The sequence below is a fragment of the Callorhinchus milii genome, unplaced genomic scaffold, assembly GCF_018977255.1.
Source record: "Callorhinchus milii isolate IMCB2004 unplaced genomic scaffold, IMCB_Cmil_1.0 Scaffold26, whole genome shotgun sequence".
Taxonomy (NCBI): Eukaryota; Metazoa; Chordata; class Chondrichthyes; order Chimaeriformes; family Callorhinchidae; genus Callorhinchus; species Callorhinchus milii.
This window is the reverse complement of record NW_024704767.1, coordinates 897,740-1,030,000: the sequence shown is the minus strand read 5'-3', so window position 1 is coordinate 1,030,000 and position 132,261 is coordinate 897,740. Positions and strand designations below refer to the sequence as shown.

The window sequence follows — 132,261 nt, the reverse complement described above, 5'->3', positions numbered from 1 at the left end:
CCGGGGCCAAAGAGAGAGATCGGAAGCGTAGAGCAACACTGGACATGGCAAGAGATGGCGAGGGACCACACGGTGGGAGTTAGATTCGCGGCTGCTGGCGCTCTCATGAATGAACCGGGGCCTTAACGCACACACACACAGACACACACACACACAGACACACCACAGACACACACACACACATACAGACACAGACACACACCACCATCATCCTCATCCACATCCACCACCACCACCACCATCACCCCCCCAAAAAAAACACCACCGCCACCACTCAAACCACACACACACACACACACCTACACACACACACACACTCCCACACACACACTCCCACACATACACACACACACACACACAAAGAAAGGAAGAAAACATCACACAGGGGAGAGAGAGAGAGAGAGAGAGAGAGAGAAATAAGGAGGAGGGAAAAGGGAAGAAAGAAAGAAAGAAATTGGGATCCAATGCCAAACAAAAGCTCAACGTGAAGTTGCACCTCGATGTGCAGCTCTCCCGAGGACCAGGCGAGATAGATGTGGAGTGCCAGGACTTGGGCGCATCATGAACGCTCAGCTGACGATGGAGAACATCGGGAATTTGCATGGAGCGAACCATGATTCACTGGTCCAGTCGGGCGACCTGATGAGCAGCTCTCACAGCCGCATCGCTCACCGCAACCTACCGGCCCACGCTCGCTCCATGGTGTCCAGCATGGCTTCCATCCTCGACAGCCCCGCCAGCGACTACCACCGGCCCCCGGAACACGCACTGGCCGCCCCGCTCCATCCCACCATGACCATGGCTTGCGAGACCCCGCCCGGGATGAGTATGAGCAGCACCTACACCACCCTGACCCCTCTCCAGCCGCTGCCCCCCATCTCCACCGTGTCGGACAAGTTCCCTCACCATCACCACCATCACCACCACCACCATCACCAGAGGCTCCCGGGCAACGTGAGCGGCAGTTTCACCCTCATGAGGGACGACCGGGGTTTGAGCTCCATGAACAATCTCTACAGCCACTACCATCACAAGGAGGTGACCGGCATGGGGCAGGGCTTGTCGCCTCTGTCCGGCTCCTCTCTGGCCAATGGCTTGGGCGCCATCCACACCTCCCAGCAGGGTCTAGCGTCCTATGGTCACCCGGGAGGACCCATGCCCGGCGACAAGATGCTGACCCCCAATGGCTTTGACGGGCACCCGGGGCTCCTCGGCCCCCGGGGGGATCAGCACCTAAGCCGCGGGCTGACCCCTCCGTCGGTAGGCATGGTGCCCATCAACGGGCTCCACCATCACCCTCACGTCCACCCTCACGGCCAGGGTCACGGGCAGGTCCTGGGCTCGATACGGGGGGATCAACAGCCCCCTTCCTCCAACGGCTCCCAGGCCAGCGGGGGCTCGGGGCAGCTGGAGGAGATCAACACCAAAGAAGTTGCTCAGAGGATCACCACGGAGCTCAAGAGGTACAGCATCCCGCAAGCCATTTTCGCCCAGCGGGTGCTGTGCCGCTCGCAGGGCACCCTGTCGGACCTCCTGAGGAACCCCAAACCCTGGAGTAAGCTCAAGTCGGGCCGGGAGACTTTCAGGCGCATGTGGAAATGGCTCCAGGAGCCGGAGTTCCAACGAATGTCGGCCCTGAGGTTGGCAGGTAAGGGCACAGCTCTGCCAATCCCCCCCCCCTCTCTCTCTGTCTCTCTCTCTCTCTCTCTATCTCTATCTATCTCCATATGTGTCATATATAATATATCATAAGGTAACCCAGATCGCAGGGCTGCTCTTGCATTGTCACACAACCAACCGTCTGTGAAGACCAGACTGACTGGGGTGGGGTGGGTTGGGGTGGGTTTGCTGGGTGGTGGTGGTGGTGGTGGGGGGGGGGGGGTGTCGGGGGTGTTGGGGTTTTGGTGGCGGCTGTCATTACAAAAGAACCAGGCGATCGGTCCCTCGCTGTTGCTGTCCTGTCTGGGTGGTCTTGCTATCTGGTGAAGATCGTTGCGACTCCAACCCCATCAACTGACTTACCTACCGACCTGACCCACTTTGGGACGTTAACTCGGGCTCTTAAAGCCGTTAACCGACGCGAGAGAGACAAAGAGGGGGATGGAAATAAATAAGTGTGTGGTGTGAGTGTGTGACTGACTGACTGACTGACTGACTGGGAGAGGGATGGTGTGGCAGTGTTGAAATGGTGAGTGTGACAGTCACATCACACCGGTCGGGTCCAGTCCGGTGTCTCAGTGTGACAGCTGTCTGCATACACCTGTGGCCAGTGGTGAGCAGACAATGCTGGTCTAACGCTGTGTGGGTGTCTGTGTGTCTGTGTGTCTGTCTGTGTGTCTGTGTGTCTGTCTGTGTGTCTGTGTGGGTCTGCATTGTAACCCACAAGCCAAACTCACAAGCTTTTCCTGTCTGTCCCTTCCCTCCTGGACAAAAAGAACTCGCCCCGTGACACTCGGTGGCTTCAGTCTCCAGCAACGCTTTCCTGGACCCCCTTTCCTGTGCTTTTTTTTTAAAGGAAAAAAATGTTTTAGCTCATGGGATTGAATGGTCGGCTAACTCCCCCCCCCCCCACCCCACACACACACACACACCCCACACACACACAGCCACACGGGTATTTATTTGTGGTCGATGCCAACCCCCTTGTTATTTGTGAATGTGTCTGTCTCTGTCTCCCTAAGGGCGATCGGTTGCGCTTTGTGTGTGTGTGTGTGTGTGTGTGTTTTTGGGGGGTGGGGGCAAGGTATGTTGGGCTTTACGTGTGCAACGGTTTACGAAGGCGTTGTGTCAACTTTGGGAAAGGTTTAACGTGTGTGTGTGTGTGTGTGTAGTGGTGGTGGTGGGTGGGGGGATGTAGAGAGAGAGAGAGAGAGAGGAAACCCTGGGCTGCCTCTGTCGGTGTGGCCCTGCGTGAGGTTTTGTTAATTAACTGATAGGTCTCCATTAATTTCTCCCAGGAGGACCAGACACTCAATCTCAGCGCGAGTCAGGAGTAGTGATCCGTTTCACACAGGGGCTCTGGCGCGCCCGGTGTGAGCATTTATAATTCCTGCCCTTAAAAGTGCACAAAGAAAATAGCCTTTTTTTCTTCTCCCCCCTCTCTCACCATAGCTGTGTCGTTTTCAGGAGGTGTATTTTTTTATTTATATATATACACATATATATACACATATATATTATATATATACATTATATATTTTTGGATATATGTATATAATCCCTCCCCCCCAAAAAAAAACATCCTAAAAGATAGATGCACATTGCTTTTTTTATTGGAATCACTTGCAATTGGGTCAACATGTTAGGTTTGCATCGTGTGTGTGTGTGTGTGTCTGTGTGTCTGTGTGTGTGTGTGTCTTGTGTGCGTTTTCTTCGAAAAAGGAATTCGTTTTCATGGCTTGACAAAGTGCAAAGATCTCACGCTTCTTCCAAATCAACAATATAAGCCATGGTCTGTCATAAATGTGACACCGTGCGTGGTTTTTCCCGCACTTAAAACCTACCTTATATAAATCTTGGGGGGTTTTTTTTAAAAAAAGAAAAGGGCCACTGTCTCTGCCAATAATCGCATCCCAATTTGTAGAAAGTTGCCTCTTTTGTGTGTGTGTGTATGTGTGTATATATATATATAGATATGAAAAGTCACCAAAAGCTACTGTTTGAAACGTTGCCCTTTCACATCCACAATGTTGGTATTTATAATGTGATGTGTTTTGAGTATCTCCAGTCAAATGAGTATAATCCCCAAATGCAGTGTCTCTCGCCACGTTGTTGTTGAGTTGAGTAAATATCTCTGGTCCAGAAATCTCCATCGAACGATTGATAACACTCGGATGGTTCGATTTTTTTTTTTTTTTTTTTTTTAGACGCTGCCTTGAGTGTATTTTTACGACAATTTTGTCGACCTCCGTCTACATTTATTTGCATGGATCGATACTGGAAACAACCACTTGAATTAGAATATGTTGTGGAGATGTGTTGGGGCTGTTATCTGAAAGGGAAAACGCTGCCAAAAGCGGGACTTGCCTCGTGGTAATACAGGTCACGTCTACTTTTCAACAGAAAATACCCACACACTGATTTGGATTGCTAATGATCCCTTTAACCACTTGAACCTCTCGGATCCTCTTCAACAGGATTGTCATGTTAGTTCCTGTGTTTGGATCGTTTCAATTCCCAAATCGCACTTACCCCCTTTTTGTTTTGGTGGATACGCTCGAAACTAACCCTATATGTATAACTATATATATATTTATATGTATAGTTATATATATATATATATATATATATATATAAAAAAAACACCCCAGTCCAACTCATTATTTTTAGACAACCGGTGGTTTTATTCGTTTGTTCTTTTTGCATCAAAAGAACACGTCTCTGATTTAAACAAACAAACAAATGAGTTCATTGAACGCTGATCGCATCGTCACTGGGGGTTCAAATGTAAAGACTCGTCTCCTCAACTCAGGCAAATGCAAAGATTGTTATTGTTAATAGCGATAATCCTCGCATTTGATATAGCGCCTCGGAGACGTCTCGAAGCGCTTCACGGGATATTACTGTATGAGGCGGTGGGGTTTTTTTTGGAAAAATAAGTGGAACCCCCCAAAAAACCATCAGTGAACCATTCGTTTGCCCAAGCAAACAAAGCATTTATGATCTTGGTACGTTTATTTATCGGAATTAAACTGAGTCGTTTAAGATTACTGCGTGCAAGTGATTAGACAACAGATGTTTAGCCGGGGACAGTTTTCCTTTTAATTACAGTTTATGTTCTCAGGAGCAGGCGGTTCTATTTGGACCTTATAAGGGAGGGAGGGAGAGAGAGAGAGAGAGAGATGGGGTGGGGTGGGGGGAGGAAGAGCTAAACTGCCTTTTCTGTGAAGACATAAACAATGTTATGAGCTAAGTGAAATGTGTTATTCATACGGATTTCTCCTGGCTTTGTCCAGTCAGGCTCCTGTGTTTGCCCCCCTCTCCTGCAGCTCCCCTGGGGACGCCTCGCACCGAGATTACATTGAACCTCCCGCAAACAGTCGAAAAATTGGTAGTTACATGTAAGGAATATTGAGGTCTTGACACTTTCTGCGCTGTCTGCAAATGTAAGCAGAGGACGCTAATTGCAAGCCTGACCTCTTCCAGTCTCCATTTTGTTCTTCCTTCGTCATCTTTCAAAATTAGATTTATCCCTTTTTTTTTAAGAACACTGGACTTGAAAAAAAATGTCTATTTTTTTACATATATATATATACATACACATATGTGTATGTGTGTGTGCAACACACTCTATGTGATATTGTCGTCAGGAAAGCAATTGCGTCGGTCAGATTTACTAAGACATTGTTTTAAAAAAATTGAGAGATTATATTATTAGGTTTAAGAGCATTAGTTTGAAACAAAAGTAGATCTTTTGTATGTGTGTGTGGGTATATATATATGTGTATAATATATAATATGCAACACACTTTATTTGACGTTGTAGACTGGAAACATTCATCTTTCCGACTTACCAATACAAATACATTGTTCTAAATGGGAGAGATCTATAACATGGGATAAAGAAGGAATGGCAGCGTTAATATTTTTAAATAACAGTGACCGTGAAATATTGCATTCGTCTTATTACGAAAAAAAAACATGAAGCAGACAAGACTTTTGGTGGATCAGTTGTTTCCCCCCCCCCCCCCCCACCTGAAGGTAATTAAAATTATTTACGTTTGCAAAACACTTACATTTCGGGGGAGTGCTTTATTTTATTACCAATTAATTAATCTGTAAGCGCACAGATATAACGTTCAGCAGAGAGTTGCATTATTTGTGTAAGCGCTTGACTAAGAAAAAAATATGTGATGGGTGGGGGGGTGGGGGGGAGTGGGGAGGAAAAAAAAACGCAGCAAATCATCTCTCCCACTGCGCCAAAATGCACACTTTCGCTAAGGTGTGAGAGAAAGAGAGCAACTTTCTTAAATGCAGCTCCAGAGATTGCAATCGTTCAGGTGAAACTTTCGTCGAGAATTTAATTTCTGTTATGTTATTCCTGTTATAGCATTTTTTTTTTTTTTAAATCCTTTGTTGCGCGAATCATCGGGAAAGATAACAGCGGGAATGCCTTCGGTTCCTGGTGACTCGCACACAACGAATCGGTGGTCAACAGTTACCCACCAGGAACGCTCTTCAGTTTCATTTTCGCGCAAAGTGGAGCTGTTAAAAGGAAAGGGGGGACGGGGAGAGGGGGGGGGGATGGTTCAAAGCGTTATTATAATAATGTTAGACATTTATTAGTTATTAGCAATAAGCCGCACTCGTTTTTTTTGTGTGTGCTGTTGCAGCTGATGAATTAATAGGATGTGTTAAGTGTCGCAACGGTGTGCGTTTGAATGGGAAGGGCATGTGCAATCCTGCGCCAAAATTGGTTCTACATAGGCGCACGGTTTATTCTCGCCTCGGTGGGTTAGGGTTGATCAGGGTCTAAAGGGCTTTCAGATTGTAACTCTCTGTATATATATATATATGTAAACATACACAGAAGAGGCTATATTACAGCGCTGTTAGCTCCCTGTGGCTTCACCCCATCACAGGCCTAAATATGCGAATAGTCTCTTCAAACTGTATTTAGCGAATACATTATAACGCGCCTCACATCCTCCACTTTCCACCCATTTAGCAGTGGCCAAGGCGCAATCAAATGTCACAAGGGGGGGGGGGGGTTAAAAAAAAGGATGACATATTCCTTTAGACGGGATGTGTAACTATTTCTACGTGTCTTGCAAAAGAAACAGCCCCTTTTTCAACCTGTAAGTAAGTGATTTACAATTTATTTTTTGGGTTTGTTTCGGTGGAGGGGATAAGTCGCCACTTCCCATTAACGTCCCGAAATCGCAACGATCGGAATGATCAGGAATGATGTTTAGTTGTTATTTTTTTTTCCAAAAAAAAACACACACACACAAGAAATATGGGGAAGGTGTAAAAGCGTGCGTACTGTCGGCGTATTGGTGAGCGTAATTGAGGGTATGGTGTGTGTGTGTGTGTGTGTGGGGGGGGGGTGTTATTTATGGGATGTGCACTCCAGCTTCCGAAACACTCGACCCTTTGCATAACAAGACCAGTAAAGTGCTTCAAGACGGGAAAACAAGGTGAGCTGCTGGAGAGGCTTCAGAGGATTCAACCAACCCCTTGGGTTTTTTTACGCTGCAAACGTGGCAATCCCCGCTGTGGCTGCGCATCGATAGCGGAAAATAAAAAAAAGGCGATGTTTTCCCCACTTTGAAATCCCCTTTGCCATCTGTGTTCCTGGCAGTCGAAAGCAGCAGCTTTTGCTGGAAGGGAAGAGAGAAGAGAGCGTTCGCTGTTGTTGGGGTATATATTTTCGTGTGGTCCAATTTCAGTTGTGACACTGCAGTCCCCAAGTCTTCTTTAATTATTTTTTAGAAAAAAAATTACATTTTCCGCCAATTCCTCCCGTTTTAATTGGGGCCCATTTTGTACCTGATTGGCGGTGCGTATTTGGGGTTTAATTAATTTCTCTTGCGATTAATTAATTTCACTAAACTATTTGACCCAGAAATGTCCTCGTCTTCATCCGGAAGGGAGTTTCCTTCTGTAATCTCACTGCCCACACGAGCAAAACACACGAAAGTCAGGCGCCTTCGACAAGTTTCCAATAATAAATTAATACATCAGCAGCTGATCTTCGAGACGTCTCAGAGCGCTTCACAGAATATACCGTCAAGTGCAAACTGACTGCGTATTTTGTGGGCGAAACTTAGCCGTCGTAAGTTGTAGGTAAACTCTTATTTTTTTGGAACCCCCCCCACCACCCCCACCATTCGCAGTATTTGCAGTATTTGCAACTCGCTGTTGACTTGTTTGCGTTTAAACGATAAGAGCAAAAGCGATAGGAGGTTTCTGGAATATTTTAGGCTCAGAGAGTTTGGGACGATGGGAACGGTGTCCACCTGTGACATTTCCTGATTTGGGATGTCAGTGGCCTTGTAGACCTCATTGATTTATAACCGGCTCATATCCAACCCACGTTTGCTTTCTGTTAATGTTTGCCCAAACCCCGAGCCATTTACAAGCATTTAAACGACGTTACCGGTAGTTAGCAGATCATTCAATACCCCCTCCCCCCCCCCCCCCACCTCTCTCTCTCTCTCTCTCTCTCTCTCTTAAAAACATTTACCAAACCTTAAAAACAGCTAAAACGTCCCGTTCCTAATATTGCCCATGTTTTGAGAGGAAAACGTGGTACATCCTCAACCCAACATCTAACTAACTGTGCTGTGCACTGGAGTTTATAGTTATATGTATGTATATATATATATATATGTGTGTGTGTGTATGTATGTGTGTATATATATGCATGTGTGTGTGTGTGTGGAACAAATGCTTATGCACAAACTCTCTTGCCACTGTTTTGCAATGCCACGATAATGACTTTTTTTACGAGCAAAGTGATAGCTGTCTTTGGGGTTAGAAATCTCTGAGCTGTTGCTTTTACGCGATGGGGTTGGTTTCTTTCCTTCATCCGTTGGCCCCATTTGTGCAACAACGCCCGGCGTTTCGATTAGGTTTCAGTAAATAATTAAAAGGACTATTGATAGCCTTCGTGCACTTTACGAAGATGACTACGATTGTAATTAATAGGTGAATGATGAAGTTTAAACTGTTATCTCCCCCCCACCCCCCACCCCCTGTATCTGATTTGATTGAAGTAATTGATTGAGGTGAGAAATGGCGTGAAGCAATTCGATGGGAAAAGGGGGTGTGTGTGTCTGTGGGGGTGAGGGGAGAGGGGAGAGGGGGGTGGGTGGGGGGGGGGGAGATGAAATGATGTGAAATGATGTGAAATGAGCACACCGTGCATTGCATATTTTTTTTTTGCAGCCAGAACCTCTTTTTTTTCTCTTAATTTGTACGATTATTTTTTCAGACGCGTTCCCACGTCACGTTGATTGTTGTGGTCAGAGATGCTCGGGGGAGATGGCCACAGCAAGTACGTTGATGAACAATTTTTTATTTTTTATTCTAATAATAATAATAATAACCCCAAAAAAAAAACATTTCAACCCCCCCCCTCCCCAAAAAAAAAAACAACCACAACAACTTGTAGTGTTTCGAATGGGACTCACGTGGAGATCGCATCTCTTGGTTTACCGCTCGTCGCTTTCAATGATGTTGTGATTCCGTTCTGTTTGGGGTGTGAGTTTGATGTCTGGACTTGACTCGTGTTTAGGATCCCTCGCGATAAAAGCTTACACTAACCGGTTCCGAAAAAGAAAAAAAAGAAGCAATTACCTAAACGGGTTACGGCCCCAAATAAAAATCGCCGCTCGAATAATCCACTCTCTGTACATATCTATTCATTAAATAGCAGCATACAGAGGGGATACATGGCATCGCACCCTGTCGGATAACAAAACCATGATCCCCCAATAGAGCCAGGTATTAAGAAAGACTGTTTTAAGTTTTCGAAATAAAAAAAAACACTTGTTTTCCAATGTCAAAACGAGGGTTGTTAGCTCGTACCAAATGTGGGCTACAATCATATCACAGTTTCTGTGCTGGCATTATTATCTGTCTCTCTGTCTCTCTCTCTCTCTAACAGTAAGCAGATAGCTGTGAGATAGGCTTAATGTACCTCCTGACATATGTTTTGTCCGTAGCTCAAAATAAATCAAGAAAGTATGAGTGGCAACATGAATTCAGTGTCTTGCAGACACAGTTGAAATGTTCCAACGGACCATTGCTCCACCTGCCGCCTATCATGTGAGTTTCAGTCTATACCTCGTATAAGTTAAATAAATATTTATGGCCCAAGAAACAAAACTGGGGCGTTTACAACATTGGCCAGGGAGGTTAGAACCCGTGTCCCTTAGTAGACCGCCACTAAACACTAGAGGCTGGAAAGAGACCACAACCCCAATAGAATTAGGCCCTCTTGTGTTTTCATGAAGTTATTTTTTTGTTATTTATTTTATATATATATATATATAAGAAATTGTCCTATTGAGTCTCCATTGCCATCTTGTGTGTACAAACAAAAAGGACGTTTCATTTTCAGCCAAACTCCCTCTTTTTGTTTTTTGGGAAAGCGAACGACATTCTGGGATTTAGGGGTTTATTAAAGCCTTGGTGTTTTAATGAGCCGCGACATTAAAGTCTGGTTTTACAATCCAGCATCGATCCGGGGGGGGGGGAGGAGGATGGTATTTATTGTAACTGGAAGTGTGGAGCTGTTGAGTTTAGGGGAGGTTTTAGTCTGGCTGCTTTGTCCCTTTGCTTGACCAATGTTGGTCAGCACCACTGTTGACATTCAGCACCATGGACAGCTCAGCCCTGTTATTTTTCTCTCTCTTTCCCCCCCCCACCCCCACCCAAAAAAAAACTAATTAAAAATACACCCTTTTAAAAACAAGCCAATGTGACCATCTTCAGGTAAATCACCGGATCGATATTTACCCCCCCCCCCCCCCCCCCACCCTCCCACACACCTTTTTTTTTCTCTTCCCTTCTGTTATTTCCAAGATAAATAACGTTTGGCAGGAATTTATCTTGATCTTGGTCCTACAGGTTCAGCTGGAATGAGTCTTGTCACTTCCTGAGCTCCTGAGGCTGGTTGACCTCTGCAAATGCATCTCTTGTTTAACACTCTCTTGGCTGCTGAGGTTATGTTATTTAGCTCAGTTTTAAAGCACAAGCATTAAAAAAAAACACAGGGCAGCATATTTCTCAATTTGGCTGACTGTCTGTGTGTGTGTGTGTGTGTGTGTGTGTGTGTGGGTATGTGTGTGTTCTTGTGTGTGTGTGGGGGGGGGGGGGGGGAGAGGTGTTGTCGCAGTCCTAATGAGATGAATTAATTTCACACTAAAACCTCCTGATGCATTCATGAGAGAATCAGAGCTTTCCGACCTTACAATTATTGGTTTTCTGAGGAGTGTGTATTTTTCTTTTCACAAACTTGGTGTTGCATTTGTCATCCCACGAAGACCGATAATACATTACAATTTTGTGACACTCTTGCATTATCTTATGATCTAAAGAAAAATCCTAGTTAATGCTCAAAAGTTATTCTTTAATATTTAATTGTATTTAATCAAACAGCAGATAGGTTTTATTTGAGGCGATTGGTTCAGTTCACTGCGCCGCCTACTGGATTGCAGCAGTTTGACACTCAGTCAAATGACTGTGGACTCCAGCACAATACAACACCAGTTTATGTGTTATTTTTAGGAATAGGAATAGTCCTATTAACCTATTAGGGTCTACCAATCCAGTTCTTTCCAACGCATTTGTTTCCCTAACTTCATTCGTTTAAACAAAATGCACTGAACAGCAAAACCAGGCAAGAGCGGTTTATATAAAACCTGTTTTTTTTCTAATTTGAATTGCGATCTTATGAGGAAACCAAAAAAAAACACACAAGAAAAGATGAGCTGAACACTACAACTGAATGTAATGGGTCAACAACAACAACTTGCATTTATTTAGCGTCTATCACGTAAGGGTAATGTTCAGAACTTGTAATTGTTGAAATCACGTGAAAGGCGCTATATAAAAACACACAGTCAATTTACATTACAGTGTATTCTGTGACGCAATTTCAGACGTCTCAATGACATGATAAGGCGCTATATCAAATGCAAGGATTATTATTATTAAGAATAATTTAATGTTGTTATTGTTTACCACTGGGCTGGGGCTGATGTTTCGCTTGGGGTCCAAGGCAAGTCGCTAATCGTTGTCTTGCGTGTTTGCGTTGCAGCGTGCAAAAGAAAAGAGCAAGAACACGGGAAAGAGCGGGGAGCAACTCCCAAAAAGCCTAGGCTGGTGTTCACGGATGTGCAGCGCCGGACTCTACACGCAATATTCAAAGAAAACAAGCGTCCGTCCAAAGAATTGCAAATGACCATTTCTCAGCAGTTGGGGTTGGAGCTAAGCACCGTCAGCAATTTCTTTATGAACGCTCGCAGGAGGAGTTTGGATAAATGGCAGGACGACGGCAGCAGCTCCAACTCAGTCAACTCATCTTCCTCATCAAGCACTTGTACCAAAGCATGAAGGAAAAAACAAACAAACAAACAAACCGCGGACTTTAAAAAAAAAACACCTCGGTGGAATAGCTTTAAAAAAATCAATAATAACCAGGACCTCCGGTTAGCAGGTATAATTATTGAACTAAACAGAAAAAAAAGAAAGAAAAGACGATATAATATTTATATGTCCAACGAAACCAAAGACTTTTAATTCACCTGCATTAGGACTTCGTTCTACAACACTTTATTAGGACTTTTTGCAAAAAAAAAAAAAAAATTCCCACTGGTCGTATTTCCTTCATCACTGACCATTGTTTCAAAGTGTGTGGCTGTTAAGTCGTTGGGAAACATAGTCATGTTATTACGTGAGAGAGAAAAGAATATAGACCATTACTTCAAACACGTGGACCCATTTCACTTCTACGGAAATGCCATGAAGGTGTATGTGTGTAGAAGTGCCGTGTACGTACCAGTGGTCACAGACTTTTTTGCCAGGGGCTGGTCTGCAAGGTTGTGCTCAGACACGACCATTGAAAATTGTGGAGTCGTTGGAATGTGATTGGGTTTATCCAGCCTCTCATTGCTTTGAACGTGAATGCTCCTGTTTCGAGCACTGTGTTCAAAGTGTCTTGAGAGCTATTTGTCACCTCGCACTGGTACTTCCTCTTTGTTCCAATAATGCAACAAGTATCTTAAGCTAAATGACCAAATATTATCTTTTTTTAATAATATTTTTTAAACAAACATACAACAGCAAACCCAGAACAGTAGGAGGACACGATTGTGTTTAATAACGATTAAAAAAGCAGGACAAAACAACAGTGAGAATTCGCAAGAAGCACAAATATTATTTTTTATTCAGAATAATGTTCTGCTACAATGGAACCTACCACAAGATTTTGTTTCCGATGTATTTTTGCACACTAAATTAATGATGTTCTATTGAGCAACACTTCCTTTTTATGTAAAATAATTTTTACCACTGAAATTCCACCATTTTAACTTCAATATAATCATTGTTCACTCGATATCCAAAGAGTAGTATAGGCAGATTTAGCAATGGTATGGGTGGTGTTGTCAAAAGTCCCAGCTGAAATGAATAGTAAATTGAATACTGTATATTAGCATCAGAAGCCTCTTAATACAAGGACAACATTTTTTTTAACCTACAACCAACACAAAACAACCCTCTCCTTCCTCCCCCCCACCAAAAAAAAGTCACTAAAAAGCAACATCTTTAATTTCCTCATGCACATTTTGGTGAATCCTCTCCTATTTCGTAACAGAACAAGTCGCAGAGTAGAATTATGACTCTAATCTTATTTTACAGTGTTTGGCTGCAATGCCATTTTATTGGTTTAGTGCTTAATGCAATGGGCGTCCAAACTCCCAAGTAAACCTCTAATGTATCAGGAAAAGGTCAATCATTCACGCGTTCCATATTTTATGTCTGGAAATGATGAATCCGCTATTCTATTAGATCCTGGCTGATCTGTACCTCAACTCCAATTACCAGCCTTTGCCCCATATCCCTTGATACCCTTACCTAACAAAAAAAATCTATCCAACTCAGTCATGAACATTTTTGATGGATCCATACATCCACGGCCTTTTGGGGGAGAGAGTTCCAGATTTCTACTATCCTTTTCTTGAAAAAAAATGTGGTAATCATAACTAACAAGCGCAAATTAAATGTCGATTCTTGCCAGTTGTTGCTCTCCTTCCCCTCCCCCACCCCATCTCCCCTCCCCCTGTGAACACCAACGTCAATCCCCAGCAGTCTGGACTGTTTAGTGTGCATATGTAACTCTGGGAATTCATTCAGGAAATGTTGTTTTTCTAAACTATGTTTTACAAAATGCTGACAGTCAAATTGTCAAACAATTTCGATGCATCAATTAACAGGGAGATACCTTATTAATCAATACAGTACTAGTATTAGGACCTATAAAGTGTCACAATATCTAGTTATATATCTACAGTCAACATTAGAATGAAAATTGTGATATTGGCCAAAGTTTAGTGAAAGTGCTGTTAACCGTGTTGTACAGGTCTTGTGATGTAAGCAACCAATTGAGTTACAGGTTCCTCTCAGTGTTTGAATATACCTTCTGTAGATCATCTGCTAAAAACCAAAGAGAACTATTTGTTCAGGAACATTGCACTTGTGTTAGAATGTAGTAAGCTATAATGCTAGATCAGTCGTTTGTATCTCAGTTGGTCGCTTTACCATTCATTTCCCCTTACAGCATATATTTGTTTGCACACTGATACAGTGGGTAATAGTGTGAGCAAATTACGTGGCATACAAACGTCTTGAGGGACGAGTAGTAAAACATTGAATGTAGCCTGGATGGATTGAATCATGTATTACTATAACTCATAACGGGCTGCCCAGAGCCTATCTCAGGACTGGAAGACCTTATGAGGAGGCCTTGGTTGCTTGAGCAGGTTTGCGATTGTTTCCAAGTCCTATTGGGTGCCTGTTACTAATGTGTCATCCCCCTCCGCCTCCCCAGCAAATGGCACGTTATATTGGCGTAAGCCTTTTACGGAAGATAAATTCACAGTCAGTATTGGTGGTAATCAGTGTCAATACCTTCTATACCTCAGGTCTAAGGTCACACAAACTCAATATGCAAACGAGAACCCTCCCCACTCCCACATACGCCCCCACCCTCCACCCCACGGGATCTGCTTATCTCAAGTTTAGCTGTTTCTTAACATCAGCTGAAGTTAAACACCCACCAGTCATTATACTATATCATATTTAGTAAAGTCCCCGTCATTATATTGGGCCATATAATCTAACAGTATACAATAAAATGGATAGTATGATACAATGGATAATGATAGCCAAGGGAATCAGGAAAGTAGGCTCCCATCTCTTTGGGAAAGAGAGTAATTGATGCATCAGAAACTGTTTAGGGAATCGGTCATCACCATATTTTGCAAAAGCTACAATGACAGGGAAAATAGCAGAATACACTTTCCTTTTGTTTTTTTTTAAACGGTTTGTCTTTAATGGTAGTGGGAAATTGCACCTGTTTAAAGGTGCAAAATAGGAATCTACCCCCCCCCCAAAAAAAAATCTATATATATGTAAGATCGATGTTTGGGGAACGTTTGCCAAACACAAAATCAAACATCCGCAATCAGAAATTGGGAAACAAACATACATTTCTTAACTTGGTTTGAATTTCAAGCCTTTTCTGTGAATAATCAGACTTCCCTCGGGGAATATGAGATGATGGGAGGAATGAATGAATGAAAGTGTGTAGACTGACGAGGTAGATTGTGGTATGAGTGAGATTTTTTTTTCTTTTACTGCTTTAGATTTACTGTTATACCTTTTAGGGATATTTTATAAACCCCTCCCCCCTCCGCCTCACCCCCTTTTCCCTGTCCCGTTCCATGACTATAATTATCAAAGAAAAACATTATGACATTTTAACATCGACCAATCTCTGTGAACAAAGAGAAAGTACTAGTGATTTTGTTTTTTGAAGGGTGGCACTAAGCCAGGTGCGTTCTTAACGCAGGTCCATCCTGATGGATACTAAATCCAGATTTTAACAATATTCTGGCCTTGTGTTTCTTGTGGTGTGGTTAGCTTTACGATACATTTGGTAATCATTTACTAGTATTAAGGCAAAAGAAGCAAAGGTAAAAATAGCTGCTTCCACGTGTAAAAAAAAATGTGTAAAGATCTACTATTTATAGTGTGAACCAAAGACGCTACCTCACTCGATTTCCATTCGTGATTTTAATCACATTGATGATACCAAAGAATACCAAAGATTTTTTGTTGCACGACCTACTTGTGTGGGCTACTTGGCGTTTCCTTCCTTAAACCCTCAACTGTCACTCAGTGTGAAGTTTTCTTCATAAAAGCTATAGGCAAACATGTTGCAAAATTTGTAAAATCACAGGACGAGTGCCTTGCTTGAACCAAAGTGTTAAACCGTTGTTGACCTCTTCTCACCTTACTTCTTGAATACCTCAGCCTCTAGAAAGGCCACTATTTAAAAAAAATGGAATAATTCTTCACCGTGGTGCTTTGCAGTGCAACCATGCAAATGAAACTTTCTTTGATACCAAAGGATATTTTCACTTATTGCTGACAACCAAAGCTCTTTCTTGCGCCCTCGAGTATTCACACAACGCAGGCCGTGCATTCTTTACCAATTTCTCAAAATACCTCATAGTAATAAATCTTTAGGGTTATGTTGTATAGAGAGTCTATGTGATAAGGCAGAACTTAATAGTTTGATAATTGTTAATGTTACTTCAAAGCTTTATAATTATTTATTTTGTAGACTTGGCAGAACTCTGATGCGCTCAAGGAAGAAGTATTTTGAAGATGAAGGGTTTGTGGAGGGTTGGTTGCAATGGTTTGTGTGGGATGAAACCTGACTTTTTTTTTGTCTATTTAAGCTGGGCTTTTTGTGTTATATTAACAGTATGTTCTTCCTTTTTACAGGGTAAGCCATTTTCTGCTATGCTATATGTGTGACTATTTCTTGGAAAAAAAATGTTTGTGAATTTTGATTTATTTGAATCCGTTTTTTTTGTTTTACAAGCTTTTATTTTGATTGTCTGTCGTGTTAAGTTAATGTGCTTGTAGAAGTCTTAAGAGTTGTAATGTATATCTAATATAGTAGGTTTCCAAAGCAGCCGACGCTTTATGATTGCAATCTGCAGGTAAAAAAAAGGGTTCTGTTCTCACGTTCAGGTGAATCTGCTGAAGAGCAATGGTTATGATGTATGACTGCAGGGTTCAACATCTTCAGAGATGTCTTAGCAGACACTTCTGCACGTGTTACAAACACTGCCAGACCCCAAAATGAATCAAAATGCCAAAAAAAAAAAGGTTCAAGATCCCACTTCTTCACTTAATGCTCCTCAAATGTTTAATTTCATTATCGTTTGTGCATTTTTTTTAATATATATATAGGGTCATTTCGTGGGGAAGTCTGGACATCCAAAGAATTTTTACATTTGTTTAATGTTTCTGAAGCATTGACATGTGTAAGCTATAACTGCTGAGTTATCATTTGTCACTCGCACGGGCATAGAAAGTAGAGGGCGTAGAACTTTTTGGGCAAACTAACTTGACATTGGAAATCCAGTTCCTTTCATACTCTGAAGCATAATCGTGTCTCTTTTCCCCACCCCACTTCCCCCCCACACAAACCCCCCCAAAAAATGTATGTGGGACGTGCATTGTTCAAATTCCCATTCACGACAACAAATTTCTAAAGGCGGGATCCGAGTCAACTTTTCGAAACAATACATTTTTTTTGCCATCCTTATTTCTATCCTCAATAAATTTGTCTTGGACGCACTTACCAGCAATTTTAATGCGTATTTGTACAACTTTCTTACCGATTAACGTCTTTTTTCAGCAGCCTCAATGACCGGGGAAGGAGATTTTGTCCCAAGTAGATAGATAGTGATACGAGATGGTAGTGTGAGAGGTCGTTTTTGAGAGGCCCCACAATTTGACCCAGAACATTCCTTGAACGTTTATTTTCTGTAAAGTTCTCGTGACCATACTGGTAACTGAGGTATGTAGGGCTCTTTTATTTATAATCATTTTAACTTAATTTTTAAAAAAAATGGTTTTAGCAACCCAGTTGGTTGGATATTATCCTTTAATTTATGCACTCTTCAGCTGAACTCTCCAAGACATAATCTTACATCAATAATTAACTGGAAAATGTGCTTGGTTGGTGACGATTATAGCCGGCAATCCGACTGTGCAATATACAGCGTAATATTAAACTGCACTAATAAAATAAGCTGAACAATATTGCTAAAGACACTGTTGGAATGAAATGAACTCAAGACCAGTCTCTTATGAAGCATTATGCCAACTCACAGAACTGCAGTTAAAAATTATCCAGTGGTTATTATAATAATAATCCTTGCATTTAATATAGCGCCTTATCTTGTTGTTGAGACGTCTGAAAGCGCTTCACTGAATATACTGTAAAATGGATTGATTGTGTATTTTGTGAGCGAAACTCAGCATTTGCCAACTGTTATAACAACTGTTGAGACGTCTCAATGATGTGATAAGGCACTATATCAAATGCAAGGATAATTACTATTATTATTAATAACATGACCACAAATACAAAGCAACACACATTTTGATGCACTAATGAATTGGATTTAGACATTCTTTTTCCTCACTTGCCCAATGAATTTCTGGTGTGCATTTCTCACCAATGATGCATAACTCCGCTTTTCTTATTGCTTTAGTCCAAGAAAGGTAAGCTGCACAGCATTTTTGCACTTCCACTTTCAAGTTAGATTGCCTTGAGAGTTATCGGTACCGAAAAAGAGAGCGCCTAGGACAATCAACAGGTGAAGGGGGGCATAGATAATAAATAGTATCTCTTCCAAGAGCCAGAGGGAGTTCTTCCATAGCAATGAAAACAGAAAGGCTTTAAAAAGGTTTTGATAAAAAGACAAGTTGCTGACATTTTGCAAATTAGAAGGCAGTAGTAGTTTATGCGTTTGCATCTGCATTTCCAAATAGTGATTATTGTATATGATTACGGTTTATTGCTGATATTTTGTCAAACTTTCCCCTTAGTCGAGCGCTTCTGTATTTTCGTGCGTAGTTGCGAGTGTAATGCAATAGGCATTACTCTGGTTTGTTTCTAGCTATCCTTCCTGTACTGCGTTAAGGTTTTTTTATTTTTAGTTTTGAAGCTTTGCTAATGTCCTCACTATACGCCGTGCAATATCATCTGCTGTGTTTGCGAAGCAAAAAAAGCAAGTGATGATGTCATCATGCTTTTTCAGTGTTAAAATGTTTCAGCGTTTATGTAGTCACAAAATGTAGTAAATAAAATGTTGGGTTTTCCAGCACTTTAAATGTAGACTGTCTGTTGTCTTTTTCTGTCTCTTCACAGGAACACATAATAATAATTATTATTATAATAATAATATACAATAATAATAGTAATAAACCTTGCATTTGATAAAGTGCCTTATCACATCTTTGAAACACATCAAAGCGCTTCACAGAATATAATGTAAAGTGAAATGATTGTATATTTTGTGGGCGGAGGTCGATTGCACTCAGCAATGTCCCATAAACAGTTGCGGATTGAGTGACAAAATTATTAAGTTTTTTTTTGAAGGGATTATTTCTCTGGGAAAAGTGATCCGCCAATTGATTAACAACCAGGTCCCTGCTTACTGCTAGGCAAACAGAGGCGTGTGGAGTAAGGAAAATTGCCTATCGTTTCTCGAGAAATAGCGTGAACTTTTCACTGGGTGTTTTGTTTTAGTTTTCACCTCGTGAACACGTTCCTGTGTTCAGGTTAACTTGCACTTTTCTCTCTTGCGATCTTGGGTTTATAAGTAATTTTGCCTCCTCTTGTATTTCTGGATCAACGCACCTCTTACACTCAGAGAGAGGGTGGTTGAGTGATCTGCCTGAACCGCTCTTAAAGCAACCGCGAGGAGGTGCAGGTTGTCTCGGAACACTTTCCAGAGATTAAACTTCTTTAAAAGGCACTTTATAAGTCTCGGAGTTGGACAAGAGTGTGCGATGGCTCCTGGTGATTCTTGCTCCTGATTTGTGCGTGTAGTGAAAATGTCACTTCCAATTAGCTCTCTCCCCTGTGAGGAAGCACCTGGTCTCCATTCCACACCTCCACTGGGAACTTAGTGGGTAGTAAAGTGGTGGGGGGTGGGATATGATTTACTTGATTAACTCAATCACACTGTGGTTCCGTTTAAAAAAATATTTCCAGTACAGATTAGAGTTTCAACTGCCTACTGATGCAGTTTTATCCCAGCGCCACGCAGTGCTGCTAAATATATTTTACTATACGATTGGGTTACATTTTTGTCGCAAGTTAAGATTCGGCTGGAGGAACGCTGCATTGCCAGCCAGAGGTGCCGTCCTTTGGATGAGACGTAAAAACCGAGGACCCATCTGTCTGTTCAGGTGGACATTAAAGATTCCATCGCACTATTTAAAAAGAGAGAGAAAGGGAGTTTATTATGGTCAACAATTCTTCAGATAAAATTAGCCATTCAATCAGCAATGTTTGGGACATTGCTGTGCACAAATTAGCTGCCGTGGCTGCTTACATATATAAGGTTAGCGTACTTTACAGTAAATCCAGTGAAGAACTTTGAGATGTTTTGACAAATATATCAAATGCAAGAATTATCATGATCATGGAGGAAATGGCGTTGCAAGGCAAACAGGATGTATTGTGAAATTATGTGAGATCAGTCATTTGTCAAATAGAGCATTTTCAAGTTAAATATAGTTCTGTAAACATAATAAATACCTGAGCGTGAAACCTTTTTTTTTTCATGCGAAATGCATAACACATCAGAATCCTTTCGGTTTCAGATTGAAGACCATTGTCTTCAAAAATGGCAAAATTCAGAACAATTTTAGAGAAGTCTTTTTCTGTTCTTTTAAAGATTTTCGAGGATTGTTTGCAATCCTATCTGTAGGCACAAGGTGGCAGGCATCGCTTGCAAAACTAACTTCTCCTGCAGAGAAACAAAATTGATCTATTGTTTATTACCTAGTAAATGTCATCCTAACCATTAAATGTCATCACGTTAGAAAACACTTCAGAAGACACTAACCAGTGCGTTACTATTAAGTACAGCGGCTTGTTATATTGGCAAACGTGACAGCTATTCTGCATGAATCTCAAACAGCGATAATCTGTGTTTAGGGTGAAATAGTATAAGGCAAGGATATGAGAAATACCTCTTCTGTGAAAAAGCACCCTGGGATCTTTGACATCAATCAACCGGAACAGGCAGGTGCTCAATACTGTCTTATGCGGAGGATGGCATCTCCGACAACCAGCTGGGTAAGCAGGATGCGTCGCTTGGGGGAGAGTGTGAATTCCGTTCCAAACCCAGGAATTTGCATGTGTGAAATAATAATAATAATAGTTCCTCGCATTTGATATAGTGCCTTATCGCGTCTTCGAGGCGTCTCAATATACAATATACAATATACGGAATATACTGTAAAGTGAATTGACTGTACGTTTTGTGGGCGAAACGCGGCAATCAATTGCGTGCCGGGAACTCTTAGCCTGATTTGGATACCTTCAAGCATGGCTCTGGGTTCCCACACGTGTCAGACACCCACAGGAATCAAAAAACACCTCCTAGAGTAATACAAATGTAGCATTTGAAGAGTTTTGCTTGCAGTTTAACGCGGCAAACCGAGTTCGGCATTTTAAAAATGATGTTCACTAAAAACAGATTATCACAGATATGTTTTATTCATGGCCATAAACGGCTTTTTATTGCTTTTTTCTTTTGACCTTAATCATTTTTTTAAAAAAATGGTTTTAGTATATTACAACATAGATCATTTCTAACAGAACATTTGGTAAATAATGACTTGCTCTTTTTGGCTCAAAGGGAGACACCATTAGTTATATATATTGCATGTATTTGCTATACACAGGAAGAGACGAGAGTTTTAAGATGTGCGACAGCAAAGCCACCATCCTTCAGGGCATGTTGTATCTCTTTTAATCTCTGCTTATTTGTATGTGTGAATAATGTGTGCGTGCCTCTCTGATAAACTCTTGCAAAAGTCTGATCGCTTTAAAATCGCGAAATGTATGCAGTCTGAGTTTAATCTACTTAGGGTTTAACGAGTGTAGGCTGTTTGTGTACTTTATTTTCTCTTGTGTACTGAAGCACATGTGAAATTAAGGAGATTAGCGTTGTTAAAGGTCATCAAGGAGGAGTTTGTGCAGATGTCCGCAGCTGATCAAATTCAACAAGTATTTCACCCCAGGTCAGTGTGTGACGAGAATGGTGATCAATGTGAACAGGATGCAGGATGCTAATTATGTCCTCTGTGCCTATTGGCCCCAGATGTGGGCACCATGTGGTTTTGGCCTGGTGTTGAATTGCTTTGAGACGTCTCAAAGACATGATAAGGCGCTATATCAAATGCGAGGATCATTATTATTATGTCCTGGAAGCCAGCCAATCCACACTGGAATCCAGAAGAGCACCGCACTTCTGATAACCACAGAACACCCCTGTTATAGGCGAACTGGTGCTCCTGCAATGCGACTTGTAATGTTTGACCTTGTGAATCTGACATTGGAACTGTGAAGCCACAGCTTCAGAGCATAGTCTCTGCCTCATGAGAGAGAGAGAGAGAGAGAGAGAGAGTGAGAAAATGGCCATTTGCTGCACAAGATAGATACAAGGATAGAGATATTCCCTAGGGGAGTTCTTTATCTAACTGCCAGCCTACAGTCACTTTTCCTATCTAAAGTCACGCACTTGGGCCACAGCCTGAAGGATAATAGAAATCCTGGCTGGAACAGGGTAACTGGCAAAACAAGAATGTGTTGGCTTTCTTGGTGTTCGTATATTTTTCTATATTAAATCAGTAGAGACCTGTGCGGTTAAGATATCGTACTCTTCAGGTAATACCACATCCGCATTGGAAACGAGTGGACAAATTGTGATTAGGATCCATTTCAACTCGAGACTTTTCAGACAGCCTCGAAACCGGGGGAACAAAAATAATCAAGATAAATGTGAATTCAACTGTAATCATAGCCTCCTAGACTATGAGTGAAGAGTAAATACGTAGCGATCAAAGATAGGATCCAAACTACCGGTCACTAAATAGAAATGCACTATTGATGAAGGCCATAGATAGCTCTACCTTGAGTGGAATGTTGTGGAGATCAAAACAAATAAAAAGTGAAATAACTAGTCTGTTAATGGAACTGGATGGGACTGGTTAACTTGCTTGTATGATCAGGCTTTGGAGATTGACTAACCACAAACAAATGTAAAAGATAGTGAGCAAATGTAAAAGATATTGAAGCATCTTAAAGTTGTAGAGCCCAGAACTATTATCTGAAAGGTTAGTTTGTTTGTGCAGCGGTACAAATGTCTTTCAAAGTATTTTCGCTTGAATGACCTCTGCTCTTCAACAGAAGTTCCCAACTCTGTTTAGCAGGAACCAGAAGTACAGAGCAGAGGTCAGAGAGGTGTTAATAAATAAACCACGTAGATTCAATTCAAATGGAGAACCATATGGTTTGTTTAACCAATGTCACTGACCTCTTGTTTATCTCTAATATTTCTGAATTCCCTCCCCCCGTCACTCCTTTCATTAAATTAAATCTTGGCCAAACTCTGCCCCCCACCCACTGGAAATCCATCCTGGATTCCCTTTAACTCGCCCCTTCCCTCAACTCCCTCAAGGTCCACCGCAAGAGACCTTCTTCTTTGACTGTGCTTTTGGCCATCTTTCCCCTACCCTTGGCTCACAGCCTGAGCTCGGGTCCAAACCATAGCCGGTCAAGTACTGTGAAGCTTTTAAGTACTTTGTACTTTCAGCACATTTCAAAGTAACTCATGTGAAGCTCTTTAAGATGCTTCAAAGAGAAAGGCTCTGTATTATATGCAAATACTGTATTAACATTTGGACATTAAAGTTATGATGATATTGCTTCCCACAAGGCTGAGGTTCCAGATTTTCCATTGATCTAAACCTTTGGTTAAAAAGTAATAATAATCCTTACATTTGATATAATAATAATAATAATAATAATAATAATAATAATAATAATAATAATAATCCTTGCATTTTGATATAGCGCTTTTCACGTCGGGAGGACGTCCCAAAGCGCTCCACAGAATATACTGTAAAGTGAATTGACTGTATATTTGTGGGCGAACGCGGCAGCCAATTGCGCACAGCAATGTCCCACAAACAGTCGTAGATTGAAAATGACCAATTTATTATTGTTTTTGTTTTTTTGGAAGGATTATTATTAGGCTCTGTGTGGAGTAAGAAAACTTGCCCAAGGTTTCGCCCTCTGCCTGGAATTGAACTCAGGTCTCTCACTTGCAAAGCGAGTGCTCTAAACACTAAGCTACAGGATATAGCAACTTATCATATCAATTCCAGGCAGAGGGTGAAACCTTGGGCAAGTTTCCTTACTCCACACGCCTAATAATAATCCCTCCAAAACAAAACAATAATAAATTGGTCATTTTCAATCTACGACTGTTTGTGGGACATTGCTGTGCGCAATTGGCTGCCGCGTTCGTCCACAAATATACAGTCAATTCACTTTACAGTATATTTTGTGAAGCGCTTTGAGACGCCTAGAAGACGTGAAAAAGCGCTATATCAAATGCAAGGAGTATTATTATTATTATTATTATGTCGTTGAGGCATCTGAAAGCATTTCACAGGATTGACTGCAAATTGATGTGACTGTCGGCATTTTATGGTTGAACCCGGCTGCCAATTTATGCGCAGCAATGTGCTGCAAATAGTGAGTGACTAGTTTTTCTAGGAGGATTGTTGAAGAATTCTTGGCCAGGTTATTGTTGAGAATGACTGCTGGAGAAAAAGTGGATCATTACATCGAGGCTTCACTATGCAAACTCATTGCTTGTCGGCCTCCCTGACTTCTCCCTCCATAGGCTGTAGATCATCCAGAACACCGCAGCCCGTGTCCTCTCCTGCACCAGGCTCCGTGACCCTATCACCCCGATCCTCGCCCGACTCCACTGGCTTCCCATCACACAGAGGATACAGTTCAAGATCCTGGTCCTCACTTTCAAAGCCCTCCATGGTCTTGCCCCACCCCCCCACTCCACCCGCCTCTGTGACCTAACCCCCTACCATCCTGCCCACTCCCTCCGCTCAGCGGGCTCTGGCCTGCTTCATGTCCCCCGCCTCGCTCACCCCACTATTGGCGGGTGGGCCTTCTGCCACTCTACCCTCACCCTCTGGAACTCATCCTGCAGTCCCTCTGTCTCGCCCCCTCCCTTGCCTCCTTCAAGACCCATCTCAAGAGCTTCCTCTTCAACCGTGCTTCCCCCTCTGCCTTCCACTCTCCCCAATCCCGACTCCCAGCTCAGGTCCAAAACCCTGACTGTCCAGTGCCTTGGGACGTCCTCCCGACATGAAAAGCACTTTACACATGTAATTTTGTTGCTGTAGTCCCTCCTGTAAATCCAGTAGGCTTGACATTCATTTGCAAACATATGTGATGATGCAATTCCAGAAACATTATCTAGCAGCTGAACTATGACAGCTGTTTGTAGTCACCACACCCTCAGCAAAATACACCCATTCCCTCTTTCAAGTTTTTTTTTAAAAAAACACTTCTGTGTTTTTCCTTTTTGAAGTCTGCTTCCCTTGCAATTATTCTCTGCTGCTTTCAACAGATTTTCATTTCAACAATTTTATGAAAACTTTTATTCAAACAATGAGTGCCAATCAAATCATACCAATCATTTCAATGGTATTAAACAAAAACAGAGGTAGCTGGGAACACTCAGCAGGTCAGGCAGCATCTACGGAGAAAAGAACGTGAGTTAATGTTTCAGGTCCATGACTTTTGGTCAGAGTTGGGGGATGTTGGGAGAGAGAAGTTTTAAGGACTAACAGAGAGGGGAGCCAGGGCACGAAATACTTTTTTTTTGAAAATATATATTTATTTATAAATCTATTTAGTACAACAGAAATCCAAAACAAACATATCTTCTGTTCCAATTTTTCCCTTCCTCCCCGATACAAAAAAAATTCCATCGTTTACAGTACTTTCCTTTACCGCACGTAGGTTGTGCACACGTTTTTTTGGGGGACACTCCCTTTAAAACAGTCGGAAGTCGCCTCTCGGTACACCCCATCAGGGCAAGAAAGACAAAGGAGAAGATGGGGTGGAGGACGGGGGATGATGGGTTGAAGAGGCGTTAGTGATGCAATATAAATGAGGGCTAAGAGAGAGAGAAAAGGTGTGACTCGGAACCAGATGATGTGCTAAGGGTGCTAAGAAGAGGGGGAAAGGGAGGGTAAACTGTTATGGGAGATGGGAACTGTTCTTGTGGTCTGAAGTGGTTTCAGATTTCCAACACCTGCAGTATTTTGCATTTTGTTTATACTTCAAAACATTAAAGTACTGTTGTGTGTTTCAGGTTAATACCACGTTTGTTAAATTGGTTCATCCCGCAAAGATTTAACAAATTAGGGATTGGTGTGTGTCTCTGTGTGCGGATGTGTGTAATCCTCTCCAATGACAATATAGTGACCCCACCCAATGATAGTGATCTAGTAATCTCCATCCTGTGAGTGACTGTCATGCAGTCATGGGGATAATAATAATCATAATCCTTGCATTTGATGTAAGGCCTTATCACACCTTTGAGATCACAAAATATATTGTAAAGTGGAGAGTGACTGTGTATTTTATGGGCTATCGGGTGATCACCGCCCCAATCGCAGGAGAACTGTAGCTCATTTTAGAGGACCTGGGTTCAATTCCCAGGCTGGGCCGGGGTGGGGAGAAACGTTGAGCAAGTTTCCTTACCCTACACGCTCGCCTCTATTTACCTAGCAATAAGTAGGAACCCAGGTGTTAGTCGATTGGTTGATTGCTTTTCCGGGGGTAACAATCCCTTCAAAAAAAATTGGGGGTGACTCACTCCACCACTGTGTGTGGGACACTGCTGTACGCAATTGGCTGCCGCGATTCACCCCCAAGATAATAATAACAATCCTTCCATTTGATATAGTGTCTTATCACATCTTCGAGACATCTAAAAAGCTTCACGGGATATACTGTAAAGTGTTTTAAAATTTAAAGTAACTTTACAGTGTATATCCTGTGAAGCGCTTGGAGACGTCTCGAAGACACGATAAGGCGGGATATCAAATGCGAGGATAACAATAATAATTAATTATAATATATATATTTATAAATATATAATATATATAATGTGCATATATATAATTATAATTATAAATACCATAAAAACAAATTCAATTTTTCAAATAGTTATAATTATAACAATATATATATGTATAAGATATAATTATAATATATTATGTGTAAATGTATGATTATAATTATTATAACATATTAGAATATATATTTACAATACAATATATAATTATAATTATTATTATCATTATATTATCATCATTATCCATAACATTATCATCATTATTATCATTATTATCAATATCATTATCATTATTATTATCGTTATTATTATCAATATCGTTATTATTATCATTATTATTATCAATATCATTATTATTATCAATATCATTATTATTATCGTTATTATTATCATTATTATTATCAATATCATTATTATTATCGTTATTATTATCATTATTATCATTATTAGTGACCATCCAACACACACACACACACACACACACAGTGAGGTGGGTGACGTCAGAAGAGGGCACGTGACCACGGCTGACAGGGACACGCCCACCCTTCCCTCCGGCCCCGCCCACACACACACACCCCGCCCCCCCGCCCCGCTTTGCTCTCACTCACCACGTACGTCACTGAGATGTTACCCCGCCCCGCCCGGCCAGGGGGCGCTCTAGGGTCAGCCCCTCACACACACACACACGCACAGCCCCTCTTTACGCTCTCTCTGCCTCTCCCACTGAGGCGACGGCAGACGGAGACTCGGCCGCCACCGTGGAGCAGCGACAACAACAACAACAGTCTGACACCGCCACCACCGCCAACGATGAAGCCCGAGCGAGGTACCCCCGTCGTGAGAGAGAGAGAGAGAGTGTGAGAATTACACAGAGAGAGAGAGAGAGTGTGTGAGAGAAGTTGACAGAGTGTGAGGGAATGAGTGAGTGTGAGAGAGAAAGAGTGTGTGAGAGAGAGTGTGAGAGAGAGTGAGTGTGTGAGAGTGTGTGTGAGAGAGAGAGTGTGAGAGAAGTTGACAGAGTGTGAGGGAATGAGTGAGTGTGAGAGAGAAAGAGTGTGTGAGAGAGAGTGAGTGTGTGAGAGTGTGTGTGAGAGAGAGAGTGTGAGAGAAGTTGACAGAGTGTGAGGGAATCAGTGAGTGTGAGAGAGAGTGAGTGTGTGAGAGAGAGTGTGAGAGAAGTTGACGGAGTGTGAGAGAGAGAGAGTGTGAGAGAGTGAGTGTGTGAGAGTGTGTGTGAGAGAAGTTGACAGAGTGTGAGGGAATGAGTGAGTGTGAGAGAGAAAGAGCGTGTGAGAGAGAGAGAGAGTGTGTGTGAGAGAGAGAGAGAGTGTGTGTGAGAGAGAGTGTGAGAGAGAGTGAGTGTGTGAGTGTGTGTGAGAGAGAGAGTGTGAGAGAAGTTGACGGAGTGTGAGAGAGAGAGAGTGAGTGTGAGAGAGTGAGTGTGTGTGAGAGAGAGAAGTTGACAGAGTGTGAGGGAATGAGTGAGTGTGAGAGAGAGAGTGTGTGTGTGAGAGAGAGAGAGAGAGTGTGTGAGAGTGACAGTGTTGGGGGGGTGAGCGAGAGAGTGAGTGTGAGAGTTTAAGAGAGAAAGAATGAGTGCCGGAGAGTGAGTGATTGTGCGAAAATGAATGAGTGAGTGTGAGAGAGGGGTTCAGAGTGTGAGTGAGTGAGAGAGAGTGAATGAGTGTGAGATTGTGAGTGAGTGAGTGTGAGAGAGAGGTTCAGAGTGTGAGTGAGTGAGAGAGAGTGAATGAGTGTGAGATTGAGAGTGAGTGAGTGTGAGAGAGAGGTTCAGAGTGTGAGTGAGTGAGAGAGAGTGAATGAGTGTGAGATTGAGAGTAAGTGAGTGTGAGAGAGAGGTTCAGAGTGTGAGTGAGAGAGAGTGAATGAGTGTGAGATTGAGAGTAAGTGAGTGTGAGAGAGAGGTTCAGAGTGTGAGTGAGAGAGAGTGAATGAGTGTGAGATTGAGAGTGAGTGAGTGTGAGAGAGAGGTTCAGAGAGTGAGTGAGAGAGTGAATGAGTGTGAGTGAGTGTGAGAGAGAGGTTCAGAGTGTGAGTGAGTGAATGAGTGTGAGATTGTGAGTGAGTGAGTGTGAGAAAGAGAGGTTCAGAGTGTGAGTGAGTGAGTGTGAGAGGTTCAGAGTGTGAGTGAGTGAGTGTGAGAGAGTGGTTCAGATTATGAGTGAGTGAGTGTGAGAGAGAGGTTCAGAGTGTGAGTGAGTGAGTGAGTGTGAGAGTGGCGGGGGAAGAGGGGAAGGGACGAGACATGTTTACTCTGACAGACTTTACTCAGATGCTGCTGGTTTGAGGAGTCAGAGTGGTTGAGGGGGGGGAGGGGGACTGGACAGACTTCCCACGCCGACAGAAATAAACCCTCTCGGGGGACCTTTCGCCTCATGTTAATCGTTGGGCGCAGAGACTGCCCCCTGTGACAGGCCGATTGCCTTTGAGACTTTCAGCTGTGCTGACAGCTGTGATGGATGGCGAGTGAGTGAGTGGAGTGAGTGAGTGGTGTGAGTGAGTGAGTGGTGTATGTGAGTGAGTGGTGTATGTGAGTGAGTGGTGTGAGTGATGTGAGAGTGATGTGAGTGAGTGGTGTGAGTGAGTGAGTGGTGTGAGTGATTGGTGTGAGTGAGTGAGTGGTGTGAGTGATGTGAGAGTGATGTGAGTGAGTGAGTTAGTGATGTGAGTGAGTGAGTGGTGTGAGTGAGTGATGTGAGTGGGTTTGGGTTGATTCTCAGGCGTGTGGTGTGCTGAGTGCCATTCGACTCACCAAACAGCACTTTTCTTTAAAAGAGAGCGACTTCTACGCACTCCCATTTGGTATTTGGGTTGGGGGCTGTGTATTGTCAACACTGTTTTGTTGGCGGTGTGGGGGGGGTAGGGGGGGAGTGGGTTGCACTCAGTGCTGCACTGTAGGAAGTACAGTGGTACTGCATTTTCAGTGTGATGTTTAAATCCCATTTCTGCTCCCACACACAGTTTTCGTTCCGAACAGTGGTTCTTAAAAGTGCAAAACAAGGATGTTGGTGACTCGAAGAGACTCCTTTACTGTCAGGGGCGCCCCTCTGGAGATGTCTGGGGGGGTGGGGGAGTAAAATTTCAATGTGCACACATATGTATGTGTGTGTGTGTATATATATATACACACACACACACATACAGGACTGAGTAAGGTCCTGATTTGTGGAGCCACTCACTTGGCTGACCCACAGCTGACTTCTGTGTATTTTCTTACAGTCAACAATGGGCAAGTTTCCAGCAACTGTAGGCAAGGGGATATAATCCTTTTTGGTATAAGCAAGTATGGAATTATTTAACAATCCTACCTCCCCCGGTCCAACTGGGAGAGGCGGTGCCTCAACACTGAAATTCCATACTCCTCTTTATAGTTTTCGAGTTGGGAGTGGATTGGAAGAAAATGGATTCAGGTCGATGTGTAAATAGGCTGACCAGGGGTGGCTTTTGGACGTGCTCTGAATGGATCCTGATACCATTGTGTCCAAATGAGTTATCTTTTGCCCACAAAATATACAGTCAGTTCACTTTACAGTATATTCTGTGAAGCGCTTTGAGACATCTCAATGATGTGATGAGCTGCTATATCGAATGCCAGGATTATTATTATTATTATCTTGGTGAGCTGTACAGAGAAACCCTTCAAAATGAATAATTAGTGAAAATTAGGAGGAGCATGTTTACTTTTCTTTAAACTTTAAGCATTGATGTATTTAAAGAATAAACTTTTGGGACGAATGAGACAAACCAAGTACTGTACTTCCTTTTATAGCACGCATTTCTCCCCCATACTTATTTCCCGTTTAATGGTTACTTTTTACTACGTAACTGCTGCTTCCCACCCCACACGTAAAACAACTGATGGTTATCTCTGTATCTCTGCACATAAATAGTCTTGTAAAAGGACAGCTGTCAGTCGTTTCAAGTTGTGGTGACTTCCTCTATTCCTGAAGCTTGCCTAAAAAGGAAAATGCAGTTCACTCCTGATAACTCGTCACTCTGAGTGGGGCAGGGCTCACTGACAAGTTTATCAACTCCTGATAACTCGACATTCAAAGGCTGAAGGGCTCAGTGATGAGTTATCAGAAGTGCCAAGTTGGCATATGCATTAATAGATAAATAAATTCATACGGGATATTGACAGCATGACGACTATGTATTAAGTAAGGAGTGACAAGTTAAGCCAGGGTCGAGTCATCAGGAGTTTACTGTAAATCACCTCTTAATAATAAACTAAAACTTGCCTTATATCTACTGCTTTAGGAACTGAATCACATTACCACGCACAAAAATAAAACCTCCCTAGAGCTGGTTTGTAAATACAGTAAAACTCACATAAGTCTGATCTGTATAAATCATATAATCCCATAAGTCGTACATCTGCCCTTGAAGCCCCGTTCAAGAGTTTATATTCTATGTAAGTCTAACTTAACTCATACTTTGCACATTAAATTTATGGTCCCAACTGATACAACTTATGTGAGATTTACTGTATAATTTAACTCGTAAAATGAGAGAATGCAGAGTGGCATGCTTATCCAGATCTCTAAAGTACATCCTCTTCTAGGTCCTTAAGCAGCAGCTGGTTTGTATAATGCAGACTTCAGCAGACTTTTCTATATGAATGTTTACCTCTGCAATACTCTGAAACTTCTCAGCCTTGACTGTATTATAAGAGTACAGTATTTCCAGACTTTCCTAAAGTTGGTTGTTATTGTCTGTTACTCCCTGTCATTTTCATGTAATAAGCTAAAAGTACCACTTGTCCTTACTGGACATAGAAATTCTCTGTAATTGGATCTGAATTATTTCTTGATACAACTTCGGAAATGTATATTATGTGCCAAGGACAGTGCAGACTGGTGGAGACTGGCATTCTTTGCTGACGCAGAAACAAACCACAAAACACAGCAAAACACTCGAAGTCAAAACAGAAAATTACACAGATTTATTATATGAAAAAAAGCTTTCGGAGGAGGTGGAGGAGTGGATTTCGATGTCGGAATCTTAAGTTTCAGAAGCGTTTTGAAAAATGAGGAGGGTGGGGCGCGAGGTGGGAAGATTGTTCCAGACAGTGGCTGAAATGTCAGCCGCCAATGGTGAAACGTGGGTAGTGAGAGATGTGCAGAAGGCCTGAGGTTGTTGAGCTAAGGGAGAGCGGGGAAAAAGGGTGCTGGATAGATTACAATGGTAAGGTGGGACCAGGGCAGAGAGGGAATCGAAGTGAAGACCAGTGTCTTAAAGCTCATCTTTTGAAGGCCGGTGAGCCAGGTGAGGATGGGGTGATGGGCAAACAAGAGCCTAGTGCAGGAGAGATCCGGGCAGCGTTCCTCGCCTGCTTAACATGACAACAGCTCACTTCAACACGGAAATTAACTTAGTCAAAGAGGGACAATTTAAAAGTCAATGAAATGAAACGGTTTTCCCACCCGTTTACGTTCGTATGAGGATAACTGCAGCACTTCAGTCAGCACTGTGAATGGGATTGTAGTCACCACCAGTGCAACTCACTGTTTGTTCTGTTCTTTACGAGTCCTAAAGCCAGAAACGCTGGGCAAAAAATGGTAAACGAGCAAGAATAATATGCTTCTGGTTACCCAAACTCCTCGAGAGGCAATTGGTTCGGATTGTCGTGATCTGGCTGAAGTCAATCCTGTAACCAAAGTTAACTTGTTTGGAACAAAAAGCAGCTTGTAAAATGTTAATCTGGATAACCAGCAGTGATGCACTATATTTTCTTTACGGTGGTTTTTTGGGTGGAGGATTCTTTAAAATGTGCAAAGACTGGCCTGTGGTTGTACAGTTTTCTTGTACGGAACGAAGAGCACAGTAAATGAGTTATTTTAACTTTTTTTTAAAAAACTAGCTGGATGTTTTTAAACCTCGCCCTCATGGAACAATCGCATCTTTTATTGGACCACTTAAGTTGTTTTTTCAGCTGCTCTCCTTAATTCTGTAAATGTTGCTACGTGGAATGTATTTTTTAAAATAAACGCTGTACCCTCAAAGTTCTTCTTGTAGAAGTATAAGTGCTGTTTCTTTATTCATTATTCTGTCTTAAAAGCACTAGAAAAACACCTTTCTTACAGTATGTGTAACTGCGGTTGCAGTTATACTTGCACTTTGAGATGTTCTCCTGAAGTGAAAGGTGCTATACCAAAATTTGAGGATTATCATTAGGGATGATATATATTCTATGTTATTTTGGGATTCTATATATAACAAATGAATAGAATTTGATTCTGTTTCGCAGAATCACCATCTTTCTATTTTGGATAAAGGTATTGGGTGTGTGTGTGTGTAACAGAAAACTTAACAGTGTGTATTTGTGTTATGAGCAGTCGGGTTTAAGGGTGACAATCTGTGCCAGTACCCATATGGAACAGTGATTACTTCGGATTTTAAATATTTAGTTTACTGGTAAATTGTTTTGAGAAAAAAATGATGAAAATCAGGATGTAATTTGGAACAAGGGAGGGTCCGCTGCTTTAAGTTTCTGCTTATTAAAACTTGCTTGAACCTCCCCATGTTGTTAATCAATCCAGCTGACCTAAGACGTGTATTAACCAAATGTAATAGGATATGGCTTTCACCACCTAGCAACAACCTAGTGTATCTGTCTGCCTCCGTGACGTAATTTCCTACTGTTTAGGCAGCTGTGAAGGTCACGATGATAAGTGTGCTTCTCTTTGAGTGGTTTTGTTTACAAGTCTCACAAGTTTGTAAAGGAAAGGGTGGTGCGATTTCAAACCAGAGTCGGGGCTAGAAAATAAGGATCGCAGTAAACGTTCACATCACCAGCCACGTAGATTTCTCATCCCGTCCCGTTTCTCCCACTCCTAATCTGTGATGGAGAGCTCAGAGCAAGGAGGGTAAAAAGGTTCATCTCTAGAAGAAATGCGCGGAGAATTTGTATCGTGGGCATTGTCCCATAAAACACGCAGTCACTCCACTTTACAGTGTATCCTGTGAAGCACTTTGAGATGTCCTCCTGAAGTGAACGATACTATACTAAACATAAGGATTATTATTAGCAATGATATAAAATATATGCTATATTATATTAGTGTATAAAAGAGCTTTGAGACCCTACCCAGCGTAAAGGACGCTATATAAATGCAAGTTGTTGTTACGACTTGCACACCACAATTGGCTGCGAGAACATTTTGTATTGTCCGAAGTATCAAGTGCCTAATTTTGTTGTGGATATTACGGATTAAAAACCTGCTGCATCAACTGGGATACCCTAACGGAACAAAAAATCGGATTACCTTCGCCGGCAGGGGGAGAATCATTACTTCTTAAACTGCACTCAAGGTTCAACAGGTGCTTGAGAGATTATCCATTCTAACTGGATGTCTTGTAATAATCAAGTCCAATCTCATTAATTGTATTAATTTTGAACTGTATTTTTATGTTTCATTTTAGTCCAAACTGGCGAGTAGTTGGTCTCAGGAATTATATCGGCTTGCAAGTTAAGATTTCCTGCTTGTAATCTTAACCATCTGCTTCGCTGCACGTAGAATGAAAACAGACCAACAATCTTTTGTTTACTGTTAATGTGGTTCTCAAGCTGTTTACATGGTGTGGCGTGGATGAAACAATCTGTGTGAAGATTGTATTTTTAAAGATATTTTTCTGGTTTGCAAGGCATTATTGGGAAGATGAAGGCAGAATTGAAGTCTGCAGCTATGTTCACCCCTCCCACACTGGACATGTTGGTACTGATAACAGCCTGAGCCATTGCACTGTTGCCAAAATATCAGGACTGTTCACGCTGACGAGACTTGCAGACGTTTGATATTGATACCGTGTAGAAATGATGTGGTGGCACCAGCAAGGTGCAGAGCTAATAGCAGATGAGTCAAATTAAATAATGCTCGATCATTAACGTGAATAGAATTTGACAAATATAAGTGTTGTTTGCAATAACATGTCACATTAAGATGAAGCCCAACATAAGTTTGAATTGCAGAGTGTGTTTTCGCATCAGACGAGCACACAAACAAATAAAACTTAGGGTAATCTCTGCAAGTCTCGTGTAAGAATGAATATAGAATGTGTTGAAAAGGTTGCAAGCCTGAAGAGACATTTATCATAATGATGGGAATCGTTATGCGGGTTTACGATTCTGTTTCATCAGAGTTAAACACAAATTTATGTCAATGTACTTGAAGGACAGTGCCAAAGTAATAAAAGTTTACATGTATTAGCATTGTACTTTATTTTGTTGGTTTAATTGGACAACGATGAGTCAACGAAAAGGCAAAAACTGACTTAAATAATAAATAATTCCAAGTTTAGTTTGAAGACTTGATAAAACAAAGAACCATGAGATGTGTCAGTCTGTCCCACTTCTTAGCTCAGAAGAGTGTGGAGACTGAAACTCTTCATACTCTTCTTGCATTAGGTGCCTTTCACTTGATGGACCTGAAAATAATCTTGTTCCCCTTCAAATTGTAAAGAAACTACACCTTGTAAGCGCCCTTCAAATCGGAAAGACATCCCAGGGCGTAACTGATTCCAGAAACCTCTGAAACCCTTTCGTAGAATGAATATATCTGGCCAAACCCTATCATTTTACATTCGCCTTGTCTGACTTTTTTAACGACAACAAAATTACATTTGTAAAGTGCCTTTCCCTTTGGAGAGGCAGAATTACAGACCCGAGCTGGGGGTCGGGGTCGGGAGGGGGAGGGGGGGGGGGGGAAGCAGAGAGATCGAAAGCACGATTGAAGAGGAGGGTCTTGAGATGGACCTTGAAGGTGGCAAGGGAGGGGGCTAAAAATAAATGTTTTTAAAATACTATTAGGCCCTATAAATACTATGTACGGACGGTTACGAGAACTGGGAAAATCGAGTCTTATGTAAGCATTCAAGTATGAAAGAGCCCTATTCTGCACCATTTCATCCCGGGATATTAACAGTAAAAATATTTGTACTCGGCTAATGCTGGTAGTTTCGAAGTCGATTTTTTTTTTTGGGGTCGTGTATGAAGTTTTTTTAAATATAAATAAAACCTAGGCGTGGTTGCATCAGAGATCCCTGTTAAAGGGAAATGATGCAGTTCGACTTCTGAGAATCTGTCAACTTAGTTGAGAACATTCAGGGGAAGTATGTTGCCATCGTAAAGGCTCGGAAACGATGGTGTAAAAATGTAAAATGTGTTGATATACCTTGTCTAAAATGTAGGTAATAAAGGTATGTAAAATGTCACATCCAATTAATAATAAACTTTATATTTGACATAGCCCCTTATTGCATCGTCGAGACGTCTCAAGGCGCTTCACCGAATATACTGTAAAGTAAATTGACTGGGTTTTGTGGGCGAAACAATTTCATGTTTTTAAAACGTTGGATAGGAAACACAGGTTTCACCTTATTCGGAAATATTTAGAATGTTTCGTCATTAGGAGGGAAGCAACAGTTTGGTGGTGCAGTACAGTGTTTTGTGTATTTCATTATTCGATTGGATTTGCCGTCAGCTCCGAGGCTGATGGCGAAAGTACATCTGATGAATTGGTGCTTCAGTGGCTTTGCCAGAACTGGGGACTGCAGCATCCTTGATCTGAAAATTAAATGGCTGATTAAATTAAACTGGATTCATCCAGTTGTATGTCACTACCGTGATTATGCTGTCTTCCCCTGTGATCTCAGAAGACTGTATTAGCGCAGTGATTGTTTTGTTAGCTTCAAAGACAGAAAAGAGATCTTGTCTCTTGCTTCAGTGTTCTCTTTTTTAAATTTTTTTATTGGGAACCTTTGTTATAATCATCTGCCTTGATAAGTTTTTCCATCTGTGATCTTTAGATTTATTTTGGTGGGAGTAATGCACTTCTAAATGTAGACTCTTCCGTCTGGATCAGTGGAGAAAAATATTTAACTCCCATTAAGCATTTTCATGTGCTTTTATCTCTTCGTGATTTTACTGACCTGTTCATTTGCATTCCTTTTCCCCCTGTTATCCAAACATTTACTTGCAGTGACACCACAGTGGGTTTCTTTCATTGTAAACAAAATAATGGATACCCTGGAGGGATTACGAGGCAGTAATCTCATCAAGGGGCTTCAGACGACATCATAAAAATTTAACTGGATTATTTGCTTTTGTTGTGTTTTCGTGGTGAGCGAAAAGGCATTTGGCTGCCCAGTGTCTATCATTTGTATATCAGATACAGGAACAACGACAGCTTGCATTTATATAGCGCCCCTCCAGTAGGGTAGGGTCTCAGACCACTGCAAATGCAAGGATGACTATTATCATTACTATTTTAGTCAACCCAAAATATGCTTTTCTTCACCTTTCAGAGTAATAATGCAGTTCATCGTCCGTTCTTCGTTTGAAACCCTTTCACTCTCAAATCTTCTTCAGCTTGGAAGGTGACGTAGTGTAGTACAGTACTTCCCATTCGAACAGGTAATACAGGAGGTGGGAAGGAGGCAGAGGAACGAGAATCAATGACTTTGTTTTCGTACTTTATTCCGCCCCGCTCCCCCCCCCCCCCCCCCCACAAAAAAAAACTCAATGCCTGATAAAATCTTGGGAAATGGATCACATTTTTACCGAATAACTGCGTCAATGCACACCTTCGGTCGCATAGAAATAACAACAATTCGGGTCACTCAATCCACGGCTGCTTGTGGGCCGTTGCCGTCCGCACTCGGCTGCCGCCCTTCGCGGGCGGATCTACACAAGTCGGAATTGGCCGCAGAGCCCAAAACGTTCCGTGAAGCGCCCTTCCGGAAGCCCTGACGCTTACGGGGTTGTCTGTTAAGTTATTATTAAGAGTTGAAGGAAGGCGATTAATATCATCGACGAAGATGATGGGAGGTTTTATGTCGGGGAGGGGTGTCAAGTGGACTGCGCTGTGCCGCAAACGCCTTAGTGGGAGGTGGGTGGATGGGGTGGGGGGGGTCACTGTGATAAGCTTGGTGAACTATTACACACACACACACACACATATATATATATATATCATATATATATATATATATCATATATATATATATAATCAATTTGCTTTTGAGAATCACAGAGCAGAGAACCTCACAGACCCGGAAACACAGTTGCAGTTTGACAAGACTTGTATCTTTTTTTTCTCTCTCTCTTTCTCTCTCTCTCTTCTCTCTCTCTCTTTCCTTTTTTTTTTGGCCACTCCTCCCCAACCAATCTACTTCCAGGACTGTTGCTATGCTTTGCTTCGAGTCTGCCTCATTGTAAAAGCAGTGGCTGGCAGAGCGATAGGCTGGAGCTAATGTGCACCACAGCAGAACATGTTGTTTTGACCATTGCAGACATCTGCTGCTCTCAGATACTGACAGTCAAGCTCAGCTTTAGCTGGAGGACAACTTCCTCCTCCTCCTCCTCTCTCTCTCTCTCTCTCTCCTCTTTCTCTCTCTCTCTCTCTCTCTCTCCCCTTTCCCCCCTCTCTCCCTCCTCTTCCTCTCTTTCTCTCTTTTTTTTTGTTTCGACTTTCCAAAAACATTCTTTGTTCACACACACACACACACACACAGCAGCAGCAGCAGCACCAACAGCATCAACACCACCACCACCATCACCACCACCCAAAAAAAAATTTAACACACAAACCAGGAAGGTAATGGCAACAGCATCAGAGAAGGTGTGTAGTTGCTGAGTGTGTGTGTGTGTGTGTGAGTGAGTGAGTGAATGAGTGAGTGTGTATCAAAGTGAGTGTGTATTAGAGTGAGTGTGTTTCACTATGGGATTGTTTCCCCTACATTTGTTACCTACCCCCCACCCCTACCCTACCCTACCCCCTAACCCTAACCCTCTCTTAGCTGTTGCCCTGTAACGAGAGAGCTTTAAACCAGGGAGAAAAAGGTGGGTTGGTGGGGTGGGGGGGGGGGGGGGGTGTTGGGAAGTTTCTTCCCATAACTTTTCCTTCTCTTGTAACTTTGTGGTTTCATTCAGTCGACTGGGGAGGTGACCAGAGATTTACTACCTAATCACATTGTGATTAGTTGCACAAGAGATGATGGAGGAGGAGGAGGAGGGAGAGGGAGGAGGAGGAGAAAGGGAGGGGAGTGAGGGAGAGAGAGGGTTCAATCAACTTTGTTTTTTTCATTTTGAGTTTGATTTGCGTGTTACTCACTCACTGTGGGTCAGTTTCCTTGGATTTTAGTGGGCGAAGTGGAGTGTTGTTGCCTACAAAAGGACCACCCTCCCCTTTTGAGACCTCAGCAGAGCATTATCAGTCCTTTGTGGTGAGTGTATTTGTCTGCTTCAGAGGGGTTGGAAAGAGCTTTTACAGCTTATGCAAATAACAGACCAGATCCCCCTTGGAAAGGCACCTTTCTCTCCTCCCCCCAACCATCACCACCACCACCACCAAAAAAAAACCTTTCCACAGTTCCATGTCTTTTGTGCTGTGACTGTTTTTTTTCCCCCCATCCAACAGCAATGATGCTGTGCTGCACTTTACTACGACCCCTGTACTTTAGCACATCTTCTCATTGCTGACACAAGAAGTCTGTGGGCAGACAACTGAACTCACCAGAGCACCTGCTTTTCATTACTGCATTTGACTGGGGACGTTTATTGCTTACACTGCAGTGTAGGATTTTTAATTCCTAACCTATGTTTCTGGAATTTTGTTGGGGGGGCATTCCTCATGCAGCCAACAGCAGGTTTTGCAATGTCCCAACTAAATCTGGGGAAAATGCTGCAGTGCAACACTTTTTAAGTGTTTCTGTTTCTGGAATAGAAGTTTTTTTTTTGGTACAGTTTCTGTTGACAACATTGGGGGCCAACAGCCAATCCTGATTTCATGATTCTTTGTCCTCACTCACCTGCCCAGTTGTCTACTGCCTTTCTTCCTATCTAGGAGCTGCTGTTTTTGTTATCTCTCTGCAGGTACACTCTGTGGTAAGTCATTAGTAATGTACCTGTGTGTGTGTGTGTGTGTCTCTCTCTCTCTCTCTCTCTTTTCCTTCTTCTCCCCTCAGTAATTCAGTGTGTGCCTTGTGTGACCCTTTCAATTACTGTGGTTAAGTGTTTGTCTGACTCTGGTTTGCTCACTGTCACATCCTGTGTGTGTTTGTGTATGTGCTTTGCTGGGCTTCCTGGATGTGTGTGTGTGTGTGTGTGTATGTATGTGTGTGTGTGTGCATATGTTGCTGCAGCTCCTTGTGTCTTGTCGCTCTTGATCATCTCTTTTGTGTGTGTAATTCTCTTTGCAAATGTTTCTTGTATTTTTTTTCCTTTCCTTTCGCTGGTGTTTGCATGCACAGAGGTTTGCTTGAGTGTGTGTGCACACACACACACCCCTAATGGGTATAGTGTATGTACTCATCTCTCTCGCTCTCTCTTCCTCTCTCCTACTATATATATATATATATATGTGTGTGTGTGTGTGTGTACTGCATCTTCTTACAACCATTTTATTCAATTCAGACATTGCACCATTCATGTGTGCCTCTGACATGGATGTGTTCCAGACCCTTTCGCCTGGGTGTGTATTTAGGTATAAGAGTCCTCTTATGTGTGGGCTATATCTCTCACCTCTGTGGCCTTTCTAGGTATCTGTCTCACTGTTTAGGGATCCCTGCCTCAAATTTGTGCACATCTGTTTGTACAACCGACTCATATCCTGTTGTGTCTCTTGCGAGTTCTCATGTATAAGCATGCCCCTCGCTCCCTCTATCGAGCTTGTGAATGATAAAGGGCTTAAAAAAAGATACAGATCACTAGTCACTCAGTGGAAATACTTGCTAACCACTTTTAAAGAGGTCTTTCATTGATTGTGGGGCCTCAATTGTTGGCTCTGCCTGAACCAAAGAAAAATGTATGCCTTCTGTAGGGGTGGAGACTTAAATGACTTATGGTAAGAACATGGAACATTTTAGGAACATGAAAACATCTTTAGACCTAATACTCCCTTTTTGAGTGCATCACCTCACCTCAAACCGCCTTTTGGGGATTCCACAATCTCTTCGTTCTCCAAAGAGTTATCCAAATGTCTCTTGAACCCATTGCTGGGTTCTAAGCGCTCTGGGACGCTACCCTGGGTGGAAGGCGCGATATAAGTACAAGTTGTTGTTGTATTACTGATGTTTGTCTCAATATGTTAATCCTTTGTGTATTGCGTGTACACGTTGCTTACATCGCTACAGTATTTAGCATTTTAAAAAGAGGTTTACTACTCAGTCAGTTGAATACGATAATCCTTGCATGTGATTTAGCTCCTTACCCAAGCCATCGAAACGTCTCAAAGCCTTTTCACAAGATTTTTTTTACTGTAAAGTGTAGTGAATATGTACTTGCAGGCAAAAGCGGCAGTCATTTTGTGCACAGCAGTGTCCCGCAAACAGCCACGAAGTGAGTGACAAATTGTGTTGGGGGTGGGGGGATGGGGGGGGAGATTATTGGCCAGGACACTGGGTGAAATTGAATGATTATTTTAAAAAAACTGGAAATATCTTAAGTAATATAAACCTATCTGAACACCCCATGCATTGCTTTAGCAAAAGTTGGAAGCAAATTCTACTGAATCGCTTATGATTCCTTTGAATACAAAAAGAGGTGAATGTACCCAGTGCTGTTTTGCCAGTTGCTGCTTGTTGCCATGTTAAGCAACGGTTGGAGTTTGTCTAGGACTGGACGTTTTGTATAGCACTCCACCTTGTGTACTATCACAAGTGGGGATGTGCTGACCGTAACCCCCATTCTGTACAAAACGTCTACCCGAGTCAGCAGATGGAAAGCCTAAACCACTTAAAACCAATGAGAACTGGAACACACTAGTAACAGCACTGACGATGCCCTTTTTGGGGGTTCTGGGGCGTTTCAGGAGAACTACTTCCCTGTTCCTCCTAATTCCTTAGTAGTGGTGCACTGTGCTCTTTTAGATGAAGTGACCTGAAAGCCAACTAGGTGTTAAATTAATCTCTTCATCTCCCCGCCCCCCCCTTCCCCCCCACTCCACCAAATTGAGGTACAAGTCAGCCATGATCTAATAGAATGGCGGAAAAGGCTCGGGGGACTTAATGGCCTACTCCTGTTCCTATGTCAGAACTCTTCCTCCACCCCACCTAATTTGAAGAGTGCAACAATCTCGACTGCGCACCTTATCACGTTGAGTGACGTTGCCTCTGCGTGTTTGCTTTTCGCACACGTCCACGTATCGTGCAATTTTTTAAACAAAAAAAAATGTCGGTGAAAATTTCCGTAAGGGCTTGAAACTGCCAGGAACTTACTTTTCGTTTGTTTTCCTTTTGGGAGTGGATAGTTCAGGGGAAGGGGAAGAATTCCAAAAATATCAGCCCATTACCAGATGTTGTTGCCCAGTCAAATCCACATAATGTGCAGACTTCATATGGTATAGACATACTTCTGGCAATCTGTACATTGTTCTCAAATCCCGGGCCATGTGTGGCCCTTTAATGGTAGCAGACTAGTTGGTTTGGTTAATGTCCAAGACTGATTACAGTGTAAGTAATTATTTTGTTGTTCTTTCAACCATTTGTATTCAATATTGTTACTCATAATTAACTGACTTATACTTGTGGAGTTCGTTAAAGCTTTATTCGAAATATTTCCGTGTTTTTAGTGAGATTAGATTACTGTGTATGACTCTACAAATATTTCCTGGCTGTTTTGTACCTTTTTAAACTTCATTTCTCTGTATTGGTCAGAGCACTTGATTCGCAAGCGAGAGTACACGGGTTCGATTCCCGGACAAGGTGAAACCTTAGACAAGTTCCCTTACTCCACATGCCGCTGTTTCCCTAGTAGTAAGTAGGAACCTGGATTGGTGGATCACTTTTCCAGGGGTAATAATCCCTTTAAATAATAATAATCTGGTTACTCACTCCACGACTGTTTTTGGGACACCTCTGTGTGCAATTGGCTGCTGCGTTACCACCACAAAATATATAATCAATTCACTTTACAGTGTATTCTGTGAAGCACTTTGAGATGTCTCGGCGATGTAATAAGGCACTATATCAACTGCAAGGATTATTATCTTATTACCACCTGCTTTGATGGTTCAATTCGTTTTGTGTCACCATACACGGTCTCCAACTCTCTCTCTCTCTCTGATCTCGAAAAAAATTCCCACATCTGCTCTCTTGTTAAATTGGCCTACAAGAAGCTCGTTTCCTCTTTGTTGCCAAACACTTTTTTCAGTCGTTGAAATGCGAGTCATGGTACAGTGATCCACTAGAGTTGATTTATTTTATGTTTTGCACAGTTTACCTTTTTTGGCGGGGATTCAGACAGGAGATTTCATAACCTTGCCAATGTTCTAAACTTCTCAGTTACGAAACCAAATTGGATTGATGCGTGGACAAGCCATCTCCTGCAAACCCATATGGCAGAGGCAGGCTCATCACTTTTTTTTTTAACTCTTTTTTTGGTGTAGGGCGAGGCCTGAGGTATGGCTGACTCGCGACTGGAAATCTCACACCTGGGATTTCCCCGATGTTGACGGCTTCTGGTGAAAAGCGGCCAGCTGCGATTGCACAGATATTGGAAATTGTAGCTTGGGAAGTGTGCAATGATCTCAGCTGTGGGAGACAAAGCAGGTAGGAATACACTCTCTATTAAACCTTCAGAAGCCCAGAATTTCTGATCTAAGTCGCTGAATGTAATATTAGTCTAACATTTTTACTGAATCCCAAATCAAGAGCTAAATAACTACTGCACTGACTTTTGAGGGGACCTGAGTTTTCATTTGTCCACCACTAGATGTCATTTGAGCTTTGGATGAATGTGTTGCGGAGTCTTTTGATGTTCCTTCGTCCAGAGCTCTGATATCTGGACACCAGTTGTGTACATCTGTGCATTTTGTTTATTCAAGAAACTAATTTCTGCTTTGCCTCCCAGTTGCTTCCTTAATCTTTTATTAAAGATTTTTGTTATTAAAGATTTATTAAGATCTTTTATTAAAGATTTATGAAGATTTAATATCCAATCTTTTATTGGGTAATAAAGATTTTCGCTCTGAACTCTTTATAGAATCAGTCGCTGGTGGTTTTATTCGTTCTTTCTCATCTGCGCCAATCTGGTTTTTTTTTCTTTCTATTCCTCTCTCGTTGGCCACAGCACCTCCTCATATGCTGTATTTTTAGTCACGACCGTGGATTGGCATGCAAAATATTTTGTCTCGCGGAATCTGACACTTGTTCGCCGTCCGACCCGGGTTCGGCTTGACTGCGAAGCTCTCCGAGACCTTATCCTACGTGTTGTTGGAAGGAGAGTCCAGCACAAGGGCATCCACGTGGGAACGGAATGTAGCTCGTGCCGTGTTGTGCTGTAGGTTTGCCTTCTGATTGACACTATGACTTCTAACGTGTTAAGTCATTTTTTGGGTGTACATTTCCAAGCTCCGACAGCAATCCCTTACCTCTTGTCCAAGTTCTTCCAGCACGGCAGTGATTCTCTTGTGTAGTTTTTATGACTTGGCTGGCCATCTGCGTTCCCTACATGCGAGTTTCCCCGTCCCGTTCCGGTTAAGAACGCACCGTGCTTACCTTCGGGTTTTTTTTTCACTCCTCCAAATCAGTACTGTAGGTACTCCCATGTTGTTGTTTGCTTTGGGACCACAGGTTAAGTAGTTTTCGGTCGGTTGAGCAAATTTGAAAGTCCAAACTCGTCTGATGTTTCAAGATAATTAAATGTTGAACATTTCGGCTAGCCGGCTTGGGGAAGGTTAAGGTTTCCTGACTCGCTGAATTAATTGCTACTGGGACATGCAGTGCATGAAAGTGTTTCTATTCAGGCAGTCAGCTGTCCAGGTCGGTATCTTCCTTTGCCCAAATTCCCCTTTATTTTTTATTCTTAAAAACTGGCTAGCTGTGAAATCAAATCTGCCTTTTATCGGAATTCTGCAGTGTTGTTGAGAGCCTCACTACAGAGCAGTGTTTGTTTTCTCCTAAGGCACCAGAATTGTGCCCATATACCGACATAAAAGTGGAAACTATTTAGAGTATGTTCGCACTTTAGACTTAACCTTGACACGCCTGCTTTAAACGCTGAGCTGTCTGCGCAGGAATTTTAACACCTGTCTTCAGTCTTTCCATATGCAGCCATGCTGTTTCTATGGCTTCTTGTTTTGTCATCCTAACCCTATTTTGTTCAGTCGAGTAGAAAATTACAGCTTTCTAATCTAATCATCTATCGGAGAATTAAACAGACCTAAATGGTGAAGTAGATTCCACTGTAAGCCCATCACGTGACCACAAACACACAAATACCGTCTTGAACACCACGGCTCAATATAGTACAATTATTATCAAGTCTTATTGTAAGTCGTGCAGCAGCGAACCCCTTCCCTCCCCTTCCTCCTTTTATAAATCATAAATAAATGATCCTTTGAAACGCCCAGGACAGGATTTGGTATTGCTCTTTAAAATGGGTCAACAATGTAGTTGGATGACAGCCCTGTGCATGATGAAAGACTTAACAACTTTAAAAATGTGGATGCCTTTTCAGCAGCGAGTGTTGGGGCTGTGACTTGTCCTTGGGTAGGATTCCGTTGTCACCAGGCAGTCTGAGATCTCACCTGTGGCTGCTTGTCACTCGCTGTACAGACCGACCAACTAATCATCACAGCGAGGACTCGCCCTGTGCTCGCCCAACGGCTTCAAACCACCCAAGAAAGGATATCCGTACAGCAGCAGTGACTCGGGTTAACTTTATCTCTTTCGGTCCTTTCTCGTGCCCTGTTGTGCCAGCCGTGGATGCAAACGGTTAACCCGGCTCAGCCGCGGGACTTTTCCTTGCTCTTTTATTTTAAGTTATTTTCGCTTCATTTCTAGCCGAGCGCGGTGCTTGCCAACAATAAGATAATAATGTGAATATAATAATCCTTGCGTTTGACGCGGCGCTTTTCACGTCTTCTGGACGTCTCAAAGCGCTTCACAGCATACACTGTAAAGTGAAGTGACTGTATACTTGTGGGCGAATGTTGGAAGATACGTTTTCCTCCACCAACCAGGGAGTTTGATGGGCTGTATATTGATGTCAAGTCATGATTGGGTAACAAAGCCTGTTGTAGGTCAGGTCAGGACTAGTACTGCAATTATTTTTCTCTTTCCCTGCACATCTTGGGAACATCGTGTTATAGAAACACAGTTTCGTCTGGCAACTAGTGAAGCAAATCCCTTGAGGGAAGTCGAGTTAGAATGGCAGTGAGTATCTAACTGAATGCTGGGTTATCCGAATGGGACCTGACACGTTCAATGGCAAAAGCTACCAACTGAGATTGTGTGGTGATCCACTGTACAGTATTTGCACGGTGTGAGCGGTTGCAGTGTTCCAGTGTGCTTTTAAGATAACTTGCGGGAAATTACAAAATGGTATTTTCTTAATATTTTAAGTTTCCTCAGTACTTTTTGTTGATGTATTGCAAATGATAATACAAAAATGGAAACGGTTAGCACTACTTTGAACGTCTGGTTTAAAACACCCAATTGGCCAATAATTTCTTTATATCCTGCTGTTCGGTTACAATTGTAAGACTAGTTATTTGGTTTGCATTACACAAGGGATCAAGATGACTGCAAATTGTCATAAACCTGTTCCTTCTCTGTGGCCGAGTGCTTGGATGGTTTCTTTTGGGAGTAGCAGAAAGAGGGTTGTTCTTGTAACCGTTTTTTCTGGACCACTAATGGTGTCGTTATTGCTCAAATGAATTTTAAAGAGTCGTGTAAACTTAACTGAGTTACTAGGAAATAATGATGAAAGCGAGCAGTCATTTCCTGGGATGGGAAGTTGTAGTTTGTGACCGTTTCAATTCTTGCTACAAAAAGAAAATACTTTGCATTGTTGACACCCTGGCAATTGAACACTTGTTTAAAAGGGGAATAATGGTTCCTGGTTTGTACAGTGGTTTGTACGATGGTTTCAATTGATATACCCCAGGGAATTACACACCCGCATAATGGAACAACTACTACAACTTGCATTTATATGGTGCCCTTCATGCAGGGTAGCGTCCCAGAGCGCTTGACAGTGACGGTAGGCACAGTCGAAGAAGTAGGTAGGTGTGTAATATTGCCCAATATGTCTGAACTGCCTCAAACCTCCCGCTCTGCCTCTCTTCCCGTTGTTTTCCGCGCTGCCTCAACCCGCGTACAACCTCATAAAAGACAGCGGGGAAGGGGCGACTGGAAGAGTGCCGGGGCAGGGTGGTATGACTCATAAATAAATACAAAAATGTGCTATAGAAATAAATGCGCTATATAAATAGAAAATGAATGAAAGCCGGCATCCATATGTATATTTAGGTGAGGGAAGCATTCGTTTACCCTGCTTTTCTTACAGTGTACAAAATTAGCCAAAACCGATATAAAAATAACCTGGAGTTTGAAGCCCACTTTTAAATTTGAGTGCTGCTTCATGACATGGAGATTAAACTTTCATCTTAATTAGGCATAGATCCTAATTATTATCGAAGATTGTATGAATAAAAGTACATTGTACTAGCTGTGATCATTTAAAGCTATGTTAGGTGCTTTGCCCACAAAACGCACAGTCCATTCACTTTGCAGTATATTCTGTGAAGCGTTTTGAGACGTCTCGATGACATGATAAGGCGCTATATCAAATTACATAGAATATACAGGACAGAAACGGGCCATTTGTCCCAACTGCCGGCGTTTATACTCCAAATGCAAGGATTATTATTATTAACCTTGGCATAATGAGAAATTGCTGTGAAGTTCAATTAACTTTTTTTTAAAAATAAAGCGTATAATATTTCTCTCCATATATTTGGTACTTTGTGCTGAATTTACTATTAAAACTTTAACCATAGGAAATCTTATTCACCTTGCAGCCCTTACAATGAAAACTACGAAGCGTACAAGTTAGGTAAAATCCTAGAATCTCTGTGACGGGACAGCCGTTTAATTGGAATTGTGGCTTCTTGAAATGCCACGGAAGCTATTTCTCTTGATAGTGCAAAACAAACAGCTGCCTTGTCTGACGTAAGTTTTGCTTATGTATCGACCATGCATTCTAATAACAGGGAGTTACTCTGCCACCTGAGGGCACAAACAGATATACATACACATATCTGAAAGATTACCAGTTGGCATTTGCTCGTTTCGTGTTTTCAAATATTTTTTTTAAGCCTGTACGCGAAGAGTTATGTCTCACAAAAGTGGCTTGCCTCAAACAAAACTGTTGCCAACATTTTTTTTTGGGGGGGTTAACTTTTAATGACTGCAAAACAGTGTGCTGCAATGATTCTCTGCGTGACAATGCGACCTTATTGCGGTTGCAGTAATAATGCACAGCCTGCTGTACTGCTGCTGGACCGCATACAAGAAACTACAGTACAAAAATAAAACAAAAACGCTCTGCATCGTGCCCTCTGACAGCTGCAGTTATAGTCCCCATGAGCTGCTGAATTTTAATTCCTGCTGCTAATTATTGGCTGGGCTTGCTATCAGCTGGTAACAAAGGACCTACTGTATATTCGTCATGAATCCATGCCTGTGTGTGATGGGTTGTAGGCAGAGTGTGACATTCAAAGCAGGAACAAGGGCTTTTACAATTAGTAAATGAATACCTCCGTCTCTCCCAAAGGGTAATTAAGCTTGTGAGTGCTACCTGAAATAGAATATGCTGAAGATGTTCAATAGACAAGCTTGTATTTGATTTTTAAGACCACTTCTGGAAGAACTTGGTGCCTAATCTAATTGTCAGAAACAGCTGGGATGGATGTGGACCATCTACACCACATCTATTTCCGTTTTGCCCTCTGCTTAACGTTTGTAACGGACTCGAATTAAGTGAAGTCACTCGTATTATTTCCTATTTTCACTGTTCAATATATGATTCTAATGAGAATACGTAGGATTTAGTATGTGGTACTGAACTTTTATAGTTAAATCGACTACTTTTTTTTCTTGCAGATACAATAGAGGAATACTTTGAATATGAGGCAGAGGAGTTTTTGCTTTCTCTGTCCTTGTTGATCACGGAAGGTCGCACACCAGAATGCTCGGTGAAAGGTCGTACCGAAGGGTTTCACTGCCCTCCAGCACAGCTCGGACAATCCTTAACTACGAAACACGAATGCATTGAAAAACTGCCCCAGGTATCAATCAGTATGATGTTGTTTTTTAAAAAAAAAAAAACTTTTTGCACACTGTAGCTGTAACTGATTCCAATTTTTTTTATAAAACAATGGATTTTCTTTTTTAAATGATCATTTAAATGCTCATTTGCCTGAAGTACAGTGTACAATGTTGGATTTGAGTGGGAGGAAGTTTTAAATTAATTTCTCTTTGGATATATTTCAATAGTGTTGTGAAGCCAGAAGAACCAGATCAGAGATTTTGCTTCTGTGGAGAAATAATATTCCCATCATGGTTGAAGTGATGCTGCTTCCTGACTGTTGCTATAGCGACTCCGATGGTCCATCCACGGAGGGGAGTGATATAAACGACCCCGCGATCAAACAGGATGCTTTGCTACTGGAAAGGTGGTCCTTGCAGTCAATGTCCAAACAGTAAGTTCTTTGCCATCAGGTAAAATGCTAAGAAGATATTGATCAACTTTAAAAGCGTCGGGAGAAATCAATACATTTTATTTTATTTTCTCTTTCAAAAAGAATTGAGGTTATCCAGTCCAAATAACGAACAAAAAAAAAAACATTGTTTGGCTTAGAAATGAAAATTGATTCAAAGCATCTGGGAAATCGATTCCTGAGTATTTTGCTTGTTTGTTTTTCGGTGCAGAATTTTATAACTATTATCCTTAATCCTCTTGCTCTACAGTTAATAAAAGATTTAGAATTCTGCAGATGCAAAGTAAATTGCTAGTGGGGAGCTATCGATGGGATTAATTGCCCGCTTTGAAAACAGTCTCTTCAGAGTTCAACAGAAACAACTAAAGTTGCTGTTATGAACCTTACTTGTTTTCTGTCTGTTGCTTTTTTTTTTCTTTGTTAGACTCAACTCCTCTTTCTCTGGAGAAATCTACTGCACTTTTGAATGTGCTGGAATCAAATGAGCATAGTACACTTTACTTGTATGATTAAAATGTTCTTTCGCTTTAAAATCTTGGGTATATTAGTGCTTGAACGAGTGTGTGTGTTTATTTTTCCAGAGATTTTTATGACTGATGAAGTCATACATTTTGCTTGTGCGGTCTTCACAGCAACTTACAACGAGTCTATTGGGTGCTATCAATGTAGTTGTGTTTCCTACAACCTTATGGGGTAACTGAATGTCACTTCATCCAATTAGCTTACGTCTTTTAGATGGAAGGAGGGGGTGCTATGGAACCCACAGTTTGAGTAATTCCAGTTTCGAGAGTTGTGTTGTACTAGTCTGTGCTACAGTGAGACGCAGATCTCTTGGTGGGGGGTGGGGTGGGGGGGGAAGATATAAGGCCAGCAACCTAGGGAGTGAGTCAGAGGGGATCACAAGGCCAGTCATGGTTTTTGTGACATCATTGGGCCACAGTTCAGGATGGTTGGATTAGGGGACAAGGCCAGAAAGTGCATGGAAGTGTTCCCGTGTGGCCACACTCTCCCTCCCCAGCACTCGTCTATCGAGGAGATTTGACAACCGAAGACGTTGGTTAGGGAGCTGGGTCTACAGGGGATGAGTTTGATTTGGCCCCTGTACGTTTTTTCTTTTGTCTGGTGATTGGGAGAATACGTGTGAATTCTTCCCTCTTTGTCCTGACTTATCTTGACAGCATATTGTCTTGCTCCCAGGTCCCTTACGGGCTTTCTAAGGTGCCTGTTCACATGGAGGTGAATGAGTCGTGCAGGTCAGACGTATCTTGGATGGCTGAGGAAGTGAAGTGGTGGTGGGGGGTGGGGTGGATGCCTCACATTAGAACTCACTCAAAAAATTGTTAGGACGTGCTTGATTTCCAAGTATCCGAACAGGTCCTGTTGAAATTGGCAGTTAAGTTCGCTGTTGGCGACGTGATCCAGTCTGCAGTGTTGGGTCCTGTTGAAGTCGCCTGGTTGTAAATGCTCCTCGCTGTAACACTGCTGCTCCTCTTGCAATCCTTAGAACTGGAGATCGTTTCATCGAAGAGAAATCCCTCCTGCAGGCTGTCCGCTCATACGTCTTCTTTTCACAACTGAGCGCTTGGCTGAGCGCATCCCAAGGTGCTGTCCCACGCAATATTCTGTACCGGTGAGTTATGTATGTGTGGTTGTTGTTTTGGAAAGGTCCCATCAGTTAATTCATTAATTTCTCTGTTTCTTGGAATCATTTCACTGTCCTGGGAGAAAAGGTTTTGTGGTGTCAGCACATTTAATCTCAATCCAAAAAGGAAACTTTTTTTTAAACTGTACTGTCATTGTAATTTATGTTTAATTTGGTCCAGGAAAATTATCCTAACGTCTTTTTCCCCTCATCTTCTGAAGGTGGAGACGCTGGAAGCAGAAAGTGTTGATTCTTTCAAAAGTAAATTAGATAGATTTATTTCAGGAAATAATATCTTGGGATACAGTATATAGAGTGGGACGCGACATGGAAATGTGACTGACAGGACGGTGGCAGGCAAAGTGGATAGACCTTGGTCTTCTTTCGTCTAGCAATTATTACGTCCTATGTTGGCTTATAGGTACCAGGACCCTGCCAGTAGCTAAGCCAAGTGACTGTCGAATGTGAGGACGTGCTGTTTAGCTGTGAGAAATATCATAGCCAAATATCAAACTGCTACTGTCCTCCATGGCATTCGTACACATGGGGCAATGAGAGGGGTACGGAGGTCACTGTATAAAGATCAAAATTGGGGAGAACCTGATCATTCCCAACTCAGGAATACCGAGGCCTGATTGAGATGCCTTATGCTCTTCACCCGAGCTCCGATCGGCCACCGTAGAACCCCAGAACTTTCTTGTCTCAGTGGTTGATTGTCTTTGCGGAGTTCATGTACTCACTGAACCATTAGAAAGGTGTTATTTTGAAATTTAAAAAAATCTGCCGCTGCATCATCCAGCGCCTCGGGACGTCCTCCCGACAGGAAAGCTGCTTATACAAATGTAATTTTTGTACTATGTTTTGTGTCTTTAGGATAAGTGCAGCAGATGAAGACATGTTGCTAAATTTTACCCAGGCTCCAGTCGAACACGTCTTCCCAGTACCCAACATAACCCACAGTCTGGCCCTGCGAGTGACTGTGCTTTCTCTGCCAAGGCAGCCCAGTTACCCACTGTTGGCTTGTAGCATTCACACTACCCTTAGCTTCTATGGGAAAAATATCCCCAGTCAAGAGAAGGACACATTTCAACCCCCGATTGCTAAGGAACGCGATCGCTGCAGTACACCGGGAGCACAACAGAAGTACACGAAGCAAACATTTACGGGTGTCCAAAACCAAGCGCTGCTGCCATCGAGTACGGTCAATGCACGAAAATGTCCTTCTGAGATCACGGGACCAAGCAAAGCTGCAAGATTATTCCTTCCATTAAACAGTGCTGATAAAGTGTCTGAAGTCAGGAATTCACAATCTAAGACCCCATGCTGTAATTGGGCAAATGCTGCTGATGCAATGAAAGTGCAGCCTTATGAAACACACGCAGTTAAGACCTTAAAGTCCTTTTCAGCGACTGATTCCAATGAAACGAGCAGCTCATCCTCTCATGTTCTTTCAGGCGAGACTAATCCTTTGATCGGGTGCTTGCTTCAGGAAAGGGAGGAAGTGATTGCTCGAATTGCCCAACAATTGAATTATTGTGATCCAAACCCTCCACTCATTGCTGGAAGCAATTTTAGTACTGTTCAAGAGCCAAGTTCAACGAGCCGAAAACTATTTCCGGGGTCATACGAAGAAGAAAGCCTGAAAAATGAGGCCCTTTGCAGCTCTGCTACCTGCACTGAAAGCAATTTACTGGACAATAGACTTGAGGAGAAGAGCAGGACCTCTTCCACCCATACCCCAGTCACCGTAAGTAGAAAGGCAAAAGCTGGCAATGAAAAAACCACTTGCCGAAAGCCACAAGCGCGAAGAAAGCTGTTCCTAGCAGACACTTTTACTGATACCAACGACACAGCCGAAACCGAGCATCTCACTGAAAGAACTGTAGGTAAACCTGATGTATTGGAATTATCACCAACTCATTACTCCTCCCTCGTTAACCGCAAATGCCCGAAAGAATCCGGGAAAGCTGTAGCAGCCGAACAAAATAAAGTCAAGTCATCGTGTACTGTTACCCTTCGTAAGGACACTGTGAACTGTACAGATATATTAGAACATTTAATTGACAGAACTTGCACCAAGAGCTGTAGGGACCGAAAGTCTAGCAATGCAGTTGCTGATTCAGACTCCCAACATGTGCGTTTGCTCCATACCCACCGCGACGTCTCGCAGCTTGATAAGGCAAGTGCATGCGATTTGGGACAATCAGACTCTTTTCACCTCAATAACACGAACCCGGTCAATTGGACAGACAATGACTTCAACAATGCAAAAAATAAACCAGCGTATACAGAATGCTTGAACACCCAGCATTCGGATCCCCAGAGCTGCCCAGAGCTCAGCCTTTCTCGATCGAAAAGCGAACGCAATAAATTGGACGTTTCCAGCAGTCTGTACATCGGCACGTTGAGGCCGATCGTTAACGAAACTGTCACATCCAAAACCGACCAAGATAGAGCCGACCTGGAGACCCAGACTCGTAGCTCGACACAAAGCACGTGCAGTTCAACTGTGCCAAGAAAACTCAACGGAGACTGTAAGGAAAAGCGCGGAGAATCCCAGATTCAAAATGTAAGGGTTTTTTTTTGATAGTGTGATTTTATTAGTCAAAAATTAAAGCATTTAATTTGCTATCGTATCAAGAAATAATGTAGATTATTATTATCACCCAGACTGTTCCAGGCTGGTTAACGGGGTGGTTGTTGAGTGTCGGTGAAAACGTTGCTTGAAAAGGTTTGACTGAATAGTCCAAAGTGTACACTCATCTCTGCTGTGAGTTGCCACATAGATGTCCACCTCCCCAGGTTGCATTTGGATCTGGCCATCACCTTTTCTTATGATATTTCAAACAATCACAACAACAATAACTTGCATTTATTTGACCCCTTTCACGCGGGATAGCGTCCCGGAGCACTAAAAAAAGGGCTCATGCGTTTGAGGAAAAGCTGGCTAGATTAAATACCGTGGAACTCGACAAGATGGTTGCTGTTAACCTTAGGGGCAGTCACTCCATCTGACAATGAGCTGACAGTTTGCCACTGATTTACATGTGGCAGTTTTGCTAGGTGTAATGAGACTGATAAGAGTCTTGATATAAGTCCTATGCTTTTGGCCTCTAACCAAGCACTGTGTGTGTTCAAATGTTGTTGTGGATTTCATTCCCAGTTGCTCCCACTTCTCATAATCCATAAAGTAGAAAGAAAGACCTAACCGACAAAGTTTACAGAATACTTTCTGCTTGCATGAAAATACACATGTGTTCGCCTGCCTCACTCGTCCTCTGAGAATTGAGGTCCACCATGTGGTTTGGCCAATATTCCCAAAACCCTGTTGCAGCACATCTCCTGAAACGAGACGCCGGCTGAACAATATTATCCTGCAGGCTAATTTGTTTCTTGCGTGAAATCCAAGAACAAATCAACTTTGTTGTCAAACTGCATGACTTGACTCCCATTATCCTGCTTGGGCTAGTAGTCGTGATGCCTGAGTCAGAATGGTGGCAAAGCTTTGAAAGAGATGTAAATCTAACCATTTGCAAGGTGGGATGAATAAGATCATTCGTACGCTGGGTGGCTGGGTTGTTTGATGTCTGTGACGTAGAACAGGGCGAGTCAAGAAAAAAAGATTTGGAAGATGATTTATACTGCGGCAAGGAGCAGCTGAAGATGCCTTAATTGGGAGGTTTCGTTAAAAAACACAGATGACGCCTCAGTAAAATGGTGTGAATTTGTCTGTGAAATTCACTGCGTAGTGTACATCCAGCATATTCACTTAAAAAAAACTAGACACTTGTTGGTTTTAGCTATTCTCATGCGGTACCACATGACCTTCTACTACCCCATCAAGGACGAAACTAATTCCACGTAGCGCTGTTCAGTTTTGTGGGTTTGCTCTCTTCCCTACCCCCTTCCCCGCAGCATTCAGTCACAAGCTTTGGAGAATCAACAGAGCTTTTTTTTTCCCCAAAAAAAAAAAACAATGCCATGTCTGTGCGTGGCCTTTGGCTGGCTATAATTTTACTCTGATTTCTGAAGGGAGAAAGGTCCTCAGATGTGTATTGAATGGCACACTATCTGGGCAGCGTTGCTTAAAGACGAAAACAAAATGTATGTTTCTGATACAGTGGTTAAATATGAATCCAGTTGCTCTGGGTGAAACCAGCACAGACTGTCCATTGTATTTCATCTTCTGACTAAATCTCGCAACGTTTTCGGTCCTATCTGAAATGGGACGCTGTTTATCAGTCGTCGAGACCGTATTCCTTCTGACGATTGCCACAAATCCGTTCACGATTTACTTCTACTGTCTTCAAAGTTTGAGTCTGAATCACTACCCGATTTCTTACTCCGCAGTGACTGTCCTGCTTCACCAAGTCCTGCCAATGAGCCCCAAGCTGATTAGCACCTCCATCGACTGGTGCGATCCGATTCCGCTTGGCTCAGTAACCAAATTACCGAGTCCGCCGCTTTGAATCAAATCAGCTTAGTTTGGTCCTGTTGTTTTCTAGCTCCAGAACAATCTAATAAAGAAGTACTCGACTAATGAAAACCTCAAGATTATGACAGAGTACTTTGATCAGCTTTTTGCATATTATGCATTTTTCAAGTCATTTCTATACATATATATATATATATACGTGTATATATAAATAATCTTGTCCTGATTAATTAGACAAAATGCTGTCCTCTTACTTTGTATTGATTTCTTAAATTAAAGAAAGCTCGAGAGAAATAGTACATCTTTATTCTTCCAGAAAATTGTATCAAAATCTCCTCTGAAGCCTTGTGGTAATGTTTGGAAGAAGCAAATTCGACGATCATTAGATGGGATTTCCACCAAAGTTTTTCACCCATGCACTGGATTACCCTTACTTTCAAGCCCTGTAAGTAGCATTAAGAATTTAAAGATTAACCAGGCATTCTACATTTAGACGTGTGTATTGTGAGGATTTTTTTTATTTCAGGCATTGTAAAGAAGGTCCAGGGTTCTTAAACATAATTACCTCGAAGCCTGCTTTTAAAATCTTCTGTCATTAAAGTTAATCACATGGAAATGATTATTTTACAACGGTTCAAAGCAACCACATAAGGACGAGGTTATCCTTGTCCCAGATTTCCTATGTAACTCCCTTCAATTCCTAATTTGTACAGGTTTGAATATCAGTTTTGCGCCTTGAAAACTCAACATAAAATGTATAATCTCCCATTTATTACAAATATTTTCTCGGTTGTTAAACAAAATATTTAATATTTAATAAATATTTAATATTACCAAAATATTTGTTGAACAAGTCTTTTATTCACATAATTTCAATCGATTGGAATCTTTTGAGCCTTGTGAAATGTGTATAACACAGTTCTACACTTAAGGTAGAAAACTGTAATGAAAGATGTAAAGGCTTTTGAGTCCAGTGCTGTATAGTAACCTGATCAGATATTTCTCAGATATTCTCCCTACTAAATTACATTGCATTTCTCTTCACAGAGCTAGAATTTTCTGCATTTCGAGTTTATTAAAAGGGAGTTGGGGGAACTGGATGTTGACATTAAATAACTAATGCCCTTGTGGAAAATCTTTTTGAAGTATATTTATCATAATTTTTGCAGACCGTTATAAAGTTGCTCATTTGTGAGTCATAGGGGCATGCATTGTTGTTCATCCAAGCACCAAAAGCTGGATGTTACTCATACTTGCGTCCACTTTGTTGGCCTATAAAACGTATCCTCTTACTGCTTCCTTTGTTTTGCTCGTTAAAGTTGACTGACTTCACTCTAAATGTCAGAGAGAAAAACAACCTTTTGCCTAGATGCAATGCTTGCCAGTGTTTATAGTACTGCTGCTCATGAGGACTTGAGGATGGCTCCGTTTCCAGGTTCCTGACTGCAATGATTTCATCTGGAGCTGACGTTACAGTAGATTAATTCCTTTCGATACAGCAGAGCCCATTAGCATGTTGTGTCGATGTACGTGTGACCTCTGGTGGCAGAAACCAACTGCATCAATCATTTCAGCTGCAAAGGAACATTTATTTTTCTACTAGACCGCCCCCCTCCCCAATTTGATCACTCAATCCACGACTTTTTTCTGAACACTTCTGTGCACAATTGGCTACCTCGTTTCTCCCACAAAATATACAGTCAATCCACTCCAATATATTCTGTGAAGGGCGTTGAGACGTCTCGAAGACGTGATAAGGCGCTATCTCAAATCCAAGGATTATTATTTTAAAAAATATCTCCCCCGCTCAGAACAGTGGATTTAAATGGATGAACAGCAATATTTCCACCCTCGTAGCTCCCAAAACAAGATCCATAGATCATTAAGTATGATTGATCATCATATCTGTGGGTTTGGGAGCAGACTTTGTTTTTAGACATTCGGATTTCTAGTCAGTGTTGTCTATAATAATAATAATCCTTTGGATTTGATATAGCGCTTTTCACGTCTTCTCGACACCTCAAAGCGCTTCACAGAATAGACTGTAAAATGAATTGACTGTATATTTGTGGGCGAAATGCGACAGCACAGAAGTGTCCCACAAAAAAAGTCATGGATTGAAATGACCAATTTATTATTTATTATATAAATTATGTATTACATAAATATTTATTGCATAAATAAATGTATTATATAATAAATACATTTATTATATAAATATCTACCAGTCATTTGAGGTGTGTATGATCTGTGCTTTAATTCTGGCTGTTACAATGAGAGAGTGAATTTACTTCTGATCAGTGTGAATAATTTGGTGCAAATGAAGTAAATAACATTTTTGTTGTTTTTGTTGTTACACTCAGGTTCCACCTAGAAAAAAACAATCTGGTTATTTTGACCTGGATGCTTCATTGCAAAGACTAAAAGGAGTAGCTTTTAGAAGGTATTTCAATTTTATTTTCTGTCACTTTTTTTAAAAAACGTGAAATAACTTTTAGTATGCAAGTGGGGAACTTATTTGATGGAGCATTTAAACTAAGTAATAAAGGATATTGAATTATTACGAGGCATCAGAAAAGCAATTCAACCACTTTAGTCTAGTTATACAATCTGAACCGGGCGCAATATTGATGCCACTGCAAATTCTATAATTCAGCTCGTAAGTGCATGATCCTAGATTGAAGCAAGACTTTGTTAGCACCAGGTATCTATCCCTTCTTAAGTCTGCAATTGGTTAAAGCAAATTAATTTGCCTGTTCAGAGAATTTGGAAGGAAGTTTTAAGAACACTGTTAATTTCAAAATGATTATTTATTTGTGTATATATATTTACAGTCTTACTCTTTTAAGTCTGATTGCTACAGCTATTTAGTTAGCTTGTTTTCAATTCACTATGTTTTTTTAACCTAATAATGTTGGAATTAATGCAACAACGTACAATTTTGAATATTGTAAATTATACTCATTGCGGTTTATACTCATTATACTTATTCATTGATGAACCGTACCATTATGTGTCATCGGCTAAGTTTTGCAAATTGTTTTAATAAATATTTGCTTTGGAAATGTTATCCCTCATTTAACGGCCTGTTGTTTTTCGTGTGGAAAATCTAAGACACTTGTGCCAATCTCTTTATTTCTCTCTATAGTCCGAGAGCGTATCTAAAACCAGAGAATGATGCTGATCAAAGGAAACAGCTCCTGAGTATCAGTGCCCCACCAGCAACTAGTCTCAGTCTTCTTGGAAACTTTGAGGTACGAATCAGTAATTCATTTCAGGCATGTCTTTTTAAAAAAAAGAATTTAAGGCCACTTCATTTGTATATTTTAGTAACATTGAATACTATCCTTGCTACAGAGTCATTGTTTATTTCAACACCATTCAACGTGTTTCGCCAGATATTTTATGTCCTATTTTTTGTAGTTAGTAAAAAAAACACACACACACAGCAGCTGTTACTGATAGATCTTATACTTGTTCGATCTAAGTTGTGCTTCCGCTAGAATGGTTGTGGCTTTGGGGAAGATTTCCATGGTGGTGGATTGGAATTGTGACTAAAGTTCCAGATTTTTACTTTAAATTGAACTAAACTCACACTTCGCTGTATGTAGAAGTGTTAACCTCACCCTCCCGTTTCCTTCATCACTTGAACAATTGACATTTTACTTTCACAAGGCAAGATGGATTCTCCATTAGAATATAATTTAGGGCCTAATTGTGTAAGATGATTGCTTATAACACCCCATTGCCGTAGATCTCAAAATACCAGGACAACAATTAAAGGAATGAAAACATCTTAGCAAACCTCTATAGAACCTGATTGGTCAGTGTTCCAGTAAGTGATTAGGTTTGCTTTATCCTCTTTCGGTTCCTGATAAATAAGACAGGCTATTCCAATTAGCAGATTGTCAAGAGCTCAGTTTTTGAAAGGATCTGCCATGCAAGTGCATAAGCAACTGGAAATAGCTCGCCTGCTCCACCTTTCAGTGTTAACCTGTTCTGCCATATGGATGTAAGTATCAAAGGGAAGAAAGTCCATCTTTCAGGGGGAAAAAAGTTTTAAAAGAAAAATTGCAAGTAGATCTGCAACAACAACTTGCATTTATACCACGCAGGGTAGAGCGCTTCACAGTGGCAGAGCTCCACGCCAAGCCGGGGGTAGGGAGGAGGTGACCGTAAACCCGGTCGAAGAGGAAGATCTTTAGTCGTGATCTAAAAGAGGGGAAGGAGGGGGGGCAAGGCGGAGGGACTGAGGGAAAGAGTTCAAAGCTTCGAGAGATCATTCAGTCTTTGGATCGCAAAGCAAATGTCCAACTTAGCTTCTGAGGCTTTTGCTTTAAAATGTTCCCATTTAGGAAACTAGAATTAGCAAACATTGTAATGCTGTATGTAGTAAGTTACATTGAATGGATATTATACAGAATGTTTAGCTGTTCAAAATAGGTTTACATTTTTATGCATCGATACTGTGCTTTTGAGCACTGGTAACACATTTTCTAGCATTCTCTCTCTTCCCCCCACCCCCACCCAATACTTTTATTAGAAAATCAAATTACTTTTCTCATGTGTAAAGTACAAGTGTATGCCTAATGTGGTGAAATTGATTTTTAAAAAGAAAATGACTATATGTCATGGATTTTTTACTGGAGTGGCCATTTAAATTTGCAAGCCTGAAAAACTGAAGCTGCTTTTTAGGGGGATTAATATACTGTGCATATTGCAACCTATTGTGCATATGTCTGTGTGTATATAAAATCTACAGTTGGAAAACTAACTATATTTCGACTTGTTGCTGTTTGATTTGCAATATTTTGAACTATCTGGCCTCAGTGAGTTTACAAATCCAATAATATATAATTAATAAACGCATACACGTTTTTTTTCAGGCAGTCTTGGGAGAATACATTTAAATGGAAGTTTTTTTTAAGGCTAATAATTTATGAACTCTCTTGTGTTGCAGCCTACTTTTCGTAGCCATTAATCGGTCCACAGCATATCAAGTTGAAGGAATATACTTTTTAAATTAAAGCCCCAGATTGTGGATCTGAATCTTTCTAACTGAGTTGTGTTAAATACAGTACTGATCTAACTAGCAATGCGTAATTGCTGGGGAGTTGTGAATACAGTCTAAATGAAGTAAGATATGTGGCGAAACGAGAGGGAAACGATATTAAAAGAGCTGTCATGATGTAGTACAACGACGGAACAGGCTGAATGGTCTCTTCCCGGTCCTATTGATCAGCAAAAATACATCGCGTTTTCGGCCGACAATTTGCTGGATGGTTGTGTGTAAAGGGACCGTATTTTGACGGCTGACGGAAAGAGTGCGCAATTCCAGCCGAGCGTGACTAACCTTGCTGTGTTTAAATGTTCTCAGGAATCCGTCCTGAATTTCCGCTTGGAACCTTTGGGAAGCATCGATGGTTTCACTGCTGAAGTGGGAGCGAGTGGCACATTCTGTCCCAGCCACCTGACTCTCCCAGTCGAAGTGTCATTCTACAGTGTATCTGATGATAATGCGCCATCACCCTACATGGTATGTGTTTTTACACATTCCAGTAGTTAAAAGACCTGTGATCAAGATCATGCTGTAGCAGTAATTGGTTAGGACACACATATCTCTTGAGACAACTACTGGTAAATCATTTATCTGCTTATTTGTTAAAATTTGGGCTCCGTATTGGTACTTTAAAAGTACACTTCCTAACCAATAAAAGGGTTTTAAAAAGAATTATTGAAAAAAAATTGGGAGTGGCTCAATCCACGACTGTTTGTGAGACGCTGCTGTGAGCAATTGCCTGCCGAGTTGCGCCCACAAAATACACAGTCAATCCACTTTACAATATATTCTGTGATGCGCTTTGAGACGTCTCAATGACGTGTTAAGGCGCTATGTCAAATGCAGGTGTTATTATTAATAGCAGTAACCTACAATTCAAAATGACTTGCTCTGAATTTAGAATTGTTTCTTTGTAGGGTTTGATTAACTTGGAATCCTTGGGGAAAAGAGGCTATCGAGTACCTCCATCAGGAACAATACAAGTGGTAAGTGTAGACTTTATTCTAAATCGTAAGGTGCTTGCATTCAGAAAATAATGATCTTTAACTTTTGGTATAACAGCTTTCACATCAGGAGGATATCTGAAAGCACTTCACGGAATATACTGTGAAGTTGAGTGACTGTGAATTTTGTGGGCGAACATGCAGCCAATTTGTGCACAGCAGTGTCTCACAAACAGCCATTAAGTGAATGGCCAATTTTATCTGGGGGTATTCTTGGCCAGGACACTGGGAGAGAGACTTCCTTCTGTTTTCAAATAGCGCAATGAGATCTCTTAACATCCACATGAACAAGCAGATGGGACCTCGGTTTAATGTCTTATCTGAACGCATCCAATCTAAATGATGAGATCTTCCTCATCATTCATTGAGGAAAAGATGTCATCATTTCCTCACCTGAATGATGTGCACAATCTTCCTGGAGGGATGCACTCTGCTTTACCTAATTCTAGAAAATGATGGTGCATGTCATGAGATGGGTTGGATTCTGAGTGCTATTTCAGTGTTGCTGATTAGCCATTCACTGACCTGCTTACGCAATTTATCATACGTAACTATATAGTGTTCAGGATTAGGAACTTTGGCTGAATTCTCCCCTCCGTAGACTCGGAATACATTAAAAGATAACTAGTGAAATCTCCTCAACATTATACAGTGACACTGGTTGCTTTTGCACGTCAGTGAATCATTAATCCGTGTAGTACAACACTGAAATAGCACGGATCAAGGATTGGGCCGACTTGTTCTTTTATCAGTCGCTAGAGCTATTAAGTAACCCACTCTTATCTGGTTTATTGCTGATAAATAAATGTAAATCATTTTCCAGACCTTATTCAACCCAAACAAGACAGTGGTTAAGATGTTTGTTGTGATCTATGACTTGAGAGACATGCCAGCCAATTACCAGACATTCCTACGACAGCGGACTTTTTCTGTTCCTGTGAAACGTGAACCTGTTGGACACGCCAATAAAGAAAACGTCATCCAGACTGAAGAAAGGATACTTCGCTACCTCATACATTTGAGGTAACCACAAACACAGAATAAATACATCTACGTTAATTAATCGCGGCCAGTAATAGGATTTAAAGAAAAGAAAAAAAATTGTTGATATGAACAAGTATATTCTCATTCTGGAGAAAATTTCCATTAGTTGTGTTGTAATAGCCCTAAGTATATTTTGTAAACCTTTGTATTTTCTAATTGTATTATTGAATATGGAGCAGTAAAGTCCTATGGCAAAAGAAGGGGCACTCAAAACTTGGTTGTAACCTCTACCTTGTTATTCTGATGCTGTGTTTGCCCTTAAACCGTAACATGGCACAGGAAAAACAATATTCATCTGGCCCAGAGTGGAAATGGAAGGACTTTTAAGTAAACTGTACGACTCCAAATGGAATTGTGTAAATATGTCATTAGCACTCCGCTAAGCCAGATCGGATCCTGTCTGGAAACGGCGACTGAAATAACAACAGCTCAAGCTACCTGATTGCAACCAAGATTGATGTGCATGATGCATTATGCTATACACAGGGTAACCCATTATTAAGTGCTTCACTGTGGCACGAGTTTAAGACTCCTTTGAACCTGAGGTTACCAGGAATACAGTATGTTCTGGCGCAGGAAGCCGGCTGGATGCTCTGTGGTGAAAGTGATATTTCATTTACAATAAGAATTTTTCGTATCGTGAACGTTATCCTGAACATAGCATCAGCACTAATTAAACTAGCAACTTTTAAACCCCTGATTATTCCAAAAGGCATTATCTGTGCCCCAACTGTTGCCTCTGTCGTACCCCTTGTTAAAACGGTTGGCGCCCGTTCTCTCAGGCTCTTTGAGGTGGTCTTTGACGTGGAAGGCACTCTGTAAATGTAGGTGGGTGTTGAATGGTTTGACGAGCATCAGTGGACACAAATGCCCTTTGTCACGTCATGATGTTCCACCCATTGACATCACAAGTGCCAGTGCCAGTGCCTGAGGGAGATTGCAGCTTTGTGATGTGGTTGAAAAGAAAAGGAAATTGTATCCACAAAATACACAGTCCATTTGTAATACAACAACAACTTGCACTTATATACCTCCCTCCACGCAGGGCAGTGTCTCGGAGCGCTCAACATTGGCGGAGCCTGACTCCGAGCTGGAGGTGGGGGAGGTGGCATATATATAATTTATATATAGAATATATTGTGTTAAGCACTTTGAGGCATCTCAACCACATGATCAGGCGCTATATCAAATGCAAGGATTATTATTATTATAAATAATGGGACTGTTATATTTTCTAGGTTCCAGAGCTCAAAATCTGGAAAGATCTACCTCCACAGAGATGTCAGACTCCTTTTTTCTCGAAAGTCTATGGAAGTTGACAGTGGTGCCGCGTACGAGTTAAAATCTTACACAGAAGTTCCAACAAACCCTCATTTCTCACCACGATGTTAACCCTTTGTATTCTTAAGGACTTTTTTGATTTTTGTTTTTATTTTTTTTCCCCTCTGGAGAATGACACATGAGGGCTCGGCTAATTAACGGGAATAAAGTAATGCACAATACATTAATTGTGAGAAATGATTGGTACTAGTCTTTTAGAACCCCAGCACCTAATAGACGGTGGACCAGCTTTGTCTTTTAAGTGTTTTAAATAAACTCCCTTGTACTTCAAGCAAAACAGTAGACTGGAATGAGAACCATGATGTCCTATTATTATCTGTACTGTTACGACGGAAGTCACAAACCACTTTATTGGATGTGTTGCAATAGTAAAAACAAAACAGAAGTAGTTTAGTGTTTTAAACTTATTTTATTTGTTTTTTTATTTAATATTTAAATTAATGTTTCACTTATTGCACAGGTAAATTTGTCCTGTTTTAGTGTTATAATGTAGCATAAAGTTCTCTATGTAAAATCATACTCTGTATTTTTGACATGAATAATACACAAATATACAAAATATATGTAAACCTTTGTCTTGTCTTATCAGTTGATCCGTGTAAAGGAACATGAATATTTTTTTCACTAATATGCATGTCACCCTGTTACAATCATCAATCTATCATTCTTCTCCCTCTTCCTAGTACTCTGTCCCTGCTTCCTCAGCGTATTTGAGGATATTGTTGTGGGTTTATTCCATCCCATCAAGTATCTTTCCTTTTGTATTCAGGTCCGGGCCGGGGATATCTATTTTTCAAGCCCGAGGAGCCCCATCTTATCTCGTTTCGACCACAAAATATACAGTCACTATTTGAAAGACGCAATATGAATGTACACTTATATGGCATTGTATTTGTAAAACTGCTCCAGTCAGGATTGGAATAATAATCCTTGCATTTGATACAGCACCTTCTCACATCATCGCGACGTCTCAAAAGGGTTTCGCAGCATATACTGTAAAGTGTAGTGACTGTATTTCGTATTTCTAAGGATTTGCCCCTTAGAAGATTCACGAGGGCTTTATATCAATTCCCAATTGGCCGAAAGGGCGGCGGAAGCCGATTCGATAACAACGTTCGGGACAGTGATCTCGGGGTGGACGAGTTTGCAGGGGCTCTGATGGGGGGAGAGAGCGCGCGGGGGGGGGGTGGGGGGGGCGGTTAGGGACCAGTTTGGGACGCCACGGCCCGAACGGCCTCCTTCCGGCCCTGGACGGTTCTAACGATGACGCAGCGACAGGCGGTCAAAATAGTGCGGTCTCCTGTCTTGAGTTGTCCCGACGACAGTTAATGTATGTGTTGATGATGATGGGGTGGGATGGACGTGTGGATGTGTGTGTGTGGGGGGAGGGCCGGTGAACTACAACTCCCAGAATGCCACGCCCGGCCGCCGCGGGGGCGTGACGTCGGCGCCGCGTGTCGTCACCGCCGCCGCGGGGGCGTGACGTCACCGCCGCAGCGGTCGTCGCCGGTCGTCGTCGTCCCCCCCCCCCGAAAAAAAATCAAAATTTGAAAACTTTGACCGTTTAACGGTCGCCCCCCACTCCCTTCCACACTCCCTCTGCCTCTCTCTCTCCCTTCCCCCCCCCCCCGTCTCTAACCCTCTTCCTCAGGACAAAATGACGACGACGATGAGTCGGGTCGGGTCGGTTCGGGGGGCAGTCCCGGGGCGACATCCCCCGCGTGTGTGAGGAGCCAAAGGTCCGGGTATTTTTTTCCCCCCCTCCCCTGGAAGCGGGTGACGTGTTCAGCGCGGAGCCATCTTGGTGGGCGGGAGGAGGGAGAAGAGAGAGAGAGAGAGAGACAGACAGACACACACACACCACATTTAGGAGAAGGGGGGGGTGAGAAAGGAAAAGGAACCGCCGCCAAAGGACGGCCTGACCCACCTCGCTAGAACCAGGGACGCAGGAGTAGGAGAGCCCCCTCTCCTCCCCCCCCACCCCCACCCCCACTCACTCAACACACGCACATAACACCACCCCCGAAGGCCCGAGGCAGAGGCGCCCAGTCAGCTCGCGAGGACAACTAAAGGCCTGAGTTTGCTTTTGTCCGTCCCCTCCCCCCCCCCAACACCCCCTCTCCTCCTCCTCCTCTCCCGGTCCCCCCACACCCCCACTCTCGTCTCCCTTTTTTTTTCTCTCCTCGCTCGCTCGGTTCGCGACCATGTCGGTGAAATTGGAAGAGGTGCAGAGGCCCGACGAGCAGCCCTCGGCTGAGGAGCAGCAGGTAATAACCCCCCCACCACCCACCCACCCCAGAGAGAGGGAGAGGAGGGGGCGAGTTATATCGGCCAAAAGGGCGCAGGCCCCAGGCGTTGGGTTGTGTCGTGTCGTGTTGGGGGAAACGCGCGGGTGTCGGGTTTCCCGCCGAGTAAGAGTCGGGACTGGATAATTCTTGACTGGGAGACAGGAGAGGAGAGGAGAGAGAGAGAGAGTGTGTGTGTGTCCCTATCCGTTTTAATTTGCAAAAAAAAATCACACGGCGGCCCCGTCCCCATAACCCGGTTGGGTTGTGTTGCACCGCCGTTCCCCGCAAATGGTTGTCGCCGTTTTGAGGATCGGATTCCGGGAGACCCGGAATGGGGCTCTGTCGGTGCATTTTTGCTGCCGCGCGGCGCGTGTTCTGTCGAGCGGGGGATCTGTCGCCTCTCTGTGTGTGTGTGTGTGGGGGGGGGGGGGGGAGGGGGGGGGTTTCATGGCGATGCCACCAGTCTGTTGCCCACAGAACAATGGGCCAGTGTTCGGGGGGGGGGGGGGAGATACTGCAGAAGTGCTGCTGCTGCTGCGTACAGCCGCCCCCCTGCAGCAGGGCTGGACTCCTCCCTGATCGGGGGGGGGGGGAGGGAGGGGGGAGACTCTGTAACGCGCAGCACTGCGTGTGGACTCATCCTAAGATTTTCTTCCGTAATCCACTGATCTCTCGTCCGGGAGTGCGTTTGTATATTGGTTCGGGATCCGTTTTGCTTTGCAAACACTGGTACCTACTGTCTGTCGTCTCGTGTTGCTGTTTGGATTTTTATTTGGGGGGGGGGGGGGGGGGGGGGGTTTCTCGCATTTTACCGGAGGCGTATCTCCCAATACCGGCGAAGGTTTGGTTTTTATTTGATAACGTTTTCCGGAGAACTGATACCCCCAATGCGGGGATTGCTCTGCTCACCGTCCACCCATATTTGAGGAATTGCATCCTGCGGTGCTTTGGCATCGACAATCTTTAGGAATGTAATTAATAGCGATGACATCGTTTGCATCGGTAGAATCAATAGTTAGAATTAGAAGATATTATTCGATAAATGCTGTTTAAAACGTTTGGATTTTTAAATGATCGATGCTGACTGCAGAGCAATATTCAGGATACAGGAATGGAGATGACGTGTAAATCTTGTGCATATAAATACAATCGTCAGTAATTGTCTTCATTTTTAACCCTCTTCCCAAATTATGTGCAAGAAATGAGTACCTTGGTTGAAGGATTAAAGCATCAGTTCAAATCTCTGATCAGTAAATATTTGTGATCGAAACACCGTAATTTTCTTCAGAAATGTACGTCTGCTTGTTAATGGAAGATCCGCGTTTAATTCGCATTTGGTTCACCCATCTCGTTCCTGATCTCTCGTGGAATCTAGCAAAAAAAATGTACAAATGAAACGTGGTGTTCCTTTAAGTCGTCTTATCTGACATACAGTGTGAACACCTAACCCTTGTGATTCAATTGTGGTGGACCTGCGCCTTGGCTCCAGGTGCACTTCGGTCTGCGCCTCTTCAGAAGAACATGAAATGTTCAGTGCAAACCATTTATGGGGCAGCACGAAGAGCAATTGTTGATTTTGAAACGTTTGTTTTTGCCATTTCCCTGAAGCACTAAGTCGGGGCGTGTTTTTTTTTAAAAGGAGATTGGGTAACGTATAATTTTGTTGCTTTTTTTGGACGCTCTTCTCACTCCTCAACTCACTGACTCATGTTGGAGTACATTTTCAAAGGCATTGGCTGCTTTCAGATACCTCGCCCAAGTGGGCATTCTTCATGTACGTATCAGCAGACTATAAGCTGTTGGGAGGCGTACAAAACATGATCCTCCTTGACATTCGCAATTCAGTTTCCAATTTTGTTCTTGGTATTGTTCCTAACCTTTTTTGGGGTGGGGGGTTGGTGGGGGGACATTCTCATTTATGTAGTGAAAGTGAGCTATACAAATTGTGTTGCACAATGATTGCTTTGAAATATGGGTCATAAAGGCCTATTGATTTGCAGAAGAATACCATAGCTACACTTCAGTGTGCTTAGTCACTGTACTTGTTTATAGAGCTCGGTGTAGAGGGTATGTACATGATTTCATGTTTTTTTATGCTCCTCATGGTGATTGACTAGTAGCTGCGTTTTTGCATTAACTCTCTTTGATTTTTGAAGAAGGTGCTTTGAACGTTGAACCTTTTCAATGAGTAATTCAATGATGGTACAATACCAAATTGTCAGGGGTTGTCTTATTCTCACGATTCTCATTGCTTTTGTTTTTATTTTAGGAAATGGACGACAAAGTAATCAGTCCTGAAAAAGTCGAGGAAGCAAAATTGAAGTCTAGGTATCCTAATTTGGGACAGAAGCCGAGTGGAACAGATTTTTTAAGGAAACGGCTGCAGAAGGGAGTGAGTATTTCTCGATGTAAAGTAGTTTGCTTTAATGCGGTGGAGCTTTTAATTGGTATTTTTCACATCATTGCCTTATATTCTGAACCATATAGTTAATTTTGATTTTCTCAGTGCTTTGAAAGTTCATATTCAAGTGACTTTGTTTTAAAGTGGGGGTCTGCAGATCTCTAAATACTGTGGCTGATTGGAATATGATTATGCAGTTTATGCTATACTGCTCAGAAATAGAAAATGGTTATTTTAACTACACAAACCTATACAAATTAAATAATCTGATTTGATTTGGGTAAAGTGACAAGAGGTTCTGGGTTTTCAGACCAATTGATCTAGTTTTTCTGCAATGCTAACGGTACAGTCTTCCCAATGACAATATCTAAGCAAAACGAGTCTAGAATCCCAGACACACCCACCTTCATGCTAACCTCTTCCAGCCGAATACCCTCACTAAAGAAATATTTCCTATTTTCTTTATCTAAAGGTGTTTCTCGCAAACATAAACCAAGTGCCACTTTGCCACATCTGAAACTATTTCAGGTTTATTTTATCCTATTAAGTATTTTATTTCTCTTAAGATTTTCTCTGAAACTGAAAAGCTCCAGCTTATCTTGTCATGCACAAGATCATCCCACTAACACTAAAGATCTATCTTCCTTTTTTGCACAGCATTAAACTGGATGGTCCTTTGTGTAACTAAAACCAGAACTCAACATCAGCTACATTTGCCTGCCTAAAGCAAAATCTTTAGTATGGCCTTCAGAGACTGAAACTTATTTGTTTTTTGTAATTAGGACAGCACCCTTGTTGCTTTGACTGGTCAATTAATGCACCCATGGTCTATTGACTGTTTCCTTTGCAAGTTCTATCCATCCATAACACATGTGCTTATTTTTATTTTCAATATATTTTGTGTGTTGACTTTACTTTCTCAGTGTTGAAGCTCTTAAAATTTTTCACTTCATACCTCGATCAACTGAACCCTTTAAAATGTAAATAGGATATTTCACTGGGCAAACTTTTAACGTGATTAATATTTTCATATGATTGCAAATGGTTACAGTAAATTAACCTGATACAGAAATTGAATTCTAAATTGGTTCATTACTTTACTGATTTCCCTTTTTGTGTTGTAGCAAAAGTACTTTGATTCTGGAGATTATAACATGGCTAAGGCTAAAATCAAGAACAAGCAGATACCAACTAGTGGAGCAGAAAAGAACAAAGTGACCGGGGAGCACATTCCGACTCCACAGGATCTGCCTCAGAGGAAACCTTCACTTGTTGCTAGCAAGCTGGCTGTCTGATACCTCATGTCGAATGCACAGAACTCTTGTCATTCCTCTTTCCTCTGTTAATTCCTGTGTGTTTGCTTTCTTTCCTTGCACTACTGCATCAACATGACCGACAGCTTGGCAGAATATTTCAGTGCTGTGCTGTTACTGCACGAGAGTCCTGTATGTAAAGACACTGGACTAGCCTGGGGTTTTCATAAATTTAAACCATGCACTGATGAAATGAGTCTGTTGAAAGTAGGTAGTAGTGGGCTTCAAATTTGAGTGATAACTTTTCAGATAAATGTACATAGTAACTTTAGAAGCAGTCCCCATAAGTGTAATGACATTTTAAGTATTTTACATTTTTTACTGTACTTGTGTTCCCAGTTCACTTAAACTAGCATCAAGTCAACATTCTTCAACTGGATTAGATTATGCAGCCTTCCCGTTCTGTTCTTTCCTTGCTTTATTGTATTGTGCATTAATCTGTTTATTACAAGAAATAACCCACACTGATGTTAATGGAAAAAAAGATGCATAGAGGATGTGTGAAATCTTTAGATGCTGATTCCTCAATTATTCTCAAAATAAATTGCTTTAAATCTATTTAAACTGTAGTAATAAATGGACAATATTTGTCCTCTCTGTAGCCCTCCTGGATGTAGTACTTTCATATGCTTTATAATTGTGCCTATTGCAGTTCTGAAAATGGTATTTACTTATGATTGGTAGGGTAGGGCCGTTATGTATAAAAGTCGTGATTGAAGTGTGCATGAGCATAGACTGTGCAATCACTTTGTGCCATTTTTGTAAATAAAATAGTTTTGCACAATGTGTGTTTTGCTCCTTTATTGTGTTTTAAGGTAATGGGAGATGAAGGTGTGAAGAAAGAAAAATGCGCACTGTCACATTTTCTTCTTAATTCTTGCCATGTGTTTATCGGAATGTAATTTACCTCCACAAAGCCAGATATTTACAGGCTAAGGCTGCTAACTTCCATTGATATATCATTAGTTGAATTAGATTGCTTAACTTAATGTTTTAATTAATTTGGGATGTGTGACTGATTAACAATGAGCTGCCATTGATAACCTGGTAACCATTGATCTTAAATATAAACTGATCCGATTCAGGCTTTCAGTACAGACATCATGAAGCATTTCTTTACAAGAGTGTAGTTGACTGCCGGATGGGTGGTAGAGGACAGGATGCTAGACTCATTTAAGAGCTACTTAGTGATGTAATGGAAGAGTTCTGGGTGGGTATTCCAGAAAGGTGGTAATGTATCAGTTAAGTGGGGTCTCCTTGGAGCTGAACTGGCTCCAAGGTGTCGTGTTTGGCAACAGAATGTTGGCAACAAGCCAGCCCTCTGGCAGTCTCGGTAGTCCGTTTCCTGAGTCAGTCTGGTCCGCAGTATTCCAGGGCACTGCTGATGACAGCACAGCTGGCCTGGCTCTTCGGCAGGACCTGGAAAGGCAGATGAGTCATCCCACTCAGCTCCTGATAACCCTGCAAGCCAAAGCCCTAACGGGTTGGGTGGCCCTAGCTGGGCAAGAAGTGGGAAAGCTTGCCAGACAGCAATATCGATGGTTAGCTGGTTATAGACTCCCAACAGTTACCCCAACACACACTCTGGGGTCCCCGAGCCTTGGCTGTTGGGTAAGCAGGATTTATCCCTCCAGGGAGAGAGTGTGCATTGCATTCCAACAATCTATCTCTGGGATTTCCATGTACAGGTGGGATGCACGGAAATCTCAGCTTGGGTTGGATAGTCTTAAGTCTTGAGTCTTGCCATTACCACTCTCGAACAGTCTTTCTCTCAGTTAGATCTTGCACTCCATCAGTTAGTTTCAGATCTGATCTCGAATGACGTGTTTATTTGACAATTTTCATCCTGTAAGAGAAGGCACCAATTCTTCGAAATCGTCCCATTTACACTGAGTTAACAGAAACAGCTGCACATGAGTGAAATTGCCAAACTATTTACAAAGATACGATTGTGACTAAATTCTCGTCCAGATTTTTCCTGCTGTGTGGGGAAAAGTCTGTGCAGTGCAGTAATGTTTTTTTAAAAAATTATTAGCCTGCACAGTGGTTGAGCTTGGGGGAGAAAAAGACAGTCAGGGCTGGAAGTTAAGTACAGGTGCAACATTGGAGTAGTCTATGTCTCTCATCTGACTTGCAATCACAATCTCACACTAAGCTTTTTCTCAGTTACAACTTTCAGCTGTGCAATTAGCATCTGAATGCATATTCAACCTGCAATGAGGCTACTTGAAAGGGCCAATGTTGTACAGTCAACCAGCATTGCATGGCATTGCAAGTTAACAGCAGGAGTTTTTTTTTTTAGCAAGTGAATAAATAAAAATAAAAAATGCAGTCCTTTCAATTTTGAACTTCACTTGACAGGTTAAAAATATCTACATTGGATTATGTACCATCGGCGTTTCTCCCAACAAGCTGTTACACGTACGTAGATTTCACAATTTGGTGTAGTTAATCAAGAGACTTGCCTGGGCAGCAATTAAATCCCAACCTGAAAAAGTGGATCCAGAATTTTTAAATTTGATTTTCCTTTGGAGCATTTGTTTTTCTACTGTTGCACATTTTGATAAATAGCAAGACGACTGCACACCGAATTTAAAATCTCAATGGGTAATGAAACTTTTGATTTGTTGCCTAAAATCGCACGTTAATATGAATCTCTATACGTTATTCGACATAGAGTTCTGTGATGATGCATACGTGGATACGAAGTTTCTCCAGCTCTCCCCCCCCCCCCCGCCCCCACCTTTAAACCTCGCCAGAAGACTTTTCTAGTCCACTGCACTTTTGGTCACCGCTCCCACCCCGGCCTTAGGCATCCAAGTCAGTTTTTGTGAAGCGCTTTGAGATACACTCCCAACCTGAAAAGCGCTGTGTGTATAAAAATGTACATTATTCACATACTGTGTATGTATTGCTGGGGCAATAAACTCTTTAAAAAAAGAAAGAAAAAAAAATATTTCGCTGCCTATGTGTTAAATTTGGGCTCCCTATCGGTACGTCAAAAGCATATTCCCTAACCAATAAAAAGGGTAAAAGAAACAATTGGCCACTCAATCCACGACGGGCTGCTGCGTTTCGCCCACAAAATGAAAACAAGTCAATCCACTTTTACAGCACATGTCCTTGAGAGGTCTCGACGACGCGATAAAGCGCCACATCAAAATGCACGGGTTATCATGATGACGATGACGGTGATATATCATAATACGGTATATATTATTTCCTGCGGTGGCCGAAACTAAAAGCCTATTGCACATTCGCTCCCGCTGATGGCGCTGCCTTGGTGTTTGGGGCAGCATTTCAGAATGATGTGTATATATATGTGTGTGTGTGTGTGTGTTTTTTTGACGTTTGCTTCTGTGACCCAGAGCTGCCAATGGGAGGCAGACCGAACCGTGGATTTTATTGCATGTCTCCTTTTTTTTTGCCAGAAAAGCATCTTTGCTCTCCATCGACCCTCCCCTCCCCTCCCTCCCTCCCTTCCTCCTCTTCTCTCTCTCTCTATACCCAGAATGCACAGTCTAGAGAGGCTCTCCAGTTAACACAGGTATAACATGGCGTTTGGTACCTTGGTTTGAGGAGGAGAGGGAGAGGGAGGAGAGGGAGAGGGAGGAGGGAGGGAGGGAGGGAGGCAGTGTGTTGTGTTGGATTGGATTCAGCGCTTGGCTGTGGCTGCGTAAAGGCGTTTGCAACGAATCATTCATTGACTGTTCCTCTATTCCAGGCTCATTCTTTGCAGGAGTGGTCCTGGGATTATTGAGTCCTCATTTGCACACACACAGAGAGAGAGAGAGAGAGAAGGAGAGAGAGAAGGAGAGAAGAAGAGAAGAGGAGGAGAGAATGGCAGCATCTGAGCTCTTCACCAAGGTAACATGACTTTTTGTTTCAAAAAATAATACTGTATTTATTTACTTACTTACTGACTGACTGATTGATTGATTGATTGATTGATTGATTGATTGATTGGTTGTTTGATTGATTTAACCTTGCACGATGGTGATGGTGATGATGGTTATTATTATTATTATTATTATTGCAAACCGAGCAAATAAAATAGAAACACCTTAATTAATAAATAAATAAATAAATAATACCCCCCCCCCCCCCCATCAAAAAAAAAACATTTTAAAAGAAAACAACAACAAAAAACTAAACAAACACCCATTAGCTTTTTTTTTGGGGGGGTGGAGGGGGGGGGGGGTGATGTGGGGGGGGTGGGGGGGAGGGGGTTATTAGCCTCATCTCTGAATTAATAAAATAAAGAAATGAATGAAACAACATATATGTAGATGTATATATATATATGTAAGTAAATGGTACATCCCTTTCTCGACATCCACTGCGCTTTTTTTTTCCTGCTGTTGCAATCCGATCGTATTATTGTACCACAGCACAGTAAGGGGACTGGGGAGTGATTTGCAATGGGTGGGGAGGAGAGAGAGTGGGGTGGGGGGGGTGTGGTGGGGGGGGTGTGGGGGGGGGGGGGGGGTGGGGGGGGGACAGTCAGCTGGAGGGGATCATGTCAATTTCATGGCTGTGACTGTGTCTGTGGCGAAGGCTTTCTTTTGGGGGCAAACAATGGCCAAACTGGTCCTTTGTCCAATTTCTTGTGCTGGAGATGTATTGGTGTCTGTGTGTGTGTGAGAGAGAGAGAGAGAGAGAAAGAGAGAAACACAGCACTTTTACTTTTATTCCCTCTCCTCCTCCTCATCCTCCTCTCCCACAGGGCTCTGATCTCCTCCTCTCCCCTCCTCGTAATTTTTGGTCCAAAACGTTATGTTTTAGGGGACAAGTAAATGAGCGCTTGGCAATGATAGAAGGGGTTGGGGGTTAGATAAGACTACTCTTCCTCCATCCATCCCTCCCTCCCTCCCTCCATCCATCCATCCATCCATCCATCCCTCCCTCCCTCCCTCCCTCCCTCCCTCCCTCCATCCATCCATCCATCCATCCATCCATCCATTCATTCATTGCCATGTTCTTTCTTTCTTTCTTTATTTGGCCCCCTCCATCCCCCCCCCCAAAAAAAAATGATGGACAGACTGGATCTGGTAAAAGTCCCCAATTCCTGGTATTTTCTGATGAATTTTTTGACACTCGCACACACTCACACACACCAATTCTTACATTTTCTCAAATGTGTGTGTTTTTTTTAATGTATATATTTTTAAAACAAAAATTGGCTTTTGTAGGGAGGGAGAGAGGGGAGGGGGGGGGGGTTGATTCTACGTCAATGAAATGTAACAGATCAGCTGATTTTATTGACCTAAAAAAGAGAGTGAAAAGCAGGAAGAGGAAAGAGTACAGATTAGAACATTGGTGTCACTTCCTAAGGTCATGCATGCAATGCTTAAATGAATGAAAAAAAACAATCCTATTGCTTGTCTAGGGGCGTTTGCCTTATTATTAGGTTTTTTTTTGGGGGGGGGGAGCAGAATATTCTTAATTACATTTAGTCGTAGCTGCTCCATGTGTTGATCTGCACAGTGCATTTACGAGCACTTAAACCAAAAAAAGACACAAGCCATTTTGGGCGAGTTTCACAATCATTGGCGATTGAAGATACGGACTGATGTGCTGTTAGTTTTTACTTTGCTTTTAGTTTATTAACTAAGGCTTGATACTGCACTATAATACTATAATTATTATTATTGATACCGTGCTAAATATTAAAGAACTGTAAATGTTATATCTGTTTGTGTACCCAAACCCAGGAAAAATAAATCATGCTGAATTGCAAGGCTTAACCACAACTTATAAAATGGACCTACGTATATATCATTTGCTTGTGCGTGTGGTTAAATTGCACGTCTTATGAAGGCATGTTCCATCGGGCATTTAAGTTAGGGCTTGGGGTTCCAGAAAGAGATGAGAGCTTGTAGAATAACCCAGTACTTTCAACAGTAATGGTGTGTTTCATACCTTGCTTGGGCAAGTTCTCTTCCATTGACTGAGGTGATTAGTATCAGGCCTGTCAGATTGCAATCTGTGCTGGTGGGTGTGTGACTTAACATGATGGACTTCAGTGATCGAGTTCAGTGCCAATGCACACTTAATTGCGTTCTCACAATAGGTTTGTTTCTATTTGTGTTTGAGGACCAACAGAGAAGTGAATGTTTTTTGCCTACTAATTCGGCAACTTTCATTTCAAGTCCTTTGATGTGTCTTTTCAATGGGAGAGGGGAAGACAGCGAGAGTGGGGTGGGGGGACGGAAGGCGGGAAGGTGGAGAGCGAAAGAAGAGACTACTGTTGACATGGCCTCAATTTTAGTTCCTGACTTTTCTAATAAGTATAACAATGTCGTATCAATGATCGATGCTGTTTATGGTTTAAGGCCTGAAATGTGTGGGGTGAGCTTGTGTCCAGAAATCATAAACATTTAAACCCGGGGCACTTTTCCCATTGGCACAACAGTGCCTCCCTTCCCTAATTGGCAAAGATAAGTCTTAGACAAGCTGCAAGCTATACAAAAGCTTATACTGTAGTTGATCTGAGCCGTGAAGTGTCTTATAAATTGCCCGTTATATTGTTAAGCTATGCAAAACTTCAGCCAAGATTTCTCCTCTTGACCAGTATCCAATGAGTTCAGGAAAGGATATGGCTGAGGATGTTGGATGAAGGCAGGATTGACTGGGATTCTGAAGCTCCCCCTAGTTAAATACTGCAAGCTTGATTTACATAGCTCATGGTTTCAGGCCTGTAGTGACTGAGCCTACAGAAAAAAAACGACAACAAGGTTGTGGCATTGTGAGTTCAAAGTGAGATAGATGTGCGATAATATTTCAACTTTAAAGTAGAAAAGCCTGTTGTGTCACCGGGTCTGATGTTTGGACACAAGGACCTTACTATGTGTTCGGGAAAAGGAAATTCAATTCCCTCGTTTTCCAGGCGTTTGGTCTATTTTAAGCTTGTCTCTTCACTTTTAGGCCAACAGCATTTCAGAAAGGTCTGCCAGCCTGAGAGCATTATTTTTACATTTAAAAGATTAACGTAGCTCATGCACAGTATCCGTGCATAATGTTATTTACCCGCATTACACCTGTGCACCGCAACTGAAAGGCACATTAAGCCTGCCTCATGCTTTGATAGGTCAGCTCTATACTGTGATCGTGATAAGCCTTCCCTGTTTGGCTCAGTCACTCGCCCACAAAATACTCAGTCACTACACTTGGCAGTGAAATCCTGTGAAGTGCTGTGAGGCATCCTCCTGATACAGACGTCCTGTGTTAAATACGTTAAAGATTATTTATGTTAAAGACTTGAAAAACTGACATTAGGTTAGGCAGATTCCTGTTGTAAATTTTGTGCTATATCGGAAAATCCACTGTCAAGCCTTGTTTAGACTTTTCCTTCAAGAAGATTTTTTAAAAAAAGAAATAGTGAATAACGCAGAGATTATTGTTATGTGAGCAATATTCTGGGATGGCTTGTATTGTTTGTGCTTTATGCAATGATGTAAATGCTGTAGTGTGCATTAGTGAACTTGCTGGAGGGCCTCTGGTGTGATACGTTACAATATCTGGTTGATTTGCTTTTCCTCCATCGTATAAGTCAGATCCTCAGACATATCATTTTGTTTCACGATGGCAGGAAATGATGTACATATAGGTGAGATACCATATAGATTTTACAATTACTGTATACCTTCTGACTGAGATAATTATGTAGTCGAATCCTTACTGGGTTTGTATTTTTTTATATCAGTAATGAATTAACTATCGAGTGTTTTTTTTGGGTGGGGGAGGGAGAGAAAAAAGGAGAAAGGGAAAACCTTCACCCACACAAATTTCAGCCTCCCGAAATCTGTGTACGTGAAGTCCTGCTGGTTTCATCGCCATTCACTTGTCCTTGACCAACTGAACCCATCCGTTTGGGAAATGACAAAGCAGGGGTCTATCTTGCAAGGCCATTCCTGGCCTCTCCACAAAGCAACAAAAAAAGGTCGTGCAAGCTAATAGCTTGAGCAGAACCCTGTTAGCAATAGCAAGAGAGGAAAGATGCTGGTGCGCTTATTGAAGAACATAATCCTCCCAGTGTCAGCACCCGGGAACAAAGATAAATTTGTCACTTCCCTGCATACAGACAACCCGTTGTTGTGCATTAATGAATGATGGAAATGTTACTCCAAGGCTATGTGAAAATTGCACAAAGACTTCATTCACCCTGATATTTCTTTTCCGCTAATAACGTCAGAATTGTGTATGTGTTTTTTTTTCTCTCCTTTGCAATGACTTTCACTTCAGGGGAAGGAGTAAATTATGTATTTGGCTGTTCTGCAAGTTGAAGTCAAAGCGTTTTAAGCAAATGTTGGAAGTTTGCATTTCCTGAGGTGTTGCACTTAACTAGGGAACTGGACTGACCAAAATGTACCAGTGTCCTATTTGATCAGAAGGAAGTTCTGATACAGTATTCGGGTTTATTGCATTGCTGAGGAGGAGTAAGAGATGGATTTGGATTGCGTGTATCAAAAAGTAAGTGCAAACCCTGTGTTATTTTTTCTTTCCTGCACAGTTTGAAGTTGGACTTCAAAGATGTTCCATCTCTCTTGGATTGAGCGTGCTTTTGGCCAAGCAACATTTGCTTGACTGTTTCTCTCTCACGCTCCCAGCCTAAGCTGTCCAGATCGGAATAAAATTAGATTTGATTTAGTTTGATTTAGGGAACGGAATGTGGGTGAAAAGAGACTTGGCTTGTTGAATAAACAGACCCACCGATGGTGTCGTAGCACAGCTAAGTTACTGAGGGAACCTTGTTTTGTTTCAACCTAGAATAATCGACCACTTGAGTTTTCTGATGTTATGAGGCAGAATTGGGCTGAGGGCTACCTCGTCGCAAAGTGTAGTAGGAGTATCGGCTGAGAGAGACGGCATGTTTTACGCAAGCTTTGATCAGACCTAGGGCTGTAAATGATCTGAAGAGGGATTTGGCCAGTAATTAATTGGAAACCAGATGGTGATGTTGGGGATAGCGGAGGCATGGTTGTTTACTTGCTCTATCTGGACCTTTTTAGATCGAGGGATGTAAATTTGTTACCGTTCCCGCAAACAACACATTGCCAGTAATATGGATCAAAATGGGCTCTTAGCTCTAAAACACTAGAAGGCTGTCGAGGTGTATATTGACCTGAAGCTTAGATGGTATCATTGTAAGGCCAAGAACGTTATTATTAATAATAATATTAATAATCCTAATTCATAATAGTGAATAATAATCTGTGCATTTGATACTGCGCCTTTCACGTCAGGAGAACTTCTCAAAGTGCTCCCCAGTATTTTGCGGTAAAGTACATAGACTGTATTTTGTTGGCAAAGGGAATATCCAATTTGCTCACAGTGATGTCATGGGGGATCGTTGGTCAAGACACCAGGAGAAACTCTCTTGCCTCTTTGAATAGTTATTTAATTTCTTAAAATAATTCATTGTGTGTGTATATATATATATATATATATATATCAATAACTGGTGTGAAAAATAATCGTAACTTCTTTTCAAGCATTAATGTAGTGACCAAATTCAGAGGCGAAGACCTTTGTTGAATTTTATCCCACAGAAAACAGCCCAGCCAAGCATCAGTGATTCTGATGGTTATGTGGTCGATGGTTCTGTTCTAAGCTACCACTGCCAACAATTTTGCACCTTCTGTATTTGATAATGGTGCAGAGTGTGTCTGGCTCATAATTGCCCCTTACACAATATCTCACTGTCCTGATATTCACAACCAAATATAGTCCATAAACGACCACCAGGCTTTAAAACTGTAATAGCAAATTATTCTGCTTATATTTAATGGATAAACGCAGGTTGCGTTTTCCTAAGTATATTAAAGCTCTTTTGACTAATGAGATGTCCTCTAATTAACCAGATTTGTATCGAGCAATACAAATGATTCTTGGTAAAACAAGGCAGCAGATTCTCAGCAGATCTTCACATGAGCAGAATCATGGGGTTTGCTCTTTCACAGTGCATCGGGAATGGGTGTTGCCTTTATTCAAGGCAATGGCCGGTCGTTCATTGCTCGGGGGGGTTGGAGCGTGGGAGGGGGAGCTTAATTCTCCAAGTAAAATGGCTTCTGCTCAAAGGGTTTCTCGCCTTTCCATCAGGTTTCTTAAAATACTTTTTTTTGAACATCTTTCTGGAAGTAACTTGGGGGCACGGTCTAAGTCCTGTGTGAATGCTGTCGAAGTCAGGGTTTCATATTCAGTCTGGAGGAAAAGGCATATATTAATATGGAATCATTTTACAGTGCAGCAAAGGACTGTATGCTGACTGTGTGAGCTGATGTATATATTACAGCCATGCTGCCCCAGCTGCTGGTGTTGAGGCTGAGTGGTTCTGAAAATTGTCTGGGCATGTTCCCTACCTTTTCAATAGCATTACACATTGCTCCTGTATTGAGGTGTGCACAGACGATTACAGCATAGCTGGAGAAAAGCCATTTGCCATTGCTGCTGTTTGAACTTGTTGCCTGTCTGCTTAGCAATCTTTAACAACTTAGGAAATTGCAAATGGGAGAAGGCTACTCAGCCCAATGAGCCATCTCATTGCATTTCATTGCTGCTCTACCTTTTTACTCTCCATATCCCTTACTAATCCTACGCTCGCCTACAAAATACACAATCACTGCACTTTATAGGCAATCCTGCGGAGCACTTTGAGACGTCCTTCCGATGGTGGAAGCTGCTATGTTAAATGCAAGGATTATTACTTCCCAAGTATCTGCTTCCCTTTTGAACGTCTTCATTGATTTTTCCATCCGTTGCCTTCTTCGATAATGCACGTCACATTTTCACAACCTTTTGTGTGATGAAATGTTCTTTTCTGGATTCGCTTATGGCTCAACTCGAATTATGTCTCTCTTGTTCAGGATCCCTGCTCTATACCCCATACTCATTTGTCTAAAGCGCACTACCTCACACTTTGAACTGCATCTGTCATAGTTCCATCCACCCAACCAATGTCCTCACCTCAATGAACTCTTGTGTTTAACCTTAACAGATGCCCTGTAAACCCGCACGGAGAATCCTCCATTTAATCTCCACAAGCCTAACATCTTGCTGATCCTGCTAACTGTAAAGCTTTTTAGACACGACTTTCCTTTTGAAAAACAATCACTCCCGATATGGGGATTACCGAACCAAGTGTTATTTGTCTCTAATGATGGATTCCACCAAGTTTCGTGTCACGTCCGTTCTTAAGAGACATTCACAGGATGTTTCATTGTTAGACTGCAGGTTTGACTCAACACAGTGTAGTTATCGAGTCTAGATATCAGAATGGAAATATCAGCTTTTTCTCTGATCGTGTCAGTTGGCGAACAGAAGTGTTTTTAAAAAGGGGAATATCAACTTGAACACTATGTAATAGGAAACTACTGGTAAATTGAGCGCTGTTCAGTGAGGGCTTGTTGCTCAACGTTTTAAACTAATTAATTACTGGATTGGCAAACAGTAGTAACCCTAAACAAAAGCAACTGTTTGGGGAAGAAATTCCGCCACGGTCTAGATTTATTCTATTTGTGTAACATTCCAGAGCATCCAATTCCTGTGTACAATCTTAATTTTCAAGACTGTTTTCTACAAGTTCTTTTACGAACTACAAAAACAAAATCAAACTTAAGACTGAATTCTTCAATTGGCCAAATCCAGACCCAGGTGGAATGTCTCACTGTGTGCAAGTCTGACCTGGTGTTAGAAGGGTGTTTAATAAATGGTGAAATACAATTATGTTGACTGCTTGAGCAAGGTTTGTGTGTGCTCGTACGAATGCCAAAAACCTAAGTGGAGTGCTCTTTTACATCCTATTTAGGCTTAATATGACTTTTAGTATGGTGCCTTGCCTTCAATGGTCTCCCAGCTGATCACATAAGCAGACTTCTCATTTCCTATTATCTGGCTGTTATGTAACAGCCTTGCAACCTCAGAGATGGATTAAGACTTGAGCATTCAGTACACATTGCCCTTCATAAGATCTGTATTTTACAGTACATGTCTATTCACAAAGTGCTGCAAGCAGATATACTGTGTTACAGCATGGATCTGGAGATCATAAAATGAATACTAGTTGTATTTACAGTCCAATCACATTGCAAGGTAGAATTACCGATCTAATGAGGGTTATGTTGTCAGAATTTTGTATCAATTAACCCCAAACTGATATTGTCTATAAAGGGGCTTTATGCAAAAGGCATTAAATTGCCAAATTTAACATCTGGAGGGGTCTATTCCACTGATGTGAAGTTTAAGCTTTCAAATAGTTTATCAAGTGATATTTCAGTAGAGGATTAATTTACTTACTCATCTTCAGTTATTTCCCAATTTTGGATCTTTTGCACATCAAACCTATGTAGGGTGTAAAGCTGGAAGTACGTAGCGAGCACCATAATTTTGTACAGAGAACAAGTTGACTTGACATCTCTGTGTTTCAAAGTCTGAGAGTGAAGTCGTTTGCTTAATGTGTGTAACCTACTCACATCATTGATGTCAAATCAACTTGGTTTGATTAAAAGCTGCCAAGGATTCTAGCTGCTAATACACCTAATCTAGACGTTTGAGATGTTCAATACGCGATAATGGATGGAAATGCTACAACACAGTGGATATCCTATCGCACAATTATGGATAATAGTATCTCACATCCTGAAGTACATTTGAATCTATTTACTGTACCTGTAGTATTGTACTGATATTGCTCTTTAGATGGGGGAACTGGACTATGTATTTCAGGTGGACCCTAAGAGAGGCATCTGTAGTTCTTAACAGATTTATCAAATGCCAGCATGATGTCTGAGGATGTGAGCTGGCAATGGAACCAAGCATCTTGTTTGCTGCCTCACACTGTTCAGAGATGGTGAGTTCCTGATGTCAGCTCAGTGCTATGTTCCAAAGAGGTTTGGTGCAACTCGCCATGTGCACTGTCGTTGGACGTCACCTTTGCAGTGATTTCCCCTCCCCCCCCCCCCCCCGCCACTCCCTCCCCAAATGTGTAGAATTAAATGTAAAATACGAGCAGGGATGATGGCCGGAATATTTGGTAGATTTCCTCCAGTCTGTACGTTATTCGGGAAAATCCAAACTGCTCACCAAAAATGTAGGCTTGTCCGACTCGCCACAGAGGAAGAACATAGTCCCTGTGTTGTGACGATGGGTGATTTGTAAAAGCTGTTCCCATATCCCTGAGAAGTTCCAGATGCCATATCCTCATTGATTAAATCTCAGAAAATTGAGCTCATTTTTACGAGCTTGTTTGAGCGATTGGCACAGACGTCACAGCGACTGTCTCTGGCTTCAGGGGACAGACAGACTGCTTTCCTTTGTTTCCACTCCTGGGGGTAATAACAACAACAACCTCAGTCAAAGCTGCCATCCGCAGATTATTGTCAGAGAATTAAAAACCGTATCAATTACAGCTCCTTTCATCTCTTTAACACCTGAACCGCGAGTTTGCAAGGGCCTTCAGGAGTGTTGCTGCAGCACTGTGCAGCCCGTTCTGTTTTTCCAGTTTGTGTTTTTTTTGCCCCCAACGCAATCAGAAGGAAGACATTCTTTGCGCAAAGACACACACTTGAATGATTTGATGACCGATTGCATTCATTAGTCACATAGAGTTCTGGGTTTGCACACAGCAGACCAGTTTATTTTCCGCTCCTTCTTGTGGCTTGATGTGTGTCTCATGACAGTGCCGGCCTGTAATGAAAAGGGGCGAATGGTCTGCTGATTCATATGATCGATGGCTGGATGATCATGAGACGAGTAACCAACAGGCAGACAATTTCCAATTGGAAGATGTCCCAGCGATCGCTAAACATTTGCAGAGAGCTGCTGGAAGGAGCCGTTCAGCCTTGCGCTTTCCTGAATTCGAAAGATACCATCACTTCTTTGCAGTCGCATCGGTTCGATGCCGACCACAACAACAACAATTTGCATTTGTAGATTGCCTCTCACCCAGGGTGGCATCCCAGAACGCTTGACAGTGACGGAGTCACGACTCCGAACTGGGAAGGGGGGGGTGGGTGAGGGTGATCATGAGCACAGTCGAAGAGGAAGGTCTTCAGGCGTGACCTGAAGATGGGGAAGGAAAGAGCAAGGCGTTGGGAGAGAGGCAAAGTGTTCCAGAGTTTCGGGGCGTAGTGGCTGAAAGCGCGATCAGTGTCGAGTGCACAATATTGAGGAAGTACCCTGGTTTAATGTGATCCAAGGAGCAGCAGGTTAACCTAACAAAGCATTTCCCTCTGGGAAGTCTCTCGTCCTCTGATGCCTATGATTTTAAAATGTCTCTAGGCCTTGTTTGTGTGTGTGTGTGTGTGTGTGAGGCTCCGTGTTCAGTCGACTCTTAGCTCTTTAAGTATCGGGTTAGATCTTACGGTGCCACCTGATCCACCAAAGAGGTATTACTGTGCTGTGTCATTGGGAAGCTGGCCAGCCAGCCGGGCGGGCGGGCGGGCGGGCGGGCATGCTTCAGGTTGTTATAGGGGAGGAGGGCAAGCTGTGTAGAGAGCTTCCACAGTGTTGTGCACCTGACCCTGACGACGGCTCCCACTAAATGCATTAGTGAGTAGTTTCCAAGCAACTACACGGCTCTGAGGGATTTGTGCCAATCACTATAGGGGGATACGGTAACGTCTTCTCTGTGTTGCCACTCCATCTTAACCCTTCGAGTACTGTGCCGCTGCGGAGTACAAAAAACAAAATCGTGACTTTACGCAAGTCCAGTTTAAATTGCTGCTGTGTTGGGTTAAATAATCTTGTGAATCAACATAAAGCCTGGGGCAGGCCAAGGCCACTTAACTCACCCAGTCGCCACAGATGTTGTTTGTTTCTCTACTGCACTCCGTCCTGACTCATGCTCCAGTTTCCACTCTTCACCTCCAATGCTTCCTCTTGACTGTTGGTCCCCGCTACGGTTTAGCCCCGTTCCAATTTCTTTAATTTAGACTTTATCAACTGGTCTTACCAACAGTAACAATTTACAGTTATGTCGCACCTTTCATGTGTGTTTGTGTTTGTGTGTGGCGGGGGGGGGGGGGGGGGGGGGGAAGGGAGGTATCTCAAAGTGCTTCAAAAAATGCTTCATGCTATCAAATAAAAAGCAATGAACTTTCAAGCATGGTATTAGCATTGTCGGGTGGAGTTAGCAACTGCACCGGTGTGGCAAGAGGTAGGTTGGGTCATTATTACTAAACTCGAGCTGACTCTGCATCACTAAAGAGTACAATTATGTCTGTGTCACCTGGAATCCGACTATTGAAACCAATATATGCAACGTCCGTAGTTGCTCATGACTGCTGCTCAGAATCTGTTCTGTTGAAGCAGGCAATTGGCCAAAAGTTTCTGCTACCTCCCTGTGCCGTTAACTAATTCAGTACCAAGAAAATAACTGCCTCTTCCAGGTGTGCTTCAGCCACAGAACAAGCAGGCACGACTAGAATTCCTCCAGGTTTTCAGACCCGCTTCATTTCGAGTTATTATTACAATAAATAATAATAATAATCCTTGCATTTGGCCTTAACACATTGTTGAGACATCTCACAGGCCGATACGCACGTTCAAAGGCATATGCTCGATCGTTCAGAAACCACTGAAATTGTGATCTTGCCACAAAGTAGAACAGGAAATTTACACTTGGGGACCTTTCAAAATATTTGTTTTTGAAATTTAATATTTTATTGATTTGACTTTCAATGGAAAAAAAACCTATTGCTGAAAAATATTCTTTGGGGGAAAAAAAACGAATTTTAATGGCCCCTTATTCATAGTCTGGAGATACTATAGAAATGCTTATTCCTAGGACTTCATTGTGTTTGAGTGAATCTCCACTCCTTGATCAAAACTCTGGAATAATTCCTTTCAGCAGATGTGGAAAAACTTGCAATCACATGCAGCTAGTATTACAAGGAGGTTTTGTTGAGGATCAAAGCAGATTAGAGGCTTTTTTTTTACTGGGAAGTGTTCTAAATCCGTACAATTCCCCTAAGTCAAGTGTTGCTGTTTTTAGAAGCCTTCCAATATTACACAAGGATATTTCTGACTTGATCTTCTCTCTTCCTTGCGTGGCTTTGGCTCGTAAGTTGCTCTGGAGTAGTTCGGCCACACAATCAGTGTTTAAACATTGTCCCTGTCATGACTACAGTATCACTGGGGGCAGGAATTCTTCCCACTTGGCTCCTGCTAACCAAAGCCTTAATGGGCAAAGTGGTCTTAGCTGGACAAGCAGCGGGAGGCTTGCCAGAGTTCTCAATAGCAGAGCTTGTGGTTTTAGCTGGATTGAACACCGGTAATTGAATGCCAAAGCCTTGACTCTTGCCAACCTGTGCCTAATACTCTCTGGGAGTACACATTCCACTCCAGACACCCGTAAAATTCCATGTGTAGATGGCGTACGTATGTGGAACTCTCAGTCTGTTTAGGGTACCCTCGAGCACGGTGATGTGTGTTTACGCACGTGTCAGAAACCGGACGGACCAAATAAAACCGATAACTGCAGTGTTATTGTGTTGAGAGTCGACCAGATTAAAACAAAATGATTTACCGTTTATAGGAGCAGTCTCGCCATCCCAAAGAGTTTTTTTCTATAACTAGAAGGAGTTAGCTACACACCTGGTACCCTGCTTTGAAAGTGCTGCGGTGTGGATGTACTAGTCCAGTATGTGTATTACATATAACACGTAGATACACTTGCTGTGGGTGAGCTGTCTTGGTACCAGTGCTGGCATGACCTCCTCAGTACATGCGGGCTGCAGAATCTCTCGGTTGCACAAGCCTGACATGTGCTTTCGTAAGCTGCAGAATGCGGAAGCTTTATCTTCCAGGGTTGCCTGTTGTCTGACTTCAGGGTCCAACCCCTTCCAAAAATGCAGTTGCATCAAGTAAACATGCCCGATCGGTGGCCTGCAGGGGGTGAAGATGGCTGGGTCTGGTTGGTGCTGACGATCCCATATTACACATGCAAGCGGGTGAGCAATGGACCCAGATCATGACTAGACTTGTGGATGCACAATCCTGCCCCTGCGAAGCATTACAAGTTAATGAGTTGAATGGAGAATCACTCCTTAGTCTTAAGGGTTCATTCAATTCACTTCATCGCTGTTTGTGGGAGGAAATTGGCTGCTGGGTTCCTCCACAAAGTACAATCGCTGCACCTTACAGTAATAACCGTGAAGTGTTTTGAGACATCCTCCCAATGTTAAAGGCGCTATGTCAAATGAACGTATTATTATTGTTGTTATATTCTGTAGATTGAAAGTGATGATGGACTATATTGTTGCAAGCGTCTGTTTTCATCATGTCTGTTGCTAGTCTGAACCAGGCTCCTCGGGGCTTGGTTTCACACTGATCAGAGGAAATGCCAGTGAGGAAGTGAATCCTTGCCAGTGGCTACATTTATTTTACAATCAGCTCAATTTGCATGTTTCTGAATTTGCGCTCCATTGCACACACACACACAGTGGGGCCTGACATGAACTATTTACATCTTAATATTTAAAGTTCAGCCATCCCAGCCCCTGTTGTGTGTTGAGCATCACTTGAATGCATTTCACGAGTGATCCGAGTGCAATTTGCAGATTCCTGATCCTTTTAGCACTGGCTCTTTGCACTCAAATGTTTTGTGGTGCAGGAGAAAATCGCTTGCCAAGGTTGATGATGGGATCTTTCTTGTTTCAGGATAACCAACATCATTCAACCCCACTGCTTTAGGTGAAAGATTCCCTGACTCATGATAATAATAATAATTAATAATAATGAAATCAGTGTTGTATGCCAGTAAGAAGCAGTGAAACTCGGACACGTGGAGGCCTTAAAAAAGATTGATTGTATGAATGAATGGTATTTGGAGATCAGTTATTACCTGAGCTTTAATGGTTGTCTCTGTAGCGCTGGCCTTTCTCAGACCTGTTTACAACAGAGCGAATAGCAGTGTTAAAGGTTAAGAATCAAAAGGGTGTCAGAACCATGTGTGAAATGCATTTGACGCATCAGCTGTGAAGCTATAGGGATGAGCAGTTCATGGCTCCATATTGACAGCCTGTCCTTCTGCAGCTTAGAAAGCGTGTTAACTGTTTAAGACGAGTCTATCCTTAAGCAGTTTATTAAAACAGATTTATCTTAATTACAGCAATCGGGAGACAGCATCTCCCCTCAATTGCTTAAGGCTCTTCATCATTCTGTTTAACAAAATTAGTTGCAAGATGACAATAAGCCATTTAAGTCATGGGATGAACCCTGGTTCAGAACAAACAATTAAACAGTCACTAACTTGACTAAAGCCCAATATCCTGATGTAACACCAGCTTCCCAGAGCGAGTACAGCTTAATAATGATGCTGTGAGAGGGTGTGCTTCATGTGTGATCATTTCGTTTTTGGTCAGCCCCCAATAAATACCATTTTTTTGGTCAGTTTTGTTTTTGTCTGAAACCCTTCACCTTGCTTAAGAGCATCCAAACCAAACTGAGAATCCCACCTACACATGGAAATTCCAGAGTTGGATTGTTGGAATGTTATACGCACTCTCTCACTCCCTGCTTACCTAATTCTGGAAGGTATTGGGCGCAGGGTTGCACAGGAGCCAAGGCTTGGGGAGACCCCAGAAGTGTGCATTATGGTAACTACTGGAATCTAACCAACTAAAACTACATAGCTTGCTAGCAAAGGCAAAAGACGTATTGTTTATGAGTCAGCTTCTAATGGAGCCAAGTCCTGATATATCTCAGGCTGCAGCAGGAAACTTGTGTGGATTTTACTGTGCAGGTGCCCCACTTACCAGTTGCACTGACTTAATGAATTCTCTGTGAAACGTTTCCTGTTTTGTCGTGTGTTCCAGTTTGCCAGGGTCTGGATCCCTGATGTGGAGGATGTCTGGCAATCTGCGGAGCTCCTGAAGGACTACAAGGCAGGAGACAAAGTGCTTCAACTGAGATTGGACGATGGCAGGGTAAGATTGATAGCACTGGCTGGTCAGATTTGGATGAGAAAAGGTCTATTTGGCTCATCCCCACACATTCTTTGTAAATAGTAAATGTGATTGGAATTCAGCCTATCTGTGGCATCTCCTGAGAGAAAACTGCGAAACTCAAGTCAATTTGAGCAAAAACACCACAGTATCTTGTCTCCATATCTCCCTCCCCCCATGCCACCATCGACAATATTTCCTTCCCTTCCCTTTCAACACCGAAATTCATTGTGCCCCCAAGCGGATTTGTTGGGAAGGTATTGAGATTGTTACATTAATTGAACGACAACAGGCCTGTTTACACAAATAATAATTCCTGTTGTATTCTGCCTGCCACAATGCCAAAATCTTTACACATCGTGAGGATAACCAACAAAAGAGGTTTGGATGAAGAAGTCCCTTTGGCCTATTTGAACTCATCTTTCCAGGATGCCCACCACAACACCTCCCCATGACTCTACCAAACCTGCTTCTTAACTCAGTCCAGTATCCTGACCTCAACCACCCCTCTTGGTAACCTGTTCCAGTAGTTAAAGAAACACTTCCCAGTCGGTGTCTGTCCTGAAATTGTGCCCTCTCGATCAGTGTCCTTCCGACACGAAGGGCGCTATATTAAATGTATTTTGTTGTTGTCGTGGTTGGTTGTCTTTGTGCCAAGACGCATCAGTGAGTGCAACGGGAGGGGAAGCAAACTCAATGTCCTCAATGTTTTAACTCTCCAGTCACCCTGATCCCGGTTTATTTTTGCAGGACACGGAATACAAAATTGATCCAAAAACCAAGGAGTTGCCGCCTCTCCGGAACCCTGACATCCTGGTGGGTGAAAATGACCTCACGGCCCTCAGCTACCTGCACGAACCCGCGATTCTGCATAACCTCAAAGTGCGTTTCATGGACTCCAAGCTCATCTACACCTACTGCGGTGAGTGAGAGATAATCCTAGCCTCGCTCTACACACAGTCACAACACATCATAGGAAATCCCGTGCAGCACTCTGAGACGTCCTCCCGAATGCAAGCACAATAAGGATTCTTATTATTACCTATGACGTCGATATGTCTCAAAGCACTCGGAGATAATAGCTCTCAAGTGCAGTGACTGTGTATGTTTGCACATAGCAAAGTCCCACAGAGAGCACTGACACAATTTACCTGGAGGATATTATTCAGGACAGTGTTCTCTTTCTCAACGAGTTCCCTTGGATCTTTAACGCCTTTCAGCTCTAAAAGGGAGTTTCTCCAAATGTTCTGGCCAGCAATCCTCCAGATCTAGTCTCGTGCAGCATACAGTAAGAACGCAGTGTAGTTTTTTTTTACTAATGTACAGACTAGCAACTAACTATTGATGAAGGAGAGAGTGAGAGAGAGGCTGTTTTGTCTCAATGTGATTTAAAGATTGATGTGACCAGTCTAATCTGTGGCTGTAATCGTGCCCTGTGACTGTTCCTGATTCCCTAGGGATCGTTCTGGTGGCCATCAACCCTTACGAGCAGCTGCCAATTTATGGTGAAGACATCATCAATGCCTACAGCGGGCAGAACATGGGGGACATGGACCCGCATATCTTTGCTGTGGCTGAAGAGGCTTACAAGCAAATGGCCAGGTATGTTCCTTAAGCATGTCAGGTGATTGATTCTATTTTAAGGCAGAGCAAAGTGTCAGTAGTTCCCATCTCTTGATACACTGGCAACAAAGGGGCTGAGGAACACAATCTGTGAAGTGATCGTTATCACTGGTGTAAAGACAGAACACTCAGCAGGTCAGGCAGCATCAATGGAGAGAGGAAAGTGAGTTAGCGTTTCAGGTCGATGACCTTTTGTCACTGGTGTGCATTGCTCTCCGACTTACAGAGAAGTCTTTTTCTCGCTTACTCTCTTGTCAGTATTCTGCCAAATTCACCCCAAAACATCCACAATTTGGTCACTCATTTTATTCCCGGCGTGCATTAAAAGGCCGGCGTACGAAGGTTGTCACAAACTTCAAAGTAACTCGTGGATTGAAGTGTTTTAAGATGATATTACACAATAGGTAACTAAATAAAATGGAATCATTATTATTGTAATCACAAGCAGGTTATTATTACCAGTGGAGAGTGGGCTATTATTTCCACAGCGCGATGTTGCAAACAGTTGTTCCTCACAGATAAAAGATGAAAGCGGAAATGAACAGATCTTAAAAGGGAAATACTTACTTGGAGTTTTCGACGCCTGTCCTTTTTGAACGGACTTGAGAATTGGACACAGTCCTTAAAGTGACAGCGGCGTATCATCTTACTGCACTTCAAACGTTGTGACTTGTATTCCTTATCCTTCAAGGGGGGCGGGGGGGAGAGATTGATAGTGGACGTGGGAAGCCACAGTTAAATAAGAAACAGGTTGTGTAGATTAATAAATGGTCCAGTGATCTGCAGAGCTTTGGGGGAGCAGAATGCAGACATCGAGCAGAGTAGCTCCTCGACGAGGCTGATCTCTGTACAATTTCACCCCAGTCAGACAGTCTGCCACGATATGGAACAGGAAACTGTCCTACCGTGGACTTAATGGCTTACCAAGGACTGAAGAGTCCCTCTCAGCTGAGTTTTATTCATTTTGATTCCTGTTTCTTTCAAGTACAGTACACTGGAGGTGGTGACACACTAACCCTTTGTGCGTCAGCCTAGCTCAATTGGTCCCACTCTCACCTCGGAGTCGGAAGATTTCGGGTTCAAGGGCTCAATCAATCAGGGAGTTTGCGATCTAGGCTGGTGCGCCAGTGTATTGCTGAAGGTGCCATCGGATGAGCCATTAAACGGAGGTCTTATTTGCCTGTTAAGGTGATTGTTAAAAACCGGTCAGGTTTTGTGCTGGTGGTGAGCCCCATTCAGCCTTTGGTGTCAGTTTTCATTAGATGATAGGGGATCTTTTAATCCCTTTTCCCCATACCCTCTCATAAACTTTCTCCTCAAGTATCTATCCATCTCCCTTTGAAACATCCTCTTGCTTCAAGGTGTACAGACTGCTGTGGGGACGGGTTGGGGAGGTGCGTGCTACGTTTTTCTCAACCCCGCGCGCGCGACGATAACGTTACACGTCGCAAAAGGGTTTCAACAATTTCCAATGTGCGTTCCAGGGACCAGAGGAATCAATCTATCATTGTGAGCGGCGAGTCTGGAGCAGGGAAGACTGTGTCAGCTAAATACGCCATGCGATACTTTGCTACAGTGAGTGGTTCAGCCAGCGAGGCAAACATCGAAGAGAAGGTCCTGGCCTCCAACCCCATCATGGAGGTGAGACTGTCGCTCAAAAGTCAGCTAATTACAGGGGGAAAAAAAACCGCATTCTAAGGCAAGAGTTGGGGAGGGGCTCATAAAGTTCCTTCCAGCCGGATAATGGGGCTTCCGCGTTGACGTCACAGATCTCGTGACCTTTGCCTCCGCTGAGCATACATTCAAATGGCCGACTTCTGGGTCATCAGGTCGCCGGCGACCTCACGTCCTATGTGCTGTTCACGCACAGTACACAGGAAGTGATCTCGTCGATGATGTGATGAAGTCCACCATTTTATTGTGCCCAGGAAGGGAAATAAATCCACAGGAGAGTCGCCTAACAAACAAACTAGCATTGTAAATGGGGCGGTGGGTGGGGGGGGGTGGACCTTACAACGGGATTCTACTGCAAATGGAATTATCCGGGGGAATGAGACTGATGGTTAATAATTTACCAAACCATTACAGTTACAAGTTCAAGGAATGGCCAATTGAGTGGAAGTAAATTGAATGTTCTATTGAATGCGAATACCACAGCTCTAGCACGGTTCACCGTTAGAACATCCCATCTCCCGTGAGTTCATTTGCTGCAGTTTGACTCGAAACGTTAGCTGGGCTCAGACTTCGGTAAAGTGGGTCGGTGGAATTTGGGCTGGAAAATGGGAGATGAGCTTCTTACTTCCACGTGGTTCATCCTGTTGGAGGTTCAAAGGGCTTGGCGTGACTTGAATCAGATTGCGTCTTTGAACCCAGGCCATAAACCCCTCCACTCAACCCAGTGCTGAGCGATAACATGACCAAATTAATTCAATTGCCTTTACCTCTCAGGTGTCCCAGGTAATATGTGCAAGGGAACCAGAGGCGTCAATAAATTGCAAGATTTGCAAATAGCAAATGCTGGACCCGTTGCAGCCGGATGTATGGAACTCCCTGTGGCACATTCAATATTTTTAGGTATCCGCTGGTTCTGGATTTCTCTCATTTGAGAAATTTATTTGGTCGTCTTATTGACTTAACACTAGACAAGCACAGGCACACATGATGCATCCTATTCGGACCAGACCGAGGTCTAAAAACTGGCATGTGATCAGTGAGAGAGATTTGTTTTTCAAACACCCTGTGATGGGAATTCATGAAGGGGGAAAAAAAAATCAACTGTGTTTTCCGCACAAGAAAAAGATGTTAATAAATGACGAGAATACCCAAAGCCAAGCCGCCTTGTGTTTCCGTGTGGTTAACTTTTACAGAAAGCCAAGGATTTATGGTTCCTCGGTACTCACTTCCTCACAGCCACTTACCACAAAATAACTGATTAATATTACGCAGGCGCTGTCTGGAGCTAAACGCTCCCTGATCACTGGCTTATCTTTTCTTTGTTGCTTTTCTGCTTATTAGCCTACCTCACCCCCTAAAGAGCGCCCTTAGGATGGCTCTGCAATGATAGTGGGTAAGGAGGTCACAGAAGGTAACGGCTGGTCTGGTTTGCAGTGCTGTGACTTGCTTTTAATGCTGCTTATGTACCCGGGGCTGATGTGAGAAATTGTGCACTGAATGCTCTCTTATTATTCATCAAGTCGACCCGGCTTTCGGTCATCTCCCGATGTCTGTCTGGGAAGGCTACAGGACTCCAGTCTGCATCTGAAATAGTAAAATGAAACGCATGTAGACGGCCTGAGAATATAGGGAGGTGCGAGGGCTTGAAGGGATTTGTAGATGAGAGTGACGAGCTTGATATCGAATCACTGAGAGGCGGGAGTCAGTGAAGCCTAGGTGATGGGCGCGTGGAGTTTATATCTGTGTGGACAGAGAAAAGAAGAATCACGCTTAACGATCTCTTTCATTTGTGTTTTTGCTCTCCGCAGTCTATTGGAAACGCCAAAACAACCAGGAACGATAACAGCAGCCGTTTTGGGAAGTATATTGAAATTGGGTTTGACAAGAGATATCGAATCATAGGTGCCAACATGAGGACTTACCTGTTAGAAAAATCCAGAGTTGTTTTCCAGGTAAGATTTTCAACCAGCCAACAACTGGAGGGCGTGAGCGATCGGGCAAGAAGCTCTCAGCTACTAGGAGCTGAGCTGGCTCTAGAATGACCTGCTCGGCAATGTAATGTCGGTATCGAGTCCACCCTTTTGTGGCTGTCTCTCATCTGGTTCCCTGAGCCAGGCCTGTCCCCAGTACTCCACGGCACTGTTGATGACAGCCCAGACCAGTCACTGGGACTCTTCCCACTCGGCTCTTATTAACCGAGCACGAGTAACAGATGGTCTATAAATCCCCAAATGATCCACTCAGTATAGTTGAATGCTTGGGACTATCACGAGAGATTAATGGGAATTTCAGTTCTACTGCAGAGCACTGCGCACATTTGTAATAAAGTGGATTTCATGCTGTTGTCTGCCTTCTTCTGTTCCAGGCTGAGGATGAGAGAAACTACCACATCCTCTACCAGCTGTGTGCCTCGAAACACTTGCCAGAATTCAAAGACCTGCACCTAGGTACGATCGCTCCTTGCCAACGTTTACTTCTTTAGCAATTTAGCAAAAAATTCTGGATTTAAACGTGCGAGTTATTTTGTGACGTGTTCTCAGCTGGGAGACGTGCATTCCTGACCTGGGTCAACATCTCTGCTCACAAATGCTTTCCACTGTCGTGTCTCCTGTATGACTATCGCTGATTTAACTTGCACTGTTATAGCTCTCACTGATCCTCAGTGGATCCACATAAAGCTACCCCTTTGCAACACAAGCCTCACTATCAAGTGAGGTCCTAGGTTCCACCTGAAAGGCACAAAAATAAACACAGTCACACCGCTTTACAGTAAATTACAGCGAAGTGCTTTGAGATGCCTCAACGACATGATAACAAATGCAAGGATTATTATTATGACACGAAATATCATTGCAATGCATTTCGTCTCCCGTCAAAAGCTGGTGTTTTAACCTTGTGTTGCTCACTGGTGATGCCACTGTTGGAATACTGTCTTCTGGTTTGAACGTCCTGCCTACAAAAGAACATTGGAGCGGGCGGAAGGTTCGATTGGGTAAATGTAGACGGTGGAGGAGTAGTCAGTAGGGCTCAGACTGTTGGAACCATTTTGCTTTCAGGTAACGCCCAGGACTTTCACTACACAAACCAAGGAGGCAAACCCATGATTGAAGGAATAGATGATGCAGTTGAACTGAGGGCCACAAGGCAAGCTTGCACTTTATTAGGTGAGATTCTAAACGCTTCCACCGACTGCAACCCACTCCTGTTCTGTGTCATAATTATGCTCGCGCTTGACTGATGCCTCTCACCCCTTTGTCTGTCCTCTAAGCGCTTTGAGACATCACCTTGGGTGAAGGCCGCTCTGTAAGTGCTTGTTGTTTGCTGTTGTTTTGGTTGACTCTGACTGGATGAATAGTTTAACGATCCCGATTAGAAAATGAAGCAGCACAGAGTCTGAGAGGACTAGTTCTTTGCATTATGTGCAATTGCAACTCAATTTGCTTAGAAAAATGTTATCTGCTCGGAAACCGGCCTAGGTTTATTGCCACTAGGTTTGGGGAACCACAGCTGTGGACTGATTCCGTGAGTCAGACTCGCCACATTCCTGGAATGAATCATGCCTTCGAACTCTTGAGCCAAAACCAACACGGATTGTGTCCGGGTTGTTTGCTTTCCCAGGGAGGAAAGACGATCGCCACACTGAATATTAATTCAGGAGATTTTCTGAAGGATTCTGACCGTTAACATCAAATAATGTTGCTCGAATCTTTTGAGATGGCTTCTCTTCGTACAGAACACTCACTCACCTTTAAATAGACCGTAGGAAAGAAAGTCTTTTGGTAACTTCCTCTTCTCCTCGCAGGTATTGGCGAATCCAAGCAGATTGGTGTATTTCACATCCTGGCTGCCATTCTTCACCTGGGAAACGTGGAAATCAAATCCACCGATCGGGACTCCGACAACTGCTTTGTCCCCGTAAGTGTGTGTGTGTGTATGTGTGTGTGTGAGGGGTGTGTGGTGGATGTGTGTGGTGTGTGTGTGCACTGAATGGTTCCTGGCTTTGTAACGCCAAAGCAATTTGAAGAGTGATCGCCATGACTGTGCGGTGACACCGCGAGGAACTTGGGGTCTTCACCTCAATAGGCGGCGGCAGTTTCAGTAATATTAGAAGATCACGGGTCTGGTTTTCATGCACTTTAATCATTGTTCTTTCTGACGCTCATTTAGCGAGAGCATTCTGTCAAACCCAAGTCTTTGCCAACCTCAACAATCTTCCAGTGCGTTTCCAGCATCCTCAGGAACTCACCAACTTCCCTTAAGTATATTCACTTTAAACTAGATTATAATCATAGAAATTACAGCATAGTGGAGGCTGTATGGCAACCATCAAGCCTACACAGATGCCAGTTCCTAGAGTTAACTCGTTCCAATTCCCTGCTTTTTCCAACTATGGCCTTTTATATTGTTTCTCTTTAAACACTTATCCAATTCCCTTTTCAATGTTTTGGTCTCAATAGCCTCTTGTGGCAAAATATTCTGTTTTCTAAAAGAACATTCTTTGTGAAGAGAAGTTTTTCTCGCCTCTACAAGCGACATTCCTAGAATTCTAGATTTTATCAGGCTGTCAGTCTGGCTCAGTTGGTATCAATTCTCATCTCCCAGTCAGAAGGTTGTAGGTTCAAGCCCCGCATTCATTGCAACTTTGTGCTCGTCATCTAGGCTGACATTTCAGTGAGAGGCTGGGGGAGCGCTGCACTGTCCGCCGACAATGAAAGTGAGATGTTAAACCGAGGTCCCGTCTGCCTGTTCGGATGGACTTTAAAGCTTCCGTGGCACTATTTGACATGAGAAGGTGTCCTGGCCAACAATCCCCCAGATAGAAAATGGTCATTTACTTCATGTCTGTTTGTAGGACACTTGCTGTGCGCAAATTGGCTGCTGTGCTTGCCTACGAAAATCGCACCTTGATATTCAGTATTTACAATAAAATCCTATGAAGCTCTTTGAGACATTTGGTGACGTGGTAAAAGTGCTGCATCGATGAGAAGGATTATTATATTATTGTATTATTATACCTTGTCAATTCCTGTTGAGTATTTTCCTCTTGAGTATTTCCAACTCAAATCATTCGCTGGTATTTTGTGAAGCTGTTGTGTACTCTGATCGGATGGAGCTTGTGACTGTAAGTGTTGATATAATTGACTTGAGGACCTTATATATACAGGTTATACAGAGAGGTCAAAGCACTATGGGTTTATCCCTAAACCATTCGTTAGGTGGTATGTGTGTGTGTTTGGGAGGGAGGTTTCGCTAAGGAGTTTATGAAAACATTGACCTCAGCGACTTTATTTGAGGATTAAAGCTTGTTGATTTAGTCGTAAGTCATTCATCCATCGATAATAAAGGAAACTTTGACAATGGGCATGGGCAGAAATGAGCTGTAATGGGAATTGGCTCCATAATTAACTGAGGGCATTCCAGCTGTGTTTCTGCAGAATATAATCTCTCCCTGCCATCTTTTGTAAAATAACACTGGGTTAACATTAGTTACTTCCGCATGACGCCCTGATCTCTCCTGAGTGGACTGAGAAGATGACAACTTCTAGACTCACACGTGACCAGACAAAGAAAATGAGGCCCTCGAGATATTCATAGGGTTGAGGGAGTCTTGGTTTAAATGATTCTCATCTTAAAATCCCTCCTGGATCATAATAATAATCCTGCATGTGATACAGAGCCTTATCATGTCTCAAAACGCTTCACATGATATACTGTAAAGTAGATTGACTGTGTATTTTTGTGGGCGAAGCTTTTAAGACTGTTTTGCCTTTCTTTTTTAAAAAACAATGTTTAAGAGTGCGCAGAATGTGGAAAATTCTTTAGTTCAGTCCAAATTAGGGATCCCTTTTTTCCGCAGTTCTTGAAAGAAACCGGTTTCCAAATTTGAATTCTGAATTGAAGAATTGGCCACAGTTTTGTGTGATCTTCAAAACTTTAGACAAAATAAGTGTTGGAAAATAACTTGTCGTTTTGACGTGTGTGACAATACCACCCTCCTCCTGTTTGATATTGGTTCGCCGTGTCCTATCTGAAAGAGGAGCCATCTAATATTCTAGTCGAATTTGAAGGGAGGCACACGACTCCTTAACTGAGAGCGCACAAGTGCCTCGAAATCAGTCGGCATATTCCAAGTGCCCTCTCTTGGTAATTCCAGGGATGATTCTGTTAATGCCAGAAAAGCATTATTATTACTGAAGGATCAAGGCACGGCACAAATCGCACACTAAAGCCAACAGTAAAGTCTCTCTCACGTCTTGATCTGTACGTCCACTATACTTGAAGGTTCTATCCCACTAGTTTCTGTTGTATCAAATGCAAGGATTATTATTTTTTATCAATAATCTCTCCTGAAACATCTCTCCTCAAGGATGGCACCTTCGACAATGCAGTGCCCTCTCCCGCCTCTCCGCCCCCCAGCACTGCATTGGAGTGCCAGCCTCGACTAAGAACTCAGTCAAAAGAACAAGAAGATCGTGTGGTACTTTGGCAAGGTGCTATAAAAATGTTCCTTCCTTCCATGGCATTAAAATAGGAAGTGAATAAAACACCACCCTGTAGCACTTTTTGTGATGTTTTCAATTGGAAAGGGCGTGTGTAAGTGAAAATTGCTGTTGTGCAACAGATGTTTGGCATCGTAATTATGCAGCTATTCTGCAGTTTTGTGTCAGCCCGGCTCGGTTGCTAGCAGTCAGTCTGTCTCGCTCCTGAAACCGAATCCTCAGTCTAGGCTGGCGCTCCAGTACGGTGGTGGAGACGCATTGCATTGTCACAGGTGCCGTCCTTCAGATGAAACTTTAACCCAAGGTCTCATCTGCCGTTCAGGTGGACATTAACGATCCTGTGATGAAGAAAAGTGAGTTTGTCCTGGCCAACAAAAAATTGGTCATTCACATGATGGCTTTTTCTGTGACGTTGCTGTCCGCAAATTGGCTCCCCGTTTGCTTACAAAATACACAGTGTATCCTGTGAAGCGCTTTAAGACGCCCTCCTGACCTGAAAGGCACTTTCCCAAATGTAAGGATTATTTACGATAAGATGTTGATGTACACAGTTGGATGTGACTTTTTTTTTGCTCTTTCTCTCTCGTTTCTGACAGCCTAAAAATCGCCATCTTATTATCTTCTGTGATCTGCTGGGAGTGGATTGTGAACAGATGTCTCACTGGCTCTGCCACAGAAAGATCATCACCGGCTCCGAGACCTACATCAAGCCAATGCCCAAACTTCAGGCCATCAATGCCAGGGATGCTCTGGCCAAGCACATTTATGCCAATCTCTTCAATTGGATTGTCAGCCATGTCAATAAAGCCCTGTATTCATCAATAAAGCAACACTGGTTCATTGGAGTGCTGGATATTTACGGGTGAGTCTGCATGGATTGCCATCTTAAATAAAAGCTAATACCTATTTATTGGGTTCCACTGGTATTTTACTGTGTCCAGGGGAAAGATTCTTGACCCAGAGGCTGAACACTGTGGGAGGATATTCTTGAAGTTCCTAACCTGCTGATTTTTTTTTTTTGGCTTTTTTTGACCAGGTTTGAGACCTTTGAAATTAACAGCTTTGAACAGTTTTGCATCAATTATGCCAATGAGAAATTACAGCAGCAGTTCAACATGGTAAGTGGTGTGTGTGTGTGTGTGTTTGTTTTTCCTTTCTGTGTTGCAAAATGTAGATACTACTTACAGCATCTCTTCCGAGCGGCCAGGTGCCTATTATTATTATTATTTATTATTCTCATCCAGTACTGTTTGTCAGATTGTACTGGATATCTGACGAGAGAATTTCCTTTGTCTCCAGCACGTCTTCAAGCTAGAACAGGAAGAGTACATGAAAGAGCAAATCCCATGGACCCTGATAGACTTTTATGACAACCAGCCTTGCATCAACCTGATTGAGGCCAAACTAGGCATTCTGGATCTGCTGGACGAGGAGTGTAAGGTAGGTCGCCCCGACTCGCTTTCAGTACAGCAGCTCTCTCTCTCCCACCACCCCACCCCCTCCCCCCGCCTGGAGGGACGCATTCTTGCTGACCTAATTTCGGGAAGTATTAGGTGCAGGTTGGCAAGAGCCAAGCTTTGGAGACCCCAGAGTGTGCGTTGGGGGGGGGGGGGGGGGGGAGCTGCTGGAGTCTAACCGCTTCCCCTTTTTTCACTCAAGATGCCCAGAGGATCTGACGACTCGTGGGCCCAGAAATTGTACAACACTCACTTGAACAAGAGCGCACTCTTTAAGAAACCGCGCATGTCAAACAAAGCCTTCATCATCCAGCACTTTGCTGACAAGGTGAGAGATTTTCAAATCCTATGAAAACGTGTGGGTAACTGCTACCAGTTCCACTTCCATTAGCTAAGCGAGACGATAATGCACTTGGGAATCTCCATTGCTGAACGATCAATGTAATCAGTGCTTTGATGCGATTACAAGACTCTTCTGTTGATCCTTGATTGTCAGTGTAAAAATCCTTCTTCAACTCTTTCTGTGTGAGCGTGTGTGTCAGTGTGTGTGTGTGTGTGTCTTCCTTTGTCTGCATCTGTTTTAATTTTTACGATAAATGCAAGAAACTGCCATTTGAAATTATAATGATGATAATCCCCGCGTTTGATTAAGTGTCTTGTCACGTCGTCAACTCGTCTCAACCACACTCAGATTTCATTTCCATAAGTGAGGGGGAATAGAATGAGTACAAAGAAGCCACGGGGCAATTATTCCTGAAACTTTATTTTGGAAGCAGTCCAGTTACATACACTGCAACGCTGCCAAGACATTAAGGTATCAGTGGATCATTTCGTAAAGCATTTATCAATGGGAAATAATTATTCTGTGCTTGAGTGCTCCGCTTGTCGTTAATGTAAAAGGAAGGAGAGGGACAAATGAACGTGGGGGATATTTCTCTTTCCTCTTAAGAAATGTATGGTTTAGGGACCAAAATAAATAGCTTGTTCCTGTTAGAATAACACCAATTAAAAATAAGCTCTGCTATTAATACAATAGTTGCAACAGCTAAGAATAATAATAATCCTTACATTTGGTAAAGTGCCTTTTTACATCGAGAGGATTCTTCGCAGGATTTACTGTAAAATGTGTCTGCTATGGTCGAACGCCCACATTATCCACATTGAATTGTATCTTTCACACTCCCCTAAAATAATAACAATAGCACATAGTGATTGTGGTGTCATGTGTGCCTATCGCTCAGGTCTATTTTGCGGTATGTTCTTGATGGGCTCTTTGTGAATCATGTTAGTTCCTGCGGGTTTCTGGTGACTCCCATTTGCACGCCCATCGATTCACTGAAACCCCCCCCACCCCCCCACACCCGAAACGCTGCAAATTTGACCCCAGCGATGCATAATTTTACAGAGGCAGCTGTTAGTTGCATCAATGCATGCCCTGCGTTTAAACACAAACGGTCCAACCTTGTAATATTGGCAGACCTCTTGCTTTCTGCAGTAGCGCAAAGTGCCATTCAGCAGCTTTGGCTCATCGGAGGCCTGCATCTTTTAAAATAGACTTTTCTACGTGAGTCTGCTGGCCTCGTGCCAACACTGCAGTGCATTAAAGCGGCGTTATTCAGCAATATTCATCCACAAGTCATGCAAATTCCACCAAACACTTTTCAAAAGATTCCACGCAGACGCTTTCAGCTCCAGAACAACAGGAACATGCGTACACTTGTTCCTCCATGGTGGGTCGCGTGGAAGTCGTGTGCGGTCACTAATGTGGGGAAAGGGGAAGAGATGAAACTGTATTAATGTCTCCTCAACGGGGGCTAAGCAGAGTCTCCTTGTAACTGAGCTGCCTCCAAGGTGACATGATTGTTACATGACATTGTCAGCACTCTCGACAAACTTGCGATGATGCCTTTGGTCGGCCAGACCCAACTTTCCTGCTCAAAGTTTCTGGTTCGAATCTATTTGAACCGAAAGCTGTTCTGGAGAGCATTGCCAATCCACTGAACCGATACCTCGGGACCTTCCTTTCTGACCGTGTGTCTAAACCTGGCGGCCTTTCCGCAGGTGGAGTACCAATGCGACGGATTTCTGGAGAAGAACAAAGACACTGTGTACGAAGAACAAATTACTGTGCTCAAGACAAGCAAGGTTAGTCTGCAGATTCCCTTCCGAGCTTCCTCGCTGATACGAAAGTCTAGGTCTGGTTTTATTTCAGCTGTTTTCTCCTTTGATCTTCTTTTTGGAGCTGGTTTTCTCTTTCTGCTCCTCCTCCTCTGCTGATTCTTTGCTGGTGCTAACCCCGCTGATTGAGCAAAGCACAAATGCTCTGTCTCCTGTGGCTGGTTTGAGAGCTGCGTTGACCAAGGCCTCGTGTTTGCAATGTGCTGAGTGGATCCTGGGAGCAGATTTATGTCCCTTTTCCAGGATTGATGTGTATCCTGGACCACGGTTTTCCCGAGAAAGAAGAGAAGGGAAAGGGGAAAGGAACTGGTTGATAGATAAAGGGATAAAATCCTAATTCAATTAAATGAATGTAGCATTTCCAAGTGCACCAAATTTGACAAACTGTTGAATTTAGTTTCGACTTTGCAGCCCATCTTCCGTAGTTTTAAGAATTTCGACAAATTTTGGTCGCTCTGAAATGCTGCGTTAAGAACAAATTGATGGGAAAGAGTGGAACAAATTGTGTAAAATATTTTGGGTTTGTTTGCTTTTTTTAAAAAAAGAAAATTATGTATAATTAAACTTGCTTCTTTTGGTGGTATTACATAGAGCGACTGAAAAGTTTAGCTAAGTTTTGACTATTGGGTGATAACGACATTCATTAACCTTGGACGGGCTGTGAGTTGAAGGGCATTAGATGGGTTGGCGGAGAAAGACTCGATACAATGGGAAATTCATCAAAAGCAATGCTGCAAAGCTCAGGGCATTTGAGGATGGTGTTGGATTCTGGTTGGCTGTGATTTTGAATTTGTTTGTAATCGTGTTTGTTGTTCTTTTCTGCTCTTTTGACGGACACGGTTGGTTGTCTATTCTTCAGAAGGTAAAATAACAAGACCCTCACCCTCCAGCTTGCATTATTGACTGCTCAGTGAGATGCCCAATGTAATGAAACTGTAGCCACAAGACTGTAGCCCCTGATTTCTCGCCACTTTATGAACGTTGCTTGATCACCTTTTGTGCATGTGAATGATGAATAATACTGGAGGCACTAACCCACGTTGCAATGTTTTAATGGATAAGCTGCTAAGAACACTTGCACCATGTGTGTGTTTTTTTTAAAAAAAAGTTTGCCCCAGTTTTTTAATGTAAAGATAAATAACATTACCTGTATAAGCAGGAGAACTCTACTTTCTTCTCCCCTGTAGTTTAACAAATCAGATGCTGGATATTGACTTGCAATATGCAGCGAGCAAAATGATATGAACACAGTCCTTGTACAGTTATTTCTGCAGTGGTTGCTTGCATTGCATGATGTATGTTCGTGGTTGTACGGCACATGGGCTCTAAAGTTATGTGGATATTGGGGTGTAAAATGCGGTTTGGGCTAATAGCCCACAGGTTATGACTGAGTTCAAACGCATACAAGTGCATACATCCTCGCTGATATTGCTTAACCTAAAAAGGCTCCCGAGATTCTGATCGAAAGATCTAATAAAATGGACTGGGTTCCAAGTACTTTTCTTGTTCTACGCTCTTGAGATTCAGCCCTCCGAGATATTGCGCCGTGTGAAGGGCACTGCACAAATACAAGTTGTTGTTGTTGTATGTTCCTTATCATTACCATTGATTAATTGCAAAATTAAGGCCCACTGAGTTTGCTTAAACAGGTTAGCCTGTGGGCTATTAGCCCAAACCCTGCATTTTACAGCCTTTGGACAAATAAGCCACACAGCTCAGTCTTAGCCCGCGAGAGCATTTTGTCTTTAAATTCTGAGATTGCCCAGAATGGTGGATAATTTACAATACCGCTGCTCATAATAATCCTTGCGTTTTGACAAGGTGCCAAAGTGCTTCGCAGGATTTTAGCGTCGAGTGTAGTGACTGGATGGTTTTGCCGGGGTTGGTGGGGGGGTAGGGGGCTGGTGCTTCGGAAGCCAGGAGGCTACCAAACTGAGGTTGAAAGTGAAGAATTTTTGCACAATTCTTCACGGCCTTAAATTCGGTGGGGGCGGGGGATGGGGGGGAGGGGGAATGGCGTTGCTGCAGGGTAAGACCGGCTGGAATTCCAGGCCTCGGTGCACGAGGCAGTAGGGAGCACTGAGCCGAGATTAACAGGGGCTCGAGCACTGAACTGGGCAATCAGTCGCTGCAAAGCTCACGAGCAATGGAACTCTGATTTCTGAGCCGAATAGGAAAGGTTGTTGGGTGTGTGTTTTGGGTGGGGGGGGGGGGGGGGCGGGGCTTGTCGTCGCCGTTGTTGTTTGTAACTTCTCTCTTGTGCATTTGGCCCGAAACCAGTTCAGCCTCATCATGGAGCTCTTCCAACTCGAGGAGCCAGTCATCAGCCCGACTGGAGGAAGGCCCCCCGTTGCCAGAGCGACCGTCAAATCCGCCAAACCCAGAGCCCTGCAACCGAGCAAAGAGCACAAGAAATCGGTGGGACATCAGGTGAGCCCAGCGCCATCTGCAGGGACTATCTGCCTTCACAGCGTCTATCTGGGTCGGCAAACACACAGCCCTCGCGCACGGACCCTAAATAGTCTTAGGGGTTTGGGTTTTTTTGGAAAAAAAAAGACTCGCCCTTTTATCATTGTTCTTCTTCTTATTATTATTATTTCGAGCAGCTGCGAAAACTAGAAGTTGAAACCAGGAATTGGTGGAGATTTCACACAGCGACTGTTGGGTTTTCATAGAATTTTAAGACCCCCGCTCCTGTCGAAATCAGTGAAAGCGTTTCCGCCTCGTTCCTCCTCGAACAGCTTTGAAGTGTTTTACGTCAGGGGCTTGTCATGGTTCAACAGGATTCGGAAGAGGAACCTCTGCTGCTTCTCAGCAGTGTTTATCGCAATCGGTATTTGCACAACAGGGTTGAGAAGAGAGAAGGGAGTTTCCCTCCGTGTGCCCACCCCCCACCCCATAAATATTGTTCATTTACGTCACGGCAGTTTGTCGGACATTGAAGCGCAATCAATCCATCCATCTCACCCCCTCTCTCGCGTCCTTCAAGTCCTGTCTAAAGACCTCCCTCTTCGACCGCCGTTCCCTCGGCCACCCTTCCACCACCACCACCCTTGCCCTCCGTACCACCTGACCCCAACTCGGGTCCAAAAATCCCTGATGGTCAAGCGCCCTGGGACGTCTTCCGACGTGAAGGGCGCTATACAAGTGTAATTTGTCGTTCTTGTTGCTATGTGCGAATTGGCTGCCACCTTTTGCCTGCAAATATTAGACACAGTCAGTACACTTATAGGACACCGTGAAGTGGTTTGGGATGTTTTGATGTGATTAAGCTCTATTGTAAAATGCAAGGATTATTGTGATAAAAGTGCAAGTGTGTGTTTTTTTCCCCCCAATCCCCTAAAACGTTCGGCTTAACGCTGGGGAGGGTGTGTTGCTGAACTGCGATACGATAGCGCCAATGAGGTCGAGCTCCTGAAGTGGAGAAGAATGATCCGCTGACAGTTTCGTGAGGAAATCAGCAGTGCTCACTAAAAAAAAATCAATCAAACCGTGTTTGAAAAAAATATGTACAGTAATACTTCGCAGACGTCTGATCTGTATAAGTCACCCTAAGTCTTCCCGAGTCCCTGTTTAAAAGTTTATATTTGATGCAAGTTTGACATAACTCATTCTTTGCATAAGTCATATTGAATGTATGGTCCCAACTGATACGACTTGTGTGAGGTTTACTGTATATATACATATAATTTCCATATCCTCACTAATTCTTGCTAATATGTTGATTTCTTGCAGTTTCGTAACTCCCTTCACCTGCTGATGGATACCCTCAATGCTACAACCCCTCACTACGTGCGATGCATTAAACCCAATGACTACAAGTCTCCTTTCACGTAAGCAGAACCGAATGCGTTCTCATTCCCCCAGTATTGTTATTACTAACTCGTGGCGTTGTGTTGAAGCACTTTGCGTTGGTGCCTTCTCGTGGTTTAAGCGTTAGTTGTTGCGAATGTTTGCAGTTTTACGATACCGATCGCCTGCGTTGCTCTCGGTCTGGTCGGGAGAGCACCTCGATCCCGTGCAGCGCTTTACACGCTGGATGATCGCTTCAAAGCTCCTCACAATGACAGAATCACCAAGAGATCCCGAGAACAGGGGCGATCGTGTCTGAAGGCTGAGCCACTGATGGTGAGAGGGAGGGACTGAAGAGATCCTTTTAACGCAACCCTTGTGATCAGAGCTAAGCAGTTACCAGCTTTGGGCCCGAGCTTTGTTTCCTGGACCCATTGACTCCGACCGAGGACCTTTTGGTCTGTACAACTCTGTGCCACACCAAGCAATCCCTTTAGCCACAAGGTCATTGGGGAGCCCCTCGATGGATCAGCTTCCTCGGTGCGGAGCAAGGCTCGGGTAGCTCGCTGATAACTGCACATTTCTACCTTAACGTTAACGTGATCCAAAACGTCTCTCCACAGGTTTGATCCCAAGCGAGCAGTGCAGCAGCTTCGAGCCTGTGGTGTACTGGAGACCATCAGGATAAGTGCTGCTGGCTTCCCATCGAGGTACTGTAAAAACCTCCGACGTACCTTTTTATTGTGTTGTGAAGCGGGTCAGACTCTTGTCAAGTGGAAAAGGCTGGAGACTGGGATTAAACAAGTGGTTGTTTCAGAGCCAGCACAGCCCGCGATGGGCCTAATGACCTTCTGCGTTGTAAGTTTCTATGATTCTCCACGGAGCTGTGAACATTTTCTCAGTGGCGGGTTAAACTCCAGCAGCAACGCAAGCCTTAGCTCATTGCCAACCTGCACCCGATATTCTCAGGAATTAGGTAAACAGGATGCATCCCTCTGGGGAGAGAGTGCGCGTTCTATTCCAGACACAGGGAAAGTTTCCATGTGTAGGTGTCATACACACAGTAGGAAGTCAGGGTCTGATTTGGATACTCTTTAAGCACGGTGCGTCAGATATAATAAAATAAATGGAGTTGTGCTTCAAAGGGTTTACGTTTTCACACGTTGAAACCGTTTGGTCCAAAGTTGTGGGAGAAACGTTGTTATTCACTGAGACTTGCGTTTCTCAGGTGGACGTATCAGGAGTTCTTCAGTCGCTACCGGGTCCTCATGAAGCAAAAAGATGTTCTAAACGACAAAAAGCAGACCTGCCGAAACGTCTTGGAAAAACTGATAAAGGTGATGCTTCATTGTTTTGTTTTTTTTGTCTCTGCTCTTTCCCCTCCCACGGAGTTTGACGCCTTCAGGACAGGGGGAGGCAGACGGAATGGGAAGTAGGGTTGGGGATGGGGGGGTGGGGAAGAGAAGACACCTTTTTCCAATGTCCACCTGTACATGCCTCTACTGAAGATCACTTTATAGCGATCACTAGTGGAATTTCTGGCTGATTCCTGGACCTTAAAAAACAATTTCTAACCGGCAGCCAATTGCGCACAGCAGTGTCTCACAAACAGTCATGGATTGAAGTAACTAATTTATTATAATTATTATTATTATTATTGACTATATTTTTTGGGAGAAACGCAGCAGCCAATTGGTATTTCTGGATGGTGATGTTGATGTTGATCTCGATCTCTGCTCCCGTCTGTGTGTGTGTGTGTGTGTGTGACGTACAGGATCAGGACAAGTACCAGTTCGGGAAGACAAAGATTTTCTTCCGGGCGGGGCAGGTGGCTTACCTGGAGAAGATCCGAGCGGACAAGCTGCGGGCCGCCTGCATCCGCATCCAGAAGACCATCCGCAGCTGGCTTCAGAGGAAGAAGTTCCTGCGTATGAAGAGGGCAGCCATCACCATCCAGAGATACGTCCGGGGCTATCAGGCCAGATGGTGCGTCTCCTTTCTGACTGGCTAATAACAATAAGGCCCTACGTTCCCTCCATCGGTGGCCGCGCTCTCAGCCACCACGGCACTCTGGAACACTCTTCCTCTATCCTTCCGCCTTGCCCCCACCCCACTCCCCTTCCCCCCTTCCTTCCCCATCTTCAGCTCGCGCCTGAAGACCTTCCTATTTGATCGTGTCTGCGGTCACCTCCGCCCTTCTCCTCGAGCGCTCTGGGACACTACCCTGCGTGAGGGGCGCTATATAAATGCAAGCTGTCGTTGTCAATAATAATAATAATAATAATAACAATCCTCATCCTTGCGCTTGATTTAGCGCCTCGTCACGTCCTTGTGGGCGAAACGCAAACCCGTTTGCATCAAATTTGTAAACTGATTGATTACTTATTAATTGCTGAATCGATTAATTCATTTCCTATAAGAAATGGACCATCAATTGATAATCAACAAATCGCGCTTGGGGCACGTTTTTCTTCGGAGCGCTCCGAGACGCCGCCCGTGTGAAGGACGCTATATAAATGCGTCGTCGTCGTAGTTGTTGGTTGCTTCTGAAAGCTGATGTGAAAGGTCACCCTCCTGTTCTGTTTCCCCAGCTATGCTCAGTTCCTGCGCAGGACCAAAGCGGCCGTCACCATCCAGAAATACCAGCGCAAGCACGCAGCTCGGAAACGCTACCTGCACGTCCGGGCCGCGACCATCGTCATCCAGTCTTTTGTCCGCGGTTACCGAGGGAGGCGACTGTTCAGAGGAGTAAGTGGCTGCTTGGTTAAGCTTGGCTGAACCTCCATGTTTGTTTGTTTGTTTATTTGTTATCTTTTTCCCCCGTGTTCGAGCGCGATGGAAGCCGAATGACTTCGCAGCTGCGCTGGTGTTCTGCGTGAGAATTCAGGGCGAGGAGCTGTTGGGTTCCACGTCAGCGTACGAGCGGGCTTTATCTCTAACCAAAGCGCTCCGAGACTCCGGCCCGCGTAAAGGACGCCGCATAACTTGCAAGTTATTGTCATCGAGTGACATTCGTTTGTTCCCCAAAACAGGTTCTGCGTGAGCAGAAAGCCACGGTTATTCAGAAGCAGGTGCGGGGCTGGTTGGCGAAGCTGAGGTACAGGCGGACGCACGCGGCCATCATCTACCTGCAGTGCTGTTACCGCCGCATGATGGCCAAGCGGGAGCTGAAAAAGCTGAAGATCGAGGCCAGGTCCGTGGAGCACTACAAGACCCTCAACATAGGCATGGAGAACAAGATCATGCAGCTGCAGTGCAAACTCAACGATCAGGTAACCTCCTACCCCCGACACTTCGGATCGATCTGGTCACTGTGATGCGTTCGCGGCGAAAGTCACGCGGTCGTTATTTTTTACCCGGGGGGGCGGTGGGGGGGTGTCACTTGAACTCCGTGGGGTTTGGAAGGACATGAGGAGGGGTTTTGAGAGAGTGAAACGGGAGAAAACTGTTTCCTCTGGCGGGTGGGTCGGTAACCAGCTCCCACCGATTCAAGATAATTGGCGAAAGAACCAGAGGGGAAGGTGAGGAGAGTTTGTTTTCAACACACAGAGCTGGAATGCACTCCCTGTGCCATGTTCCCTGTTAGATTGGGGAACGCAAACTCACCGTGTCCATCTTGTATAATGAATGGTCGTCGATCCACAAGGGTGTGTGTGTGTGTGTGTCAGTTAACGGGTCGCTGACAGCAGTTTTTGCCTCCTTTATCGCAGAACAAAGAGGTCAAGGCCATGGTCGAAAAACTGACCTCTCTGGAGACCAGCTCCACCAACGAGAAGGAGAAGCTGCGGTCCGAGGTGGAGCGACTGCGAGTCAATGAAGAGGAGGTCAAGGTGGCCTCCAACAAGGTCATCAGCTTACAGGAGGAGATTGTCATACTCCGCAAGGACCTCAAGGAAACCCAACGCCAGAAGAAACAGCTGCAAGAACACACGGATAAATACAAACAGGAGACTGAAGTGGTGAGGTTCCAGCTGTGATTCTGCGTTTAGCTGTAGGTGATTAGGGCACAGTGACCAGAAAAAAACGTGTTTTTTCTCAAAAAAAACATCCTTGCATTAGATCTTGCACGTTTCACGTCAGGAGGACGTTTCAAAGCGCTTTACGTAATACAGTAAAACCTCACGTAAGTCGAACCGGTTTGGGACCATACATTTAATATGACTTATGCAAAGTATGAGTTATGTCAAATTTGCACAGAATACAAACTCTCGAACTGGGCTTTTGGCCATATATACGATTTAGGCGATTATACGATCGATACGGATCAGAATTTATTGTATAATTCACTTCATGGCTGTTCACAGGACACTGATGTGGCAATTTGCCTGTTGTGTTTCACCTACAAAAAACACAGTCACTATACAGCAAATCCTGTAAAGCGCTTTGTGATGTCCTCCTGAAGTGAAAGGCTTATTATATTAGACAGTGACCCCTTTGCAGTGCACTGGGTGACCTATGTTCTGTCAGTGAGGATGTTACTAGCATGATGGGTGCAATAGCTGACTAGGTTGCTGTTCTCTTCAGTGGTAACCTGAGTGAATGGTTTGGCGGTGGAAATAGAGGGATGTTTGAGGATTGCAAAGTTGATGGGGTTAAGAGGACAGGGCGATGGCTAGGACGATTAAACAAAAGATGCATTCCTTTCCTCAGATGGTTTCCAAGCTGAACGAGCAGAATGTGCTACTGAAGAATGAGAAGGATGATCTGAACCGGCTAATCCAGGAACAGGCCAAAGAGATGACAGGTGAAGTTCTGTGTCTCTCGCTGTGTCAAAGCACGAAGCTCTTCTATATATTAAGCCTTCAGAGTTGTTAATGATTCTATCGTCATTTGTCCGGTGGCAAAACATTTCCCCCTAAATATTTTTTTCCCCCCAAGAATTTCTGATCTGAGTCGGTTGTTGCAACGGATGTTCGTAGCTTCAGCCTGGTTCGATGTGGCTTTGGTTCTTCACACCTCAGCACCTCTCCAATCTCTCCGACCGCCTCCAACCCATTCCACTTGGCTAACCCAGTCTTGCTGCATGTCCCCAGCCAATTCTACACCCCTATCTGGAACTTTCCCTCACTCAAAGAATCTGTCTGTCACTCTCTTTCAGTCTCAAATCCCTCCATAAAACCTACCTCTTTGTCTGTGTATACAGTCACCTCCCCTTTTCCCTGCTCGCCCCTGCACAACTTCCATCCCGAACACTGTAAAGCTCTCCAAGACGCTGCTCTTCGCGAAGGGCGCTATATAAATGCAAGTTGTTGTTGTTGTCGGTGTTATGGACGCTCGTGTGGCTTCTGTTTGCAGAGACCATGGAGAAGAGAATAGAAGAAGAGACCAAACAGCTCGAGTTTGACCTCAATGATGAAAGGTCGAGGTACCAGTCTCTGCTGAACGAGTTCTGCCGTCTGGAGGAACGCTACGACAACCTGAAAGAGGACATGTCACTGATGGTAAGTGCCTTGGAGATCTCTCAATCCAGAGAATGGAGACTTCAGCCTAGTGTACAATTCTGCAGTTATCTGCTCGGATTGTTCTATTGTGAGCGGTGTCTCGGATGGAGAAGGCTTTTTGGCCCATTTCATTTCATCCTTCCAGAATACCCACCCTTTCTTCCTCCCATCCCAGTATTAAGCTGTTCCTCAAACGAGTCCTGGCCTTAACCACTCTTCCTAGTCACCCTTTCAGCTGTTAATTACTCTGTTTAAGATCTGTCCCCATTGTGACTGGGTGCCCTCTCGCCCCGAGGTTTTGGCCTGTCTGAAAGTCTCTACAAGTCATTGTGAAGCTCTTTTTGTTGCAGGCAGCAATGGGTTTGATATAATTCCCAATCACGAGCCATTAATTTGTTGTGTGTGTGTATATATACACATACATTACGGTAAACCTGCATCAAGTGACAACCTTATGAGCTCTCAATCGTCCATTGTCGTCTTCCAAATAATTGGTGTGAAACGGTCTGTGTTTCCAGAGCGCCCCGAAGCCCGGCCACAGAAGGACGGACTCGACCCACAGCAGCAACGAGTCGGAATACACCTACAACTCTCTGCTGTCATTGGAGGCCGGAGAATCCGAGGAAACCACCAGGAGAACCGAGGTTGGCGTCGTTTGTTACTAAAGTCTCGATTGTCCTCAGTAACCCACCACCAGCCCATGTTGGAGCCCACGTATCAACACGCGTGTACTGCGCGCCACATGCGTGGAGGAAGATGGAAACGTGTGCCCTTGAGTATTTAATTAACAACCAGTGAATTTTAAGGGCAACCGTAATTCCCATTGAACAGTCGTGTTTTACAGATAGTGAACAATACACGTAATGCACCCCATAATATTTGGCACCGAGGTTCGATTGTTTGATGCGGTGGATCTCATTTACTCTTTTCCCATTCTGTTTGAGCCAACCTTTTTTTTTTTTTTGCTTGCATTGTCCTAGGAATTTGCTGAGCAGAAGGGAGCCTTGGACATGTCCCTCTTCCTAAAGCTGCAAAAGCGCGTCACCGAGCTGGAGCAGGAGAAACAGTCGTTACAGGAAGAGCTGGACGGCAAAGAGGAGCAGGTGCTGAGAAGCAAAGCCAAGGTGATGCCCCCGAACCCGACCGCTCTTCAGTTTATGTGAACTGACGTTATCTGTACTTTGTGTGACGGCTGAAGCATTATCCCGTTGCCTCTGTCAGCTTTCACGTGTCACACAGTGGCTCTCGCACTGTTTAAGCTACACGTTGAGCTTGGTGAGCTCAGTTGGTAGAGGTCTCGTCACTGAACCTGAAAGGTTGAGGGTTGAAGCCGAACAATGTGACCTCGGCTCATAACCGTGGCTGACACTCCAGTGCAGTCCTGCCTGAGGGAGTCTGATCTGACCCTCTAGTGCAGTACTTTGGAGTCTCGGTTCATGCTCCAGCGCAGTAGTGGGGGAAGTGCTGCATTGAGACATTCAACCAAGGTTCTTTCCGCCTGTTCCTGGCCAACAATTCTCCAGATTAAATAGTCATTAAATGTTGACTATTTATACTATCTTACTACTGCCAATAGTTGGAAGAGTTTGCCCACAAAGCAGTCACTCTACTTGACATTAGTTACATGATTTGCTGTGATAAAAGGCCTGTAAAAAGTTCTCTCTTGGAGATGGGATTGTTCTGCCCTAGTGGATGGTGGTCAATGCCCTCTGGTGGACGTTGTATCTTCTGCTCGCTGGCCTTTCTTCAGTGATGATGGGTTTTGGTGATAATTCCCACATTTGGTGCAGCACCTTTCGCTACAGGAGGACATATTAAAGCGCTTCACAGGATTTACTGTAAAGTGTCACGATCGTGTATTTCGTAGTTGAACGCAGCAGCCAATTTGTGTGGTCTGCTCATGGGAGGGTGGGGGAGAAAATACACACATCAACCCATCCCAGATGTTCACGTTTCACAATTTAACCAGCAATTCGTGACAACAAGTAATGGGCTTATTTTCTAACTGTATTTTTGCAACTAAGGAAAACAACTCTATCAAAGAGGGGGTGAAAATGAAAGTGTTTCAACCTCTATGCTGCTTATGGGAGCATTAAATTCACTGCAGCTATACCTCTTTACGTTCTTCAATCTAACAAAGAGAATAAAGAGGTACAAATCTTCGGACGAAACTGGGACATATTAAATGGAAATATAGATTGTATCTCCCCAAAGAGGCTAGAAGTGGAAAATAGAATTACTTGAAATTTAGTGTCGTAATGAATCGTGTTATATTAAATTTTTTTATTAACAAATGTGCTTTGTTTGTGACTCTCACCAGGAGGCAGAGGAACAAATGTTAAAGGCTAGGGGAGTGGAACTGGAGTACGAATCCCTCAAGGTAAGATGATGCTGGGTGCGATCCTATTGCTGCATTGCTCGGAAATGAGGACTATTGATGACCTCAATGATACCAATTACCTGGTGCGAGGAATAGCTGCTCTAAAATCGATAACACTTCAGATCAGTGATCTGAAAGCTCCTCGTCTCATTTGCCATTTCCCCATGTCGACACCCTGGCTATGTCTCGTGGTTCACAGAGTGGACGGAGGATATGCTGTACAAGTTCAAGACTAGTTTTAAGTTTTGCCCCAATGTGCAGGAATAAACTGCCTACTGTGGTTATTGAGTCAAGTGCAATTAAATGGTAGACGTTCCTTGCCAGGTGTGAACCTAAGGAACACCAGCAGCTCCCCCTAGTGCTGCAATGGACAAATTTTCCTTGTGGAAAGCACATAAAGTTAATAATGTACCTAACAATCGCATTAACCTTCTGCTTATACGTAACTCTTCACTTTCATGGCTGTGATAACAGTAACAGTGATCCTCACGTTTGGAATGGAGCTTTTCATGTCTGGAGGAGGTCCCAAAGGACTTCACGGGATATACTGCAAAGCGTAGTGACTGCGTTTGGTTCCTATTGCTGGCCCCATTTCCAATGTTGTTTCTAATCCCCTTTGTGCGGACGGGATATTTAACCTTTCACCAATAAATGAGTCTGACATTCCAATCCTCACACTCGATGCAAAGGAATTCTTGCAACTCATTTACTTGTATAAATCAAGTAAATTTGGGACGATAACAGAACATTTTTTTCTTCAAAATAAATTACGTTTGATGTAGCCCTTAATATTGGCAAATCGATGGCTGCCCGTACCATCATCAGGACAGAGTGGACTAGGATCTTTGCTATCTTATCTGAACCACTAGAAAAGTACCTCCATTTAATGCTTCATAGGAATTAATGACCAGGTATGGAAAGTACTCAAAAGTTAGGATGCTTCCCTTGTTATTTCCATTCCCCAGCGGCAAGAACTGGAGTCCGAGAATAAAAAGTTAAAGAATGATCTGAACGAACTGCACAAAGCTCTGACTGAGAAGCCCACGCCTGGTGTCACGGCCCCTGGCTCGCCCGCCTACAGAGTCCTCATGGAGCAACTGAATTCATCCAATGAGGAGCTGGAGGTCCGTAAGGAGGAGGTCCTCATCCTGAGGTCTCAGCTTGTCAGCCAGAAAGAAGCCGTCCGGCCCAAGGTACATTGGATTGATGGAGAAACCGTATTACATTCCGTTCCTTTAATTCAGGGAGGGTCCAACCTTTTGGCCGCTGAGGACCGGATGCTGGATTTGAGAAACGTCCGCAGTCCTCATCAGCAATATCTTATCCCGATTGGCCAGTCCCATTGCCGGGCGGAGCCTGAGACCCTGGTGACGGTCTCCTGATTGGCTCGGGGCCTTCGTGTCCCCTATATTTGCTCGTCGGACAATGAAATCATCCCCTTCCTGGGCCAGATGCGGCCCATGGGCCGCTAGTTGAGCCACCCTGACTTAAATCAACCACAAAAAAAGCCTTTTATCGCAGCAATTCAATTCTGTTCCGCAGTTGAATTTCAGGCACTATGATAATTTTAACCTTGCTCTCTCTTGTTCTCTCCCTCCACACCACTCGCTGCTCACTTCCAGGAGAACAAGGTAAAGATTATTCAGATCTTGTTTTACTTTTTACCGTAGCATTTTAATGGGGGTTGATTTTGTTGGCGTTACAAGACTCCAAAGTCCTAAGGGCACCAAGACATTACCTGATGGTCCAAGCGGTGTTTGGTGGGATTCTCAATGAGTCTGTTATTGCAGGAGGTTATGACGGAGCCAATGCTCTTCATGGAAGACGTGCACAAGATGAAGGATCAAGGTGAAATAACCCAGGCGTACATTGGACTCAAGGAAACCAACAGGTAACTGCTCAGGGAGAATGTGCATGTGCTTTAGAATTAAATCACTGTGTACCTTCACACCCAGATTTTCTGCAGTTAACGAAGGGCGTTTTTGAGCTGTACCAATGGCACGGTACCTCTGGCCTCTTATCCTGCAAAGTATTGTTTTGGATTTACTTTTATCTTAAGCATCTTGTGTATCCCTAAAAGACATCACTTTAGCTCATCCCGGTAACAATGGGAACATCTGTACAATAATTCTATGTTGCTTTAACACAGCATCCTGTGGGGAAAGTAGATGTTAAATTGTTTACAAAGTCTGAAAGTTATTAGTAAAATTCTATTCAACCACAGTTATACCTGAGTTAGCTGCTGGTGGTGGTGCTGTAGTTGACTTGAGCATCCGAGGATCAAGGAAAGGAAATTCCCTGGATTAAGAGCACCCTTTTAGGATTTGGGATACAATGAAATGAGAGTCAAACACCTTCAGGAAAGTCGAAAGTAAGAAAATTGAGAGAGTGAAACATAAGAGCTCCAGATATTTCTAAACGTTACTTTCATTGTTGTGTATGAAGAGTCTGCAGTGACTGCCGTGGCCTGTGAAAGGACTTTCATGTTCTTGTGGCCTTTTTAAGATGCTTTAGTCTTTGATTAGCCCAGGGGACCTGGGAGTATCAGGTTTGCGTTGAGTACCTAGAAAGAGATTTCTGATACAATCTAACAGGAGAGTAGTCAAATAACTAACTCAGTCCCCGGATTCTTTTCAGGCCTGAAAACATTTGCACTGAAAGAGTAAGTCTCACATTATCCCATTGAATACGAAATTGATTACAAGCCATATCTTGTAATCTTCTTCCCACACCTCCTTCGCTTAATCTGCCAAACGATCGAGGAAAGTTCTCATCTCTCTGGTCCAACCAGTTTTTCATGTATTCAGTTTCAGTGGGACAATGAAATGGCATCGGTAAAATTTAACAGCAGGGATCGGTACAGTTTAGTACAGTATTATTAACCCTGCAGAACTAAATAACCATTTTCAAAATTCTGAACGCATTTGAGAAGAGAGATAGTGAAAGAGTAATCCCCACTGGATAAAAAACCTGACTGCACTTTGAAAGGTCTTTTTAAATGGTTGAAATGTACTGTATGGATGGGGCGGGGGGGGGGAGTGGGGAGGGGAGGAGATGAGAGATGCCCCCGCTTGAGACAGTTTTCAGCACACTTTGATGCAGTCATCAGAAGGTTTCTGATGGGTTTCCCATCAGAAGAAGCACACCACGGCAACAACATGGACTTTTCCGTATCAGGAGGATGTCCCAAAGCCCTGGACAGTCAGAGATCCGCACCCGGGAGTATTTATAGAGTGTTTAACGAAACGCAGCTTCATCCTTCTGTGTCATTTGTTTGCTTCAGGGTCTGGAAAGTTCTTTTAACCGTGACAACAGGGAGACGATGAAATCTCTGCGAAACACTTTCCAGTTGCATATCTGTGGCGGCCACGGCCTAACAATTGCCCACTCCCTTGGAATTGTTTTGCCGGGTAAACCTGAACCAACACAATACAAAACACACCTTCACAACATTGTCTCGTTTGGTCCTAACGTGCGGGAGTCCCCATTGTCTGTTGCCATCACGTTTTGCAGTGTTGTCGTTAACATTTCATGCTCATTCCCATCACGTGTCCTCTTTCTGTTTCTGCATTTGTGTTCACATTGAAGATCCCCACAAGACTACCACACGCTGAATGAGGACGGAGAGCTCTGGCTGGTTTATGGAGGGTTAAAACAAACCAACAGGTTACCAAATTTACACCCAGGGCCTTGCTTACACAACGCACTGTGTTCTTCACTAACCAAAGGCCTTTGCTGTGTACATGCAGCACAGAAGTATGCTTCAGCCCACTTCAATATTAACACTGGAAACTCCGGGGATATAGTACTCTAGTGAAATTCATTCATCTGGAATAATAACAACAACAACTTGCATTTATATAGCGCCCCTCACGCAGGTTAGCGTCCCAGAGCGCTCAACTAAAGTGTGTTCACAAAGCTTAGCGCTGGGAGATTGGAGTTGTTATCATCAGCGTTTATTGTAGCAATTTGCTCGTTAGCTTTGTCATCTAGTTCAGAGAATCACATTGAACAGAGTAAGTCAAACATCATCATTACTCAGTTTCTTGGGGGCGAGGGGGCAAATGAAATAAAACATTTCAGATGATTTCCTCCTTTTTTTTTGGAGTGAATTTTTAGTTCCGAGAAAAAGAATTGGTTTGTTTTCAGACTGTGGAAAGATGTAAAGTAAGGGGTTGAACTTTATCTCAGTTCCTCCTCATCATGAGAGCCTGGGTCTGATTAACACCAAAAACTTCAGTTGGGAGGGTTGGATACCGACAGTTGGTGTCTGAAACAGCAATCCCTAAAAAAACCTAATAGCAAAATTTCACCAAGGTTCTCCTATTATAAATTCCTCCCCTGTAGCTGAAATACTAATCTAATTGGTACCTACCTGTTCTCAGCCTTGGGTTTCTCCAGTTCCTCGCCTGTCTCCTTCTTTGAAACTATGCAAGAAAATGCAGGGCAAAGCTTTGTTGCTATGACCACTCATTTCGACGACTGAAACCCGCTGCCTGCAAGGACTCAGTTTCGCTCCACTGTTGCAAGAAGCCTGAAATTGGTGCTCTACGTGGTTAAACTCTCAAAGTGTTGTCCACAAGTATTGGGCTATTTGGTAGCTCTTCCGTTACGAACAGCCGTTCAATAATTGCAAATACAGTAAATGCCCGATAACTCGTCGCTGCTGGGGAAAAAAAGATTCTGTGACGAGTTATCAGGAGCGGCGAGCGAGGCATATGTATAAATACAGAAATAAATGCGTACAGGGTAGTGGTAGTGACAAGTTAAGCCAGGGTCGAGTTATCAGGAGTTTACTGCAAACCTGAAGCTGAAACTAACCGGCATCCCGGTAAACATTTAAATTTTCTGAGCGTTTTAATTGCGTCCCTCTTACTTGCCTGCAACACTTTGAAGCGTTTAAAAGAGGGTCACGGCTTTACCTTTCCTTTCCGTTTGGCCCGAGGAGAGCACAGAGTATGGCTGCTTGTTAAGCCTTTGGGTGATTTGGAATCAGTCGCCAGCGGTGGTCAGTCATCCAGTCGTGTTGCTTGGGACGAATTTATTTAGCGCCACTGTTTGTGCTATTGTCCTCTGCAGGTTGCTGGAAAATCAGCTTCAGGGCCAGAAGAAGAATTATGAGAACGAGATGGAGATCTTGCGGGGTGAGATCCAGACTCTCAAGGAAGAGATAAATCGACAGCAGCAGCTGTTGGCTCAGAACTTGCAGCTCCCACCCGAGGCTCGAATCGAGGCCAGTCTGCAACACGAGATCACCAGGTTAACCAACGAGAACCTCGTAAGTATTACCTCCCTCGTCCGGCTAGCAACACTCGGAAAGATTAGACCGTCTGGCGGTGTAATTCACAGAGCGAACCTGTTTCCATCCTTAGCTGCCGGTACACCCACAAGCCATAATGATTGACTTCATACTGTTTATCATTAAACGTGCAAGGTGCCAGCAGAATTATCTTAGCATCACTGCAGCCGTTGAAAATTTGACCCCACTATTAGAACGATAGCTTGATCCTTCATTACGTGTTCAGATAATGATAACACAATAGAAGGGAAATTAATTTATCCATTGACTTTAATTGTACAGTAGCCTCTCCAGGTTGGTTTTACACCTTGTAACTTGAGATGCGTAAATTGCTCTTCTATTGTGATTGATCAGATCATTTCCTGTCACGCTAAAGACACTCAAACCTTTCTTTCAATGGCTGCATTTTTGTTTCAAGACTTCTGCCAGTCTATGCATGCGAATCACTCACTTACGTGGTACCAAGCATCTTAGCAAAGTACACAAAACAGTGATGTGTCTATCTCGTCCCCGCCAACACAATAATGAATCATCGATGACTCAATTGCATGTTTGCACATCTGTCTTTAGAGATAAGGAAGCCTTGCCTACAGTGAGAGAAAGAAACCTAAGTTCCCATCCTATCCACTTAGAAGACCCATGGCCTTTTTGTAGTGAACATCATCATTAATTGCAAAATCTAGGGATGGAGAGTTTGACCCAAGCAAATACTATACCTAAAGGGCAAATACATATCCTCTATGTTGATGGGATGAGAAGTGAAGTCATTAGCAGATAGGGTTTCATCAGCTCCCAACTAACATCTGTACCAAATAGAATTGTGGATCGCTGTAACTTTAAGCCACGCCACAGAGCCCTCATTAGATAACTTCCCTGATCCAGTTATTTAGCATTAACCAGTTGCCCTCACAGAGCTTTTTAATGAATCACTAGCAGGGCGTTCTCAGGCTGTTGGAGCTCTGATGTGCTGTTCGCTTGTCCTGTTCACTGTTGATTTGAATGGATTGCACATGTCCTCTGTACAGCGAGTACTTAGGGCCATGCAGGGCTGTGCATGGTAACAGAAGTCATAATTTTATTCGATAGCGTCCTCTGGATTAAAAAGCACAACTGTTGCTATTGAGCGAGTGAAGAAAGTGCCATTTAAGCAATGTGTGGGATCCCTTTTTGTAAACGGGCTGAGGTGACAAATGGGAATAGAACAACAAAAGCGCACTCTCCTGTTAAATAATTGATGTGTTTTCTTCCTTCACTCTCCCCTCACCATACCACTTGACTGGCATAATTTACAAGCAGTTGGATAATAGCACAAATCTCACCACTATCTTTGCAGTATTATGAGGAGTTATATGCAGATGACCCCATGAAGTATCAGTTCTACAGGATTTCGCTTTACAAACGGATTATAGTATGTAGAACAAGTCACTGTTGTCTAGTGTCTCTCCTGTCTTTCTCTGTTCTGGAGCACTAACAGAAGAATGGCCTGCCTGTAAAGAACCATTACATTTTCCTCTCCTGTTCCTACACGTATCACAGCTACAAACGCTTTACTGGCCTCACTCCTTTTAACCTAGTGAAGCAAAGAAAGTTACTGCGATTTCAGCACACTTTGCTGCTGTGAAATGCTGATGTCTTGGTCTCACTGGAACAAAGTCATCTGTTCGGAATGCAAGCGCAAACCGCCTTTACATTGTTTTGCCCATACATTGTGTGAAGCGCTTTGAGATGACTCAATCAGGCGATGATGCGCTATATCAAGCGCAAGGATTATTATTTTTTTCTACCGCTTCCAAAAACCTATTTACCAAAGTATCAAAACTAATTTTCTCCTTAGCGTTCTGCAGCCAAGTCAAATCCACCTGTTTGTCAATGATCAGGAAAAGTATTTGTTACCAGGGATTAAGTCCCAAGCAAGAAGCCACTTGTCACCATCCAGCTTTCCTTCAGGCAAAGGGTAGGACTTTCTGAGTCACTGATTGCTCCAATAATTGGAGGCGAGGCTTAAAATGTTACCTTGAAATCTGAGATCAATAAGACTGAGGTAACTCTGAACCTGGGTTTGGGGATGGAATACGTAAAGGTAATTTGTTGTTGTTGATGTGGCTTTGATTCAACAACAACTTACACGTATATAGCGCCCCTCAAGCAGGTTAGCGTCTCAGAGCGCTCAAAGCATTAATAAGGTAAGGTAGTAAGGGGGGGGTAATAAGAAGTTACAAGAGAACAAAAATAATTTTTGTTTGTTCAGGTTGAACCAACCAATAGGCGTCTGAACCAAACCTCAGATGGCTAACTAATCTGAAGGTGTAGTTTCAGGGATGTAAATTACAATACGGCACCATACCTATAGAGCTTCCACCCCCTTCCCCATTCCCACACGCGAAAAAAAAATGTTCTGACAGTGATCTGGCCAACTATGGTTAGACCTGACTGTCTCAAGCTAAGAATTCCAGACCAAACCATCAGATTAATCTCGAAGACTTTGTTTCTATCAGCCTTGTTTACAAACTCTCTTGTGAGATTGCCTTGACTACCTCAGCAGCTGCTCGACGTACGAGTCACGCTTGTTTTTGTGCGCTAACCGACCAATGTCTGTGTTTTACATATTTTCTTGCAATATTCTATTTATACTAACATTGTTCGCGTGTAGCACCACCCCACTGTGGCACAGTAATGTTACAGAGCTTTTTCAGTACGAATCCTTGTCTGCTTTCCCGCAGGATCTTATGGAACAGCTGGAGAAGCAGGACAAGACAGTGAGGAAGCTAAAAAAGCAGCTTAAGGTGTTTGCAAAGAAAATTGGTGAATTGGAAGGTACATTTATATTGTCTGTATATAATTATTATATATTATCTGTGTGTAAAACAATCCTCTCTCAGAATACAGTACCGTATTTACATTTTTTAAAATATTTCTGCACAGTTTTCTTTTATCGCAAGGAATTCTGTGTGTTCAGAGGTGAAATGAAAGCATATATTGGGGGTATTTGCTAACGTAAATAGGACATAGGAACAGGAGTAGGCCATTCAGCCCCTTGAGCCTGTTCCGCCATTCTATTAGATCGTGGCTGATCTGTACCTCAACTCCAAATACCCGGGACACAAAAAAAAATGTATAACATCTAATGTAGGGATTATTATTACAACATCGAAGACTCTGTTATTAGTTCCATTTGAATTGCTACTGTAGATTCTTTATGGTAAAATAATCTCTTCTCTAAAACCTATTCCAATTCCGTTCAGTTCACGCGCGGTAATCCACGTGGCGAGATTTGCTGGCTCAACCGTGTCTTTGCTTGTAATAGTGGGCCAGACGGAGAACGTGTCCCCAGCTCAGATTGTGGACGAGCCTATCCGCCCGGTCAATATTCCAAGGAAAGAGAAGGATTTCCAGGGAATGCTGGAATACAAGAAGGACGACGAGCTGAAGCTCATCAAGAACCTTATTCTCGGCAAGTATTCGCTGTCTCTCACCTTGTGCTTTACTCTTCGCCCAAGCACGGACAGAGCGGAAGAGTGGCCATTTTATTTCTTCCATTGTCAGTGCGTCAAATTCTCAGCGAATCTCTCGTTTTTTTTTTCTTTTCCGAAAAGAAAATCGTTAGAAAATGACTCGAGCCTCCGTTCGTATCCGTATCTTTTGTTAACCATCTGTGAAGTGGCATGTTGAGGTCTACGGTTCAGACGCTCCTATCATCCTGTTTGGGGGAGAATCTGTGGCAAGAGAAGAGGCAGCGCTGGAAAGGGGGATAATAATAAATAACGCAAATAATGTTATTTGTACGAATAATTTTTTTAAAAAAGCAGCCCGAGTGTCAGATTATCACGCGATGTATTGGTTGCGAGCCAAAAATCTATTGTGTTTCATTTAAAAACCGTACCACCAACAAGTGGAATATAAATATGTTCATTGAATATTCCCGCTCAGATTCTATCATTTTTCAGAAGGGGAGTTGAGAATTATTATTTAATTGCATTGTTAACATGGTTTCAATTGAGTTTCCCCCCGCGCTCCCCCCACCCCCTCCTCAAAAGCAAAATACAAATTGTCAAGTCTTACTTGCCATCATTAACAAAGTAGCTTGTGTGTGCTGCTCACGGTACATTAGAGTGCAATCTTTTGGTTGGGATGACCTTGCAATGATCATTGAGGAAACATTCGAGAGATTGTGTTTGATGTTTCTATGGCTCTGTAAATACCAGACGTTTATCACTGGCACAGGAACTATTTGGTTCCGTTGCACAAACTGGGGTCAAGTCTGCGGGCGGACGCAAATGATGTAGTAATGCTTTTCCACCCACACCTGAACTTTGCATCGGCTTAGTGTTGAGCAGCGTGTGGGCCTGGTAATATAATCTCCAAAATACTGTGTTTGATTTACCTATTTAGGGCTTTTCAGTGACTAATTTCCCCCATCACACTGTTTGTTCTAAACATCGAATGCATTTCCCTTTCAATCTCAGAGCTAAAGCCTCGTGGTGTGGCCGTCAACCTGATCCCAGGACTGCCTGCGTACATCATGTTTATGTGCGTCCGTCACGCTGATTATGTTAACGATGATCAGAAGGTGCGATCCTTGCTGACGTCAACTATCAACGGCATCAAGAAAGTCCTGAAGGTATGAAGGAGCACCTCAGAAGCTGAGTTACGTCTAGAAGTCGACAGCCAACAGTGTAGGCAAAACCGGTAGATACAATGAATGATTTAGGTGTTCCTCAAGATCACTCGGGCGGTTCGGATGTAGAAGACCCTTCAGCCCAGTTGATCTCATTCTTCCACAAAACCCATCCTGGTTTAAGGTCATCGCAATGTTCAGTAATCGGTTCTTGCGTAAAATTCTCAAAAGTCACTTTCAAATCAAACCCTATGTTCTACTTTCCTGTCATATCCAAATATAATTAATATATTTCGCTCGTTGAAATATTCGCGAGGACATTTCACAAACCTTCAGTTATACTACGCGAGTGCATTTTGAAGAGGATGTTTTTGTTGTCGCTGGTTACCATGTGGTTACTTTTGCGCATCTGCCTTCCTGACGGTTTCTGTCTTTCTCCCCAACACAGAAACGAAGTGACGATGTTGAAATTGTATCGTTCTGGTTGTCCAATACTTGTCGGTTTTTGCATTGCCTGAAGCAGTACAGCGGGGAAGAGGTGGGTACAGTCGGGTACAGTCTTGTGTGGAACAGTTATCTTCCAAACCTTTTTGGACAGGAAAATAGACCTAGCAAAATTGAGCATGAGTGATAGTAAAGAACTTAATTGGCTTAAAGCCTCTATCCCAGCAAATTAAAGCAATCTGTAACCTTTAGAACTATTAGCAGATGTTTCGGAGTGATTCACTGTTACACCTGTGCATTATTTGTGATGGTAAGTTAAGAACATGTTCTTAATTCTTGGTAAATATATTTAGATTCAATGACTGCTAGCCAGGTCAGTCAAAACCAGTTCGGTAACAGGTTTATGATTCATCCATCAGCCCCTGTTATCCCACCATGAATTATAAGGTACAATTTGGTATTTGAATCCAGTAGAACATTTGAGTGACCGCAATGAAGGGTGCTTTGACTAACATGGCTCGCCCATTCTTTCAGGCATTCATGAAGCACAATACTACTCGACAGAATGATCATTGCTTGAGAAACTTTGACCTTGCTGAATACAGGCAGGTCATCAGCGATTTAGCTATTCAGATCTACCAGCAACTTACCAAGGTCAAGGAGAATATCCTGCAGCCAATGATAGGTAAGTCATTAAGAGATGAGGATTAGGAATTTAAATTGGTTTGGCTTTCTTGAAAGGGTTATAAGCAAATTAACTGACTGAACAGGTTTGTCTGTAAATGGAAGAAGGCTCAAGTCAAATTTATTTGGCTTTATCACAAGCAAACGATGATCCAAAATTCTTGCTGTTGAACGCCACTGTTTAAGTTGGTAGCAAAAAAAATATGGTGGCAGTTATAGCTGTTATTAATTAACTTGTATTTTGCAACAGTTTCAGGTATGTTGGAACATGAGACTATCCAGGGAGTGTCCGGTCTAAAGCCCACAGGCCTGCGTAAGAGGACTTCCAGCATTGCTGATGAAGGGACCTATACTCTGGATTCCATTGTTCGGCAGCTGAATAATTTCCATTCCATAATGTGTCAACATGGCATGGATCCAGAGCTCATCAAACAGATTGTCAAACAGATGTTCTACATAATAGGTTCGGTCACCCTTAACAATCTGCTTCTTCGCAAGGACATGTGTTCGTGGAGCAAAGGGATGCAGATTAGGTGAGCCATTTAGGTTCCAGCCTCCCAAACGGTTGAGCATCCGTGCTTTGCTGTGCGGTATTGGTGCATTGTCATCATTTTCAGTCGCACTGTACAGTCGCCAATTTGAAACAGCAGAAGGTTATCCAGCCTGTTCAGCCAGTTTATTAGGCGTTGGCAGATCTATTAATGCCATTTCCCCATAGCCGAGAGACCACAGCGTGATGCTTCCTTCTAGAAACTCTTGACTCTGGTTTTCCTTCCCTTCCTCCAAATGTGAATCAGATATTGCAGTTCAGATTCTCCCAGCTTGTACCGATAGCTGAAGAGCTTGGAGATAACCTCCCGATGTGAAAGGTGCCATATCAAATGCGAGGATTGTTAATTTTTGTGGAGGAGTTGAATTTGGCCTCAGCGCCTCTAGGTTGGGGAGGCTACAATAACCGCCAGGGTTCCCACTGCTGATCGCTAATCACTGGCTGCTGTTAAACATATCATCCCGACCGATATGACTCATGTGAGGTTTACTGTCCCATAATTTCAGTGATCTTCACATCCTTTTTCCCCTCCTCTCGCCCCATTCTTTAGATACAATGTTAGTCAACTCGAGGAGTGGCTGAGAGACAAGAATTTGCAGAACAGCGGTGCTAAGGAAACTCTCGAACCCTTAATCCAGGCCGCACAGCTCCTGCAGGTGAAAAAGAAGACAGATGAGGATGCGGAGGCCATTTGTTCAATGTGCAATGCTCTCACCACAGCGCAGGTACAGTGCAAACACTAAACTCTTACCATCGACGACCATTTCAAGATGAGTTCCTTGAGAGCCTTTCCAAATATAAATGTTAAGTTCTTAATCATTCTCCTCGTTGCATTTGTGTATTAATGGACAAGCCTAATGGAGTGATGTGCAAGACATTTTATGATGACAAATTCAAGTAACAAGTCAGATGTAATGGTAACTGTTTTCTTTGGTTGCCCCACAGATTGTGAAAGTCCTAAACTTGTACACTCCCGTTAATGAATTTGAAGAGCGTGTAACTGCTTCATTCATACGTAACATTCAGGTGAGAATCTTGAGGGCTTTCTTAGCGATTGCACTTTCTTTTTTTCTTTTAAACGCTTCTCAGTAAGAAAAAGACTGAAAAAATTGCCTTTAGTTGTTGTATACACCTTTTCGTGAGATGTTCACAAACTTCTTTTTTTTTAAAAAATGTGGCTTGTAGCTGAGTATTGTAGGATTAATGTTTTTAATGTGTTATAGGATTAATGTTTTTCTGTATTCAACATAACAATCCCGGCATTTTGGTTATGACCCGTGAGTGCTGGGTTTCTCTATTAAATGTTGATGCTTGAATCCTTCCCCAAGAGAAACTCAGTCTCCGGCAATTAGTTTTGAAAAATATATTCACGCTGACTCTCTTATTAACTACTTTCTCGCACTTTTTTTTTNGCTCCTTTAGGTGCGTTTGCAAAACAGAAAAGACTCTCCCCAGCTGCTAATGGACGCGAAACACATATTCCCAGTTACGTTCCCCTTCAATCCCTCTTCTCTGGCGCTGGAAACCATTCAGATTCCAAGCAGCATGAACCTTGGGTTTCTGTCGCGTGTCTGAGGGATGGCTAACCTCGCTGAAGATGCTCCATTGGTCAGAAAGCCACAGCTTTCCTTCCTTCCCACCCCACTTCATCCACTACATCCTGATAGAATAAGGTTAAAGTACCTGCATCGTAAAGGAATGTACACTGAAAGCAAAGAACGATGAACATTTTCATAGCGCACCCGTTAAATAGCCGATGTCTACCTGCTAGAGAAAATATACTTTGAATTCAACATCTGTAAATTAGGGAATGTGTCATTCTTTAATTGTTAGGAATCCGAATTGTGGGGAAATACAACTACCATATATATTGCCATTCGTCTAAGACAGTATCTATTTAAGTCACTATCATACAAATGATGTAGAATACAAAATGTCTGTTAAAGAGTATAGCGTAGAGATTAAGTTGATAGCATCGATGTTTAATTACCTAGCAGATTATGAAGTATTATCTTGTCCACTGTCAGAAATATTACAGAACAGCATCTCATTTAGTCACTGCACTGTATAGTGTTAAGAGATAGTACTAACAAAACAGATGCGCCAAACTTTGCACCTGTTTTCTTTTTCCTCTCTCTCTTGAAATTATTTTAAACTGGATTTGTGCAAGTAATCACGAGTTACAAAACTGACTGACTGACTTAAAAGCACAAAAGCACACCGAAGGAGAGCAACGTGCCACAATCTCTCGGAGAGGCCGTGAAGCTATTTTGGCTCAAGGTATAAAAACACACACAGGTGGTTGCGACTGAACAAACATTTTTTTTCAGTATTTTAGGGGATAAAGAAAATGCTCCTCGTAAAAACGAAAACAATATATAATGCAGGAATTGCTTAACTATTACAATTGTTTGGTACTGTGTATATTAGGGTAAAAGGGGACTGTGCTGAAAGAAGAGTAGAATATTTTTTCCTTTTCCCCTTGCCAACAACCCCACACCCCCACCCCCCCCCCGATTAGCAGTTAGACCTTAGTGCTGAGCACCATAGAAGCAGGTTTCATTTGCGTTGCAATGATTTGGGATGCTGGCATCACTTTCAACCCCCACCCCTCTTCCCCAACCCCCTCCCCATTCTCTGCCAAACAACAAGCTGTGTACGTTGCAATGTACCATCAATATTTCAATTCTATTTGCCCTGGAAGTTCTTGGATTGGATGTGTCCAATTTCAGGGACTGTAGTTCGCTGTTTGACTGGAAAAACAGAGCTGATGCTCGGTTTTTTTTCTATTCCCTTCAGGGAGGCCATCAATCATACAGGTTTTTGCACCCTTCGTTGTTTACATATTTAAAAGTTGTTTTTAGAAGAAAACGACCAATTATCCTATTTTAACAAATTTCCTTTTTTCAGACGGCTAGTTTACATATCTTAAGTATCATCGGTGCCTATTTATGGTCATATTGGAATATCCAGTACATCGATCTAAAGATGTGGTATTTCTGGCTCCCGTTAAGAGTGACCCCTAAATAAGCTACTGTGTAGATTTACGTACACAACTGTGCATAACATCCAATTAGCCTGTTGCCTAAAAAAAAAACTGTTGGGTAAGGTTTTAATAGAATTACTGCAGAATCCATGATGCCTTCCTTGCCTAGTTTTTTTTTTGTTGGCGTTTTTGTAAATTCCATCGTTTTAAACTGTCTTAAAATATATAACGTTCCCCAAAGCCTTACCTTACCTTACCCACCAATCGGATGTTTGATTCGTTTGCCCATCTCCAAATAAATGGAGTGAAAACATGCTTCTGCTATCTCAAGGCATGTTCCTTTTGTGAAGGGTGCAAATGTCGTAGGCAGAAATGCGTTTAGTTGTCAAAGAAAGATTGTCATCGGAAACTCAATGTAACGAGCCACCTCCATAACATACCGCAGTTTTCCTCTGTTTCCTTCAGCAATATTTGTTTTTGTTTTGGAAAGTTAAACGAAGAAGACAAAAGAGGTAGGTACAGAAAACGAGAACGTTATGAATCTTTTGACACGCAGAACAAAATAAAGTCAAGTTGCCCATGCAGCTATCGATAAAGTCCCGAAGGCAATCTTCCTCTTTATGCACTTTAGTTTTATCATTTACTCGTGTGAACATATTGTGCTACATATCCTTCTTAGACTGTCGTTTCCATTTTTTTGTATCACAAAAAGTTGCAAGACACCAGTACTTCACTAGTAATTAATGTTAAGAAACTTGACGTATTTAAAATGTCAACAAGAATGGTCACTTGAAAACAGACCTGTTGCTGCATTGGATGGGTCATTTGATATTGACCGTGGATGACTACTTATGTACTTAAGGAGCTAGCAAACAAGTACGGCAAAGATGGTGTACAAATAAAGTTGAAAGCACTGTAGCATTTCCTGTTTGTTGTAATTGGTAAATGTGTGCATCATGGCAAATGTATATTGAGTTAGGTACTAAGGTAATATCCAACTTGTAAAAACAAATAAAAAATGTCAAAGATACAGAAACCCTCCCCCTCAATCTTTATTTTATCATCATTATTGTAGTGAAATAATAATTTTATCTTAAATTTGGTGAAGGGAACATTGGTGACAATTAAAAATATTCTAAACAGTATATCTTTTATATATATATATATATATATATTAGAATAGGTCCACTGACGGTGGCGAGAACAGAAACACAGAAAGTACCGTGAGCAAGTCGATGAGGTTTTGAGTGATAAATACATGTCATCACATCTATACTTGGCATTGCATTGATCTGGGATCAATTTTTGTGACTACATCTTACAAATATTTGAAAATGGCCTTCAGTGGTAACTATCTGATTGTTTTTGTGGATAGAATGACATTTGTTATTGATTGTTTCTCTCCCTCTTATTTCCTTGAACCATTCTCCACATTAACCCAATGAAACTTGACTTCATCCACCCATCCCAAAGGGGAAATGCAATAAATGTCATCCTTGCATCTGATAGTGTGCCTTCAGCCGCCCTCCTACCTCACTGCCCTCCTTCATCCCAACCTTGCCTCCCCCCTACGACTGATCCCCGACTGATCAGTGCCGTGGGATGTCCTCCCCGACGTGAAAGGCGCTTTAAAAATGTAATTTTGTTGTCGTGTCGAGATATCTCAAAGTGCTTCACTGGATTTTACTATGAAGTGTAGTGACTATTTTGTAGGCAAAACGTGGCAGCCAATTTGCTCGCAGCGGTGACCCGCAAACAGTTATGAAGGGGGTCATTGATTTTTATTTGGTGGCATGCTAGTCAGAGCACCGGGAGAAACTCCCAATCTCCTGCAGAAATAAATCTGGGACCTCAAATCAATTGCTGTGAGTTGCCATTGTTCGTACGCAGGTGTGTTATGTAATGGTCAAGGTGCAGATAAGGTCTCTGGAGTAGAACAGTTGACATTCACCATCAATTCTGTGGGAGTTCCTGAGCCAGAGATATGAAATCATTCCAGGATGTGGGATATGGCACAGCACTATTTTACAGGTATGTAAGGTATAAGGCCTCTGCAAAATACACAATTGTTACTTCCTGCTTGCAAATAAAATTGTGTTCCTTGTGCCAGGAACAGAATTCAGAAAACCTGTAAACTCACACTGGGTGACAATAATTCTCCTTGCGTTCGATTTAGCACCTTTCACATCGGGGAGGATGCCTCAAGGCGCTTCACAGGATTTAATGTAAAGTGCGGCGCCTGTCTTTTGCCAGAACCACATTCCGAGTGGCGCGTTGTCTTCTGGTGTAAACCGGAGCGGCGGGCGGAGGGAGAGAGAGAAAATCTCCTGATTACTTTCTTTTTTTTCAAAAAAAAAAGCCCCTTTGAAGTCCCTTTTATCGAGTGCAGAACCGTTCGATAACGTCAGCGCGAGAAACTTGTCGACCGTGCGTGCGTTCCGGGCAAAACACGAATCCCAAGTCCTGTTCCTTTCACGTCCCCAGGTTCTCTTGCGCGCTTGGCGCCGCCTGGCACTCTACCCCATGAATGTTTGCGACCAGCCGGTAAGCAAGCAAGCAAGCATGTATGTTCCAGCCCCGACTCCCGTTCCAACTGGCCTTTCACCATTGTGCTGTATCGCCACCGATAGCCTGAGTTCATGGCAGCGGAAGGTTGTCACGCTATCGACTGACTCCGAGATAGTGTAGAGCTATTGGGAGAACCTTCACTTGTTTGGTCAGCTGGGCCCCCCTGGCTCAGTGTTGGGAGAGGATCGGGTGAGTCACGCCAAGATTTATCGAGCAGGCACTTAAAAAAAAAACCACAGCGTGGATTCAGCCAAGTCACTCACGCCCAATATTCCACTTGTACTGAATACAGCTAAGTACTTCTAAATACAATTATCCTCATTATTCCACGTGTTTCAGTTGTCGGTCAGTTGCACCGCAGAGAAAAGAACAGGACTTTTGAGAAATTAAGGTGCAATCTGTGTGTTGCAAATTAGCGACCAATTTAGATCAAAACTTAGCGTCTTGACTTAAGAGAAATATTATATGAAAAAGAAAGCACCGTATATACTGGATAGTGTGTGTATATATATATATATACTGAATTGGAAGAATAATCAGTTGCAAAAATAGAGGCTGGACCATTATTTTGGTTCTTATTAAAATGTATATGTTTTTTTTTAAATGGTCTGGCAACTTCTAACCTGAGTTTAAGTTTCTCCCTGCCTTTTTGCCCACATTATTCCCACTTCATTGAGCCTGGTTGACTTTTAAAGTTAGTCACAGACACTCCCTATCACGAGGTAAATGAAGGGGGTGGAACAGGAGTGTTGAGAGTATGTGTGTGTGAGAGAGAGAGAGAAAGAACAAAGTCGAGACGGTGTGTATGTACACAGGTGTGACCTGCACACACACACAGACACACACACACACACAGACACACAGACACACACACACACAGAGACAGAAAGGAAGGAAGACAAAGAAAGATCAACTGAGAATAAGTCAGAGACAGGAGGTTGCAGAGAGAGTGCAAGGAGTTAGAGAGTGAAAGTGTGTAACAAGTCAGAGAGAGTGTGTGTGTGTGTATGTGTGAAGTTATAGAGTGAGAGAGGGAGTGGGAGAATGTGAGACTGGACTTGTGCAAAGCGAGAAGACTGACTGACTGACTGACTGAGTGAGTGAGTGAGTGAGTGACTTAGTCAGTAAGTGACAGAGAGGGAGTGAGTGATAGAGGGAGTGAGTGACAGAGAGGGAGTGAGTGATAGAGTGACAGAGAGGGAGTGAGTGATAGAGTGACGGAGAGGGTGTGAGTGAGTGACAGAGGGAGCGAATGAGTGACAGAGTGAGTGA

The 132,261-nt window shown here is 42.9% G+C and overlaps 4 protein-coding genes across 13 annotated transcripts; all 4 read left to right on the top strand.

The window, feature by feature from the left end:
* Positions 1-407: 407 nt before the first annotated feature.
* Positions 408-15,921, top strand: onecut1 (one cut homeobox 1). 3 transcript variants are annotated; one of them, XM_042344128.1, is made up of 4 exons: positions 408-1,648; positions 8,939-9,001; positions 9,672-9,774; positions 11,771-11,887. In XM_042344128.1, the coding sequence occupies exons 1-4, from the start codon at positions 562-564 to the stop codon at positions 11,829-11,831; spliced, it is 1,314 nt and encodes a 437-aa protein (XP_042200062.1). In that variant the 5' UTR covers positions 408-561; the 3' UTR covers positions 11,832-11,887. The 3 variants fall into 3 exon arrangements, with proteins under 3 accessions (XP_042200062.1, XP_042200060.1, XP_042200061.1); XM_042344126.1 differs by lacking the exon at positions 9,672-9,774 and having other exon boundaries at positions 11,771-15,921; XM_042344127.1 differs by lacking the exons at positions 8,939-9,001; positions 9,672-9,774 and having other exon boundaries at positions 11,771-15,921.
* Positions 15,922-27,451: 11,530 nt separating this feature from the next.
* Positions 27,452-64,421, top strand: fam214a (family with sequence similarity 214 member A). 6 transcript variants are annotated; one of them, XM_042344044.1, is made up of 13 exons: positions 27,452-27,627; positions 43,208-43,370; positions 48,711-48,895; positions 49,104-49,309; positions 50,832-50,957; positions 51,843-53,538; positions 55,721-55,849; positions 57,768-57,847; positions 58,553-58,658; positions 60,782-60,940; positions 61,381-61,449; positions 62,291-62,490; positions 63,750-64,421. In XM_042344044.1, exons 2-13 carry the CDS (start codon positions 43,343-43,345, stop codon positions 63,901-63,903), a joined length of 3,138 nt encoding a protein of 1,045 aa, XP_042199978.1. In that variant the 5' UTR covers positions 27,452-27,627; positions 43,208-43,342; the 3' UTR covers positions 63,904-64,421. The 6 variants fall into 6 exon arrangements, with proteins under 6 accessions (XP_042199978.1, XP_042199979.1, XP_007904377.1 ...); XM_007906186.2 differs by lacking the exon at positions 27,452-27,627 and adding an exon at positions 38,243-38,443; XM_007906194.2 differs by lacking the exon at positions 27,452-27,627 and adding an exon at positions 39,649-39,708.
* A 1,083-nt stretch (positions 64,422-65,504) lies between these two features.
* Positions 65,505-70,640, top strand: arpp19a (cAMP-regulated phosphoprotein 19a). 3 transcript variants are annotated; one of them, NM_001292908.1, is given in 3 exon segments: positions 65,505-65,591; positions 68,410-68,532; positions 69,666-70,634. In NM_001292908.1, coding segments are annotated over 2 exon segments (291 nt in total). In that variant the 5' UTR covers positions 65,505-65,591; positions 68,410-68,412; the 3' UTR covers positions 69,837-70,634.
* A 2,703-nt stretch (positions 70,641-73,343) lies between these two features.
* Positions 73,344-129,449, top strand: myo5aa (myosin VAa). The gene is made up of 43 exons (XM_042344055.1): positions 73,344-73,401; positions 73,579-73,721; positions 88,670-88,780; positions 89,549-89,720; positions 90,256-90,400; positions 91,906-92,062; positions 93,904-94,047; positions 94,461-94,542; positions 95,152-95,259; positions 95,898-96,010; positions 99,192-99,457; positions 99,632-99,713; positions 99,895-100,035; positions 100,255-100,380; positions 102,114-102,197; positions 103,090-103,092; positions 104,511-104,660; positions 105,966-106,063; positions 106,646-106,732; positions 107,251-107,359; positions 107,797-108,008; positions 108,614-108,770; positions 109,055-109,294; positions 109,733-109,981; positions 110,673-110,766; positions 111,318-111,463; positions 111,982-112,107; positions 112,444-112,587; positions 113,784-113,843; positions 114,809-115,036; positions 115,466-115,474; positions 115,634-115,734; positions 118,923-119,121; positions 120,476-120,550; positions 121,863-121,956; positions 122,447-122,593; positions 123,606-123,760; positions 124,206-124,295; positions 124,736-124,886; positions 125,136-125,418; positions 125,986-126,160; positions 126,381-126,461; positions 126,858-129,449. Exons 2-43 carry the CDS (start codon positions 73,695-73,697, stop codon positions 127,008-127,010), a joined length of 5,574 nt encoding a protein of 1,857 aa, XP_042199989.1. The 5' UTR covers positions 73,344-73,401; positions 73,579-73,694; the 3' UTR covers positions 127,011-129,449.
* The last annotated feature ends 2,812 nt before the right edge of the window (positions 129,450-132,261 follow it).

What these genes read in the sequence shown, in the direction of transcription:
- arpp19a (XM_007906173.2), top strand. Translation starts at nt 66,057, where the DNA reads ATGTCGGTGAAATTGGAAGAGGTGCAGAGGCCCGACGAGCAGCCCTCG. An exon ending in CCTCGGCTGAGGAGCAGCAG is followed by an intron (nt 66,120 to 68,409) that starts GTAATAACCCCC and finishes TTTTTATTTTAG; the next exon opens with GAAATGGACGACAAAGTAAT. An exon ending in GGAAACGGCTGCAGAAGGGA is followed by an intron (nt 68,533 to 69,665) that starts GTGAGTATTTCT and finishes TTTGTGTTGTAG; the next exon opens with CAAAAGTACTTTGATTCTGG.
- myo5aa (XM_042344055.1), top strand. Translation starts at nt 73,695, where the DNA reads ATGGCAGCATCTGAGCTCTTCACCAAG. An exon ending in AGCAGTACAGCGGGGAAGAG is followed by an intron (nt 124,296 to 124,735) that starts GTGGGTACAGTC and finishes CCATTCTTTCAG; the next exon opens with GCATTCATGAAGCACAATAC. An exon ending in TATCCTGCAGCCAATGATAG is followed by an intron (nt 124,887 to 125,135) that starts GTAAGTCATTAA and finishes ATTTTGCAACAG; the next exon opens with TTTCAGGTATGTTGGAACAT.
- fam214a (XM_042344044.1), top strand. Translation starts at nt 43,343, where the DNA reads ATGATCTCAGCTGTGGGAGACAAAGCAG. An exon ending in AGCTGTGGGAGACAAAGCAG is followed by an intron (nt 43,371 to 48,710) that starts GTAGGAATACAC and finishes TTTTTCTTGCAG; the next exon opens with ATACAATAGAGGAATACTTT. An exon ending in ATGCGCCATCACCCTACATG is followed by an intron (nt 60,941 to 61,380) that starts GTATGTGTTTTT and finishes GTTTCTTTGTAG; the next exon opens with GGTTTGATTAACTTGGAATC.
- onecut1 (XM_042344126.1), top strand. Translation starts at nt 562, where the DNA reads ATGAACGCTCAGCTGACGATGGAGAACATCGGGAATTTGCATGGAGCG. An exon ending in GTCGGCCCTGAGGTTGGCAG is followed by an intron (nt 1,649 to 8,938) that starts GTAAGGGCACAG and finishes TTATTTTTTCAG; the next exon opens with ACGCGTTCCCACGTCACGTT. An exon ending in GGGGGAGATGGCCACAGCAA is followed by an intron (nt 9,002 to 11,770) that starts GTACGTTGATGA and finishes TTTGCGTTGCAG; the next exon opens with CGTGCAAAAGAAAAGAGCAA.